We start from the raw sequence: 127,200 nt of genomic DNA, 5'->3' as shown, positions 1-127,200 counted from the left end.
GTGTGGGGAGGACGGTGACAATACCACTGTGCTACTCGCGCAGACTGGTCTCTGTGGTTGGCAATTAATGTCCTGCGTCGGGCAAAAAGTTCCTGTGCAAAGCCTTGTACTCTTCTAGTGAGTCGAGATGTGATTCCAGATTCCGCGGGAAGTAAGTGATTGTTGTCATTAACCGGCAGCGAAGGTCCTTGTAATGGGTTCAGTCAAACATAATGTGGTGCCAGGTCTCTCCCTCCCTGCATGTGCAGCATGGGTCCTCGATGATCCCAAAGTTGGTTAATTTTGCGTTGAATGATCCGTGGCCGGTCAGTAGGTAAGTTGTGAATAGTCCGGATGAAACCAAGTTGGGGTCTTTGCATACACTCTGTCAATACTGGGTAAAGAACTTTTTTGTGATTTCGCCATTTGTTGATGCAGTCCATCGATCATGCCATGCCTGCTGTAAATGCCATTGGAGTCTAGTTTTCTCAGCCTTCTGATTCGCTGTTGGGTCTATGGTTAAATTCAAAAAGGTGCAAGGCAATCCCTTTGCAATGTAATATGCCATACCGCAGCGGATTATCTTAAAGTCCAGAGAGAATGCCCCAACAAGGACCTGGAGGGCGTGTGTACTGGCTGTACGGCAAGCATGGGTGATGGTGAGTAGTATCGCCCGTTGGATTGTGTCTAATGTTCTTCGGTTTACTGCAGTTGCAGCTTGACTGAACCAAACAGGAGAAGCGTAAGTTATTTCAGGTAGGAATGTAGTCTTATAATAGAGTGACAAGTTGCACTTATTGAGTCCCCAATCCCGTCTTTTGATTCTGGCAACTAGTGCAGAATAATTCTTAATCTTTGTTCTTAGGTGCTTCAAATTATGTTGAAATGATAGATTAGGGTCAAGATGATGCCAAGATATTTTAGCTGGCTTACCAGTTTGATAATTGTATTATCAACTTTTATCTGTGGTGGTCTCTGTAGTTTGAAGGTTCTCTTAAGTAAGATGGAGGACGTCTTGGTTGGTAATATTTTTAAGAAATGGGTTTGCACCCAGTCTTGTAGGAACCTCAATGCCTGGTTTACCTTGGTTTCGAGCTGAGCTCTGCTGTCTGAAGCGATCGTCAAAATTAACTCATCAGCAAAAAGCCTGGAAGCTGATGTCACCAAGATCCATAGCTGGGAACTTATCTAAAATCATGTTCCACAGGAGTGACCCCAGGGGGCAGCCCCTGCAAACCAGTCTGTCAGCTTTTTGTACGGTGTGACGACATTTAATTTTCGCTGTGAGAGGTAGGACTTGATTGTTAGGTAGAGATTAACTGGGGTGTGAGCGCATCTTAGCCTGGCCAGGATGCTCGGCCACCAGATGGTGTAAACGCCCCGGCGAAATCAATAGTTATGACAAGGAATTACTTCTTGTCGCAAGTGGATGCAGAATCCAGGAAATTTCTCATAGCTTTGATGGTGGAACATCCGGGTTTGAACCCAAAATTGAGTTGGCATAGTTAGATTTGCTGCTTTGTAGCGGTGGCTAATCCTTTTATGCAGTATTCTTTCAAAGAGCTTACTGACAACTGGTAACAAAGCTATTTGGCGATATGAATCCGGTACGTCGGGGGGTTTGGTGGGGTTTTTCAGGATAAGTTTTATGTTTGCTATTTTCCATTCAGTTGGAAAGGTCCCTGTTTTGAGACAGGTATTAAATAAGGTGAGGAGGAGGAGATTCGGTGTAGTTTCTACTACCTTTTTGATGATTCTGGCTTGAGTAGATCTGGGCCAGGGCATTTCGGAGAGCGACAGTGGCACAAATCACCACCGACTTCATTGACAGAAGTGCCAGAAACGTCTCCACCAAGACCATCAGGCGATTATCAGCCGCAATAGGAGCTAACACCACGACACAGGACGCTACGACTCAACTGGGAGAAAGAACATCGGCCTCCACCTTGGATGATTGGAGATGGGTCTCCTGGTCCGATGAGTTCCGTTTCCAGTTATTTCTAGAGGACAGGAGGATGCGTATCTGACGGAAACCCCGCGAAGCTATGCATCCATCATGCCAACAAGGAACTGTTCAGGCAGGTGGATGGTCGGTAAATGGTCTGGGGCATGTTCGACTGGCACATGTTGGGACCTCTGGTACGTCTAGACGCATCTCTGAACGGTTAGGGTTACGTGTCCATCTTTGCAGACCATCTACATCCCTTCATGGTCATCGTGCACCTACAGAGCATAGACTATTCCAGCAGGACAACGTGCCTCCCCACACAACCGAGGTTACAAGAACATGATTCGAAGATTATTCTTCAGATTTTACCACCATGGAATGGCTTCTCCGTTTACCGGACATGACCCTGTGGAGCATCTTTGGAATAGTATGGAAAGGTCCGTTCGAGCTTTAGATCCTCCACCCAGGAATGCGATGAAATTATGGACAGCGGTGCAGCAAGCATGGATGGAAATACCTGTGGAACGCTTTCGTGAACTAGTGGACCCAATGCCTCGCCATATGACTGCCCTTATCCGGGCAAAAGGTGGGCCTACCCGTTACTATGTAGGTATCCCATGATTTCTGTCCACTCAGTGTATGTGGGCTCTATAGATTTCAAAAAAATTTATTTAGCTGTAATTGTACTTAAACTTTATTAATAACAAGAATTTTTGCATTGGATTGATCTCTTGTGGTGTGGAAGGGGGGAGGAGGAGAAGTAGAAGAAACTCTACAATCAAAGTACAACTTACCCGACTCAATTTATTTTAGTAAAAGCATTGCATATTAAGTTCAAATTAATTAACTAACCAAGGAGTGAAAATAGCATACGAGGACCTCTTCCTCCCGTAACGAATGATTTCACAAAGTTCAGGAATACTTATAGGCTTTTCACTCAGCTTGAAAAGGCCTGCAATCTACTCCACTAACTGCAACAGTGATTTTCACATTACTGAGATCAATCAAACACAGAAGAGAATATAACAATATTTGATTCACACTTTATTTGTTATCTTACATATTCAGCTTAGCTTATTTTTGATGCATCACGTAATTTTAGGATTCTCGTCTGTTGTTGTAGTAGGATTTTAGGAGCATCAGTGATTAAGGCCATATTGCTCCGTGTATATTGTCTATAACTGGAGCGTGTTCTGAGGTCGATTTTCTGTTTGCTGGACAAAAACCCGAGTTTCCAGGAGAAAATCCATGCTACCCTGGCTGAGACCAACTAACTCAACCACGTTGTGAAAATACTCATAAAAATTCCTGACTTACAGACTGTTAGTCTGTAAAGCATGCATATGCCCCACCATTCAACATTGTGGCTGAATAGTGAGGCAAATCCGTGCTTTACCATGGTTATAATTACTGTATAATTAACACAGTGGTTATAATTACCGTCTTTCTACATCCTGTAGAAAAGGCCTACCTCGGAAGGCATTTTATCGGATTTTTTTAATGTCATGGCCGATTTCGTTGAAAAGGGCTACATAAACTACATAAACCTCATACATGTTAATACTTAACTCTACATAAAGCCCTAAGTATTAACATGTATGAGGCCCTTCTCTCTTACAGTTCACCTGTGACAATATTAAAAAAGGATTTTTTAAGATGGAGCGTGGCCCCTTGTAATATGAAGCCCTAAGAAATAGCTTGTTTAATTATATGTAAATCCGGCCCTGACACAGGAATCGCACATTAGTCATAGGCGGATCGTTTGCATGATGATGTTGGTTAGTTTGTTAGAAGTTTTGCTGAGGTCTAGTGCGGGGGTCATGACTTGCAAACAGTATCATCCAGTAAGGAAGGTAATTGTTCTGTTGTTGTTGTAGTAGTAGAGTTTTAGGAGCATCAGCAACTAAGACCATATTACTCGGTGTATATTGTCTGCAAATTGATGTGTTCTGTGGTCGATTTTCTATTTTCTAGACCAAAAATCTGAGTTTCCGGGAGAAAAAAACTTGCATCCATCCCTTGAGACCGACTGACTCAGCCACGTTGTGAAAAATGCCCATAAGAATTCCTCATGTCATCGACGAGACTCGAACTCAGGTCTTTTCCACCCAGTGTGGGCAGGGCGTGCTACCCACGAGGGCAAAAATTGTTCAGTTATTCTGTCTGTATACCTATTACCCAATACATATCACTCCCCTTTTACTTCCAATATATGGGGGCACTGGGAGGAAGCGTGTTTTAGCTTATTTTCGAGTTTTCGCCTGCGTATCTTCAGAAGTGAGACGGATTGCTCTTAGTGTATGATGAGTGCAGATGTCCCAGAAATTAGGGGAATTTTATTATTTTAGGGTTGCCCGTAATTAAATACATTAACCCGTATTTGTGTCTGTAAATTGCGTATGTTCTATGGTCGATTTGCCTGTTTTGCTGGACGAAAAAACCCCAGTTACTGGGGAGAAAAACCTTGCTATCTACGCTTGAGACCGACTAACTCAGCCACGGAGTGAAAAAAGCCTATTAAAGTTCCTCGCGTCATCGACAGGATTCGAACACAGGCCTTTTCCACCCGGTGTGGGGAGGACGGTGACGATACCACTGTGCTACCGCGCAGACTGAGAAATTAGGGGAAGAGAATACAGCTGGAAAAAAGCGGCCACAATTGTTATTGTTATCTGTTAACGGTTGTTGGCAGCCTTGGTAGATTTATTTGCGTGACCATTTTAATAGTCCACATTTGTTTTTGTTTATTATTATTGTTCTTTTTTTTTTTTTTTTGGAGGGAGGGATATGATCCAAGTGCCTTACCTATTTCAGCAGCTAGTACTCTCAGTATATATATATCTAGGAACAACATACCGCCAGGGGCTCACATCTGGTGAGTATGGGCTTGGCACACTCAGGGTCCTGAGCTGGATATCATAATTCTTCTCTTTCTTGGTGATTTCCTTCTACTTTTCTACTTTTGTGTGTGTGTGTCTCTCTCTCTCTCTCTCTCTCTCTCTCTCTCTCTCTCTCTCTCTCTCTCTCTCTGTTGGGGTAACTCGGGAATTTTTTTTTTTTTTTTTTGGCTGGTGCAGCATAAGCCTCAGGCTTCCTTGCACCATATAGCTAATAATAATAATAATAATAATAATAATAATAATAATAATAATAATAAAGTTGCAGCTGTGTACAAAAGAGTAGATCCAGGGGCAGGCCGTCCCGAGGGTGAAGGGGTACACTGCACCCTGGCGCCAACGTTCAAGGGGCACCTGATAACCTGAAACTTCAATACACGTATGAAGAAAATTTTAAAGGGGCGCCAAATTTTAATTGCCACCTGGGCGTCAAATTTCAATTGGCACCCGGGTGCCACATACCCTAGGGACGCTCCTGAGTAGATCAAGAAGATTAAGGTCTGGATATATTTCTTTGTAGCGTGTAAGTAATTAATATAAAGTAGGTACTATTTGACATGCCGTCTCTGGAACTTCTAATTTTATTTACCAAACTCGAATTTTTCGTCTAACAAATATGCAAAACGACAGAAGAATGCATGCATTTTTTAGACATAACCCTGACTCCTCATAGCCTTAGTGGATTTGGCACTTGACCTAGACCACATTACTATTTCATCATCCTCCAGGCCATTTAAAATAGCCTGGAAATAGCAGTCGCAGTTCTGTCACACATAATAGAAAAGGCTTTATTTATATAGTTTTCCCCTTTTTAATGATACTTCCCTGGTAGAAAAAACTCTCGGCCTATTTGCTCCCCCTCCCACATCTTTTTTATAGTAGATCGCAGGCTTGATGTTGCTCAGTGGACAGTCCGAAAGTGCAGGAGCACACGTTCGATTCGAGATTATTGTCGGTTCGTGCTCACTTAATATGATAATGATTGTATTCTTGTCAAGATTCTTATTTGTAAACTCTTCTGACGTATGTGTTCGTGCCCGAACAGGGTAGATGATATATCTTATTTCAATTGACACCTGCGACTCTTACTACAAACTTGCTGATTCAACAATTTTGCATTTTGTGCGAGGCTATCTATCTTCCTTATTTATAGAACTAGAGGTCGCTTATTTTTATGAGATATTAAGGTATTTAATCGGCGTGGAACTCAGCAATTTATTTGTAAAAATGGCTTCAATGTGTAGGTTAGGTACTCTTGTTCCAAAGCAAAGTGCAGTTTTGTTATGTGATTTGCAAGAAAAATTCCGGAATAATATTCAGTATTTTCCACAGATTGTAACAGTAGCAAACAGATTACTCAGAACTGCTAAACTTCTTGATATTCCTGTTGTAGTTACTGAGCAGTATCCCAAAGGTAAATTTAGTTATTATGCCTTAAATAAATCAAACGAAAGATAAATTGCACGGTTTCTGTGTCAAGATGCAGTAATATATTTCCGTTTATGCTTGTTCGGCCATCGGAGCAGGAGGAGAATATAATTCTACTAGACTTGTTTCATTGTAGCCGATATACTAGTTAATGGAGGAGGCGCCCATGTGGAGAGACAGCTCTTGCAGTGCAACAAAAAATGCACGGTTCGTTAATTGTTACCCGGAGACTACACCCTCAAATGCAACTGACGAGAAGAGTGAAGATTCAGTTCCACTATGCGCAACAAGAGGAAAGGGGGAGGACGTAGCCGAGCGGTCGGGGGCGAGAGTGTAGTAGCACACGCTCGTTTAGTGGACTGTTCATGATCGCGTGATCTCTAAATAAGGTTAATGATTGTATGCACGCTTTATTATAAACCCTGACCTGGTGGCCAGTATAAACAAGATGTTATGGCTCAGTTCTCGATATAGTATTTTAATTTAAGAAGTGGGGTTCCCAATTATCAGGATTAGCACCAATTGATTTTGCTTTTCATAAAATGACATTGATGAAGGGTGTGGGTAGAGGACGTGATGTCTAAATTTGCAGATGTGTAAAGATTGGTAGAGTAGTTGATGATAATCTCCAATCAGAGCTTCTCCAGAGTGATCTAGATTGGCTTCAGGGATGGTCAGAATAATGACAGCTATGTTTTAATCCAGCAAAGTGTAAGGTATTACACCTGGGGACAGTAACCCAAAAATAACTTATACTTGGAGTGGAACTAAAGCCAGTAGTGGAGGAAAGGGACTTGGGTGTTATGATACGGTCAGACATGAAGTTCTCCAAGCATTGTAGAGAGGTTGCAAGAAAGGCCCATGGTGGCCTATCAATGATTGATTGAACATTTGCTAGTAGAGATAAGGGTGTCATAATCCCATTATATAAGGCTCTTGTTAGACCACACTTAGAATACTGTGTTCAAGTATAGAGACTGCACCTAAAGAAAGACATTGAGCTTCTTGAAAGGGTCCAAAAACCTCCTGGTGAAAATGCTCCTGGTGAGATTGGCAAAAGGGTGTCCATATGAGGAAAGTCTTTGAGTATGTGGGTTGCAGAGCTTGGAAACTAGACACCTTAGAGGAGACTTGATTGAGGTGTTTAAGGCTCTGAGAGGCAAAAGTAAAATGAATGAGGATAAAATATTCATGGTTATAAATGATTCTAGAACTATGGGCCATAAATTCAAGTTACGGGGGGGGGGAGATGTTTAGACTGGATCGAAAAAATTTTATTATAAATTACTGGAATAAGTTATGTACATGGGTGGTAGAGGCTGACAGTTTGGGGAAATTCGAAGGTCAGCTGGATAATTACTATGGGAGGAGGGAAACATAGGTTGTGTATTTTCTTTTCTTTTATTATTATTATTATTTTTTTTCTGGCTGGTGCAGCATAAGCCACGTAGCCATTACTAATACAACAAACTTTAGTGTGCCATGAAACCACTCGAATGAACTTCATTTTAACTGAAGGAATTTCACAATTGACAATACAATTGAATTGAATGTGTTTGTTTATTAAAAACAAATTAAATATATCATATATATTTTAATAGTTATTAACATTTTCACCCAGATTGCAATCATTTACCTATTTTACTCATACAAGCTATTTCATTCCAGATCTTATGATTACCATAGCAAACTTGAAACAAGATGCATATTTGCATATGTGTGCTGCATTGCCCTTGCCAATGTGTGATACACTGGCAAGAGCATTGGTGTTCCTCCACATTTATAGTATATAACAAATAAGTCTACTATTGGTTAACCAGATTAAGTTTTCATATACTTGGTAGATACACCACATTATTTAAATGGCAGTTCATTCTAGCTTCATAAGGTGGTGAACCTGCCAAATGTATGAAAACATTTAATCTGGTTAGCCAATAGCAAATTTAGCATTACTTTTTCATCTCGATGCTTTTCATGACTGAGCAAATTTTTGTTGTTGAGATATCAGATCTTTTGAAGAGTTATTAAACTTTCAACACATTAGTAGTAGCATTAAAAAAAAAAAAAAAAAAACTCCTCCCATTTCACCCCTCCATTCATTTCAAATGCCTGTCCAGCTCAGCCTTAAATTTATTTAGGCTATCAACTTCCACAACAATAGATGGAAGTCTGTTCCACCAATCACCTCCCCGTCCCATAGAATAGATGTGTGGAAATTTGCCTTTACCCGCTGGCTAAAGGCAAATTTCTGCACATCTATTCTACAAGTCTTTCCTCAGTTTGAATCTATGCCCCCTCAGGTTCTTAATCTGAGCAAGAGAAAATCCCATCAGCATTCAGCTTACTCAACCCATTCAAGGCCATATACATCTCAATCTGATCACCTCGCATGTGCCTATTCCCCATATGCTGCAATTTGCAGAACATAAGCCTTTCTTGGTAAGAGCATCGCTTTGTTTCCCTCACCAATCTTGTTGCCCTTCTTTGTACTCATTCTAGCAACTCTACATCCTTTAGGCCTCCAGACCTGTACACAGTACTCAAGGTGTGGCCTGACCATTGCCTTGTATAATGGGATAATCACCTTGCTGTCCCTGCTAGCAAAATTCCTATATATCATTAACAAGGCTCCGTGACCTGCCCTGGCAGCCTGTCTGCACTGCTCAGCAAACTTCATATCTGACTGCACAATTATCCCCAGGTCTTTTACACTTGACTGAGTGTATTGCTACACTCAGTCAAGTGGATTATTGCTACCTATGTACAGTACTTTGCATTTGTCAACGTTAAACTTCAGTTGGCACTTCTCAGCCCATTTGCCCAACTTATCTAGATCCAGTTGGAGTAGCATACTGTCATTAACAACCATGCCAACCTTTGTATCATCTGCAAACTTTGACATTAAGCCTGATATACCTTCATCAATATCATTGATGAATACACAAAACAAACAATGGGCCCAGCACTGAACCCTGGGGAACTCCACTAATAACATTTGTCCACGAACAGTCCACAGTGTCCACTGATTGTCTCCCACTCAACCATCCCTTTATCCAACACAAGTTAAACTAACAGGTCTATAGTTACTTGTCACATTTTGAACCCTCTTTGTGAATTGGTGATACATTTGTACACCTCCTGTCCATGGGGATGCCCCCTGAGTCTAAAGAAACTCTCATAATTATGGCTAAAGGTTTGCTTACTTTTGCTTCATTGATGTTCATAATAATAAACCTACATTTGAAATAATATGAATGTTACCATTACTAACTTTAAGGTTATCCAAAAAAGTACCTCTGAGGTTGGGTATGAATATACCCAACCTCAGAGGCCTGTTTGAAGAAGTATCCAAAAAAGATTCTGTAGTAATTTAGATAATGTTAAGTTGGTTTACTAAGCTTTAAAAGTTTTAAAATTTGGAAATTACCTGGAAAATAATCATAGTAATGCGTAAATATGATTTCCTCAAACAGTCAGAACTAACATTTTTACAATGTAAAGGTAATCTTTACATCATGAAATAACATCATAAGATAACCGTACTGAGTTAACAACTGTACCTGAATAGTTTATAATTTTTATTCACTGTGTTGTCCTTGTGGAACTTAGTTGAGGCTTAGTTTTCTTGTAAAATAAAAGGAATGGGCACCAGTCTCTCTGTTTTTTTTTATTTATTTATTTGTTTGGTTTTTTTTATTATTTGTTTTTTTTTTTATTTATTTGTGTTTTTTTTTATTAAATTGATGACCACTATGATTTTCACCAGCTCATATTATTATAGTTTATAAATCCAGTAATAGTATATCGTACTGTTACAATATACAGCTACTGGATATACAGTTACTGTACTATTACAATATAGATGGAACTTTAGTATATAAAATTGTGACAAATATGGCATTTGTTATTTTCAGGTCTTGGTTCTACAGTTCCTGAATTAGGTTTAAAGGATTATCCTGATGTTACGCCTATATCTAAGACTCAGTTTTCCATGCTAACTAAAGAAGTTTTAAATATTTTAAGAAACAATACTTCTGAAGTGAGGAATATCATATTATGTGGTATTGAAGCTCATGTTTGTGTCCAAGGGACAGTATTATCACTCCTTGAACAAGGTTTTGGTGTTCATGTTATTGTAGATGGTTGCTCTTCTAGAACTATGGTTGACAGGTAAGAAAAATAGTGTTTGAAAGGTAATTACAGTAAAGAGTCCTGTTATAACAGGGAGCCATTTTGGTAGATAGCACTGTTTTTGGCAGCTTCAGTGTTTTTTACATTCTATTAAAAGCAATGAAAATTTTTTCAAAAATTGTATTAAAATTAAACATATCTATGGGTATTATAAACATAAATATAGCATAACATAGTAATGATGCTACCATTAATTTTGTGGTGAATACACAAAAAAAAGACAGTGATACTTTACTAGAAAGGAAAGCAGATGAACAGTGAATTAAAAAAAAAAAAAAAAACAGCAAATTCTTTGTCTCCTGTTTGGAGACTAAATGGCTAGACACTTCCTTCAAAGCTTTATGTTAATGAAATAAAGAAACATCACCGGTATAAGGATGATTTCTGTGAAATAAACAAACTATACTATAAACAATTCCTAGAATTTAGTCTGTCATCCTTTACCAAAATCAAGTAGAAGGATTACATCCAATTTTATTCTTTCTTGGGATCCTTACTTTTGCTTGTAGCATTAGCAACAGATGCCAGTGTCACTAACCATATATAATAATATGGTAATAATTAATGTGTTAGCATTTTAATGATCAAATAAGCTGATCAGATTTAACCACATATTAGTTTGGTTAAAAGAATGATCATCAGAGATAGTTTTGCTTGTAATAGTTGCTGCTTTGTTCAGAATGATTCAGTAGGTAAATTACTACAATTGATACAAAACTAGTATCAGGTTAGTTATTTAAATAATTAAAATAATAGCACATTAATTGTTGCAGTCGGCGTTACTCTGTTTAGCTGTTTGCACTGACATGTTACTGCATATGCACATTGTGACCGTTAATCTGATGTGTCAATGTCACTTGTTCTTGGAGAAATGGGATGAAATTTTCTCCAAAGTGCACTAGATGACATTCAAATCCGTATCAGTGAGGAAATGGGTAATAGTTTCTCACGCGTGTGTGTGTGTGGTCTCCATTAATGAGATTGTGCAGATTTTCCATTGCCCATATTTGTGTATTCTGCTTGTGATGTAGTTAAGTGGCCAGTGTGGGAGTGTAGTATTGCATGTGACTGCTAAATATAGCCTATGATCGTATTCTTGTCAAAATGATCACTTATGGATTCCTCTGATTTATCTGGTCATGATAGAGCATAAACAGAACATTATTTATTTATTAACATAAACATGGAGGTGAAAATTGGCCTCATATAAACCAGATATTTTGAAGAACTGCAGAATTTCCTTGAAAAATTGCAAAAATAGAAAAAACAATGGAAAAATTGCAAATATTAACTCTAAAATTTCTTGGGTGCATTTGCTTAGGCTCTGCTGCATTTGAAAATATTGCCAGATTATTTTTTATTTAGGAGTCTGTTGGTCAGTACTTGCAACATGATTACAATTTCACAGATTTGGAAAAATATCATAATTGACATGTTAACACGTGCACCGTTGTTTGTTGGCCTCACTTTTCTCTTTCTGCTGACAATGCCTTTTGATCACTGAAGTTATTGAATGCTCTCAACAACTGGAGGAACTTTACCAGGATATTTCACTTGATCCTGAGTTAGTCTTAGACAGAGTTAACACACTGAGCATGTGTACTTCAGACATTTGTTGAATAGTGCTTATGCATCCTTTGTACTACTCAGTTTCATTGCACCGTATTCAGTTAGAGTTTGTAATAGATTTTTGTATAATCTACTACAGGCCCGTGACCTACAGGACTGTTCACAGTAATGACTCTGCTGCGACCACCTTTATCTCATACTACACGAACCTATCACAGCAGGTTTCTAGGGTCTTAAAATCTCATGGGATAAAGTGCTTGCAACTCCCAGGCAGGAATTTACGATCCCTTGTCTTCAAAGTAAAAACACCAGTACCCATCTTGCTGCAGAGTGGAATAGTCTACCGAATTTCTTGCCGTGACTGCACTAGTTGCTTCGTCAAGGAAACTGGCAGAAGACTCAGCAAATGTGTTTCTAAACACGTAGAGCAGATGTAGAACACTCGGCCATTACTGAGCACTTCTGGTCGACACAGCACGACATTGACCCATGCCGCGATGTCATGGTTATTGATTGGTTCTGCCATTACCAGTGCCACGCCTGGTTGGAGACACTGCACATCTTGTGCTCTAATACTTCATTTAACAGAAGCAGAGGATGTCATGTCCATCCTATTACTGAAGAAACCATCCTTATAGCTGACAAACGTTGGCATTCACAATGTTCCCATATGTCATAGCCACAAGTTTTGCCTTCTAGTAGCTAATTGTTGCATCACACAGTTCACCATAAATGACTACCATCACACACACACACACATAGGTTTTGTATTCCTAGACTTTTAGATTAATGGTTAAAAACTGATGAAGGGCAACATACTCTCTGAAAGCTCTTTTTGTATTACTGTTTACTGTATGTATTTTAACATTAAACCTGTTTTAACTGTAACTTTTTATTTTTATTTTCCGTTCCGCTCTGCATCACATAATAAGAAAATATAAGATTATTGTATGTGCTCATGAGTATCACTTAAAAGTATATTTTTATCTGTTATTTAAAAAGCTTTTACCTGTGAATATTATTACTATGGCATATGTACCATAGTAATAATGCTTAGAGATACTGAGATAGAACAGAGCATTCATACTCTTAATATTCATTAAGAGTTATAAATGCTGAAATGGAAGAGGGCGAAATATTCAGAAAAGAAATCCTAAAAAAAATTAATGGAGAATGAAATAGAAAAACTGCTTTATCTATCTGATAATGACAGTCTCTCTGTCATTATTTAAAGAGTAGTGAATTTTCAGAAAGATAAGCAGCTTCTGGAGGTGGCTCAGAATTAATGGATAAAAAAATATGAAGTTTTATGAGCAGTGCAGACAGGCTACCAGACCAAGTCGGCGCCTTCGTAGCCAGATGGGCAGGAGCAGCAGTGCGTAGCACACGCTTCTTGATTAGACCGGGGTTCGAGCCCGTGACCACCAAATACGGAGGATGCGGAAAGGTCGGAATGACCACCGCATAACTCCGGAGCAATATGGGCTTAGTTGCTAATGCTCCTAAAAACCAAATAACAAACAAACAAACAGAGCAAGTCATGTGATCTTGTCAATGATATACAGGAAGTTTGGTGGCAGGGATAATTAGGTGATTATCCCTTTGTATAAGGCAATGCTCAGGCCACTGCTTGAGTACTGCATACAAGTCTGGAGACCTCATTTTAGGAAGGATGGAGAATTGCTAGAGCGAGTATAGAGAAGGGCAACAAGATTGGCAAGGAGAACAAAGGGGGTGCTCTAACCGTAAAAAGCATAAATTGTGCAAATTTCAGCAACTGGAGACTAGGCACCTGCGAGGTGATGTAATTTGAGGTGTATAAGGCCTTGAGTGTATAATTTGAGGTGTATAAGGCCCCCTCAGGTTCATAATCTGTCTCAGATTATGAACCTGAGGGGGCATTAATTTAATAAATTCAAATAAAATAAAAAAAAAGAAATTCAAATTGAGGAAAGACAGTTGTAGAATAGATGTGCTGAAGTTTTCCTTTAGCCAGTGGGTAGTTGATTGTTGGAACAGACTTCCATCAATCTTGTTGTGGAAGTTGATAGCTTAAATAAATTCAAGGAAGAACTGGGCAAACTTTTGGAGTGAAATGGGAAGTGAGTTTTTTTTTTTTTTTTTTTGGCTGATTCTAAGTTTGCTTTCTTGCATCATATGCCTCTGCCAATGCTAAACCATCCTCTAAGACAGTAATTCCAATCTTTTAACACTCAAGTTAAAACTCCATTACATTCAATAGCAATCAATATTTAGATGCACCTAAATATTGATTGCTATTGAACGTAATGGAGTTTTTCATAATCTTGTTGCACACTGGTTGGGAACTACTGTGCTACAGGATAATTGTCTTCTATTAAGGAGAAAAGGTTACGAGAAAATTCAGTAAAATTACTTGTGCTTATTGACTTTTATTTCTTTCCTTTTCAAATTATTTTCTCTCAAATAAATTTCAGACCCACATAGGCATTTTATTGCATTTTAACAACAAAATTCTTTGAATACCCATTACTGACAGAAAAAACTGAAGGGTTGACAGAATTCCAGTTATCAGTTGCCTCAATCACTACTCATCTCAGTTGTCCTAATTATTCGCTACATGATTCTTTTCACTTCAGAAGTGGTACTTGAGCATATGTCTGCTCTGATATTTGCTGAGAGAGACAGTAATTTGGAATATCTTCTTTGTAGTCTTCTCTGACTTAAACTCTCTACCTCATTCTGTCAAATTCATCTGTTACTTCTCTCTCTCTCTCCCCCCCTACACTAATCACTTGAACTCTTTGCTTCCTTTCTTTGAAGCTCGACTTTCTCCAGTCCAACTTTTCTAACAGTGAGGTAACTTTCTTAGGTGATTTTAATGTTCATAACTCCAGCTGGCTTCACTTTTCTAGTTGAACAGACCCAACTGCAATTACGAATGACTTCGCATAGATTGTTAATTTACTTACCAGAACACACCAGATAATTCCAATCACACATCCAGTACTTTGATCTTTTTCTCATGAACAACCCTGTCAGAGTACACAGTCAAAATGAGTGGTTCTGTAGGCACCACAAATTACAACTTGGTGATGGTCTCTTCTTCAATGGAGCCTTTCTCTTGTGGCCATTCTCAGCCTTGTGGTGTTTGGCATTACAAGAAATCAAAATTGGATGATCTGTGAGATTTCTATTCTTCTTTTTTCTTGTTTGGATTACTGTTTTAAATCTTCTGGTGTCAGTGTTTGCTCACATCGTGTCAGTGAAATCATTTTTGTGAAGATGAAATTGTATATTCCACACTCCACCTTAAAAACTTGTCCTTTATCTAAACTGGTTTACCAATAAATGTGCTAAGGCTGTTCAAGATAAAAATGTTGCATATCAGAATTGGCTAGCATCCAAATCTCTAGGTTCATTTTCAAACTATGATAAAGCCCACAACAGTTGTAAAGCAGGTATTACTCAATATAAACCAGATTTTGAACAAGCTAAGAGAAGAAAATTTTCTTCTTGTCCAAATGGTGGTTAAGCATTCTGATCTCTTGCCAAATATATTGGCCGCAACTTTTCCCAGCCATACTGTTAAAATCTGATGGCTCTTTTGCCTCCTCAGCTAAAGATAAAACCAACTTATAGCATCTTATATAGCATCCTATTTTCTTCTAACTGTTGACAATAGTGAAATTATAGTAACCTTATAATACCGTGATAAATCTGACTAAAAAATGAATAGCAAATGCTTAGAAAACGGTACTCACCTTGTATAAATCTGCAATAAAATTTTTTTTTTTTTTGGTAGATGGTGGTTAAATTTAGGTTGGAAGAAGCATTAAAAAGAACTAAGGCGGGAAATGGGGTGAAAATATTTTAAACAGATTTTAAAATGAGTGCAAGGAAGTGGAAATGCAGATCTCCAATCCTTGGTTGTCATAAAGAGGTTAAAAAACGTAAATGAAAAAAGAGAGAAGACCGGTGGTGCCAATAGTCGTTACGAAGGACTTTCGTGAGTAAACCGTCATCAGTTGGCAAATGGAAGAAAAGTGAGCGCATGTTGTATTTAAAGTTATCTAAACTCCCATGATGCTCTTTTTGACACGTGAGAACTTTAGCCGCAAGAGGTTCCAAGCCGGTGAAAGGTTGAAGGGAAGTTTAGCATTAATAATGTTGAGATCAGAATGGTGTCGGTACCATTCGATGGTGAGGGCTTCATATTGAAGAATTCTGTAGCTCGATCTAAGTTTAATAATAGTGATGGCGGAGTCAACAAGGGGGGTGTGGTTGTGGGTTTGAATAGGTTGTTAACTCAGTGCAGGATTGACTTGTCTTGAAACTGATGAAGTGGTAGTATGCGCAGGTATTGGAAGTTGTGGAGGAACCGAATTTGGTGGTAGTGCTACCGATGTAACAGGTGTCGCAGTTTGGTTGACATTTTATGAGATATATTAAGTTATTGAGATCATTGATGGGATATTTGTGTGTATCTTTGTAAGAATTAAATAGGGAACCTAGTTTATTGTAAGTGGAGAAGGTGAGGGAGATGTCTGTATCTTTGAATGTACGTCGGAATTGTGCTGCGAGTTCACTATGGTAAGGGAGAACTATGCGAGTATTTGTCTTGTGACTGTGTCTGGTGGGATTATTAATACTGTGTTGGATACTGTGGATATTGTGTGTAGGATGAGTTGAGGGGGATAGCTCCTGGCTATGAATTTATCAGTAAGGTATTGAAGTTCATTGTGTAGATCATTTTGTGAAGAGGTGAATTTGATAGCGTTGTAGATTTGGTTGTGTAGGATGGCTTTTTTGGTACTAAGGGGATGATGTGAAGTGAAATGTAGATATTTACTGGTGTGCGTATTTTTTCTGAAAATCTTGGTATTTAAATTTGTGTCCTTTGTATAAATAGTAAGATTAAGAAAATTAATCTGGTTGTCTGTTGCGATTTCGAGGGTAGGTTTAGCCTGTCATGTATTGTATTGAATTTTAAAAAAAGATTGTCTATGGTTGTTCTGTTGCCTATTATTAGGATATCATTGGCGTAGCGGATGTGTAATTTAATTTCAGAGGGGAAAGGTTGTAAAATTTGGTTTTCAATAGTAGCGAGATAAATTTCAGAAAAGGGGGCAGAAATGCCTAAACCCATTGGTAAACCAAATGTTTGTCGATAAATTTTATTGTTGAATCTAAAATATCTAGTGTCTAGTAAAAGAGTGGCAAGTTCAAGGATGTGGTCAACTGAAAGAGAGGTACGTTCCGTTAAAGTGTCATCAGCTGTTAGAAGTACGTGTAATGCTTGTAGGGTGAAAGGGATATGCACATTAGTGTATAGGGATATGACGTCAAAAGAAGCTAATATGACAGAACAAAGACAGAACAAAGAAATCAACCTCTTTCATTACAACAGATAGGTATTCGCAACAGCATTCTGCCCCACATGTTTGGAATAACCAAGTTACACAAACCTGGCCACCCACTAAGACCTATCGTTTCTTTTAGTAAATCAGCTTTTGCTAATTTATCCACCTTCCTTGTCAAAATTATATCCCCGCTCACTCAATTCTCTACATTCAAAATTAATAATACCAACCAAGCATTCCAAAAAATCAGCAACACCACCATATCCGACGAAGACGTATTAGCTTCTTTTGACGTCATATCCCTATACACTAATGTGCATATCCCTTTCACCCTACAAGCATTATGCGTACTTCTAACAGCTGATGACACTTTAACGGAACGTACCTCTCTTTCAGTTGACCGCATCCTTGAACTTACCACTCTTTTACTAGACGCTAGATATTTTAGATTCAACAATAAAATTTATCGACAAACATTTGGTTTACCAATGGGTTTAGGCATTTCTGCCCCCCTTTCTGAAATTTATCTCGCTACTATTGAAAACCAAATTTTACAACCTTTCCCCTCTGAAATTAAATTATACATCCGCTACGCCGATGATATCCTAATAATAGGCAACAGAACAACCACAGACAATCTTTTTTAAAAATTCAATACAATACATGACAGGCTAAACCTTACCCTCGAAATCGCAACGGACAACCAGATTAATTTTCTTAATCTTACTATTTATACAACGGACACAAATTTAAATACCAAGATTTTCAGAAAAAATACGCACACCGGTAAATATCTACATTTCACTTCACATCATCCCCTTAGTACCAAAAAAGCCATCCTACACAACCAAATCTACAACGCTATCAAATTCACCTCTTCACAAAATGATCTACACAATGAACTTCAATACCTTACTGATAAATTCATAGCCAGGAGCTATCCCCCTCAACTCATCCAACACACAATATCCACCGTTAAAAACAGTATTAATAATCCCACCAGACACAGTCACAAGACAAATACTCGCATAGTTCTCCCTTACCATAGTGAACTCGCAGCACAATTCCGACGTACATTCAAAGATACCGACATCTCCCTCACCTTCTCCACTTACAATAAACTAGGTTCCCTATTTAATTCTTACAAAGATACACACAAATATCCCATCAATGATCTCAATAACTTAATATATCTCATAAAATGTCAGCCAAACTGCGACACCTGTTACATCGGCAGCACTATCACCAAATTCGGTTCCTCCACAACTTCCAATACCCGCGCATACTACCACTTCAACAGTTTCAAGACAAGTCAATCCTGCACTGAGTTAACAACCTATTCAAACCCACAACCACACCCAAAATGTTTAGGCCAAAATGGATGTCAGATGAACTAATGAGGCATATGGCAGAGAAGAAAAATGCATGGGATACTTACAAATTAACACATGACACAGAAGCCTATGATAGATACAAGTTTCCTATCCAAGTTACAAAGGAGGTTAGGCAGGCAAAGGCAGATTACGAGAAATCCTTGGCAAGGGATGCAAAGAAAAACAGCAAAGAGTTCTTTACTTATGTAAACTCTAGAAGGAAAGGGATGAATCAGATTGGTCCACTTGATATTGATGGGTCAAGTGTTGATGATCCCGCTCAGGTGGCTAACAAACTAAATGAATATTTTGCATCGACATTCACACATGAGGAGTTATTCAGCGAGGGGAATGCCAGAGGTGTATTCAACTCTAGCAGTAAGTTACAGAATCTTAAAATAACTGGGAGTAAAGTGGAGGAGAAACTGTTGAAGATAAACACAAGAAAGGCACCCGGGGTGGATGGGATCTATCCAGTTATATTAAAGGAGGCAGCAAAGGAAGTAAGCAAACCCTTAGCCATAATTATGAGAGCTTCCTTGGACTCAGGGGAGGTACCCATAGACTGGAAATGTGCAAATGTGACCCCAATTCACAAAGGAGGATCAAAGGCTGACAAGTAATTATAGACCTGTGAGCTTGACTTCTGTTCCAGGAAAATTAATGGAGGCACTGGTTAAAGACGCACTGCAGGATCATTTAGACAAGACTTCAGTTATAGCTCAGACACAGCATGGTTTTGTTAAGGGGAAGTCTTGCCTGACCAACTTGATTGGATACTATGATGCAGTCACAAAAGAACTGGATGCAGGGAATAACTTTGATATTATATACTTGGATCTTAGAAAGGCTTTTGATACTGTTGCACATGGAAGACTGCTACACAAATTGGAGCAGTGTGACATTGGAGGCAAATTGCTGCTATGGATAAAGGGGTGGTTGAGGGGGAGAAGACAGAGAGTGGTAATCAATGGACACTGCTCATCGTGGACTGATGTTATTAGTGGAGTCCCTCAGGGCTCAGTGTTGGGTCCATTATTGTTTTCTGTATTTATAAATGATATTGATGATGGTATATCGGGATTAATGTCCAAGTTTGCAGACGATACAAAGGTTGGCAGGGTTGTCAAGGACACTACTGACACTATGCTTCTGCAACAGGATCTGGAAAGGTTGAGCAGATGGGCTGAGAGGTGGCAAATGAAGTTTAACATTGACAAATGTAAAGTACTACACATGGGAAACAGCAACCCCAGAGCAACGTATCAACTCTATGGTACAACACTGACAGTGGTAGAGAATGAAAGGGACTTGGGGGTGGTTGTGCAGGCAGATATGAAGTTCTCTGAGCAGTGCAGACGGGCTGCAAGAGTAGCTCATGGAGTATTGTCAATGATATACAGGAATTTTTCCAGCAGGGATAAGGAGGTGATTATTCCATTGTATAAGGCGATGGTCAGGCCACACCTAGAGTACTGTATACAGGTCTGGAGGCTTCATTTCAAGAAGGATGTAGAGCTGCTGGAACGAGTACAGAGAAGGGCAACAAGATTAGTGAATGGAACAAAGGGGTGCTCTTACGAAGAAAGGCTTAAGTTTTGCAAATTACAGTGTCTGGAGACCAGGCACCAGCGAGGTGATCTGATAGAGGTGTATAAAGCCTTGAATGGTTTAAGCATGCTCAATGCTGATGGGATTCTTCCTCTAGCTCAGAATAATCACCTGAGAGGGCATAAATTCAAATTGAGGAAAGACAGATGTAGGATAGACGTGCGGAAATTTGCCTTTAGCCAGCGGGTGGTTGGTTGGTGGAACAGACTTCCATCCCTTGTGGTGGAGGTTGATAGCCTAAATAAGTTTAAGGCTCAGCTGGACAGGTATTTTGAACGAACAGAGGGGTGAAGTGGAAGTGGTTTTTTTTTTTTTTTTTTGGCTGATGCTGCATAAGCTTGCTTTCTTGCATCAAATGCCTCTACTAATGCTAATGCTAATACCCCCCTTGTTGACTCCGCCATCACTATTATTAAACTTAGATCGAGCTACAGAATTCTTCAATATGAAGCCCTCACCATCGAATGGTACCGACACCATTCTGATCTCAACATTATTAACGCTAAACTTCCTTTCACCGGCTTGGAACCTCTTGCGGCTAAAGTTCCCACGTGTCAAAAAGAGCATCGTGGGAGTTTAGATAACTTTAAATACAACACGCGCTCACTTTTCTTCCATTTGCCAACTGATGACGGTTTACTCACGAAAGTCCTTCTTAACGACTATTGGCACCACCGGTCTTCTCTCTTTTTTCATTTACGTTTTTTTAACCTCTTTATGACAACCAAGGATTGGAGATCTGCATTTCTACTTCCTTGCGCTCATTTTAAAATCTGTTTTAAAATATTTTCACCCAATTTCCCCCCTTAGTTCTTTTTAATGCTTCTTCTAACCTAAATTTAACCACCATCTACCAAAAAAATTTTATTGCAGATTTATACAAGGTGAGTACCGTTTTCTAAGCATTTGCTATTCGTTTTTTTTTTTTTTTTTTTTTCTAACTGTTGTTATTGGTCATCTAGGTAAACTATCTCCTACCATTTTCAGTACACTTCACTCAATGTCTGCTGTGGTCTTCCATCAAAAGGATGTCAGAAGAACATTGAACAACCTTAATGCCAAGAAAGCTCCAAGTCCTAATGGTATTTCTCTTCTTGTTCCCAAAACCTGTTTGACTTGGCGCATTATGGCCTTAGCTGCCAATGCGCCATAAAAAACCAAATCAAATCAAATCAAAATCCCAAAACCTGTGCTTCTGAGTTTGCTCCTGTATTGCTTACACTTTTTATTCTACTGCTGTTTTCCCTTCTGCTTGGAAATTTGTTCATATCCATCCAGTTCCTAAAAAGGTTGATAAATACTTCCCATTCAATTACATTCCAGCATACTTACCTTTATTCCTTAAGTAATGGAGAAATCCATTAACCTCCAACTCCTAAACTATCTTGAAACCTTCCATCTGATTAATGATCACCAATATGGATTCCATCAGGGTCAGTCCACTGGTGATATACTGGCTTTGTTATCCATCTTCATCTTATGGATTGCCAACTTTTTTTGTAATTGGGTATCTTGTTTTCTTGTATACTACTCTCTCCAGGTGATGGTAGATGGCTCTTTGTCTTATAACTTCTCTAATAATACTGGTATTTCCCAAGGTTCAATTCATTCTCCCACTCTTTTCCTCTTGTATATTAATGACCTTCTGCTTACTGGGATTCCTATCCATAGTTTTTCTTACAATAGTACATTGAATTCCACCTTCCAGTGTGAAAAAACTTGCCCTGCACAAACAGCTTCAATTTCTTGAATATTCATTATCAGTTCCTTAAATGCTAATCTTCAGGTAATTCTTCATTGGAGCAAAGATAGTTTAGTTAATTTCAGTCCCTTTAATACTCAGTTCTGCCTTACGTCTTGCAAAAATGTGTTTACTGCTACTGTGCTTATCTTTGATGACATTCAAATTTCTAGATCACATATCTCTATTAGGGAACACCCTGTCTTCTGATCTCTCTTGGCATAAACACATTACAAATATTGCTTCCTCTGCATCTGAAAAACTAGGTTTTTCTCTTTTGCTCCTGGCTTTACTTTTCTTCTAAATAATTTACTCGGTACAAATCTTAAATCTGTTCCCCCATGATTGAATACTGTCCAGCTCCAAACTCACAGAACCAACTTTTTGTCTTCCTTGTTTTATCCCTTCATCTTCCGTTTTCTGGAACAATCTTCATTCACAATTTCACGAATATTGCAATCTACAGAAATTTATGGCTGAGACCATAGTATTTTCTCTTCTTTGCCTTCGACCCATGCATGGTACTAAGTACTGTAGGTTCTGATGCCTTTCTCATTTGTGGTCTTCATTAAAACAATTAAATAAATAAAAATAATAATGCACAGGATGCATCTTCTTTTTAACCACCATTTTAAAATAACTAATTGTTCACCCTCCCCACCAAAGTAAGGACTGAGAGCACTGCAGTTCACATACAAACAGAATTTCAAACTTGCCAATAAAAAAGCAGATTTTTTGAAAATCTAATTTATAGACATGACATAAGATGCATCATTTGCCTTTGTCTTTTACAAAAATATAATAAGCTGAATGGAGATGCATAAAATAAACAACTGCCTTGTTAAGTGCTGCCCACTATATCCATTATTTTTATCATGTATTATGTAAATTTACAAGTATGAATTAGATTTTATCTTAAGGAACTGCTAGAATAGTGTATATATTATAATACAGTAAAAATCCTGGGTAGATAATTACAGATTGTATCGCCTCCTTTAGAAACATTTATACATATGTTACAGAATAATGGAATAGTTTATTGTATATCATGCAGGGATCATAATGTGAGCTATGCTGAAGAAGCTATCTGCCGCTTGAAGACTAAAAGCATGTTACATCTACTGGCAGTGTCCAATCAGTGGTTGTGACACACTGTTGACAGGAGGTACATAACCTCTCTTCAGGTGATGTTCAAATTATTGATAGACCTCAATAGACCTCAATGCATGGGACATTGAGGTCTATTGTTGGTTCAAATCTATGCACAGCACTGGACATGCCTTTTAATAGAAATGAGAGTGTATCTTTGAATATCACTTCCCTTTTCTCCCCTTTCCTGATGAGTAATGTGGGAATCTATTTTCACTACCTTATTCTTCTCCTTTCCTTCCTTTACCTTGCGCCATAAAGCCCATAAACAAACAACCTCCCTTTAACATGTACTTTTCCTTTTTTTCCCACCCCTTCTGTCTTTTTGATCTACTGAAGTGAGTTAATTTTTATTTTATTTATTTATTTATTTATTTTATTTATTTTTTTTTGCTGATGCTCATAAGCTTGCTTCCTTGTAGCATTTTGCCACTGCTCATACTATTCTTTCCCTTCTCTCCCTTTCCTTCTTTTGGATGCATCTTCGATGTTTACACTTTGGCATGACCACATAAGCCAGAGGAGTTTACAACTAATTCAACAAGAACACAATATCATTACCATATTTGGGAGTCATATGGGCTTGAACCAAGGTCATCTGAAACATGTGTACTGCTACACTCTTGCAGTGACCACTCAGCTACATCAGGTCTTGCTGACATAGCAGTTTTTTTTTTATATGGTACTATTAAAAATGTGAAAGCTCCATTCTGACACCAAAAGCTGCATTAGACAAAATAAATAAATAAAAAAAACTTTTAATTTTAGCATTTTTAATATAAGTTCTAAACTGTTCTCTATAATACTGCAATAATTAGACTCAAACACCAGCCAAGCGATTAAAAATTTTACTATAAAATACAAAAATAAAATATAATAAAATACAGGAAACCCTTGATTAGTGCGGTTAATGAATCCTTGAAATATACCGCACATATTAAAACCGCACTAATCAAACTTAAGAAACAATGGGAATAATTATAATGAATCCTTGAAAATTATGAAATTGTAAAAATATATTTTTTCTTACTCAATACGTACCTATAATGCACTGCATAGTTCTTAAATTATTATGGAATAAATTTTAAAAAAGATAGTATGATTTAAATTTTATTTTTTGCAAAAAAAACTTATCTAACTTCAATTGAACAGTGGTAGCTTTCTTTATTTCCTCCATGATTTTGCGATAACAATCAATTTGCTTTATCTAACCCTCAACGAACGTTCATGCTTCTCTCTGCATCTGGATCAATCTCTAGTAAGAGTTCTTTTGCTTTTTAAAGTGTATTAAATAGTTCAAGTTTTTTGAATGAAATTTCTTTGGGAGCAAATTGCTTTTCTTCTGCTTCATTTTCGTCTTCTTCCTCGTATGCATGTTGATGCTCAATTTCAAGAAGATCGTCGTTACTTAAGTCTTTTGAATGCGATTCCAATAATTCTCTAACGTTTTCTGAATCTACTTCCTCAAAGCCGAGGTCTTTTCCAATTGTAGTAATTTCATCAATAACTTTGTTGACAGGATTAATGAAACCGCAAAAATCATTTGCGCATTCAGGCAAAAGATTCTGCCAGACAGCTCTCATGCAGCTGTTCGTCATTTCTTCCCACGATTTGTGTATGTTCTCAACTGCTTCTTTAATATCATAATATTAAAGAAGTTTAATATTAATAATAAAAGAATAAAAGAATATGAGTTACCAGAGCAAATTTCAATTTCAGAGTGGTATGGGGTGCTGCTGTCGAGCATTTTGGAGTCGATTCCCATTCATTTAAGTTAGAAGACCCTGGTGAGTGCGTATCACGTATTTGCTGCTTTAGGCGCCGTTGTGAGTTGCCAAGCACCGCAAGAAAAAAACAGCGCACTAATCAAATTTGATAACGCATATATTAAGGGGATAGTATCAAAAAAAGTTTGCGCACTAATTAAAACCGCATTAATCAAGGGTTTCCTGTACTATGATACAATATCGGGAGACTAAACTATTACAATACAATAAAATAAATTACGATAAAACAATTAAAAACAATACTAAAATTGTTAAAATTTTGCTAAAATACCGAAGCTTTCAGAGACTGCTCGGGAACGTGTCAAACAAAACCGGTCATCCCATCTGAGGACAACCATCTCAAACAGGGGGGGTGTAAATGCATACCCCTGTCCCTCTTAATAGTATTATGACTGGATGAACTGATTCGCAAGCTCTCGAGCCACTTGCGTTCCCAAAATCCAAGGGCACGGTCAGTAATGGCCGTGTCCTCAGGGGAGATCCGATGTTGCTTCTCCCAGAAATGCTCTGCCACAGCAGTCCTCGCATAGTTTGCAGTCTTGATAGTGATCATGTACTCTCCCAGACGGTCTTTTAAACACCACCCCATCTCCCCCACATAACACTCCTCACAATCCGGGCACTTGATCTCATAGACCACACTACTAGTAGAGTCTTGGGCTACGGGATCTTTGACTCGAGACACCACTATGTGCAACCTCCGTCCCGGAAGTTTCACACACCGGGTCTGACACTCCCGCAATGCCCATACAATGCGTTCTGAAAGGCCTGGATAGTAAGGAATGTATGCAGTAGCCACAGGGGCAGGCGACTCCCTATGATTGGACTCTACCCTATTAATATATGTCTAAGACCCTCTAGGGATACCCACACTTGCTGAGGGGTGCCGTGACTCTACAAATTTCCATTTCCTTATCCTCGGGGGTACTACAGTGGGTCCACACCCTATTCAACAACGCCCTGGCTACACTATTCTTATGTTGATAAGCCTGTGCCGAGCTGTAATGAACATACTGGCTACGGCACATTGGCTTTCTATAGATTGTTGTCTTTATTCTAGGCCCATCTCTGCTAACCAGGGGAGCAATATGGCCTTAGTTGCCAATGCTCCTAAAAACCAAATAACAACTGCTAACCAGGACATCCAGAAACGGGAGGGACCCAACTGTTTCCACCTCAGAGGTAAATTGTATAGATGGGGAGAAGCTGTTAAGTAAATTGAGCACTTCATCTTCCTTCCCCTTTTTTATAATGGTGAACGTATCATACACATATCTCCTCCACTCGCGCATGGGGAAATCCAACTGATGAAACGCTCTGGTTTTTAGTTCCTCCATGGCCAAATTGGCCACAATGGCACTGATGGGGAACCCATGGCCGTGCCATGGACCTGCATATACATAACATTTTGAAAAATCATGGTAGTGCTAGCAAGGCAGAACTCTATGCCTTTACATCGATACTTAATAAACATCTAGTACTTAAGGTATCATCCTGTTCCAAGGCCAATTTTACACAATGCACCCTGTGTCTAATGGGGATACTAAAAATTCCGATAAGGCATAAGTTGGACTACCCACAAACGATACTATTGGTGTCAGTGGAACACCCACCTTGTGCATCTTTTGGAGGCCGTAGAACCGGGATATTCGACATCCTGAGGCATGTAGAGTCCATTAAACTTCGTTAGATATTTTGCCTGCCTTATGCCAGCCTTGTATAATGCTATTAACTTGTCTCTCCAAACCAGCTAACGGATTTCGACGGGTAAGTTTATATACATTGGTATCCTGTAAAAGATCTAGAGCTTTTGCACAATAATCTTCTTTGTTCAGTATAACTGTAGATCTGCCTTTGTCAGCAGGTAACATGTTTATTAAGTATCGATGATATCTGTAAAGGCGTAGAGTTCTGCCTCGCTAGCACTACCATGATTTTTCAAAATGTTATGTATAAGCAGGTCCATGGCACAGCCATAGGTTCCCCCATCGTGGCCAATTTGGCCATGAAGGAACTAGAAACCAGGGTGTTTCATCAGTTGGATTTCCCCATGCGCGAGTGGAGGAGATATGTGGACGATACGTTCACCATTATAAAAAAGGGGAAGGAAGATGAAGTGCTCAATTTACTTAACAGCTTCTCCCCATTTATACAATTTACCTCGGAGGTGGAAACAGCTGGGTCCCTCCCGTTTCTGGATGTCCTGGTTAGCAAAGATGGGCCTAGAATAAAGACAACAATCTATAGAAAGCCAATGTGCCGTAGCTAGTATGTTCATTACAGCTCGGCACAGGCTTATCAACATAAGAATAGTGTAGCCAGGGCGTTGTTGAATAGGGTGTGGACCCACTGTAGTATCCCCCGAGGACAAGGAAATGGAAATTTGTAGAGTCGCAGCAGACCTCAGAAAGTGTGGGTACCCCCAAAGGGTCTTAGACAAATATATTAATAGGGTAGAGTCCAATCGTAGGGAGTCGCCTGCCCCTGTGGCTACTGCATACATTGCTTACTATCCGGGCCTTTCAGAACGTGTTGTACGGGCATTGCAGGAGTGTCAGACCCGCTGTGGTCTATGAGATCAAGTGCCCGGATTGTGAGGAGTATTATGTGGGGGAGACGGGGCAGCATTTAAAAGACCGTCTGGGGGAGCACATGACAACTATTAAGACTGCAAACTATGTGAGGTCTGCTGTGGCAGAGCATTTCTGGGAGAAGCAACATCGGATCTCCCCTCAGGACGCAGTCATTACTGACCGTGCCCATGGATTTTGGGAACACAAGTGGCTCAAGAGCTTGCAAATCGGTTTATCCAGTCATAATACTATTAACAGGGACAGGGGTATGCGCTTACACCCCCTGTTTGAGGCGGTTGGCCTCAGACGGGATGACTGGTTCCGTTTGCCACACTCCTGAACCATTTCCGATGCGCATGTGGGGAATGCCGACCATGTGCCTGGTGAATCACGTGTTTGAGTGCCATGGGTCTGCTACTTAAGGATATGTCACTGCAGTAATAGTACACTGTTGAAAGCAGTCTCCGAAAGTTTCGGTATTTTAGCAAAATTTTAACGATTTTAGTATTGTTTTTAATTGTTTTATCGTAATTTATTTTATTGTATTGTAATAGTTTAGGCTCCCGATATTGTATCATAGTATTTTATTTTATAGTAAAATTTTTAATTGCTTGTCTGGTGTGTGAGTCTAATTATTGCAGTATGGAATTTCCCAGCCCCATAGGCTTGTTTGAAGATACGTTCTCTATAATATTAATTTTATATTTTTAATAAATATTACTTGAATGTGTATATTTTAAGTTTTTTTTTTTTCATTTTTGCAACTGAGTGCTGTTTCTAAGAAGTTTTATGTATCCTGTTCCCAATGTCAAAGAGTTTTGGCCTATAGATTAAGTTTTCTTTTGTTTTAATAATAATCAAAAGGCAGCACTTCATTGCATTATAACTGGTACTATGTGTGTGTCATATGTATCAAGCCTTCTCCATGGATCCTGGAGAACTTAGGATGTGTGCTTTTAAAATAAAGATAACTGTACATAATACACAAAATAAATTTAATAATACAAAAAAGAATGAATAACAATCTTTGCTAGGAGGTTAACTGGCTGACAAAGGCTGAAACTAATATGGTCTGAGAACTGGATTCTCCAAAATTTAAAACAAAAACGCCAACCGTTTAACTATAATGGTTTAATACTGAAAACTATAAAATGTACCAAACGATACTACACTGTAAAATAATATATGCAAAAAACTGATTTACAAAATAAAATATGCAATAAAAATTAAAATATAATAAAATATTTAAAATACAATAAAATTAAAAGCGATAAAACATTGACTGAAGCTTTAGGAGGCTTCCGCCTCCTTTCTCAACAACAATGATGTTTAAGCAACACATCCTTAAGTAATAGCCTCACAGCACACGTGGCTGACCAGGCGCATGCTCAATATTTCCATGTGATCCAGAACCGGAAGCGGCTCGGGAGCATGGAAATATAAAACGCTCTTCTTTTGGATTCTCATTTGAGCCAAACAAAGGAGGGGAGTTTTAATAGTTTAGAATGTCTGCCAGATTAAATATCCAGCCTGTAACCACTATCCTGTTATTGGCTGGATTTTTATAAAATTGACACAAGGGACCAAAACAAACAGCCTAGCCAATCAGAATTCTGCTCCTGTTTAGCTTGACTGAAGACCCATTTTTGAAATAGGTTTAGTTTGGCCTTCACCAGGATAGTCAACTTCCCATCTGAGGTATTTACTTTCATTCTTTTTCTGTATTATGAGTTTTATTTTGTGAATATGTAAATAGTTTTCTTTATTTTTCATCCCCACTGAAGAGAATCCACAGGGAAGGGCAGTAATTGTGGTGAATATAAAGCCAGTTACAATGCAGAGAAGTTGTTTCCTTTTCTTTATTACTATATCATTTATCAGGATATCCTTTTCCCGATCCATTATGAATTTGTTTTGCACTTTTTTTTTTTTTTTTTTTCCAATATAGGATGTATGCTTTTGAAAGAATGAAAGCAGCTGGAGCATGGCTAACAACTAGTGAAAGTGCTATTCTTGGACTGGTCGGAGATGCTTCTCATCCTAAATTCAAAGAAGTTCAGAAAATAATTTGGGACCCAGCACCCGATAGTGGGCTGCTATCATTATCTTCAGACCATAGGTGAAGTTTTGAAAACTTCTGTTGATTTTTAATAGTTTTCAAATATATGATAAATTATTAGATCCTGATATTAAAAGGAAGCAATAAGCAAATAAAACTTTGCTGTAATGGAACTTTGCAAAAATATTATTCCTGCTTAAGTCCCAATTTTGTTAAAAAAAATTATTTTTTTTGTTTAATTTTGTTTTGTTTAAAGTTTTTTGTTAAATTTTAATTTTGTTTCCTATGTTGTTATTCCAAAATTCTAAAACTGTTTGGTTTTTTGTTTAGAAATTTAACTTGTGTTGGTAGTGATCATAATTATTATGATTATGAAGATTGTTGTTATAAACTTTAAAAGTTTTAGCAATATTCATCAATTTTATAAACATCATAAATGTTCTCACTTATTGCTAATTAGTGGACTAACAGAGTTTACAATGAGTTTATAATTACTCTTTATTCATTCATTGTAGTGTTATCCCAAAACAAACAGCAACACTGTTTCTCTATGTCATTGTATAATAAGTTTAGAGAGAAAGAGACCTGACCAACTGATTCATAATTACCTTAACAACTTTGGCCAAGGATATATTCCATCTGTGGAGGTAGACATGTATGACAGAAAACGAGAAGGAAATCTTTTTTCATATTATTATTATTCTTACAAGAGAAGTATATGTGGACATGTCTTATGTCAAGCAGCCCTCCTAAACATTAGTTCAACTCCGCCATGGTTCTCTGTAATGATATACAAAACTGTGTGCAATGACCAGAAACAAGTGTAATGCTGTGTAGTGCTATGTTTACAAGAGAAGTATATGCTTTGACCCTGCCACTATAAAAATTAGCCAGTTTGTACTGCTAATAATAATTCAGAAAAAGAAAATAAACACAAGATTATCTTCAGCTATTTAAAATGCATTTCAATAAGACCAAATACACGAATTTGATGGTTGTTTTTTTTTTTTTTTTTTTTCTTGTTGCTTTTCACAGTAGTCATTCCATTAGTATTCACAATGCTGTAAAATATCACCAATCAGCTACCTTTGTGTTTTCTGCTACAGTGTATGTACCATTCACTGCATCATTTCTCCGTTTTTGGCTTTTAAAATGTTTTAACCTTGTGCTTAATGTCATCTGTAGTAATTTCGTTTATTTTGACATCATTATGCACACATCACAATAAAATAAAATTTTACCTTTTTTAGTTGTATATTGCACCAAAGTAACCTTACTTGAAATCTAAATATTGAAGTTTTTCTTGTTTATTTTCTATGTGATAAAGAATTCTGGATATGTCTTAATTTTTCAAACTACTGTCCATTACATCTTTAAAAAAAAAAAACAGATGTTTGGGCGATATCCCCATCTTTCAGATGATTAAGATCTGAGGATTTTAGACAGATGGCAACATGAGTATACACTCCTAGTACACTAGGTTATGATATAATGTTATTGCTTTGGAAGAAACAGTATCGTGCTCACAGATGACAACTTTTTTGCAAACTTATATTAGGTGTTTACCCATGTGATATAAAATTGTATGTTGCTACTGATGAAAGTCATCCTAAACAACTTCCAGAGACTTTTAGCAATGTATTTAATATATGTTTTATTGCATATAAGTTATTTGTATTATTAGGTTTTATCAATTAGTGTCAGGTAATACTTCTGTACCAGGAGTATTTTAAATTTTTCTGGCCTACCTAAAGAAAGAGTGAAGCAACCTGAAAATGAATAGACTTTCATTAAACATGGTCACTTCTGAGGGCTGCATCCTAAGAGCTAGGTGTAATTTTCCCTCATCTTTTCTAGACCCCCCCTATGCAGAACTTGCTGTTTGTCCAACTACTCCTCTACTGCATGAATAACATCATTTGTTCAAAAGTGTTGCCCTTCAAATGTTGGTGGATCCCCCACTGCAAGTATTATTAGTGGTGGACTTAATTGAGAATTTATAATTGATTCATTTGATTATATTCATGCCATTCAAATGATTAGTAGTTACTAACAGGCATATATGAAAATGAAATACAGGGAAGAGTGGTCACTCTTTTAAACGTCTCAGCCAGGAAGACTTGCCAATCACTGGGGCAAGTCTTCCTGGCCACATCAGCACAGCCACCCTCAATTCGCTCAGTTTTTTCCTGATGGCAGGTTTCACCGTGAAAATCTAATATTTTATTGGGAAACAAAGTGTAAAACACTCCTATCTCATCCATGTTGAAAATGTCCTTTGTTTCATATTTGCCAAGAATTGGTCGCACAGACCAACCAATGTATAGTTTTCTCCTTGTCAAGTTAACCATTGCTACATTTAAAATCACTGATACTAAGGCTCAGTGTGAAACAATCAGCCTTTTGTTACAGGAGGACCCAATATTGGTATATTCATTGTCCTCATTTGGTGGAAAAACCTCATTTAGTTCTTTCTTCAAATCTTTATGCTTTGCACCACATCACCTTTCTTCTTTTTAGTGTCATCCCAGCTTCAGAAGCATCTTCTATTTTCTTTAGGTTTTTTAACACCATTGGTAAAGGAATACTACATAATTTCTTCTGTTTTGGTGTGCACCTTTAACTTCTTCAATGATTTTGAGTTTAGTATCCAAGTGTAACTCATTTCATTTTTGTTTTGTATCCATATTGAATAGTGGTAATTTTCACTCTTGACAAAAATAAATGTTTATTTCACTAAAAAATAAAAGTGGTTCAGAATGTAAAACTCACTTGTATAACAGAGTAACTTGTACATTTGAAGTACATCTGCTTGAATAAGAGAAAGTTTTCAAGTACAAGCTTGGATAAGAGAAAACAAATAATCTCATTTTCTCTTATCCAGTAACACTTCGTGCACGAACAGTTGTTTTTAATGAATGAATATTTCGGTTATTGGACTCTCTTGATTATTAATCATTCAGTTATGTCCATCACAGATCATAGCTGTCTCCGTGGTTATCCAAGCCTTGTGAACGGGGAGCATTTCCATGCAGGGAGAGAAACTATCCTCTAGAGAGTTACTTGCAGTGAGTTTCTTCCCTGAAAGTTTTCACTACACCGTAAACATTATTTACTTGAAATGTTTTTTCCAAAAATTCTGGGTGATATGATATTTAGGCTATTGTTATCCACCATATCATTAGTATGGTGGATACCAGTACTACATTATTTACTAAAGAATGGTCGAGTATCCGAAAATAAGAGATGTGTACAGTAGACTCTCGATTTTCTGAGATAGGTGGTAAAAAAAAATTCCCAGATAATTGATTTCCCGGTTAATCCAAAAATACAGTAAGTTCCTGACATACGTAAGAGATACATTCCAGGACTTCTGACGTAAGTCAAGTTTATGTAACTCGGGAATGACTGATAAAATAATGCTACTATATCCCTGATATGCCAAAATTACAAAAACCATATAATATCCTCAGAAGAATGAAGAAAAATAGTTATATTTTTAATCAGTTCAATTAAAAACTTGGGTCAGCAGTGAAGTAGCCAGAGTGGCACGTAAGAGAGAAAAAAAAAAAAAGGTAGAAAAAAATGTATGTTATTGTACAGTAAAAACTGATATGTATTTCATAGCCTTGGTTATTATAGTTGACTTCATTGGTGTCGATCACTTCACCCCTTATTGTATTGTCTTTGTCCTTTATTATTGTGTTCACTGTTGACACTGACAAATCTGAATTCCATGCGATACTTGTTAATATTTGGCCATTTTCATACATCCGTATTATTTTAATTTTCTGATCCAACTCTATCGCTTTCCTTTTTTTTTGACAGATTTACTAGTACTGTGGTCACTTATTTTCTTAGTCAGCACCATGATAATGGTCAAAATTGAATTTTCTGAAAAAGAACTTCACAGGGTTAAGGTGAAAACTCACTATTATCACCCCACACGAGCTCACATTTTACTAAAGCACATTTCTGGAGGTCATGACCATAAAACAATAAAAACAATTTGCACTTTCCAGGTTATTGGGCTTTTCTGTTAGTGCAATTCATTGGAAACTGGTAGTAAACTCGATCTTATTGCATTTGCGATAATACCGATAGCTGGAATTCTTTTGAGTTTTTACATTATTATGGTGAAATGTGTGTTCCCTTCCCTGAAATCTTCAGTCATATATTAAAAAATATAAATAATGTAAGTCCGAAGCTACACAAGTCGGGGACTTACTGTATAAAAAAATGTTCAGCAACTTACATAAAAAGTATGGCGATAGATAAAAAACGAAAAAACTTACCATGCACTACTCGCGTGTCCAGTACGCAAGTAGTGTGTATTGGACACTCATTTATTTTTTTACGATGCCGATTTTAAATCTTATAGTTTCCCTTTATTTTTTACAATGTCGCGTATGGTTTGGTCACCAACATTATAATGGTTCTTTAGAGATTTAACGGATGCACCATTATCAAACTTTTGAATAATTTCAAGTTTTTGTTTAATTGAAAGCACAACTCTTGTGTTTGCCCATCATTTTTATGATTTCTAAACAAAAAAAAAAAAAAAAAAATAGTTAACTATAAAAAAAAAATTCTGATGACAAATAATGAAACAAAATTTGTCCTTTTGCGGTGCGATGGAACACAGCAATTGACGCGACACACTAAAATAAACTAAACATTTCTTTTCTTTTTTGGAGCAGCAGAGGATGCAAGGTAATAGGTACAGTAATCTCTTTATAACTGCACTTCTTGTTGCTTATTTATGACTTGCAGTGTTTGCTTATTTAAGACCATCTGTTTCTACCTATTCTAGTTACTTGAATTTTATGATTTTTGGTGGGTTTTTTTTTTTTTTTTTTTTTTTTTTTTTGAGTCCAAGTGTCCCGGTTAATCTGATCCCAGAAATCGAGAATCTGCTGTATTTTAATTTCTCCTCTGCTTTTTAACAAAAGCTGATTCTAAGATTGGGGGTGGGGGAAACAGAGCATATGCATTCCTTTGTTAATGTAACAGTTTTAAATTACATAAATGAGTCTCCCAATTTGTAATAATTGATATTCAGTACTATTTTTATGGGAGTAAATATAGTTTTAAAAATATTCAGATTGTTTCATAACCATATTGTAATTACAAAATATAAATTTAACATTTTTCAAACAGTAAATTTTAATCAGAGTAGTAAATTTTCCAGTTTTCTGATACAGAGAACTGCATGACAGCTGGTGAATATGGTCTGAATCTTGTAAATTTCTTATTTTCTTTACAGTGTCTCAGAATTACAGCAGTGTAATATGTCCTAATTTGTATTTAATGTTGATACTAATGCAAGAATGGCTAAAATTGGGAGTAAATAACATTTAAGTGTTATGTTGTTTCTCCAAGTTTTGTAATTTGCTAGAGTGCACAAACATTATGAAAATAAACTGTCTTCAATATTGAGAACTGCATAATTTAGCTGGTGAATATGGTATTGTAAAAATCTTGTAAATTTCTTATTTTCTTTTGCATTGTTTAAGAATTATAGTAGTGTCATATGTTAATCTGCATTTAACATCTTATATTATTGAAAGAATTACCCAAACTAGGAGTAAATACATGAGAAAAAAAATAATTTTTTCCTCAGAGTTTGTAATTTGCTAAAATGCACAACCATGTAATAAAAATTAAAAATTTAAAACATTCTGTATTGCTGTTTTGTTGCTCTTCGTATTTTCATCGCAGCATACTTCATAATTTATTTTGAAACTATATGATTTGTGCTGATTAGAGTCCAAAATCTTTGTCCAAAAGTTTCAAATACTCTTAAAGTAAATCATCCTAACATAAAATAGTTCTTTGTTTTTGAAGTCCTGTTTCTATATCTAAAACAGTGAAAAATCTTGAAGATAAAAACATTGCATTACATATTGGCAAACATAACCTATAAGTATTAAGTGTATATGAAATGTTAAACAGATAGCAAGATGTTCAGGTAGTATTTTATATTAAGCTGCATGTGCTTTTAATTTGGAGCTTGGGCAGCTAATGAATCAGATATTTTTATTACTGCATGAACTGAAAAGGCTATCAAAAGCAAAAAAAAACAAAAAAAAACTGTATTCTAAGTATTTATTGGGATTTTACTTATACAGTAAAATTCCATAGATTAAAATGGAATTATTCTACCATATTTAAGGAATATTCAAATATAGTTTTAATGAAAATTTAAATACAATAAATTATTTTCAAAATTCATCTATGCCATAAATATACTTGTTTACAATGGGGGTGGGAAATTTTGAATGGAACTATATAGCCTTGTAAATATGGCAATGAAAGTTTTTTCATTTGAAGAAAAAAGTGGAAGCTTCAGCAGACAAAAAAGATTCATTATCTTGCTTTTTATTGTATTTCCACTTTTTTTTTTAACTCCTATGGCTCACAAGATAACAAAAATATTCCTATGGTACCCCATATACACTGAGTGGACAGAAATCATAGGATACCTATCTAGTAACAGTTAGGCCCACCTTTTGCCCAGATAAGGGCAGTCAAACAGCAATGCATTGAGTTCATGAAAGCACTCCACAGGTATTTCCATCCATGTTTGCTGCACAGCTGCCCATAATTCTGTTGCATTCCAGGAATGCAACAGAATTATGGGCAGCTGTGCAGCATAACCAAAGCTTGAATGGACCTTTCCAAAGGTGTTCCACAGGGTTCATGCCTGGTGAATGGGGAAGCCATTCCATGGTGGTAAAATCTGCGGAATGCTCTTCAAACCATGTTCTAGTCACCAAAGCTCTGTGGGGAGATGCATTGTCCTGCTGGAAGAGTCCATTGCCCTGTGGGTGCACGATGACCATGAAGGATGCAGATGGTCTGCAAGAATGGACACATAACCTGGACCATTCAGAGATGTCTAGATGTACCAGAGGTTCCATCGTGTGCCAGTTGAACACTAACACGCCCACACCATTACATCCACCTGTCTGAACAATTCCTTGTTGACACAACAGGTGTATAGATTCATGCGATTTCTGCCAGATATGCACCCTCTTCCACTTGAAATAACTGGAAACGGGACTCGTTGGACCAGAAGACCAGTCTTCAATCATCCAAGGTCCAGTGCCGATGTTCTTTTTCCAAGTTGAGGCATCCTGTGTCATGGTGTTCGCAATGGGAATCTGGTGGGTCGGCAGCTCCCATAACCTATTGCTGCTAATGATTGCCTGATGGTCTTGGTGGAGATGTTTCTGGCACCTCCCTCCCTCGTTGAAGTCAGTTGGTGATTTGTGTCACTCTCCAGTTGGCTGAAACAATGTGAGACAGACATTGATGGCCACGTTCATTCACAACTTTTCTCTTCCCACAGTACTGACCACAAGGAGATGTTATTCCAGAAATGCTGTATGCTTGATACTGTCGAATGGCGATAGTGCAATTTCTGTACCACCTCTATGATAGTGATCCATGCATTGGCACCCACCAAAAATAAAGTCCGTTAACTCGCAATGTTTATCCATATTGACATCGAATTATTGTCTACGTGAATGCAGTGATGCCTGCCAAGTGGTGGGTTCGTCCACTGGCAAGAGGGGTGACAGCATGTTGCCCAAGAACCAAGTATCCTGTGAATTCTGTCCTTTTAGTGTATTTTTGATTGTATCAAAGTTCAGTTTTCATATTAATGCAGGTGGGAGGAAATTAAACATAAAATTTAAGTATTTGTGAAAAGTGACAAGTTGTATCTGCTGCACCATATTTAGGGAGCAGCTGAGTATTGCAGCGACTGCTTTGATCAAAAGAATAATACTCAATTTTTTTTTTTTTTATCAAGTCTCTTTGGGGGAGACTGAAGCCCAGAAGTCTGGGTGGGGCCTTCCAGTGATATTTCTTATAAATGAAATATTCTTTCAAAGGAACATCTCAGAACAAAATATCTTTTACTTTTGTAGTATGTGTATTTTGTAAATTTGCTTATGTCTTATTGATTTTGAGATATTTACAAAAGATAAAGTAGAAATTACTACTTAGTGTATGTATATATTAAAAAGTTCAGTGGAATTTACTCTTACAAATGATGATTATTTTGAAGTGATATTTGATAATTTTCAGTAGGACAAAATTTTGGTCAAATTAAATGATTTTAGAACCAATTCCCAATTCAATTTCCCCTTCCCGAAAAGTTGTTGTAATGGGATTTTACTGTATTTAACAATTATTTACTTTTTTTTATAATTATATATACATCTGTTATAGCTTTAACATGAGATCTGACATGCTAGAGTTTCATTTCATCAAATGAACTAAAGTTACTCTCCATTTAAGTCATTACACTCTGAAGGTTACTTCCAAGAGCCATTTCCATGTGCTCTTCTCTGAGTAGATGACCATTTCCTTGTTTTCCTCTCTTGCATAGAAGCACCAGTAATCACAGAGTATAACACCCCTTTTTGATAGATTGTTTTATAAGTTATAAATCCATTTATGGCTTCCATAGCTTTGAGATGAGCATTCCTGAAAGATTCCAAAACTGACTAACTTGGGTGGCAAGCTGTAATGGGTCTCTCTGGTTTGTTAGCTATTTTCTATTTTATAAGCTTTAACTGGGCACATAAATATCTAAAGGTTGCATTTTTATGCAAATGGTATGAGTGCAAGCAAACAGTAGTAAAACTGTTGTTTTGAGCACATTAAGCTATTATTAAATTATGAGTGTGAATATGCACTTCTTGTACTAGAAGAACTTGATTGCTAGGAGTTGGCATTACAGTGATGAAAAAAATGCCCGAATAGTTAACATATCTTTGACACCATGCAGTTACCTGCATGATGCCACCTGTGCTTTAATGATTTTTTGTTTAAACATCCCTTTTAGTAATATAAAAGAATCTTATCCAATAAAAGTAGACACTATCTCTTAACTTAAGGAACAACTGCCTAATCAAAGAAATCAGGTCTCCAAAACCCATAAATCAGCATGCCTTTCAAATTAGAGCTAATATAACTCATAAACCTCTCAGTAGACTTTGTTGCTGACTTAACCTCTCCACCCACTTGATGATAACATGCAGGCTGATCCACCTCTTGCAGTGATGTTCAGGTTACCAGTGATAGCCAAACTCTGTCTGCAGGTGCAGGCCACACAACCACTACCTGAAAACAATATATCGTGTTACTATTAGCCAGCTATTATCGTACATTACTGACATCTAAAACTAGTGTAGCATGTATGTCTTTCACTAATGCCCAGCTGAACTCTCACATTACTGAAAACCAGAGCTAATATAACTCATAAACCTCTCAGTAGACTTTGTTGCTGCAGGAACAAATCCATCATCTCTATTCCTAGGCCATGTGCACTAAACTGTCACCAAAAAATAAAAAAAAACATATAGCATAAAGCCTCTATCTCACAACCACACAGTTATGCTCAAGAATCCTAAAAATAGTCAAAATGAAAGGTATTTGAGTATGTATTTCTTCAGCTCTAACAGTCACCACCATATTTCTAATGAAGTTATCACCAGATATATTCAGATGGTGCACCATTCCATAGAAGACATCAAACATCCTAACCTAATACCTTCATTTTCTTCATTAAGGTTTTGCTCAAGTGCAAGCAGGCTTGACTGTAACTCACAACAATAACTGTATTTACACATAAATATTATTAAAAATCCAAGAGTTAAGTCTGCTAATGAGAGGACTTTTTTTTTATAGAAATGAGGCTTAACTTTTGACATATTTAATGTTCAATATAAGCCCTAAGAAACGCTGTAAGAGCAGAGCATAGGTAACAAAAGATTGTCATGGACCAGTGGTAGAAATAGAGCCAACCTAAGGAGAGTTGTTCCCACCAAGTATGGCAGCAGAGACAGCAACTAAAAAGGCCTCTGCTCTTTTGCTTTATTGTTATTCTCTTATGGTAAGCATTGTTCTTCCATACAATACTAAATTGAATGTAGCAATCTGCTGTAATAGTTAAATTAAATGCTTAGTAATAAGCATATGAAAGGTTATTCTAGACAATATCCAAAGGCAGCAATGAATCACACTGCACCTAAATATTATAAAAAAGAAACTAATATATATATTTAATAATTCTGAATTATATAATCTAATTATAAAGAGTAAAGATGTATTAAATTGTACAAAATATGGACATAATAATTTTTGATATGATAATATTTTTAATTGTATCCTCTTTCTTATTCTTTGTTTTACCTCTGATCTCCTAGTCAATTTTACTACTTCACTAAAGATTACACCTTCTGCTACCAAGGCCACAGAAGTTGGGCCCTGGACCTGGTTTTTGCAGGGATACTTGATGCATCAATGAAACAAGAGTTGTGTGGTTTATGCATCCTTTTAATAGTTTATATATAAAAAAAATAATTATTTTAATATGATGTGCAGACTATAAAGACAGTGTCATAACAACTACACAATCACATGGCTTAGTGCTGAGGATTTAAAGGATTGCCTCCCCCCCCACACACAAAAATTTACAATCCAATAATTATCCTTGCCAGAGAGTGTAGGATCCTCCTTTTCATCCCATTTGTGACAACTTTTGCTTTCTAATAACTGAAAGAATGTTTGGATACTTGGACTAGATTGCATATTGCTACTTCAGTTTCATCCCACTTATAACACTGTTAGAAGAATTGCATGTTTTTCTTGTCCTCTTTATGATATTGAATATTTGTTAATATTATCTTTCTTGAATTCTCTTTCACAAGCTAACATACCTCCTACCTCTTCCTTATTTAGTGAGACATTTTCTGCTAATTTAGTTTAGTTTTCTTTTGATTTTTGGGAAAATTTGTAATTTTTTTTCAAATGCACTAGTATGTTGTTGTTGTTATTATTACAGTAGAGCATCGATAATATGAACTAACTGGGACCGGGGATAGTTCAGATTTGTTCGGATTTTCGAACCCATTAAAAATACTGTCTGGAGACAAAAAAAAAAAAAAAAAAAAAAAAGGGTTTAATAAGTTTAGAAATAAAAAGACTAAGTTGTATTTACATATTTTTATTCACAGGTAACAAAACAAATGGAACTTTCAACCACAATAACACATGAGTAGTTGAGTTGGACAGCATTGTTTGTTGCTCATACCAAGCCATCTCTTGCGTGGCTAATGCCTCAGCATGCGTAGGCCCAATGTTGACGTAATTTTCTTCGTTATCTTCATCCGTATCATTTTCAGAAGCTCCAGTTTCTTTCACATTCACAGTTTTGTTTTCACGTTTTTTTTTTTTTTTTTTTTTTTATAGAAACAAGAGGCTTAACTTTTTACATATTTTAATGTTCAATATAAGCCTTAAGAAACACTGCTTCAGTTCCATCTCCTACGGTTTCTTCTGCAATGGTCCAGTTTTTTCCAAGCATTTTTTAAATTGTATGCAATAAGTGAGTCCCACATGTCAGCTAACATGTAGCAGCTATCCTTGAGATTGAGCTTTTTTGAAAAAGCTATGATGCTCTACTTGTTTTTTGTAGATCCTCTTCAATTTTTCAATGACTCTCTGGTCCATCAGTTGGAGTAGTGAGGAAACGTGTAGTGGAAGAAACAAGGCCTCAGATCCATTGTCCATTTTGTTTATTGTTTCCATTGAAGGCTTAACTTTTGATAAGCAAGTCTATCCTAGATAAGTCTAGGATAAGCAAGACCTTGCTCATTTTGCCTTCTTGTTTACGATACTTCTTGACATTTGGGATAAAATGATTGGTAACCCAATCAGTAAACACTTGAGTTTATCATGCATTTTTTTGTGCTTTATAACTTACAAGAGAAGCAAGAGATATTTTTAAAACAACGGGGTTTCTTTGATTTTCCTATCAACATGAATGGCAAAGCATGAGTCCCATTAGCACAAACCACAGCTATAATTTGCTCTTTACTCACTTTAAACCCAGGAGCAGCTGTTTCACAGTGAGATGCAAGAGATTTTTGAGGCAGTGACTTCCAGTTTATTCCAGTCTCATCAGCATTGTATATGTCATCTTTGAAATATCGTTCACTTTCCATAAGATTAATAACATTTTTAAACGATTCTGCTGCAGAAAAATCACAAAATAAAATTTCTCCTCCCTTCAATGTGAAGTTCTCTAATGCCATGCCTTGATTTAAAGTTTTTTAGCCAGCCTGTACTGGCTTTAAAATCTGAGGGACTACCTAATTTTTTGTTGAAATCCAGCGCTTCTTCACACAACAAAGGTCCAGATATGGGTTCTTCTAAACTTTGTCTCTGTGTGACCCACAAATAAATAGCATCCTCGTGGTTTGGGTCATTAGCTGTTCTCATAGGTTTTTTTTTTTTTTTTTGCACCATCATCTGAATCAAGTTTCAATATATGAACTTTAAAATATTTTCCTTGTTGTTTTTAATGTCTGTTATGGTTGACTTTCCAACTTCGTAAAATTTTGCTATTGAATCAAATTTTTACCAATTAATAAAATTTACCAATTGAATCAAATATTGAATATTTTATTCAATTGGTAAAAATTCTGCTTCCTTTTAAAAGAAGAAGATGCCATAACTGCAGTATGATAAAATAAAACTCTGTAAATAAATGTTCAGAATCTTCTCTTCATTTTATATCTAGTGGTGTGCTGGAGCCTGCTCACACGAGCTGATTATTAATTAAATTTTCAAGAATTTTGATAGCCGGTTGTTAAATTGATAATGGCTATAAACTGTAGAGCAGCACACGCTAAAACATTTTTTGAGAATCAATAGGCTATATGAAAATTACAATAAAAAAAGTGAATATTTTATTATTGTTTTATATTTTTGAATTTCAAACTGTTGTAAATCAGTAAAACTTAACGGTAAATATATACACACATTCTTGTCTTGTTTTTTTTTTTTTTAGCAAAATAAAATAAAAAGAAATAAAAGGAAATTTTTAGCGAAATAAAAGGAAATAAATGCTGGCTCGTTCAGATTATTGATGTTTCAGATTTTTGACATCATTTATTTTATTTGTGTTTTCAATTACAGGCTTGTTAGATTTAACAGTGTGCTTAAAAGCTAATTTATTATTAAAAGCTAGTTCATTTACTGGAAAAGAAAATTTTTAATATGCAGATAATGTTATTTTTCGTTTAAAGCATAGTAATGCCTTGCCATTTGTTCATTATGCCTAGTTTTTTTTTTTTTTTTTTTTTTTGGTGGGGGTACTTACTTTGCATGGTTGGAAAAGAAGTGTAGGCTAAACTTAACTATTCAGATTTAATATGAAAAAGTTATGGTTACTTCAAATATCAGCAATGCCAGGTAAGAAAAGCAGGCACTATTTTTAAGAATTTAAGGACATTATTATCACCTTGTCAGTGGGATCCACAACTGACAAGGTGAACTGTACAGAGTTGAGATTCACCACTGACTTTTTTGTTAAGTTAGGTTATGCTCATTCTCACCCTTTCCCTTTTCTCGATGCTCTGAGACATAGCAGGCATACTGTACTATTTGTCAAAGGATAGTCAACATGGAAAGAGGTTACAGCAACAAAGAATATGCGGACATGAACTTCATGTATGGTAATGGCAGTGCACTTGAGACTACATTTTTGTACCATGCATTTCCCCACCGAAGGCAGCCCAACAGGTGCACATTCATCAGTATACATCAATGCCTTAGAGAACATGGACGCTTCGCACATGGAGTACGAGCAGGTAGGCCCAGAAGCATAACACCTGATGTTGAGGAAAGGGTGTTAGAAAGAACATCCTGTAACATCTGTAAAATCCTGTAGTGTTGAAACCAAAAATTAAAAATGTATTATCTTATGTTTAATAAAACCACCCTTAGCAAAGGATTCGCAGCTTTTTGCTAAACTAGTGCTTCCATAGTCAGTGACGGATCTTAACAGAAAATGTGCATTATCTCGAAAACGGTTCATTTGTGGCCTGATGTTCACTGGAACTTTTTTACTTATTTAGTTTGTACTTTTCATCTTTAAATTATTGACCATCATTTTTGAAACACCCTGTATAAGTTATGACAAGTATGTTTACATATTTGATTTTTAATAAAGATTTAATATCTAATTTCATGTTTCGTTTGTAATTTGCATTAACTGCTTATTGAGTGTTCTTTTGTGTGTTGTGTAATGTAGTTGTGCTTGTTGTTTAAAAGAAATGTAGGTTACTTTGAATTTGGGTAATATGACTACATTGGTAGTTGAGCTATGGAAGTTGAGTACAGTGATGTGTTGAGCTGTCACTGCAGTCAACTTCAATAAGGCCATGAAGTCAAATTTTTGAATAGCCAATGCTATATAAGTGAACAGAAGTGGAAATTTAGGTGGGGAAAAAAGCAAAGAACTTTAAAATAAAGTTATTGCATTTCATAGTGATGTGTGCAATTTACCCACACAGCATGGAAGAAAAGTCTGAGGGGGATGCATTTGGACAGTAACAAACACAGTTCTGGCACATTCAGGATCAGTGTTGAATCCCGGGGGGGGTGAGTTTCACCCACAGTGGAATAAAATTCTCCCCACCCTGGAAAAAAATAGTAATTTTTATTTTAATATTTGCCAAAGACCTTTGACGTTTAAATTTTCATTACATTTTTTGTTTAATTTTAATTGGAATTTTCTTCTTACTGTGCTCTTTAGGGACCACATTATCAGTTTACACAATGTTGTAATTATAAAACACGAATTTATATCAAATAAACACAACACAAATATTCACATCAACTAAGTGTGGTACTTGTTAGGTGATACATGGTGAAAATAAATCACTAAAATTTAAAAGACAATTTTCAAAATAATTAAATGGGCAATATTTCAGTCTGCACAAATTGTAACTAAAAGCCACTATTTCAAGTGTCGCCATTTTCATTTTATTTTTCGGGTATTTTCACACAAATCATTTCTTAATATGGTTTGTATATAAGCCCTTGAATGGGTTGAGCAAGCTGAATGCTGATGAGATTCTTCCTCTTACTCAGATTAAGAACCTGAGGGGGGCATAGATTCAAATTGAGGAAAGGCAGTTGTAGAATAGATGTGCAGAAATTTGCCTTTAGCCAGTGGGTGGTTAATTGGTGGAACAGACTTCCATCTTTTGTTGTTGGAAGTTGATAGCCTAAATAAAGTTAAGGCTGAGCTGGACAGCCATTTGGAATGAATGGAGAGGTGAAATGGGAGGTGGGGTTTGGCTGATGCTGCATAAGCTTGCTTTCTTGCATCATATGCCTCTACTAATGATGAGATAGTGAAATGATACCCTTGGAACATGAAATGTATACACCAGAAAGCTCCCTGAATGATTGTTTTGCTGTTTTTGTATTATGAAGAAGAATCCATTGTCATCTTTCTGTTTTTTTATGGTGTCTAAAATATTTTACATTAATTGATTTGCAATAATCAGAATAAATAAGTCATTTATAATAATTTATAATTGCAGGTTTTTTATGAATGACTTAGTAGCAGCAAATGATGCAAGAAAGCAAGCTTCTACAGCTTCAGTCAAAAATAAAAACAAACACTTCCCATATCACCAGTCTATACCCTGTAACAGCTCTTCCTCAAATTTATTCAACCTACTCCATTTCCACAACATCAGATGTTTGTTCCAACGGTATAGTATCAGCCAACTGAAAGCAAATTTCTGCTCATCTGTCCTGCAACCATCGTACATCAGTTAAAATTTATGACCACTCTCGTGTGTTGTCTGAACAAAAGGAAGAATGGCATCAGCATTAAGCTTACTCAGTCCATTCAAATCCTTAAACATCTCAATCAAATCTCACAGATGCCTAGTCACCAGATGCTGCAATTTGCAGAGCTGAATCCTTTTTGGTAAAAGCACTCTTTTGTTTCCCCTCACTACTCTAAATTGCTCTTCTCTACATTCATTCCAGTAGATCACATCCTTCCTAAAATGAGGCCTCCAGAACTGTATAAAGTACTCAAGATTCAGCCTAACTATTGTCTTTACAACAGGTAAACCTTAATATCTACTGGAAAAATTTCCGTATAAATTGACAAAATTCCATGAGCTGTCCTAGCAGCCCATCTTCACTGCTTGAAAAACTTCATATCTGACAACACACCTACCCTAGTTATTCATCATTCTCCACTACCTACCCTCAGTGTGGTACCACACAGTTGGTATGTTATTCTGGGATTACTGCTATCTATATTCAGTACTTTGAATTTGTTAAATATCGATTGCCACTTCTCAGCTCATCTGCCTGATTTTTCTAGATCTTATTGCAGAAGCATACCCAATTACTATCATTAACAACCCTGTCAAACTTTGTATCATCAGCAAACTTAGACATTAAGCCTGAATATGCCTTAATCAATATTATTAATAAATATAGAAAACAGTAATAGACCAGCACTGAACCCTGAGGAACTTCATTAATAACAGTAGTCCAAGAAGAGCAGTGCCTGTTGATAACTAATGTCTTCTTGGCCACTGTAGCCGAGTGGTCAAGTGCACGGGAGCATAAGTACACCTACCTTGATTGACCGGGGTTCAAGCCCCGTGACTGCTAAATATGGTGCTGTTTCTTGTATTCTGTCTACCCTGTGAGCTCCTGCCCACCTGGCTACAGAGGCGCCCCAACGGTCAAAACCGGGGTTCAAGTCCGTGACTACCAAATACAGCGGATGCGAAAAGGTCAGGGAATGACCACCGCATATCCCCAGAGCAATATGGCCTTAGTTGCTAATGCTCCTCAAGACCAAATAACAACAACTGACCGTTTGGGCATCCTGGAGTATAAACAGAAAATTTATTAAAATTTTTTTTCTCTCCCACCCAGCCATCCCATTACCATAGCATTAATTTGTCCCACTGCTCCAATTTGTTTATGTAGAACGTCATCAAGAGATTTTCTGAAGTTGTATGAGAAGTGAAAATTTTTTGAATCCAGATCCTTTACTACATCATAACACTGAATCAGTGTTATGATGTAGTAAATGTGATTTTAGATATTATTGGTAAGGAAGCTCTGCTTCCTTTGTTTAAAATTAGTTTCAGTATAACTAACTCGTATGTTGGAATTGTATGCACATTATTGAAACATTAACCCAGCAGTAGTATCATGTTCCCTCACCAGGCCAGCTGGAAAATATTTAAAACCTGGTGTGATTCACTAGTTGGGGATTAGTGCTTGATTCTTTTTGTACCTTCCTAATGTGTCTTTATCTTGTATGTGCAGCTCTTTTTTTGCCCATTTATATTGTTTTTTGCTTTGAATAGGTGATATTTTTTTATTATTATTTTATTTTTTATTATCATTAGCTGTACGGTGCAAGGAAGCCTGAGGCTTTTCCTACACCGGCCAAAAAAAAATTCCTGAGTTATCAAGAGAGAGTCAGAAGTAGAAGGGAATCACCAAGAAAGAGAAGAATGATGATATTCAGCTCAGGACCATGGGTGTGCCAAGCCCATACTCACAAGATGTGAGCCCCTTTGTTTACATTACTCCATGGTATCTGGTCAAGTGAAATACATCTTGTAGTTGTGCTGCTTTTCAGCATAATGGTGCTTCTCACTATCTAAAGTTTACCACCCACTGATGTGGGTATTAACACAGAAATAGGAATATGAGAAATTCCAGTAGAATTGCAATTGTTTTTTGTATTTCAGCCATGCAGAATTTTAATATAGTGAATATCACAAGAACATTGGAAAAGAGGATATGAATTTACTATTTCATGTTTATAATATTTGTTACATAGACAGGCAACATTAATAAAAATTATTTATTTTTTCCATTAATTTAAATTTTTTTCCCCCGTAAATATTGGCTTAATTTGTGGTGCTGGAATTTTGTGTAATTATTACCTCCACAAACTTAAATTTAGCAAGGATTAAATGTTTCTGTTTTATGTTACCTGTTAACTTTTTCTGAAAATTTAAGTGCGATTAATCAATTTTTTATTTTATTAAAACTAATGAGTATTTTTAGTGTCAAAAAGCACATTTTTTTTAATAACAATTGAAAATTGTTATTAAAAAAAATTAAGAACTGAAATTAATAAGCATCGCAATCTACTGATAAAAGGTCAAGCATTAGTACACTAAAAGCAAAATTCAAATCCTTTTTTCAGATATTAGAAAGTAAAAATTTGGAGCATGTCAATGAACCTATGTATATCACTCATGTTACTTAAGGGGGGTGATACTACTGTGGGGTTAAAGACATGTTATTTGGTTTTTAGGAGCATTAGCAACTAAGGCCATATTGCTCCGGGATATGTGGTGGTTGTTCCCTGACCTTTCTGCATCCTCCGTATTTGGTGGTGACAGGCTCAAACCCCGGTCTAATCAAGAAGCGTGTGCTACGCACTGCTGCTCCTTCCCACCTGGCTACGGAGGCGCCTTTAAAGACATGTACAGGAACTCCCTGACTTATGTAAGAGTTGCATTCCACGGAATGCTACACAAGTCGGATTTTACGTGAGTCGGAATTTCCCCAATGCTTGTGCAACACTTGCAGCTGTGCTCGCTGAATTGATTGAATCAAAAAAGAAATGTTCGACGAACATGTAAATAGAATTATTTATTGTGTTTATTCAATTTTTTATCTCATGCACAGGAAAAATTACAAAAGCGAGCAATTTAAAAAATTTCAAAATTATAAAATTACAAAAAAAAGAGAGGAGACAGGCATAATGTCAGTAAGTTTTACCTCTTGAGCATCATTGTCAGAATCGATGTCTTCAGCTGATAAGTACGCCGCTGCGGAGGTTGAGGGCTGTAGAGATTTAGAAGGGGTCGGCCGCTCAATCTTACGAAAGAACATATTAATGGATGACTGGACGGTGGTTTTTTTCTTTTCATCGTAGATTTTTTTTTGTAGCAAGCAAGCATATCATTCACTCCTCTGTTAACTTTTAAGAATCGTTCGCTGTTAGGATCCATCTTCTCAAACCTTACCATTGCTGATGCAATTTCACAAAATGCCATTGCCATCTCTTTGGTGATAAAGCATCTTGGCTTCTCAATTGGTTCATCTTGAGCTTCGTCAGCATTTTCTTCTTTCACTATCACTGCCTGCATGTCAATAAGTTCTTTGTTAGATAATTCCTTCTCTTCTTCCTCTATTAACTCCTCCATGTCTTTGGCAAACTTCCAACTGAAGTAGCTCTGCAACCTTTACAATTTTATCTGTAACCTCTTCATATGATTAGTCTTTTTCAAACCCTTCGAAGTATTTTACGCGCCGTGGGCATATTTTCTTCCATGCACCATTTAAACAACTTTTAGTAATTTCCGCCCAGGGCTTATTAATGTTTAAGATGGTGTGGTAAATATTGTAAGATTTCCAAAAGTCTCTTAACGTAAAATTTTTCTCACCATCTACTGTAGACAATGCCTGAGCAAATGTTGTGCGTAAATAGCATGCTTTTAAATTCGAAATAACACCTGATCCATAGGTTCGATGAGTGAAATTGTGTTCGGCAGTAAAAATATGACTCTCGTGTTTGAATTGAAATCATCTAGATGCGTAGGACGTCTGGGAGCATTATCTAATAGTCTTTACAATATTTTTCAACCTCTGGAATGAAGCAGCATTTAAACCAATCCTCAAAGAGAGACATTGTTATCCATGCTCTCTGGTTCGATCGAAAATGCATGGGTAGGGTGGCTTTATTGATGCCCTTAAATGCATGAGGATTTCCAGAATGGTACACAAGCAGTGGTTTTAATCCCAGGTTTCAAGGCTTTTGAAGCCTTGAAACCTGGCATTGTCTTTTCCTCTTTGGCAACGTACATTTGATCCGGCATTTTTTTTCCAATACAGAGTGATCTGTCAATGTTAAAAATTTGCTGCATTGAATAACTGCCGCCTTCATCAATAATTTTTTCCAACACATCAAAAAATTTCTCTGCAGCTGCAGAATTGGTACTGGCAACTTCACCACATACTTTAATGTTTTGGAAACCAGCGCTGTGCTTGAACCTATTAAACCACCTGTTGCTTGCCACGAACTTGGCTTGGGGTTCGCCATACTTATCCTTAATATCTTCATAAATACTTGTTGCTTTTGCTTGAATGGCCATTGGACTCAGGGGCACTTGCTTCTAAATCTGATTTTCCATCAGTATTATTAACAGCTGTTCCATCTTCGATATAGCACCTGAATGCTGTTTTGTGATCACTGTTGATCTTAAGTACGTTGATCCTTTGACATGTTCTTTTATACATGCACTGTCCTTTAAAATAGTATTCACTGTTGAAGCAGCGAGACCTAATTCCCGTTCAATAGATGACAAACTTTGTCCTGCTTTAATCGTGCTTCTTAATCATTTTCATTTCTAAATCAATTTTGTTTCGTTTCCTGGCACTGCCAACACTTGCACTTTCCGTTGGGCCCTTTCTCTTCGTCATTGTAATACGTAAATAGGAATGAAGAGCAGTTTCTGAAAATTTGTTTTTTATATGATTGAAGATTTCAGTGAAGGGGAACACATTTCACCATAATACTGTAACGTAAAAACCCACAGAATTACACTTATCGGGATTATTGCAAATGCAATAAGATCAAGTTTAGTACCCGTTTATAACAGATTTGTGCTAACAGAAAATCTTAATAAACTGGAAAGTGCAAATTTTTTTTATTATTTTTTGGTCACGACCTCCAGAAACATGCTTTAGAAAAATATCACAAAGGTGTTCAAAATGGATTCTTATAACGGAACATATGATAACGATAAAAGTATAGTGCAATTTCCATTATAAATATGACCTTTTAGAGAAATAAATAGCTTAGTTTTATAGCAAAATTTTCAACTTCCAAGGACACAAAAAAAAAAAACAATATGTTAATGGGTTCACATTATGATATTTTCACTATACCTCCATTTATTCCTCCAGATGCAAAATACATTTCCATTTTTTTTTTTCTTCTTCTTTTTTTTTTTTTTTTCAGTTTGCACCCGCCGGCAAAAACTTACCTAAAGTCAATTTTCCAGGAGTTGGAGGTATTCCTGTATTAGATATGCTACCAACCAATACTGGATAACAAGCATGAGGTGAAAGCTTGAGGCTAAAGTTACAAACTAGTAATAAAAAGCAGTGTGTATCACAGATTAGCTGACTGCCTGCTTAAAAATTGGCATGTTTGGCTGATGTGCAGGGATGATGCTGTCAATAGAAGCACAGTTGCATCTTCGGTTAAGCATGTGAGTCTATCAGAATTGCCAAACCTTAGCAGCAACAACATCTGTATGTGACATATTCAACATGTCGCATACAGGGAGTTGCCACTACAGTTCTGTATTAATGAAGGAAACATGAACACAGTAATTATTCAAAGGTGTAGTCACAGTTTACTCCACAATAAATGATAACAGACTACAAATTCTAGATCAATGATTCTTAACTTTTCTGATGCTACAAGCTACTTTTCAATTGAATAAATTTTTGAAGCTTTGGTTTTATTAAAATAATTAATACAATATTAGCATTTAGCATTAGTAGAGGCATTTGATGCAAGAAAGCAAGCTTATGCAGCATCAGCCAAAAAAAAAAAAAAAAAAAAAAACCCATTTCCACTTCACTCCTCTGTTCGTTCAAAATACCTGTCCAGCTGAGCCTTAAACTTATTTAGGCTATCAACCTCCACCACAAGGGATGGAAGTCTGTTCCACCAACCAACCACCCGCTGGCTAAAGGCAAATTTCCGCACGTCTATCCTACATCTGTCTTTCCTCAATTTGAATTTATGCCCTCTCAGGTGATTTTTCTGAGCTAGAGGAAGAATCCCATCAGTATTGAGCATGCTTAAACCATTCAAGGCTTTATACACCTCTATCAGATCACCTCGCTGGTGCCTAGTCTCCAGACACTGTAATTTGCAAAACTTAAGCCTTTCTTCGTAAGAGCACCCCTTTGTTCCATTCACTAATCTTGTTGCCCTTCTCTGTACTCGTTCCAGCAGCTCTACATCCTTCTTGAAATGAGGCCTCCAGACCTGTATACAGTACTCTAGGTGTGGCCTGACCATTGCCTTATACAATGGAATAATCACCTCCTTATCCCTGCTGGAAAAATTCCTGTATATCATTGACAATACTCCATGAGCTACTCTTGCAGCCCGTCTGCACTGCTCAGAGAACTTCATATCTGCCTGCACAACCACCCCCAAGTCCCTTTCATTCTCTACCACTGTCAGTGTAGTACCACAGAGTTGATACGTTGCTCTGGGGTTGCTGTTTCCCATGTGTAGTACTTTACATTTGTCAATGTTAAACTTCATTTGCCACCTCTCAGCCCATCTGCTCAACCTTTCCAGATCCTGTTGCAGCAGCATAGTGTCAGTAGTGTCCTTGACAACCCTGCGAACCTTTGTATCGTCTGCAAACTTGGACATTAAGCTTGATATACCATCATCAATATCATTTATAAATACAGAAAACAATAATGGACCCAACACTGAGCCCTGAGGGACTCCACTAATAACATTAGTCCACGATGAGCAGTGTCCATTGATTACCACTCTCTGTCTTCTCCCCCTCAACCACCCCTTTATCCATAGCAGCAATTTGCCTCCAATGTCACACTGCTCCAATTTGTGTAGCAGTCTTCCATGTGCAACAGTATCAAAAGCCTTTCTAAGGCTAATATTTATATATTAGCATAAATTGTAAAAGATGTTGACCAAAGAAACGCTTTTTGTTTATAAAAATAAATAAAACTAGTCTTTTATTTTTTAAATAGAAGACTTGTTTAGACTAGTTTTCCATCTGTCACATAATGAGTCATGGAAAAGGCTTCCTTCATGAATTATCACTGGCAATGAAATATGAACACACCACCTTGAGCCAAAACTCATGACATTCCATGATTGAGATCATCTAAGTAGTTCAATAGCATTTTCTCAGCAGGAAAAGTGATGGCCAGTCTTCTGGGTGATGAAAGGTGTGATTGTTATGGACAAATTAATTCTAAAGCATTCATAACTACTTTGAACATACCCAATAACCATTTACAGCAAATTTGATGGCCTCAAAAAACATGAAAGATAATCTTCTCCATGGCAAATGTAAGATCACATACCAGTTTGCAATTAACAGAAGCAGTTTAAATACTGTGCTGAACTCTGTTGCCCCATCCACCATTCAGCTCCCACTTTCATATTTCTGTTTCCTTGGTCTGTTGAAGGGTACATTTATAAATGAAAGTTTAAAAATGATGAAAAATTTGTTACTAAATGGAACAAGTGGCTCTGAGAGAGAGACTGCAGATTTCTGTCCACAGGATAAATTAATCCTTGTGTTCAATTGGCATTTCTATAAGGCTATAGAAAAGTTGTAGATTATGTAGAAAAATAGTGTTTTTTAAGTAAACATTTAACCAGTTGTCAGCTTGGTTTAATAGCTGCTAAAAAATTATGATACAAGATGATAGAATATCAATACAAAGGTCATCAGAACTTTTTGATGGCACCCTTGTATTGTAAAAAAAAAAAAATTGTTTCACTTATAATTTGTATGATATATGTATAATGATGTATGATATAATAATATGTAATAATGTAAAGTATGGGTAATATATAAATTTTACTCTAAGTGAAATAGGTCTAGGCAAAATGCAACTGTACTGAAAAAGTTGAGAATACAATTTATTTTATTGAAAAACTAGAGTTTGGATAAATGGTTGTAATTCCAACTTGGTTAGAATTAAATGTAGTTCCAATATATGCATACATGCTAGCAATTGGCATTGAGAAACACTAAAACCATTTTAATTGGCATTTATTTAGAAAAAATTAAATTTGAGATTTGAAATGCATCACCCCTTTATGATAATTGGCGAAATATTAGCAAACTTTTCAGAAACCATTACTTAAGGAAACTTAATTACTTAAGGAAGCCTGAGGCTTATGCTGCACCAGCCAGAAAAAAAATTTCAGAATTACCCTGAGAGAGAGCACGCAAGAGTCAGAAGTAGAAGGGAATCACCAAGAAAGAGAATGATGATGAGAGAAAGAAATATATATATATATACGCGCGCACACACACACATGTATATATATTTAGGGGACTGCAAACCTTTTTTTTTTTTTTTTTTGATTTTTGAAAGGGTCCATAAATCTCAATAGTTTGGGAACTGCCGATATGCTGCATTGTGCTGCCATCTAGTGAGCTTTACAGTAACCACTTATAATAGTCATTATTAAATTTATTTTTTTTATGAAAACCCCAAACACGAAAGGTATCAAAACCTATAGTACTTAGTACCGTGCATGGGTTGAAGGAGAAGTGTGTGGGGAGGGGGATGCCGGAAACTTTGCTCTAGAGACTAAACATGGGTTATTATACATGTAGATAATTTTTTTTCTGTATACACAACTTGTTGATTAAGTATATATTTATCAATTTTAAACACAATTTTTGAACAAACTGATATTTTCTATATAATAGTTTTGTAATATACTGAAATATAATTTTGCAATTTGATCTGATCCACATATATAGCCATCAGGTAGTTGGTTGGTGGAACAGACTTCCATTCCATCCCTTGTTGTGGAAGTTGATAGCCTAAATAAATTTAAGGCTCAGCTGGACAGGTATTTCGAATGAACGGAGGGGTGAAATGGAAGTGTTTTTTTTTTTTTTTTTTTTGGCTGATGCTGCATAAGCTTGCTTTCTTGCATCATATGCCTCTACTAATGCTAATATCTCCTTTGAGGTGAGGAAGCAGGGTGCATGGTTTAAAGAAATATGTGGTATTTGTAAGCATTAAGATGTAGAAATACTTTTGATATCAAAAATTTTTCAAGCTTAGCCTTTTTTCAGGTCTTTCTTCAAGAATAATATGCTGAATAAAATCCTTTATAATGTGAAATATTTCAGTATCTTGCTCACTCCATAACATTTCACTGCTATTTTATTTCGAACCTCTCTGGGAAACTTATTTACATTACTCTGGCTTCTTTCATCTGATGAGCTGGCAAGTAATTAACTAAAGCAGGTTAAAGAACAGTAAAATCATCTTAAGAAATGTTGAGGTGAGGTGAGGGGGGAAGAGCAATTGAATCTTATATACAAACAGGAAAAACTTCCTGGTGTATATAAGTGAATCAATATGCAAAAGTTGTTCTAAAGTTTTAAGTTGAGTAAACTTACTCCTTCAATAGTATTGGATAAGAATAAAAATGTTTTTCCCAAATAATTTTAAAATATTCATTTTATTAAAGTATTTTCAGTTTTAAAATATCTGCATATTTAAAATTTACAGCTGTTTAAATTATCATACAGTTGTAATTGACTTTTTTTTTTTTCAATGCTTTTTTTTTCTGTGAATTATTGCACAGTGCCTCAAAAAGTGGATTAAATATAAAAAAAAAAAAAAAATGAGATAGATTGATGAGGCTTTCCAATCTGTGTCTCAGATGAGCAAGCATTTTATTCTATTTATAATGTAACTGTGGAAGGCTTCATGCCACTTTAGTCTGTAACCAAACCATTATACTCTATTCAAGGAAAGAGGATAGTAGTCGTAAATAAAGAACAGCATGTGATTATCACATTTACTTGTCAAAGATGTGGTTCTTGCTAGTAGGTTACTAGCAAGGGCCACATGGAGTTATGCAGAAAGACAGGCTGAATTTTAATCCTCAACACCTGTGATTTTTCTTGCATGTTCATGTGCTTTTGCTTACTTGCTGTGTCTCTTTTCCACAAATAGGGTTATTGGAATACTTGGGACAAAATGTTTTAGATGTGATTTCTCACAATTTTGTGAATAGTTGGACTTCTGTGTCAATATATATAGAGTTAGACACTTGGCACTTGTATTGAAAGACCACCTTAGATAAGGGAATTTCTGATGGCTTTTTCACTTGAGTTCGAGTTGCTTGGTCTCAAGAGGAAGTGTATGTGGCGTATTTTTACTCTGTAATCAGGTAAACCAACCCTAAACACAATGGCTACAGACCCAAACATGCAGACAGAAAGCTGTGGGAAACCACCACATATAATATCTTGTTATAAATCCTCCTGATGAAGGACTGCAGTATCATGTAGAGCTAATAGTTAAGGCTGAAATGGTTTATATATTCATCATTACAGCTTTTTACTATAAGCAGTCTTTGATAGCATAGGAGTTATGCTATTCGTCTCCTATTTGAGAGGCATAAGTTTGATTTAATTTTGCAGAATGGAATGATTGATTCCTGCTACAGAAGAGAATTTAGCCATTACTTGAAGTAGCTAAGTTAGTTTCATATAGAGGTATAGTTTTTTATTCCCCTCTCTTTTTCCCTCTTCTCCCAGAAATTCTGGTTTTTCATTTCAACAAGGTATAAACAAAATGTTCATCTTTAACAACCAACAAAACTTTTTTAAGTATTGTTTTTAGCACTAGGAAAATTTCCAAATATTTGATAATTGCATTGTTAAAACAAAATATATGAAAGTTTTAGGCATTTTTGCCCATGTGGACTGCTGTAATGCCATTTTAGTGGTCTTATTATTAAAAGAATTCCTTGCTGTGCATTACATGTAAACAGGGGTGCCCCAGTCACACACAGGCGCCAGAGGCCTATAATAAGAATATCAGGAATGGCAACTAAGGTAGGTTATTTTTTTTTACATGTGTTTAAAGAAAAAGTATTTTTAATATAATTGAAAATAGTCTTTATTGTTAAATTTCTTGTACTTTTATTAATATTGTAAATTTTTTTATCAGATGTCCCAGAGAAAAAAGAAACTTTCCAGTTATCAAAATTTGATAAATAAAAGAAAACATGAAGAAGAACAAGATAAAAATGCGGCAAGAATTACTCAATATTTTACAAAACAAATTTTAATAGAGTAAGCTCATCTGCAAAAAGATCTAAACCTCCCAAACACTTCCTAGTTCATTTCACAAATATATGTGGTTTCAATTCTAATCTCCACGATGTCCGTTTCCACTTGCAGTCTGCCAAACCCCATGTACATGGCTATTCCCAACCTTGTCTGCCAAACCCCATGTACATGGCTATTCCCAACCTTGTCTGCCAAACCCCATGCTTTTTCTGACAGAATCTCAGTTATCGGTTGATTCAACTACTGTTCATCTCAGTTGCCCAAATTATTCGCTGTATGATTCCTTTCCCCAAAGGTGGTACTTGTGCATATGTCTGTTCCAATATTCCCAGTCAGAGACTTGGTAATTTGGAATCTCCTCTTTTTGATCTTCTCTAGCTTAAAATCTCTCTACCTCATTCTGTAAAATTCATCTGTTGTCTCTACCGTTCTCCCAACTCCACTAATCACCTGGAGCTCTTCAACTTCCTCTTTTTGCAACTTGAATTTCTCCAGTCCAACTTTCGCAACAGTGAGGCAATTTTCCTTGGTGATTTTAATGTTCACAACTCCAGCTGCCTTCTGTTTTCTAGTCACACCAACCCAGCTGGTCAAGATACTGAAGCTTTTGCAATTACTAAAGACCTTGCACAGATTGTTCATTTACCTACAAGAATACCAGACAATCCTAACAATACAGCCAACACACTTGATCTTTTTCTCACAAACAACTCTTCTAAGTATACGGTCAAAATGAGTGGTCCTTTAGGCACCTCAGATCACAACTTGGTGATTGTCTCTTCTTCGATGGAGCCTCTATCTCATGGCTATTCCCAACCTCTTGTTGTTTGGCATTACAAGAATGCAAATTGGGATGACCTGCGAGATTTCTTTTCTTCCTTTCCTTGCTCGGACTACTGTTTCAAAACTTCTGATGTAAACATTTGCTCAGATCGTGTCAGTGAAATTATTCTCGTAGGAATGGAATCCTTTATCCCACACTCAACTTTAAAATCTCGTCCTTTATCTAAACCGTGGTTTTACAATAAATGTGCTAAGGCTGTTCAAGAGAAGAATGTTGCATATCGTAATTGGCTTGTTTCCAATTCTTCAGTTTCATTTTCTGCCTACACCAAAGCTTGCAACAATTGTAAAGCAGTTATTAATCAGTCCAAATTAGATTTTGAACAGGCTAAGAGTAGTAAACTTGCTTCTTGCCCTAATGGTAGCCCAGCATTCTGGTCTCTTATCAAAGCTATTGGCTGCAACTTTTGCCCATCTCTACTCCCACCTCTGTCAAAACCAGATGGTTCTGTTGACACTTCGGCCAAGGATAAAGCTGACCTGCTAGCATCCCATTTTTCTTCCAACTCATGTATTAATGATCTTGGTAAAACACCTCCCACTATTCCCAACATGCTCCATTCAATGTCTCCTGTGGTCTTCCATCAAAATGATGTCAGAAAGATTTTGAAGAATCTTGATGCAAAGAAAGATCCAGGTCCTGATGGTATTTTTCCACTTGTTCTCAAAACCTGTGCTCCTGAACTTACTCCTGTTCTTTGCTGCATTTTTTCTCTTTCTTATTCCAAAGGTGTTTTTCCTTCTACTTGGAAATTTGCTGATATCCAGCCAGTTCCTAAAAAGGGTGACAAAAGACTTGGTTGTCGTGTCGGAGTATAAACAGAAAATTTAAATCCCTCCCATCCAATTATTGTCCCACTGCAATTACTACTCTTTCTAAAGTAATGGAGAAATCAATTAATTGCCAATACTTAAACTACCTAGAAACCTTCCATCTGATCAACGATCGCCAGTATGGATTCCGTCAGTGCTGATCCACTGGTGATATTCTGGCTTATTTTACTCATTTATGGACAAATTAAATAGAAAAGTTTGGTGAAACACACAAGCAGTTTCTCTTGACATCTCAAAGCCTTTCGATCATGTTTGGCATAAAGGTCTTCTAAACAAACTTCCATCTTATGGTTTGCCAACTGTCCTTTGTAATTAGTTATCCAGTTTTCTCTCTGATCGCTCATTGAGGGTGATGGTAGATGGCTCTCTATCTTCTAAATTGAACACTGATGCTGGTGTCCTCCAAGGTTCAGTTCTTTCCCCCACTATTTTCCTCTTGTATATTAAAGACCTTCTTCCATTGACTGGAAATCCTATCCACAGTTTTGCCGATGATATCACATTGAATTCCATTTTGAGAAACCTTGCCCTGCTCAATTAGCTTCAACTTCTCGAATATCCGCTATCAATTCCTTAAATGAAGATCTGCTGGTGAGGCAAAGACAACTTAGTTGATTTCATTCCTTCTAAAACTCAGTCTTGTCTTATATCTCACAAAAAAGGATTCTTCTGCTCCTATGCTTATTTTTGGTGATACTCCGATTTCTAGGCAAGTTGATATATCTCTTTTGGGGATTACCCTGACTTTTAATCTCTTTTAGCACAAGCACAAGCATATTGCTTTCTCTGCATCTAAAAAACTTGGTTTTCTCTTTCGCTCTTAGCGTTACTTTTCTTCCAAACAGCTGTTCACTCTGTACAAATCGCAAATCTGCCCTACCATGGAATATTGTTTCCACATGTGGGTGATGCCCCAAAAACCTCTCTCAGGCTTCTAGATTCCATTCAGTTGAGGGTAGTTAGGTTAATTAATGACTCATCTCTAACTGAGTCTCCCCACTCGCTGTCTCATAGACATACTGTTTCTGCTGCATGCCTTTTCTACAGATACTTCCACAGGCACTGTTCTTCTGAATTTGCTTCTATAATTCCCACTCTCTCTTTCAAAACAGTCCGAACACATGCCGCCAGCATCCATTTACTGTCCAGCTTCAAACTCACAGAACCAACTTTTCATCTTCCTCGTTTATTCATTCAACTGCCATTTTCTGGAACAATCTTCCTTCATATGTTTTTCCCGAAAATTACAGTCTACAGAAGTTCAAGTCTGATGTCAACAAATATCTTCTTTTATCTTCTCAACCTCCAACCCATGCACGGTACTAAGTATTATAGGTTGTAATACCTCTCGTGTTTGGGTTTTCATTAAAAAAAAAAAAAAAAAAAAAAAATCAACCAGAGCTGAAGTTAAAACCATCATAGTCTACCAGCCTCTAGTGAAGATATTGAAGTCGATGAAAAAATTACTGCTGATTTGGGACCTAAGGACTCTACTGAAGAGACAGTAACATATACAATAAATGTATGTACATTTGATGATCCAAGACTTTGGCCGGAAACAATTTCTCATATATTTAGGCAAGCTATTATAAAAACTGGTCCCAAACAAATTAAAAAATTTAATTTTCCACTTGATTCATCTGGTCAAAAATTTTCTGAAAATTACTATAAGAGACACTTAAAAAATGGCGAAGAATACAATAGAAATTGGTTGATTTGCTCAATTACTAAAAATACTGTTTATTGCTTTTGGCATAAACTTTTTGAGCCTTCTCATAACAATAAATTTATCCAGGTATTTAATGACTGGCTTCATTTAGCAATGTACTTAAATCATCATGAGAAAAATTCCACTCACTTTATTAACTCCAAAAAATGGACAGAGTTGTTTCTATCCTTAAAAAACAAAACTTCTATTGTTCATTTGCAACAAACAGTATTAAAAACTGAAAGTAAGCGGTATGAGGTTATAAAACGAATAATTTATGTAATGCAATTTTTAAGCAAACAAAATTTAGCTATTCATGGCAAAAGTAATAAGCCTTATGATCGCAACAATGGGAATTTTTTAAAATGTATTGAAATGCTAGAAAAATTTGATCCTATCATATCAGAACATACACGACATGTAACTAACGATTCTGAATTTAAAAATATGCCCTCTTATCTTGGAGACAAAATTCAAAATTAAATACTTCTTTAATTGCATCAAATATTAAAAATCATAAATTTATGTCGGCAAAATAAATATTTTTCAATTATATTAGATTGCACTCCAGATGTTTCTCATATAGAACAAATAAGTGTGATAATTAGATTTTTTTTTTTTTTTTGGTAGTTGTTGGTACATCGGCTTCTGTGGCCATAATGCACCTCCCAAGGTTTTTGCAGTACTTTGATCCAAGCCCGAGGCGGGATTCGAACCCGCGACCTTTGGGTTGCCAGGCAGGCACTTTACCCACCTGGCTAGCCCAGTCGGCGATAATTAGATTCATTCATTTCAATTCAGCATTAAAATCAATTGAAATCCATGAACAATTTTTAGCATTTTATCTGATTTTAGATGTTACAGGAGCTGGATTAACATTTCTTATTGATCTATTAAAAACATTAAATTTAGACATAAATAACACAAGAGGCCAATGTTAAGATAATGTTAAGATAAGAAAATGAGAAAATGGTCTACAAAAAAAGAATTTTAGACTTTAACAGTCGTGCTTTTCATGTCCTTTGTGCAAATCAGCCTAAATTTGATTGTAAATGATGTCGCTAATACAACCATGAAACAATTAATTTTTTTAATATAGTACAAGAATTATACAAATTTTTTTCGTCGTTTACTAATCGATGGAATATTTTAATGAATCGTGTTACTAATTTAACATTATAGCCCTTATCCGAAACACAGCGGTCTAGCAGAATTGATGCCATAAAGCCTCTATAAATATTTATCTGAAATTTATGATGCAGTATTTGAAATTTTTAATGACCTTTCAGGAGTCAACAAACAATCTAAATACCAAGCAAAATGTCTCTGAGAAAAATTTTCTATATTTACATTTATTTGCTCCATTACAGTGTGGTATGAAATTTTAAATCAAGTAAATTTTGTGAGTAAAATTCTTCAGTCTACAACTATAAATCTGCAACTTGCTTTAGATGCATTAAATGAACTAAATGAAGTTTTTAACTGATTATCAATCTGATGCTAGTTTTGCAAAAATTGTTGAAAGTTCCAAATTAATCGCAGAAAAGTTTGACATAGAAACCGAATTTCATAGTGCAAGACCACTAAGGTGTCATGAGAAAACAACTCAATTTGTTTATGAACACGAAGATCAAAGCATAGTAAATCCTGAAACTTCATTCAAAGTTAATTTTTATATCTGTATAATAGATCAAACTTTAGTTTCTATGCAAGAAAGGCTTACTTTATTAAAAAAAACAACATGGATTCGTTTCAATTTTTATATAAATTGAATAATTCACAAAATAAAGAATATTTTGCGACTTATTTTCAATAAAGAATATCCTGCTGCAAAAAATTACAACAGAAATTAGCTCATGAAAATCAATCGGACATTGATGCAGATGATTTATGTGAAGAAATTTTTCATTGTTAACCATTTATAACCGATTTAAAAAATGATATATACCAAATAATCCTGCTTAAAAAAATTACAACGGAAATGAACTCATGAAAATCAGTCAGACGTTGATACAGATGTGAAGAAATTTTTCATTGTCAACCATTTATAACTGATTTAAAAAATGATATATACCAAATAATTCAATATATTTATTCAAATGATTTAATAGCAGTTGATCCAAACTTTACAATAGCCCTCCGTATTCTTTTATCGTTACCTGTGTCAGTTGCATTCACGGAATGGTCTTTTTCTAAATTAAAAATTATAAAAAAATTATTTATGCTCCACAACGTTGCAAAATAGACTATCAGATCTTGTGATAATTTCAATTGAGTCTGACATACTTGATCAACTTGATATTCATGACATTATCCACAGTTTTCCTTTAATGAGAGCTAGAAAAGTCAAATTCATTTAATGACTTATTTTGTGTTTACAAATTAAAAGTACATTCTACTTAATTGCATATAATATGTATGTTTATCTATTTATCATTTGTTATTTACTATTATTGTCTATTAATTGTTTTCTTGTATTTTTATCTTTTTATTTCAAATAAAAGAGATGCTGGCTATTTAACTCTTTGTGTGTGGTTTATTTTTACTTTTCCTAATGTGGTGTTGATATGCATTATAAAATTAATAGTGATAATTTTGGGTTGATTTAGAGAGAAATTATGTTAAATTTTAGAATATTATTTTCTGATGTTTTCAATTAATGGGGCACCATATAAATTTTTGCACACAGGTGCTGCACACTCCTGGTCTGCCCCTGCTTATAAACAGGCCTTTTTTTCTGCTGTTTGTTGTGTGTTATTTGGTTTTTATGAGCATTAAGGCCATATTGCTCTGGGGATATGTGGTGCTCATTCCCTGACCTTTCCACATCCTCCGTATTTGGTGGTCACAGACTTGAACCCCAGTCTAATCAAGAAACGTGTGCTATGCACTGCTGCTCCTGCTCACCTGGCTACGGAGGCACCTTTTTTTCTGCTAGCACATTGTAGAAGAGCATTCCAGAAGTTAAAAAGAAATACAAATAAATCATATATTTAAAATAAAAATTATTTATTATTACTAATGCCATTGGCACATTGATGGGGAGTTAAGCTAGATGCACAGCTTCAAAAGGAATTGCAGTAAGAAATACGATGATAACATACTTTTACTGTGGAAATCTTTATAAAAAATGTTTTCAATAATAAATAAATAATACCTATTAAATTAGTTTTATCCAATTTATACTTTTGCAATTTACCATGTCAAATTAGTACTTATGGTGCCATTATTTTAAAGTATCACTGTGGAATGAGAATGTGTATTGTGTAAGTGCAATATTATGAAAGTATCAAAGAAAGGAAAAGGTGACTATTAAACACTACACAAAGAATGGGAGTGCAGGGCAAGCATGCAAGTAATGAGCAGCAGCCAAAATGATAAAATTATTTTTTTTTTGAGCTCTCAGGGAAAAAAAAATCATTCAAGACTGTTTGAGACTTTGTAAAAAAAAACCCAAATTCGAAAATTTTTTCGTATTTTGCACCATAATTTTCCTAGGGAGGATCCACAGATCCTCCCCCCCAACTTCCTAGGGAAACTTCCTCAGCATTCTGGAAGTTTATATTTTATAAAAAAAGCCCTGCATATAAATATATATTTTCTTCATTCTTCAGTTTTAAAAATAATGAATAGTAAAGTAAATATTTAATATCTTCCTTTCATAATTTATCATACTGCAGTTTCTTTCGTTTTCTCTGCTGTATTGGCTTAGGTGAATTTTAATGATTTACAGTTGGTTTATATTCTGACTTATTTCATTTTTTTTTTTTTCTTTTTCAGATCCTACTTGTAAGATTTCACTTTCTAGAAGATGTTTCACCTTTCCATCCTTTTATTTGATTTCATTCCAAATGGGTTCCTAAATGTAGATTTTAATGAATATATATTAGTGTTTCTCCTATTTTGATTGGCTGGGTATTTAAAAATTTTTTGTATCCTGATTAAGGTATAATTAAATGTAATACAGAATATTGTTTAAAATTGAACAGATTAGTTTTTTAGACTTTGGCAGCTGTCTATTGAACTTTCCCATTTTAATTCAATAAGCTTGCTTTTTTCGCAGTTCTCTCCATTGGAATTATAACAGAAAGATCATTATAAATTATAGTGAAAATGCATTACTACAAGTTATTATTATTATTAAGACCATTATTAATAATGCTCATTATAGCCTATAATGAGCATTGTTAAAGTACTGTCAGTTTTGTAATATTAAATATACAGAAATTTCACAGTTATAATAAATGAAATATATGTATATGCAAAAGTTTCTGTTGTATTTGCAAACTAGGTGTATATTTTTAAATATGTCAATTCTTGGACTTGGTGTATTGTGGCTAGCTAAGATTCTTTTAACATTTGCTAGTTTTATTATTCTTGACGCTTTATTGATGCTTTTGATTTAAAATTTTATTTTAATGTAGGAATCATTTGAAATGCTCTTGGTAAGGTATTAAGATAGTCAGCAATGCAAAAAAGCCAGATGCCTCATTATTTTGAAATCGCTGCTTTATAAGGAAGATATTTAAAATGAGAATTTTTTTTTTTTTTTTTTTTTTTTATTCTTAATAACCACTGCCATCATTAAACACAGTATAACAGGACTATTTCTCAATAGGAAATGCCTAACAAAATTCAAGAAGCCTTTGCAAGAGTAATTTCATATCAAATGTATTGTGTAGCTGTCGTGCTGTGAAAACGGTTCAGACAAAGAAAAATGTGCAATTTAAACTCAAGGGGTTCTATTTGCATGGGTAGGTGTTACAGCTATCTTTCTGGGTTTAAGCAGGCTTCGTGCTCTAGATTTTCATATATTTCTTGGGCCATAGAATGGCAGGGAAAAATAATTTCCTTTCTGTTTTGAGGTGAATATTGATATTGTATGTTATTGTATGCTTTTTTAGATGGCACAAGTATCAAGTAGTTATATAATTTTATAAATTATGAAACTACTTGATACTTGTGTCAAGTACTACAGTGTTTTAAATCAGGGTCCAGCAAACTTCTTTCCTTCTATGTGAACAACATTAAGAATAAGAAATTTTTGATAAGTGTATCTTGATTTTAAATAAAATACAGCACTTGTAGAATTATAATTTTTTTTTTCTTATAAGAAAACACCTCAGGAAATTTGAAGCAAATTGATGAACTAAATCAAACAAGTAATTAATAAAATTTCTGTCATTGCTGTTCTCCACAAAATTAAATAATATTTTTATTTCTATTTTTTATTTTTTTTATGAAACCCCAAACACGAGAGGTATTACAACTTCTAGTACTTAGTACATTACATGGGTTCGAGGTTGAGAAGATATTTGTTGACATTAGACTTGAACTCCTGTAGACTGTAATTTTCAGGAAATACATGTGAAGGAAAGTTGTTCCAGAAAATGGCAGCTGAATGAATAAACGAGGAAGATGAAAAGTTCGTTCTGTGCGTTTGAAGTTGGACAGTAAATGGCCAATTCAGAAGAACAGTGACCATGGCAGTATCTGTGGAAACAGAATGTTTGAGTCAGGGAATGGCAAGGCCCTGTTAGAGACAGGTCATCAATTAACCTAATTGCCCTCTTCTGAATGGAATCTAGAAGCCTGAGAGAGATTTTGGGGGCACCACCCCAGATGTGGGAACAATATTCCATGGTAGGGTGAATTTGCAATTTGTACAGAGTGATCAGCTGTTTGGAAGAAAAGTAACATTAAGAGCAAAAGAGAAAACCAAGTTTTTTAGATGCAGAGGAAGCGATATTTGTAATGTGCTTGTGCCAAGAGAGAGAGATAAGTCATGGTAATCTCCAAAAGAGATATATTATCTTACCTAGAAATCGGAGTGTCACCAAAGATAAGCAGAGGAACAGAAGAATCCTTTTTGTGAGATATAAGACTGGACTGAATTTTAGAAGGATTGAAATCAACTCAGTTGGCTTTGCCCCACAGGAGAATTACCTGGGGATCAGCATTTAAGGAATTGGTAGCGGATATTTGAGAAGTTAAAGCTGATTGAGCAGGGTGAGGTTCCTCAAACTAGAAAGTGGAATGCAATGTGCTATCATCAGCAAAACTATGGATAGAATTTCCAATTAATTGAGGAAGGTCATTAATATACAAGAGGGAAAGAGTGGTAGAAAGAACTGGACCTTGAGGGAAACCGGCATTAGTGGCGAAGTTAGAAGACAGAGAGCCATCACATTCAGTGAGTGGTCAGAAAGAAAACTGGATAACCAATTACAAAGGACAGTTGGAAAACCATAAGATGGAAACTTGTTTAGATCGTGTTTAGCTTTATGCTGAACACGATCAAAAGTTTTGAGATGTTGAGAGAAACTGCTTGTGTTTCACCAAACATTTCCACTGAATTTGTCCATAAATGGGTAACATAAGCCAGAATATTACCAGTGAATCGAACTGATGGTATCCATACTGGTGATCATTGATCAGACGGAAGGTTTCTAGGTTGAACAATGCAATTGTTGGGTGAAGGGTGGACAATGCAATGTTGAGTCTGTTTTGTGTGACATAAGCACTGGGAAAGGAAAAATTAGAGTAGGTGTGTGTTATAGGCCTAATGAATCTGATGAGTATAATGAGCAATTGTGCAGAGAAATAGTGGGCCAGTAAATTAGAGTGTCTTATAATGGGGGATTTTAATTTCCCAGATATTGACTGGAATTTGTGGGTTGGTCACTCACACACTAGCAAGGCTTTTGTGAATTTATTGTATGACTGTTTTCTACAGCAGCATGTTCAGGAGGCCACTAGAGGGAGTAATACCCAATAGTGATTCTTCATGCATCAAGAATCTGCAGATAAAGGAACCACTAGGTGGCAGTGATCACAGTGTGCTGAAGTGGGATTTACTCAAAGAGGTAACTACCATCAAAGGTAAAGGGAAGGGTTTTGTCTTTCGTAAAGGTGACTACGGTGGTCTGAGACAGCATTTAAATTCTATACAGTGGAACCAACTGATGATGTTACCAACAGCAAATTCAAAATGGGAAGCTACTATGCTTTTCATACCAACAAAGAAATATTGTTCAAGATTTAGGCCTAAATGGATGTCAGATGAACTAATTAGACATATGACAGAGAAGAAAAATGCATGGGATACATATAAATTAACATGTGACACAAAAACCTATGATAGATATAAGCTGGTCTGTAACCAAGTTACAAAGGAGGTTACACAGGCGAAGGCAGATTATGAGAAACCTTTGGCAAAGGATGCAAAAAAAAAAACAGCAAAGAGTTCTTTACTTATGTAAACTCTAGAAGGAAGGGGATGAATCAGATTGGTCCACTTAATATTGATGGTTCAACTGTTGATGATCCTGCTCAGGTAGCTAACAAACTAAATGAATATTTTGCATCGACATTCACACATGAGGAGTTATTTAGGGAGGGGACTGCCAGAGGTGTATTCAACTCTGGCAGTAAGCTAGATAATCTTGTAATAACTGAGAGTAAAGTGGAGGAGAAATTGTTGAAGATAAACACAAGAAAGGCACCTAGGGTGGATGGAATCTATCCAGTTATATTAAAGGAGGCAGCAGAGGAAGTAAGCAAACCCTTAGCCATAATTATGAGAGCTCCCCTGGACTCAGGAGAGGTACCCATGGACTGGAGATGTGCAAATGTGACCCCAATCCACAAAGGAGGATCAAAGGGAGACACGGGTAATTACAGACCTGTTAGTTTAACTTCTGTTCCAGGGAAATTAATGGAAGCACTGGTTAAAGAAGAATTGCAGGATCATCTAGACAAGACTTCAGTTATAGCTTGGACTCGGCATGGGTTTGTTAAGGTGAAGTCTTTTCTGACTAATTTGATTGGATACTATGTAGTCACAAAGGAACTGGATGCAAAGAATAACTTTGATATCATATATCTGGATCTTAGAAAAGCCTTTGATACTGTTGCACATGGAAGACCTGCTGCACAAATTGGAGCAGTGTGGCATTGGAGGCAAATTGCTGCTATGGATAAAGAGATGGTTGGAGAAGACAGAGAGTGGTAATCAATGGACAGTGCTCTTCGGGGACTAATGTTATTAGTGGAGTCCCTCAGGGTTCAGTGTTGGGTCCATTGTTGTTTTCTGTATTTATAAATGATATTGATGATGGTACATCAGGCTTAATGTCCAGGTTTGCAGACGATACGAAGGTTGGCAGGGTTGTTAATGACACTAATGACAATACACTGCTGCAACCCTTTGCCATACAACAGGATCAAGAAAAGTTGAGCAGATGGGCTGAGAGGTGGCAAATGAAGTTTAACATTAACAAATGTAAAGTACTACATATGGGAAGCAGTAATCCCAGAGTAACGTATCAACTCTGTGGTACCACACTGACAGTGGTAGAGAATGAAAAGGACCTGGGGGTAATTGTGCAGGCAGATATGAAGTTTTCTGAGCAGTGCAGACAGTCTGCAAGAGTAGCTTATGGTGTCTTGTCAATGATATACAGGAATTTTCCTAGCAGGGATAAGGAGGTGATTATCCCCTTGTATAAGGTAATGGTCAGGCCACATCTTGAGTACTGTATACAGGTCTGGAGGCTTCATTTTAAGAAGGATGTAGAGCTGTTGGAACGAGTACAGAGAAGGGCAACAAGATTAGTGAATGGAACAAATGGTTGCTCTTATGAAGAAAGGCTTAAGTTTTGCAAATTATGTGTCTGGAGACTAGGCATCTGCGAGGTGATCTGATTGAGGTGTATAAAGCCTTGAATGGTTTGAGCATGCTCAGTGCAGATGGGATTCTTCCTCTTGCTCAGAATAATCACCTGAGAGGGCATAAATTAAAATTGAGGAAAGACCATTGTAGGATAGATGTGCGGAAGTTTGCCTTTATCTAGTGGTTTGTTGATTGGTGGAACAAACTTCTATCTGTTGTTGTAGAAGTTGATAGCTTAAACAGATTCAAGGCAGAACTTGACAAACATTTGGAGCAAGCGGATGGGTGAAATAAAGGGGGCGGTTTGGGATTTTTTTGGCTGATGCCATATAAGCTTGCTTTCCTGCATCATGTGCCTTTGCTAATGCTAAAAATGCTTATCCTAGATAGTTTAAGAGTTGGTGGTTAATTGATTTCTCCATTACTTTTTAAAGAGTAGAAGTAATTTCAATGGGATGATAATTAGATGGGAGTGATTTTTCACCCTTTTCAAGAACTGGCTGGATATGAGCAAATTTCCAAGCAGAAGGAAAAACACCTTTGGAATAAGAAAGTGAAAAAAGGAGGCAAAGAACAGGAGTAAGTTCAGGACCACAGGTTTTGTGAACAAGTGGAGAAATAGCATCAGGACCTGGAGCTTTCTTAGCATCGAGATTCATCAAAATCCTTCTGACATCCTTTTGATGGAAGACCACAGGAGGCATTGAATGGAGTGTATTGGGTATGGTGGAGGTGTTTTTCCAAGATCATTAATACATGAATTCAAAGAAAAATGGGATGTTAGCAGGTAAACTTTATCCTCTGCTGAAGTGACAATAGAACCATCTGGTTTTGACAGAGGTGGAAGCAGAGATGGGCAAAAGTTGCGGCCGGAATTTATTCAAACTATAACCATTTCCATACCAACATATGGAAGCTTGGTTCAGCACTCAACTACCCGTTGGCTGAAGGCAAACTTTTTCACATTATTCTGCAACCATCCTTCCTGAATTTGTATTTATGCCCCCTAAGATTGAACAAGAGGAAGAATCCCATCTGCACTGAGTTTTTTCAAGCCATTCAAAGCCTTAAACACCTCAATCAGATCACCCCACAGGCGCCTAGTCTTCAGACATACAATTTGCAGAATTGAAGCCTTTCTTGGTATGAGCACTCCTTTGTACCCCTTATCAATCTCATTGCCCTTCTCTGAAACCATTCCAGCAACTCTATATCCTTCCTGAAATGAGGCTTCCAGACCTGTATGCAGTATTCAAGGTGTGCCCTGACCTTTGCCTTATACAATGGGATAATCACCATCCTAATCCCTGCTAGCAAAATTCCTATACATCATTGAAAACCCCATGAGCTGTCCTAGCAACCTATCTTCAATGATTGGAGAACTTCATATCTGACTGCGCAATTGCACACCCAGGTCCTTTTCATTTTCCACTACCCTGAGCATAGTACCACACGGTACATTACTCTGGTATTACGGCGCCTCTGTAGCCAGGTGGGCAGGAGCAGCAGTGCGTAGCACACGCTTCTTGATTAGACCAGGGTTCGAGCCCATGCCCACCAAATACAGAGAATGCGGAAAGGTCAGGGAATGACCACGCATATCCCCGGAGCAATATGGCCTTAGTTGCTAATGCTCCTAAAAACCAAAATAACAAACAAACAATGGACCCTGCACAGAACCCTGTGGAACTACTAATAAAGTTAGTACACAAAGAGCAGTGTCCGTTGACAACCATTCTTTTTTTTTCTTCCACCCAACCATCCCTTTATCCATAGCAGTAGTGTGCCCGTAACACCACATTCCTCCAATTTGTACAGCAGTGTTTTATGTGCAATGTTATCAAAACCTTTCCTGAAATTCAAGTATACAATATCAAAATTATTTTTTGCACCAGTCACCTTTGTCACTGCATCATAGTGTCCAATCAAATTGGTCAGACAAGATTTCTCCATAACAAGCCCATGCTGTGATTGAAGTATAACTGCACTCCTGTGTAGATGGTCCTGCATCACTTCTTTAATCAGTAATTATTATTTTTGCTGGAACAGAAATTAAGCCAACAGGTCTGTATATACTTGTCACCTTTGTGAATTGGGAATACATTCACCCATCTGCAGTCCACAGGACCCTGAATCCAAAGATTCTCTCATAATTATGGCTAAGGGTTTGCTTACCTCCTTTGCTGCCTCCCTTAATATAATTGGATAGATCCCATCCACCCCAGTCCCTTTTTTACATTTATTCAAATCATTGAGTTCAACAATTTTCTTTCAATTTCAATTTTCTTTAACTTCAACAATTTCTCTTCCACTATCTTCTCAGTTATTGCAACATCATTTAGCTCCCTGTTAGAGTTTAGTAAATGTTTGGTATCCACTTCACTAAGGATTTTGAAAAGATGGGAACTCCAGAGGGGAGGGTAGTAATAAAGTTGTCATTCAGTGTTAAATGCCATTCTAAATGTATAAAAAAGGATTAAACTAAGCATAATATTTATGTATATTTTTAAAATTTTAAAGAAAAATATGCTTATAAATAATTTCTGAATTAATTTGAGAAAATGATGCTACCCTGTATTACTGTCCCAATTTTATTTTCTTAGTTATTAGTTGTTTATCAGTTTTCATTAGTTTTATTACTTTATTAGTTATTTTCTGTGTATTATTTTTTGCAATATTACCAAATCTGTGATTTTTAACTAATATTGCAAAATAGTGACAAAGGCTGATTTTGTAACTAATAAAACAAGTTCAGAGAAGGGCAATGAGACTGATGTCAAGAAAGTCTTCAGTGCTGCAAATTGCAGTATCTGGAGGCTAGGCACCTGCAAGTTGATCTGATTGAAATATTAAACACCTAAATACACTTAAATCAGATCACCTGATTTAAGTCTTTGATTGGATTGAGCAAGTTCTATGCTGATGGCATTATCTTCTTTGCTAAGACTACGGGGGTGGGATTGAGGAATGTTGGTTGCAGGATAAATGTGCAGAAACTTGCCTTCAGCCAGCAGGTAGTTGATTGTTGGAACAAACTTTCATCTAGTGTTGTGGGTAATTTCAATAAATTCAAGATCTAGTAGTAATGGCAAATGATGAAAGAAAGCAAGCTTATACAGCATCAGACAAAAAAAAAAAAAAAAAAACCTATACACTTCACCCATCCATCCCCTCCAAGAACTTGTCTTCAATTTATTCAAACCATCCACTTCAACAACAGATTCCTAATCAACCACTCACTGACTGAAGGCAAACTTCCACACATCCATCCTGCAACCATCCTTCCTCAACCTATTTATGCCTCCTCGTGTGTAGTCTGAGCTGGGTGATCTGATTGAGATGTTTAAGGTGTTCAACTAGACAAACTATTGGAGGGGATGCACAGGTGGTGTTAGAAGTTTTCCCCCTTTGGCTGATGCTGCTTTCTTGCATCATTTGTCACTACTAATACTGCATTCTAAATGTTCAAAATTTTCACAAGCAGTTACAACTGTTCCCTGTGCATAATTCTGGGCCCTGGACCCACTAAATATCTTTAGAATTATATGAATCAAAAGTGAAAGGTGCCTAGTTTTCAAAATGAGTGGTTTGAAGATATGAATGGTTTCCAGATTACAAAAATCTAAAATATAAATTTGTGAACTTCATAGCTTGGAAGCCATGCCACCAACAATTTAATTGAGAAATATAGTACATCAGATGTTACAAATTCCAAACAATTCCATTTTTAATAGGTTGCTACTTGCAGAATTACTTCCAATGTAGAGATTTCCATTTGGTTTTGTATTTCTGTCCAGTGGTAGGCTCAAAGAATATTATTTTCTCACTGGCAATAGCTGAAAGAATTGGAGGGGAAAAAAAATAAGATATTGGGCACAGTTTCAAGACTTCTGAATATGTGGAAAAGATCTAAATTTGAATACAATCTCACTCCCCCCCCCCCAGAACATGGCCAGTTAGTTAGTCTGGATGGAAGTTGTATGGCTTTATCATCCAAAAACTCGAGACGGTGTCCAGCCAAACAAAAACAAATTGAGGAATGTATGCCATTACTAACACAACATACTGATGCCTCATAGCCTTAGTTGCTTTGGTGCTTAATGCATACCACCATATCTGAGTATTGCAATATTTATCACATTTCTCAAAAAAATTGTATCAGTTTTCTTAGTAGTTCTAAGAAAAATGGAGAAGAAATCTTGGCAGTACTGTATTTCAATTCTTCACTGAAATACTGTTCAGAAAAAAAAAAAATCAAAAATCAATTGATTTTGAAGAACCTGTAGTTGGAGTGGTGTTAACATGAAAGCCACTGCATTCAGATACCAGCTGTCAGGGGGGTTGCAAAATATTGTATGACTTTCATGTAAATGGTAGCATTTACCTGTGCTGAGATGAACACAGTTCTACCTACAAATCTTCCATGGCAGACTGTCATAGTGCCAAGTTGACTAACATGGAATTGCTTGAAGAGTTTTGGCCTGACAACTGGTTTGGCATAGTTGTTAAAGAGTATGGGGGATCATGTTGAGGACCCTTTTATGAGGGAGGAGGTTTAGAATTTGTAGTTCTGAAATTTTGCTGATGAAATGCCTCTGCTAATGCTAATTTCTTTATTTTAGCCGAGACTTTTATGTCAGCTCACCACTATGTCCAATACTTTTCTCAAGCAGTTTTTTTTATTTTTTTTTTTTATTAATGCCTGCCTTGGCATTAATCAAAAATTTTAAAAAATTAATAAAAAATGTAATGGAGAGGAAATGAAATATTTGATACTTTGTTTCATGAATAATAAAAGGTTTCTGCTTGCTTCCATTATTTTAGGCACAAAAATGACAATTTGACATTATGACAATAAATAATGAATGAGCAAGCTAACATGTAGTTCATGTTGATGCTTTATTATAATGACCTTGCACTCACACTTGTTGGATGCAAAGTGTTTGTACTTATTAACATACAGTAGTGTTAACTGCCATGCTAAATTAACAAAATTATACAATTTAATTCTCTATATTTAGTTCAAAAATTAGCTTTACCTGAAAAATGACACAAAACTGCATCCCTAGAACTTTTTTTTTAGAGATACCTGGATGTTATATCCAAAATAAGGACAATCCTGGATAATGGAAAGTCTGGTCACCCAAACTATTGTTAAGAAGTGATAAACTGTTACAATTTTAATCATTAAATTATACAGGTTACAACTTTCTGACTTCTCAGCTTATTAGATTTCTATGTCATATACAGAGCTGTATGTCATGAACATGCATGGCTGTTTGGAGAGTGTTTGCTACTGGGACATATTACAACTTCACATTTTGGGCAACACAGGAGGGGAGATGTCACTTGTGATGTGTGAACTACATCCATTGGTTGCAGTGCATGGACCTAGGAATGCTGCATCCTAATTGATTCTATGGATAAATCTTTTTGTCCTATGCTGTGGAAATTTTTGTTGCATGACAGTGCATAGTCTCATAAAGCAAGGATTGTGAATCTATGGTTTAAAGTAGAATAACATAAAATTTTTGCATTCAGCACACGGCTCAAACCTCAACCCAAATGCACATTTTTGGGATGAATAAGATCAAGGCAAGTTCAGTCCTCTTCAGTAGTGAATCTCACAAATGCTTTAAATGAGTGCAGCACAAATACAGCTTTCTACAAAATAGTTTCATCCACAATGCATTGAATCAACATTATGGGAAAAAAGTAGCCAATGACTATTTCTCTGAATAAATAGACTTGTTCTTGATTACAGGAGTACTAACATTTCATTGGACAGTGTATTTAAACTGTATCTTACACATGTGCTATGGAATGACATTAAAATTGTCAAGATCACTTATAGACCCTCCCAAATATACAGTACTTTCACAAAATATCCAGACACCTCAGTTTTACACTGTTACCCACCTTAATAGTCTTTGGCTGCTATACCACATACTTCATCTTCCCAGGTAGGGTTTCAACTAAGGAACACTAGACTGCAGTAGATACAGGTCCTCCTGCAGAATGATGTCCTGTTGAACTACTGATGTGGGATATCCTGTTCTCTACTATATCCAGCATTCCAGTTCCTCCCCATAGGATTCAAGTTACCCTTGTGGGTTGCAGGATTCAAGTTCGGTGGCACCGGTCATCCTAGCTTTTGTACGTTCATGTCAGTGAACTATTATTGAACAGTACTGTTGTTGTTGTTAGGTTTTAGGAACATCGGCAAGTAAGGCAATGCTGTTCCGTGTATATTGTCTGTAAATTGCGTGGATTCTGAGGTTGATTTTCTGTTTGCTGGATGAAAAACCAAAGTTTCTGGAAGGAAAAACCATGCCATCCTCATCTGAGACCAACTAACTCAGCCATGTTGTGAAAAAGACCCATAAAAATTCCTTCTTTCATCGACTAGATTCGAACTCAGGTCTTTTCCACCTGGTGTGGGGAGGACAGCGATCCTACCCCAACTGTGTTACCCACAAGGGCTGGAACGGTACTGGTGGTGGTGTGGCATGGGACATTACCCTGTTGAAATAAACATAGGTCTGTACCAAAGAACTGCCATGTCTTAGGGAGCATGGAATCATCCAAATGTTATGGTAGGTGTCTGATTCTCTGCACAACCAACAAATGATCATAGGCCACATCTTCTGAACTTCATTGTTGGCACAATACACTCCAACAGGAATCCTTCACATCACCCCCTGATCAAAATAGGATGTAGCAACATTTATTGCTCCACAGAACTGTACTTTCCACTGCTGTTTGATAGCATTCATTACACAGTACAAGGAGATAGCTGAATGCACTTGGTGATGTTTGCCTTATGTGCCATCGAGTTCCATGAAAACAAGTTGTGGAGCTCCAATCAGTGTGTTTGTAGAGAACTTAACATATGGTGCCTTAAACCCCTTTTGATGTTTTGCAAGGACATCTGATGAGATTACTACCACCTTCTGGTCAGGGAGCAAGCTTTTGTGGTCCTATGCATTGCACCAACAGCAGACTTTGGATGATGTAAGCTGTCAGCAGTTACATGAATTGACAAGTCAGCAATGTGATGTCCAACAATAACATCCCTCCTGAAATCAGCTTGGCTCCTAAGCCTTATATACATTCCCATCTAAAAGTTTGGATTCACATAGCTAACCTACGTGAATGGACTCCTGAACATGGTCATGTGCATCTCATTGGTTATTTGCATGCCCTATTGTGTTAAGCAATAAAACAAAGGGCAAACATTAAATTTTGTTTCAGTTGAAGAAAAATACCAAAACCTATGACTCGGTAAAATAAGTGTGAACAGCATGACCTTCCCAAAATCTCCGATTTTTCATTCACTAAACTGGCCACAGAATATAAACAGTGTATAAGCACAATATGATAACATTGCATAGCCTCAGCTGGCTTCAAACAACTATGAAATTTATGTAATTCCATGCATTCAATTTTATATGTTAAGCAGAAAGAAATACAGTACCGATAGTGATATTCAAGGGAAGTAAAGCAACGCAACGAACCAGTTATAAGAATACTGAAGTTACCAATTGAAACTCGAAATTAATTACGAGAAATCAGAGAATATCAGACCTTCAGCTATGCCAATATGATTAGAAGTTTCTACAATATTACTAAAAGCGTGCATTGCCAGAAAGTTGTTTTTGCACCAAAGCAACTAAGATTATGAATTGTCACTGTATTCCAAGTCGATTTGGCTGTTTTTCTGAAAAAATCCTGGATACGGCCATGTAACTCTCATGCGGAACTGACTAACTTCACTGTACAGTAATGTGAAAAAAAAAAAATTTCATTCCGTCTTTTCTGTATTCAACCCCACACCTTGTTTGTTTTTTTCTTGCGAGGGTTTTTATCAGAAGGAAATGATTATAAGTATGAAATATCGTCATATTAACGTTGCAATTAAATAGAATCAACCTTTATTGTTTAAATCTTGCTCATATATATTCAAGAGCTCGTGGTAAATTTGTCTTTATTATAACGTTAAAATAGCTTTTACAATATTCGCTACGAAAGGTAATGTCAATAATATTCTCGAGAAAGAAGAATCTCAGAACTTAAATTAATTTAAAAAATTACTTACCTTAGACCATATGCCTAGAAAGATTAAACGAAAATGTTATCAATTTGACAAACACTGGTCACACATGCTTTGGACCGGCCCTGCCTTGAAGCATGCACAAATATATTATACATGCAAAATTAAATACATATACACTGTGCTGCCACTTTATTAGGTACACCTACCTAGTAGCGTGTTGAGCCTCCTTTAGCTTTCAAAACAGCCTGAATTCGTCTAGGCATGGATTGAACAAGATGCTGAAAAACGTTGTGTAGGAATGGAGTATCATGCAGACGGGAGTGTGTAGCGCAGTTCCTTGAGATTCGACGGAGGTGTAGGCCTGCAGCGAACAGCACTTTCCAGCTCATCCCAAAGATGTTCAATGGAATTCAGATCCAGGAACTGAGCGGGTCACTGCAGCAAAGAAAAGTCATTGTCATGTTTCTGGAACCATTCTGTAGAGATTCGGGTTTTGTGCACCGACACATTATCTTGCTGGAAGTAACCATCTGACTGAGGATAAACTGTCAACATGAACGGATGCACTTGGTCAGCAACGATGTTTAGGTACGATGTGGCATTTAGGGTATCATGGGTATCAATGAACCGTACGTGTGCCAAGAAAACATTCCCCACACCATAACACTGCCCCCACCACCTTGCACAGTAGTCAGACATGACGGGTCCATGGATTCGTGTTGTTTTCGCCAAATTCTGAGCCTTCCATCAACATGATGCACCAGGAAATTCGACTCGTCAGACCAAGCAACTGTTTTCCAATCCTCGATAGTCTAGTGCTGGTGTTGCTATGCCCACAGGAGGCATGCTGTCTTGTTCTTCGTGGATAACAAAGGTACGCGATGTGGCCGTCGGTTGTGGCCCATTTACGACAAAGTGCGACTAGTGGTCCGTTGCGAAATTTTGTTCTGCACACCAAGGTTGTATTCTGACATGAGGTGCGACATTGTGGCCCGCCTGTTTGCTTAGACAATTCTAGCCATCCTCCTCTGACCTCTGTCATCAACAAGCGATTTTCTTCTACAGGAGTGCCGTTGAGAGGATGTTTTCTGTTCGTTGCACCAATCTCGATACACCCTTGAAACTGTGGTGCGTGAAAAGTTCAGGAGAACTGCCGTTTCAGAGATGCTTTGTCCAACACTTCTTGCACCTACTACCATGCCACGTTCGAAGTCCGTTAGATCGCTCCTTTTCTCCATTCTTGTTACGGTTTGTACGCTTAACTGATACTAGAAAGGTTGTTTTGCTGCATTTATATCCACAACTGTGGACATGTTACTTGCAACATTGTGGCACAAACCATTTGTGTGCACAGCAGGGGTGTACCTAATAAAGTGACAGCACAGTGTATATTGTATATATACTGTATATGTATTTTGAAAGGTAAAACTCCAGATTAGGGTATCCCCATCCAACATGGTGGCTAGCAAAACAGTGGGAAAGCAGTGATTGACAAGTTGTGATTCCGCCCACTTCCCGCTCACTGTCTTCCTAAGTTGATAGGCCAAGGGTGTTTATCCCCCCCCACTTGCCGCTGTTTTCAGATCGCGAACTAATTTTCCAATTCAAAAACAGCCAGATGGGGGGGATAAAAACCCTAACTATGTTAAGCTCCCCGCTCCTCGACGACACAAAATAATCAGAAAGAAAACACCTCCACAATAATCAGCCAATCACAGAACTGAGTGGAAGGAGCTTTCACCTGTCAATGACTTCTTTCCTCACCATGTTGGACGGGTTACGCTAATCTGGAACTCAACCATTTGAAAGATGTTGCCAAACCATAGCAGCTCTTTACCAGCTGAACTGCCGCTTCCAGTGAAATATAACCTTGAAAAATTCATGCATCCAAAATAATACTTTGATTAATAAAATATTTAAAAAAACAGAACAGGAAAGAAACTGGCCAGTAAAAACCGATCTAATGATTTTTAGTATCCGCTCGCATTTTTTGGAAATTTCAGCGCTATTTCGAACTTTATTCATGGAGTACACATGAGTCTTGCCCGGGGTGAATACCAAATATTCCCAGAAGAACAATTGTTATTTTTCTTTTCTTTCTTTCTTTTTTTTTTTTTTTTTTTTTTTTTATGCCCTGTTTTGCTACTGAAAGGCACGATTTTAACCCCAAACATCTGTTACCCTACTTTTTAAACAGACCTTGTACTTTTAATCAACCAACCCCGGCACTGTGAGAGTGCAAGTGAGGCACTTGCCGTTTAAAATAGGCGCGCGCCGTTAATGAAATGTGTTTTACATTTAACATTCAATATCAAATTTCTGCTTTTTCTCTACCACAAATCTTTCTCTCTACCCATTTTACAACTCAGCAGTTTGAAAATATGTCTAAATTTAGGAATCATTAATGGTAAGGAATCATTAGTGGTTCTGCAGAGTGCAGACGCTTTTCTGTGAGATTGCGGGTAAACATTATGAGTTACTGGGAGAAGACAATAAAAAAAAAAAAGTATTGAGTAAAACATAAAATGTTATTTAACCATATACAAGGAATATCTTTACAAATATAATAAGAAGTCTAAAGGAATAAATAAAAGAAGTCACGTCAAATTAAACTTGTCTGTTGCTCATAATCGACATTGGGTAAAAATGATGAGTACATTTCAGATTTGATAACTTGCGTGTTCCATCGATTCGCCTTAATACATGAATGTAAGACACGCTTCTAATGTACAATATAGGAACAAAAGTATTGGGAGATAAAGAGGAAAATAAAAAGAGAATCGCAGCTAATTACCCTATACAACGTGCAAATCTATCCGAGAACACACTTTGTACAGACATAATAGACACAGTGCAGTAACTGGCTTTAGATGCTAATTCGCTATATAAATGACAATAACAAAAACAATAACAGTGGGTTAAATGCGTTTATGGAAGTTTTTATAAGCTGGATTTGAAAATTTAAAGCCGCGAGGCAGAAAAAGTCCATATATTGCGAAGCCTGGCCAGAGAAGTCCCTATAGTTGCAAAGCTGTCGCCCAAGCACATCGCCTCCAGGGCTATTGGGCACAGATTGGAATCCTCAGCTGCCAGTCCTTTAGCGTTACCCACGAACGAAATTCACATACACGAAACTTTTCTACAAGTAAAGGGGAAATGTGACCCTCGAGAAACGTAGGCCTCTGCACCACATTAGTGTTGCGGGGAGCATTAACGAAGATGTTACAATACTGCTTTTTGCAAGGTGTTACTCACAAAAACCATTGGTTCAACAGCTACCCTCACTGATGGTAATCTGTGAGGATAATGATGTTGTTAAACAGTTGGGACGCTGCAATTCCTATTCAAAATTACTGTGTCGGTAACAAACCGAAGTTCTTTCTTCTGCTGATAACATCATATAAATAAACTATTATATTAGAGTCAGCTGGAAATTACCTTTCAACGACCCATATGTATTCTGTCTGTAAATTGCCTGCTTTGTTGGACGAAAAAGCCCAGTTTTTCTAGGGGAAAACATAGCTCTCTGACCCTGAGACCGACTACCTCAGTCGGAGTGAAAAACATTATACATCGAGATTTGTCCCTCTAGAGGCCATTTCCTCTGAACATGGCTGTTGTAGAGTTGTAGGCACATCAGAAACTTAGGGCATATTGCGCCGTATCTAATAAGTCTGTAAACTGCGTGTGTTCTATGGTCGATTTATGGGAGATAAAGAAGAAACATGTCTGCTGGATCAAAAACCTTTCTAACCTCGCATGAGACCGACTAACTCAACCACGTTGTGAAAAAGACCTATAAAAATTCCTTGCGTCATTGACAGGATTCGAACTCAGGTCTTTTTCACTCAGTCTAAGGAGGTTGTTGTCATTGTAGTAGGATTTTAGAGCATCAGCGACTAAGGCCACGTTGCTCCGTGTTTGTAAACTGCGTGTGTTCTGAGGTCGATTTTCTGTTTGCTGGACGAAAAACCATGCTGCACCCGCCCGAGACCGACTAACTCAGCCAGGTTGTGGAAAAGACCCATAAAAATTCCTCACCTCATCGACTGGGTTCGACGAATTCAGGTCTTTTCCACCTGTGCAGGGAAAACGGTGATTACACCAACTGTGCTACCCACGAGGGCTCCGAACATCTATTCTCGTATTTGTTCATCTTGTGACGAATTTCTTGTCCGCGGCATCTCTTTCGTGAAGTTCCTGCTGATTCGGTCCCTAAATACATTAATCGCTTACTAGCTACCTCCGTAGGTGTCTATCTTCCAAGACCGCAGGTAGCACAGTGTATCGTCACTGCCCCACAGTGCAAAAGGCCCGAGTTCGAATCCCGTGGATAACGTGAGGAACCTTTATGGTTTTTTTTTTTTCACTCCCTGGCTGAGTTAGTCGGTCTCAGGCATAGATAGCAAGGTTTTTCGTCCAGTAAAGCAGGCAAATCGATTAGAGAACACACGCAATTTATAGACATAATATACATGGGTAGTTGAATTAATATTCCTGGTGACCCTAATATAATAGTTTTTTTCCAAGACCTCCTTGGGTGATTGTCTAACAATTTTGAGCACGGTTTGGTTTTGCCAGACGAGATGACTATTTTAGATCTCCTGTTACCAAAATACGTGATCTGTCTGGTCGGGATTTAACTTTAACATTGCCAACTCCCTTCAGCACGCTGTGAGTCTCTAAATTCATAGCCGACCGGGCTAGCCGAGTGGGTAAAGTACCTGCCCGGCAACCCAAAGGTCGCGGGTTCGATTCCCGCCTCGGGCTTGGATCAGAGCACTGCAAAAACCTTGGGAGGTGCAATATGGCCACAGAAGCCGATGCGCCAACAACTACCAAAAAATCAATCAAATCAATCTCTAAATTCATAGTAATAAGGTCCTGCCTATGGCATCTCTATCTTCTGTAGGTGCATTCATATTCCTGTGATAGCATTGTCCTCTACAGTATTTGCAAAGAATGTCATTTTAATTAATGTCAAAATATTTTTGGTAGCATAGTGGATGTTGTTGCAGCGAGACAAATAATTATGTCCGTCTCTTCACTTTGGTCTTCATGATAATTACCAGTGACGTTATCTAAATTGATTGTTTACAACAGAATATAGCTAACTAATTTTGTTATTGTTCAGATGAATATAAACATAATTTAACGACATTACTACGTCTTCGTTGGCTTTCATTGCGAATACTTTGGATGGCTTTCACTGCAGCCTACAAGGGAAAATGAAAATTTCCCTTGTAGGTTGATTAATCTTCCCGCCTCCCTTCACCCCAGAAAATAGTTGATTTGATAATGATAGTCACTGTCTGGAAGTGACCATTAACTGAAAAGGGATATAACCTCTTTTCTCAATAAATAGATTGGACGTATGAGCTAAGACTTCGTGAGTTTTCTCAATTAAGGATATCAAATAGGTCTATAAAAGGAATTTTTATATGACATCAAAAAAATACGCAAGATTGCGCACAACAGCTTTTGCGTAACATGGAGTACCTCCGTTAATGGCTTAGATATCGTGACTAATTAATTGCAAATTAATGACCTTAAGCATGACGTATTTCTGTTGAAAACATGACGTGAACATACTTCACCCCAGTGACGTCTAAGGCGTACCTTCGAACCTTTCCTACCTGCCGGAATAAATTGATCTCACCGTTACCAAGGTAACGTGATGTGAACTGACATGAGCTAGGAATGATGTAATTTGGCAACTTCAACTTTTTATTTTTCTTTTAAGTTGTGGTTTACTTCCGGTTATCCACGAACCCGAACACATCTCATCTCCACAGAGAAATAGTGCTTATTTTTAATATATTCAGGATGCTCTTTCGCAATGCAAGCAGTTTTTTTTGTTAGCAGAATCATACCTGCATTCTCACTTGGTTTCGAACACGCCTTTAATTGTTCTCGAACTCCACCGGGAAATCACACATTCTCTTTCTGCCAAGCTGGCTTTCTTTTTTTATTATTATTTTTTTTTCTTTTCTTGTTTTTTTCCCTTGCTGTCTAGATAAGTCTAGGAAATTCTCTCTTGTATCGGTTTGCTTTTTATGAGCACAGCTCTGAAAACGGGATCATAAAAACAGTCACGTCGATCAACAGTTTCATTTATAAACCATGAATTTGCATATATTTATTATAAAACAGTTTCTTTTATGTAGATCACTGTCAATAGTTTTTTTTTTTTAAACATTATAACGGTTCTGTTACCTCGTCTTTATGATGAAATACCAATCCAATCTTGAAGTTAATCAAGAAATGCTAAACCGATGTTCAAATATATTGTATGCCCGAAAAGAAGTTAAGCCTCGGTGTCTGGAGATTTCTATAGGCTGAAACAACTGCTGACGCGCTAAACTGATGTCACTGAATATCCTACTTACACATTACAGGGAACTGCATAGTGAAAGGATCTATTTTACGGCAGTACGCTTATTAAGCTGGAAACTATCTGTTTACAGGCGACATGAAGACCAGCAAGTCTACAATTAATGACAACTGTTTCCTGTGCTTGCCGGATGAAACTTGGTGTGTTAATCCTTGGGATTATCCTCCTCTATTACCTCGCTGACGAGGACTTGCTAAGAAACATTGAAGGGAAATATTTCGTTCCGGAAAATGTTAGGAATGACTAAGCACAATTACACGGCAGCCCGCTGTTGAAGTAATGACGGGAGAAATAAATTTGTTTTGAATGATGGAAAGAAACGCAACCTCAGTCTCCCGCAACCTCAGATTTAATGTTGATGTTTGTTTTAGCCTTTAAAGTATCCTTTTACGGAGATTAGTAAATATCGATTCTGAATACAATGATTGGTGTATTATCTTGATGTAGATTGGGCGTAATCCTCTTCAAAATCCAGAAAGGAAGAATGGAGACAGACTAAGGTCATAAACGAGAAGGTGATGTTATCTGGACGAAAACAAGAGATTCGCAGATGTCTTAAAATGACGTTAATGATGAAAACCTAGAGTACTCTTAACATGATTTCAGTTATATAAATTGCAGCCACAAATTTCTAATGCAAGGATTTGCATTTATCTTCCACAGATCCTTTAACAGATTGATTACAAGCTTGAAGTAGTCGAGTGGCCATGGTAAAGAGTGCAGAACACAAGCGCTTTGAGTGGACCGTGGTTCAAGCCCATGATTGCTAGATACGATTAACGATTGTATTCATAATTTGTTGTAAACTCCTATGACCCGTTGGTCGTCCCAAAATATAAACAAAAACTATGTTATACTCAATTATTTATTACCACTGATGTTTAAGATTAAATATTCCAAGCACAGAGGACAGGAATATATCATTCTTAAAACGTTAGTCTCGGATCGTACATGCTCAGATCACCCACAGTTCGCGAAAAATCATTGTCTGTCCAGATATGGACTGGGACCCGCCAATTGGTGACCCCTATTCTAGAGGCTGTGTCGAGAGCAAGCTGATATAAGTAGATTACAGGTACAGATGAAAAAGACTCACAATTCTTGAGCCTTTTTCGTCTGTATTATGATGATACTAGAATACGCTTATCGAATATTTTGCCAAAACTGTTTCAGTGAAGTAAAGATTAATATCAAATAATTGCAAAAACCTTTCCCTCGGCTCTCTTCGCTGCTAGCTAAGGACACGATGGGACGGACTCGGGTAAAAATGCATTTTGATAATTTTTTTTACATATATGGCTATATCATCTTTTAAAAATTACAATTATTGCGCAAAATTTATTTGAACCTGGAAACTGCTATATAAAGTTGCCCATGAGCGAAAATGCCAAGTATGTTGAAAGTCTGATTCTGAGATTTGTTGATTTTGATGACAAAAGCTAGTAAATTGTCTTCTCTTCAAAGTAAACGGCAAGTTCGGCAAATCGGTCAGAAAACTTTTTTAATCTTTTTTTTCTCTCTTTTCATATATTTAAATGCTAAAAGAACTAAAAATTATTAGCCATATGCTCAGGACCCTGGGTGTGCCCATACTCACCAGATGTGAACCCCTTGTGAACTACTGCTGTGAAAAAGTTCCATTTCTTATTGGCAACTTACCAATGTTAACAATAACTGATTTAGCAACTAAGGCCATATTGCTCCGTGTACACTGTCTGTAAATTGCATATGTTCGGAGGTCGATTTTGTGTTTCTTGAATGAAAAACCCGAGTTTCCAGGAGGAAGAAACCATGCTACCCTCGCCTGAGACCGACTAACACCGCCACATTGATGAAAAAGGCCCATAAAAATTCCTCCCGTTATCGACGGGACCTGAACTCGGGTCTTTCCACTCGGTGTGGGGGAGAACGGTGATCCTACCAAACTGTGCTACCCACGATCGCATTCTATTTATATGCTTACTGATGTAGCCCTACGAAATGTTATTATTATTAGCCATATGGTGCAAGGAAGCCTGAGGTTTATGCTGCACCAGCCAAAAAAAAAAAAAAAAAAAAAATTCCTCAGTTACCCCGAGAGAGAGAGAGAGAGAGAGAGAGAGAGAAAGTAGAAAGGAATCACCAAGAAAGAGAAGAATGATGATATCTAGCTCAGGACGCTGGGTTTGCCAAGCCCATACTGATCAGTGTAATTTTTATTGAATATATAAAAATAAATATACATAGTTTTATTAATTACAGGAAATAAAAATTTGAAATAATGTATAATTTTTTTTAAGAATACGATAAATTTCTAAAAAATATCTAAAAGCGTATCGATAATTGGAAGTAAGCGGTACCACAGCCATCTAGTATTATACGACGTGATAAAATAAAAAACTGCATTAATAGTTTTTCATTAAAAGAAATCCTCTAAACTTATGAAAGAAATGATAAAAAATTATGTAATAATTTTATTATCATTTCACTTAGTGAAGGATACCTGGTGAGTTAATAGGCTGCATTGGTTTAATCGGTTCTAAAAATGTGTGAAATAATTTTGCTTTAAGGCATTATTTCAAAATGTCACATTATTCTCTAGTCATATCACAAGAGAGAGAGAGAGAGAGAGAGAGAGAGAGAGAGAGAGAAGAATAGCGTACTGTTAATCAAGATAATTAAATACTAGGGGGCTTCGCCCCATTCTTGCCAACTCCCGCGCACGCTTTTCTACGTAATATGTAGAGGTATGACGGAGTAAGTCAAATATTTTCTATGTAAAAGACACACCTGTCGAAACTCACTGATCGATTTCTAATCTAATATATAAAAGAAAATAGAAAGTGTAATAAAAATCTATAAAAAGTAAAACTGTGTGAATGAAAGTTATTATTAATTGCATGTTATTATTATTACCTCTATTTCCCCTAGGTTACACCCAGTTACAGCTACTGGCCAGGGGGTGAAGATACATATTTAATTATGTTACAGAATATAAGACAATATACAACTTTAAAATACATATAGTACCTGTTATATGATTTATACAATATTTGTGAAACTAAATAAATCTGGATTCTATCTAGCCTCTTCACTGGACAGACTGTTGGCTATGAATGCCCACAGGGGCCTCATGGTTATCCAAGCTGACACCATGCTGTAGCTTTTCCTACCTGGCATTGTGGGATGCTGACACAATGCCAGGTTTTATATACACTTTTATATTACACTTTCTATTAGGGTAACCCCCAGGCCAGTGTGGGAAAGAGTTTCAAAAAGCACGCTCCACCACAGGAATCTCTTTCCCTATGTTCTTTTATTCCTACCACCTGAGGTGGTTGAGTCCCCTTCCCTCACCCTGGATGGCCCCTACCACCCTTTTGCGTGGTGGCTCACCCCACCACTCACTTTCAACTCCCACCCTCTGAACAAGGATGGGCGTCCTGTACCAGGAGTCCCCTTACTGTCTCCCCTTTCAAATCAGGCGAGTGCCTCAACTATTGTCCCTCTCTGTTCTCTGCTCCTTTTATCCCACCCTCTTCCTATCTCCCCATTATCTCATTTTCAATAAAATAAAAATTTATTTATTTATATATATATATATATATATTTGGCTCTCCTTGGATGCCTAGGCTACACCAGGGTTCACCCCGCCAGAGCTTTCTTCTCTCCTAATGCGTTCTGGCCCGCCTCTCCAGGGCGGTGATGGAAACTGGGGGGTGTTAGTGGCTCTGCATATCCACCCCCCAGCTAAATAGCCAGAGGAACAACACAACCCACACTAATGCAAAGTATTGTATTCTACACAGAATAAAAATACAGTTTGGGGAAGATCCCCGGTGCCACCAGACAAAAAACACTATGTCACTATGATCAATATCTAATCAAGAAATGACCAATGTAATTATTTACCTTTCCATTTGTAGTGCGCGGCATTCTCAAGGTCCAATAAATATCACTATGTAATTATTTACCTGCGTTTACATAGGTCACTTAGAAAAAGGCCTTTTGCTTCGGGTTTCACAATGCATTAAGAACATTGTTGCATTCCAAAGAGCAGGACTAAATTATTTCACTGAAATACAAACTATACAAATATTTAAAATAGTTACAAAATACTAAATTACTGTATTTACAAATATACAATATTTATTAATACACAAAAAACGTTACAATGGAACATCAAATGTTAGACAGGGTCAGCACGTTCACGAGGTTGGTGAACGTTATGGAGTCAGTTATAAATAATTAATTGCATTTGTAGTGACGTAATTGCCTCGCCCTCTTCTCCCATTGGCTCCAATAAATATCGCTAGGAGGAAAACTTTAATGTATAGAGATATATATATCAGATATAATGTGCATTGATGCCCAGACATTACGAAGTTCTAGAATAAGGAAAATTATTTTCGGAGCTAATTACTTTGACAACTAATACCTGAGACATTAATTACTTTTCCTTCTTTCAATGAGCATCTCTAATAGACTTATTCAAAAATTAACTCTTTCCTAGATCAAGAAGTTCATCAACATGAACGGTAGGACTCATGCTGTTTCTCCTTTTCTTTTTCTGGTGAGTTCTTGGGTTTCACGTTTAATCAATAGATAGACCATCTTGGCCTGCAGGGATGACAGAAGTAATACTCTTGTCTCTGGTAATCCATGATAGCATGGGCTAGTGCAAACACCTCGATATATATGGTGACCCTCCCTGCTTTCCTGAAATGTCAGTGTGTGTATAGCTGGTTGGTATTAAGAGATGTGCTTTCATGCTATGCCTGCGGGTGGCTATCTCCGAATTTTTCTTTTTTTGTTTGTTTTTTACGGCTTTTGTTCTAGGTGCTCTCTGACAGATGAACTACTTGCAGTATTTAATTGCATTCTGATGTAACAGGAACCGTGTTCGAGGATGTAGTACGTAATGAGTACATAGACGCTCAATAAGTAAATTGCCTTCTGGTCCTTGGAGATGCGATAAGCACCAGGTTTAATTATTCACATGACTTGGGTAATTTCCTCTGTACGCCCTGTTGCGGTCTGCGTTCCTCCCAATCCACGGTACTGACGCTGTCGTCTGTATGTGTAGCACTTATCCAACTTTATTTACTCGCCTGTTTTCAGACAAAAAAAAATTCTCTCTGAAACACTGGCCTAAGATGAGCAGATTCATGAAAACAGAAAAAAAATCGAAAAAAACAAATTTTGAAGATGAAAAATATTGGGACAAAACATTCTGAAAAAGGAAAATTTGAGATGCTTGCAATAACTATCTATTAAAACTAGGTGATCTGATTTTGACTTCCCTGTCTTTTCTTGGACATCCTAATATTAGTAATGCAGATTACTAAAATCCTAACAACAATTAAAAAATTTTACAAAAATCTTATTACAAATATTACAGAAATCCTAATCCAGGTACAAGTGTTTCTTAATACCGTAATACCGTTGATAAAACTGAGGGATCGTGGGAATACGGCATCATAGTCCATGATTTGATTCATCAAGTCACGGACTATGATGAACAGTGTACAGCGGATATATGGCCAGAGTGCATTCACGGTGTCCAGGAACTTGCCAATGTTCCAGAAATTCAGTTATATTTCGGAATTGGCAAATAACATTGGCTTTGTTGAATAAGTCCATAGGTAAAAGGGAGAAAACGCTGGAATCTTATGATGCTGAGCTAACCAATGAGAATCTGGTTGAGCTGGAACAACAAAGGATAAGAGGGAAGAGGAAAAGCAACCAACACTGCGAGTAAAACAACCTCACCACAAAATTAATGCCTGAAGCCTTCAGTCTTTTCAAGAAAGGGACGTCTATTCTCATTAAAGATGAACCTAAACATGGAGCGAAGCGGCAACTTCAGTCGAAGCCTGGGTGATCATTTGCTCTGCTATAATAAACTAAATGCAGCAAAATTCTCTCCAGGCTTCTAGTCTTGGCTTCTTAAAATGTGAATAATTTAGTATGTTGTATGTAAATAATAAATGTTTGCGTGTATAGTAAAATACATATTTTCTATTTTTAGTGTTTCCCTGTTTTAATTGATTTATCTATTTGTTGTTGTATCGATCTGTTTAATTTTTGATTTAATGAGTAGTTATGAGAGGCTTAAATTAAGGCGAGTCCAAAAATTTGACTTTTGAGCATGACTAGCTAAAAATTTATTTATTTTTTTAAATACGGTGAAACTACAAATACGAAAAACCAAGCCACAATAAAGAAAATACTAAAGTGAGTGAATATATCCTTAGCAAAAAAAAAAAAAAAAACTGATTAGAAAGTTCATTCTATTATTTTATAGGACCCATATTCATCTCACCAAGAGCACATATTAGCCTCGGCATAGGCTTCACGAGATGATGAAAAGATTTCTTCGATATGTTCTGCCTTGCAAGTACCTTCTCCCCAATTCCTGAATAAGGACGGAAATGGATCAATGAAACGGATCAACTGAAAGGACCTGAGAGTCCTTTCAATCTCATTTCATAAACACGTTGTTGAGTTTACATTCAGCAACACTGTAACAAGGGAAACAAGATAACTGCCATGCTCGTAGAACTGCTCCTGCATAAAGTCATTAATTGCAATATAATGATAATTAAAAATCTCCATCAGGTTAGTGGTGCCACGTTGGATGGATTACATTTGTTTCATGACAATACATAAGTAAGTGCTGCCAGTTGTCTTCCTTCCCCCCCCCACCCAAAATCTTCTCACACCATAATACTGTCGGAAATGGCCTGCATTGTCACCACCAAGTAGAGGCGACATGGCTTCATGTTTTCTCCATGTTATGGGCATGTCATCAATATGGCGCAAGTTGAATCGATGACCATCCAGTCTCAGTGATATTTGATGTACTGCAGGCGTTTCTTCCTATTATCTACTGAGGGCAGTGGTGCGTAGGGAAAGGTCCAAGTTACCAACAAGTTCCAGACAGTATCGAGGTACATCTCTCGGAGCTGCCCGCAGGGCTCTGTCCATAGAAATCCATAGTCCTTAATAATTTCCTGTAGATAGACCTGAAAAGTGCTGAACCTCTAGGCTTCGCGGACGACTTGGTCTTGCTTATACGTGCGGATACCAGAGGGGCGTTGGAAACAATAGCTAACAGAGCATTAGACAAACTCCAAAACTGTGCAGCCATGCATAACTTGACGATCTCAGGAGGAAAAAAAAACCAAAACAATCCTTCTAAAAGGGAGACTGCAAATACGAAGACCACCAACGATTAAACTAAATTTCACCCCCAGCCGTATATACACAGAAGTAAAGTACCTAGGCATACCAGGCATATTGACTCAGGGCTCACATTTCACTATCATCTCAAGTATTTATCAACCAAGATAGAGAATTATGCCGCCATGATAAGACGAGTTAGCAGAGCGGATTTGGGGCTGAAGCACAAAGCCTTGGCACTTATCTATAAAGCAATCTACGTCCCAGTCGTCTGCTATGGAACATCCATCTGGTGCAAACAAGCCACTCTGGAGAGAAACAAGCGGAAGCTAAACTCAATACAAAGGTTTATGCTCTTATCAATCTGCAGGGCGTGTCGCACTGTCAGCACCATTGCATTGCAGGCGTTCACTGAATGTCAACCGTTGTACTTAGAGGTTGTCAAAAGAGGCTTATTCCACCTGTTAAAGAAAGGAGAATACACAAGCCAACTAAATTAACAGCTAGATCTAAAAAACGACGTGAAACAAGAGAAAAGGCGCATAACCCAACCCACTGGAATTTTGGCAACAGTAATGGAAGTCATGGCAACAATCATCTCCTATTTATTTAAAATGTTTTTATCAAACTTCACCGAAAGGAGAAATCACTCGATGATTCATACCAACAATAAAAGTAACCACCCCAAAGCCTCCTCCCTGGTACTCGTCATGGCTGCAGGTAACCTTCTTAATCACAGGACATGGTCCCTTTCGATAAAAGTTGACAACCGTGAGCATAGAGAGAGACCCGCGATGCCACTGCCGCAAAGAGGAGTCCTGGGTGCAGCTCATGTATGAGTTCCCAACTTACGAAAACAGCAGGGTTAAGTTCCTCACAGAAATACAGAGCAATCTACGAAACAATGAGCCCTCTCTCCTAATAGAAGAAAGTTCGTACAAAGCGCTCGCAACCTATGCGCCGAACGTTTTGGGCCTAAGAAAAGGCAAAATAGCGGAACTCAGCTCGACATTGAACAATACGCCCTTGGGACCAAATAAAACTTGAGCAGAAAAATTCCAAACCTTTGCCATAACACTGAACTCAAGCAAACCCATTTGATATACTGCTGGCATCATCCTAGGTGAGGAATTGCTGGCACCCCTCGGAGTGCGGGATTCGCAAAGCTCATGCTGATCCATTATGGGTAGGATTTTCTGCTGGCACCATCCTTAGTGTGGGACTGCTAGTATTCCTCAGAGTGCGGGATTCGCAAAGTTCAGGCTAACCCAACACGGATAGGATCACTGCAAGCACCATCCATTGTGCCGGATTGTTGGCACATCTCGGAGTACAGAATTTGCAAAGCTCAAGGCCAATGGCGCTCACACAGGAGCATCTGCTCCTGTGACTTTACAAAGTACACCCTAATCCCGGATCTCGCATAAACTTGGGTGGATCAAATCTTATCTGTCTATCCTCCCATACTCTTCCCCCTTTAATCTCTTCTTCTTCTATACCCCATTCTTCATGCTCTCCTATTTAATTTTATTTCTTAAATTATTTATTTATTTATTTATTTATTTATTTGTATAAAAAAAAAAAAGTAAAGTGCAGCCATTATCAATCCACTGCAGGATGGAAGCCTCCTCAACAATTCATGCTGAGGGAAATGGACCATAATCTGCCACGCTGGTCCAGTGCGGGTTGGCAGATCGACCGTATTCAGCAGTCAGGGGCTTGAACCCCAGTCTACTCAAAGAGCGTGTGCTACTACACTCCCGCTGGCCTCTGTCAGGAAGCTCAGGCGACTCTGGCAGAGACCAGCTAGAGAACTAGGGACTGCCTTCTCCTAACTTTCCCCCTCCTCTTCTTGACTCTTTGCCTCACTCTAGTTTTTTTTTTTTTTTTATGGTCTCTGTCAGGAAGCTTAGGCGACCCTGGCAGAGACCAACCAGAGAATATGGGACTACTTGGCTTACCTCCCAGAGGTAGTGGCGGGCAACGTGGGGTTCCACTAAGGTCCCTGCAGCATAAAGCCAAATGAACAATACAGCCCAACATCACACTTCACTCTGTGGCTTTGCATTGGAGTGCTCGTAACGGTTCTATTTTTAATTTTCGCTGCATCAGGACCACTGCTATTCAAGTCCACTGCATTGGCGATTCGATCTGGGGATCGGATGGCGGACTGATCTTTCGATCGACTCGGCGATTTGTCTAGCGATCCAAATGCAGCGATTCCCTGAGCATTATTGGCCTTGTGGTCCTCTGTTGAGATGGGGCGTAATGGTCAGTCTATTTTGGTTTATTTTTGTTTTATTTTATTGTAGTGGTTTACATCTCTGTTGGTGATATTTCACATAAATTTGGACCTGATGCCCTCAGAGGGGGCGCCGTTAAATTTCTATTTAATTGGCATTCGAAATTTAATGGATTATTATTTTATTATCTTTACATTTAGATGTTCTAAATTATCTTAGAGAGTTTCTGCTGCAATACTTTTACTCGTATTACCCCTCTCTTCCCACCCTGTTGGTTTATGAACAAACTTCCATTTGTTGTTGTGGGTAGTTTGAATAAATTCAAGGAAGAACTATACAAATTCTATGAGGGGATAGACAGGTGAGGTGGGCAGTTTTGTTTTTTTCTCATTGGCTGATGCTCTATAAGCTTGCTTTCTTCCATCATATGCTATGCTGCTGGCATTGTTTTTATTTTTAATCCTTATTCTAATTTATTTTTATGTTTATATTTCAAGCATCATATAGAGGAATATGCTTTTTGCTGCCTCTGGTGTTTTCTGTACATTTTTATTATGAAAGATTCAGTTTCCAACTGTTTTAAACGTTATTCAAATATATATATATATATATATATATATAGCTATTGTAATATATTTTCAAAGAAAACTGGCAAGTTAAGAATACAAAATTTTTATCATGATGATTCTATCGTGGGCAAGAAGAGGCTTCTGGCTCAACCAAAACCGCAACTTGATGTTGTCGGTGTAGGAAACGAAGTTAATCATTTTTATAAAAATGTTTAATTAATGCGCCTAGAACTTGAGCCTCTGAGTGACTATTAACCGTAAACATACATATAGACGTGCAGATGCGTCAACTATTTGCCCAAGGATTTTGAGCAACAGAAGGCTTTACCCAGATTATGTATTCAAGTTATTTAATGACATGGAAATTATGAAAGTCCCATATCATTAAATAATGAAAGAAATCAACTAAACTAAAATAAAAAAAAAATATCTTTATATAAACTTTATAATTACTACGTGATAGCAAGGCTCACAGGATCTCGCTAATAAGGTTCATTATAACTTGAATACATAATCTCGGTAAAGCCTTCTGCTGCTCAAAATCCTTGGGTAAATAGTTGACGCATATGAACGTGAATGTATGTGTTTACAGTTAACGAATTCATCACATGGAAATGAGCCAAGGTATCGCATGACCGCAGTAATTTTTACAGTTTGGAATTACTTAATGAACACTCATTTTGTAAACACTTTATGTTTCGAAATCAGTGGTTATTAAGGTGACAACCGGTATATGAATGCGTTTTTTCAAGGCAAGTAAAGTACCGATTTAATATACGAATTTTTAATCGCCGTAACTAATAGGTCTTTACTGAAGCTGCTTACTTATTCAAGATCATAAAACAGTACTTACCTTCATTCTGATATCTACCTCATAGATACCAGTCTGGTATACAACCAAACAACAGAAGACAAATTCATAGTAGCAAATATTGTAGACATGTATGGTATCTTATGTAGGACGGCACCTGAACGTCAGTTCAATTCAACTTTGGTACCCTGTGATGAATACAGAACTTTGCAAAAGGCCACAAGTGTGTGTGCGTGTGCGCGCGCACGTTCTGTTCTTTTGTTTAGTTGTTTCTGGCCATTTTGTCATCAGGAAGGCGATCACCTGGAAAGCCTGCCCAGGGTCGTTCTGACACTTGGGATTTGGACTGTCATTGGTGCCAGACAGCTCTCTCTTTCTTTTTTTTTTTTTTTTTTTTATCACAGGGAATTTATTTATTTATTTTATTATTTATTATTATTATTTATTTATTATTTTTATTTATTTTTATTTATTTTTATTTTTATTTTTATTTATTTTTATTTTTATTTTTATTTATTTTTATTTTTATTTTTATTTATTTAATATATTTTCTTTTTCACCACGGGGAATTATTATAATTAATTATTTTATTTTATTTATTTTATTTTTTTTTTGCACCACGGGAAATATATTTCGTTTTTAGTTTATTTACTTTTTATTATTTTTTGTTATTATTATTTTTTTTTCCCTCTTTGGAGTGGGCCCCCAGAGAAATCTGGCCCACCTTTGGGCAACATCAGGTGGTTCAGAGTCTCGTATCGAGACGGTACGTGCTCCATTGGGACTGGCCCACCTTCCCGTGGTGGGGACGAGTACCCAGAATCATCTGTCCAGGTGACTGTTGCTTCTGGGTAGCCAAGAGGCCAGAACAGAAGAACAGAACACACACATAATACACACAAACCGACGTCACACACATCTGGCCCGTTTGTAATGATACTGTTCTTCACAGAGATACGAGGCGGAGATGAACTCACGTTCTAGGAGCCGCCCTTTACAAAAACACATGTCCACATGTCCACATATACACGGGGAGGTAGGCCATCACTAAGCATGTACCACGACTGCCGTCGAAAACTTCTGTTCTTACTGTAAAACTTCTGTTCTTACTGCCCTAACATCGGAGCAAAATAAAAAAAATAACGGGGAGGTAGGCCATCACTAAGCATGTACCGCGACTGCCCTCGAAAACTTCTGTATTACACTTCTGTTCTTACTGTAAAACTTCTGTTCTTACTGCCCTAACATCGGAGCAAAATAAAAAAAATAAAAATAATAATAATAATAAATAAAAAAAATAATAAAAACTAAAAGCAGCAAATATTAGCAAACATTAATTTTCATAATTTGTAAGGCTCTAGTCACAAAAATACCAGAGGGTATACCGTTTGCAAAAGCAAATACTCCGACACCAATGGTAATTAATCAAAAGGCGTGGGTATATGCTATTTGCTAGAAATAAAAAAAAAAAAAAAAAAAGGGAGTGAGTATGGGGTGTACCCGCTTGCTTTTTTTTTAACCATCGTTTACTATCGTGTTTATTTAAATCGTATACTTTCCGCTACATCCCTGATAGTTTGTATACCAAGACAATTAGTGGTAACTGCGCCCCCATTGCAGTTAGCAGTATAGTGGCTGTGGTACCGGTTTGAGACTCCAGACAACACGTAGAGTAACTCAAAATGACCTGTTCGCTTACTCGAGTGGGTGGGGTAAGTTAAAATTAAAAGCGGCTTGCGAATACATGCATTTACGGATAAAACGCACTTCCGTTTATAAGAGGAAAGGCAAGTGTGCTGGACTAGATTGTCTATAAACAAACTTTTCTTGGGAGACAAGGAGGCAATCCCGGATGCTGCGGTCAGTGGAAGGGATGTGGTCAGATGGTTGAATAAAGAATTTTAATCCTGGAGAATGAATAAAAAGAGTTACTGAACAGTCAGTGAAAACTTTGGTAACCATGACTATCAGAGTATGAACACATATTCATAAAGTTTCAGGTTTCAGAAAAGAATGTTGGAGACAGTCGGTGTAATAAGAGCAATACAACGTTCATTGTGGTATGCAGCAATGTAAACAACCACGAACAAGATGATGTAGCCATCTGCTTATGCCACTGGCAAAGTGACACCCAAGTTTATTGTCCACCGCGGAAGGCGTAATTTGCAAGCAGCTGTGTTCGTTGCGTTCTAAGTTGATCTGTAAAAACTGTTGAAAACTGTTCATCATGTAACGAGTTGATGAAACGAAATCGATTGGATCACATCGTGTAATATGATGGGACAATAAAATTGAAGCACCGTTAACACGATTTCTAATACTGTACTGTGGTGTTTTATTAATCATTAGCATGATTTCTAATACAAAAACATTGAACATTGCAGATTTTCATTTTAATTTAATTATCTTGTATGAGCAAAAGGGGAATATAATCCTCAATTACAATGGACACTGGCATATAATTATGATCACACGAGTATATATTAAAGATGCATCAACTGTAGTAGCAACAATAATAATAATAATAATAATAATAATAATAAACTTGAAAATTATTTGAGATAAAAATAAAATAGTATTACTGTAATAAAAACACTAAATAAAAAATAGGATAATGGTTTTAAAATTTCTGATTGTTTATTTTATATCTAATAAATCATCTTAATCACATTAAAATTATTTAATGTTAGTTAGTTAATTAGTTAATTATCTATAATATTTATAAATATTGATGAAATGAAGATAAAAAAAATCAAACTATATTTAAAATTTATTATCATAAAATTCATTATGAATTTATTAGCCTCACCAGCGCCCCCCATTACTGTTAGACGCATTGCCAATTAGTGGGAAATTTATGTGTTGTGTGCATGTTCAAAAGATTACTAAATTATTTAAATGATGGACAATATTTTGCTATGAAGATTGATCGAAGAGCGTATCGTCGATATTCTTAACTTTGGTACAGTAAGTGTTGACTTAAGATTATTAAAATTTCATTAAAAGAAGCTATTAATTCGTTTTAGGCTTAATAACTTAAAAATAATACATGGACGTACGTTACATCGTATGCTGTGCTGCGATTACTATGATTGGCTGCTAATTAAAAAAATAAAATATATATATATATTCCAGTATAATCCTAGAATAGCAGGTGGCGTTGGAAATTAGGTGTTCAAAAAAAAAAAGATTGTTGCAATTTTCCATTTTACATTTTATGCGATTTCGTGAACTTATGTGTTCTCTCTCTCTTTTCAAAAAAAAAAAAAAAAAAAGAAAAAAAAAAGAACTACGTTATAGTTGCCATACTTTCCCACTTGTTATGATAACCACTTGTTATTTTTATAATTATTATTAGCAGCATCATTATTTAACAAAATCACCTGGTGATTTTGTGAAATAATGCATTATAACATGAAATCATTGTAATTTATAATTATTATTCTACATTTCATTGTATTAGAATTATGAAGGTAAGTAATTTAATGCATTTATGTAAAATTAATTGATACATGAGGGATCAATTCATTTTACATAAATTAATAAATTATATAAATTTTTTACATAAATTGTTGATAAGAATATAGCACGTCCTTAAAAAGGTTGTATTATGCACCATTTCATTTTTTTTTTGTTTAACAAACGTTATATTGTATTGTATTGTTTTGTTTAATATACTGTGTGTGTGTGTATATATATATATATATATATATATATATATATATACATTTACGTAATGGCTTTAAAAGTAACATTTAATATATATATATATTATTAAATTTAATATATATACACTGTAACATTTAATATATATATATTAAATGAGACAGTTGATGAAAAAAGGTTTTCAGTTGATGAAATAGTTTCAGTTAATGAAAGGTTAATAAGTCAGGTATGACAGATGCACCTAAAAACGCAAAGCAGCATTAAAAGAGGTAAGAGTATATATAAGTTTCTATTAATATATTGAATAAAGTATGCATAAATGGATGTGAAAATTACACAGAGTGCCAGAAACTAGAAGGGTGACTATAGTAGAAAAGGAAGTGTAGTAGATGTGTGAAAGGTGAATATCCTAAAAGTTATGATGAATTAAGAAAATTATGGGCTGAATTGCATAGCCAATAGAAGGTGGGTGAACTGTAAAGTAAAATTAGTACAGTAAAATACAAATAAAGCAAAAATAAAAATAAAATAAAAAAAGAAATTGGTACAGCTGTCATCAGATGTGGTGGGGAAACATATTTGGATAATGGTCAAATATAGGTAAGGCAAATGTGCAGAATCTGATGTCAGCTGAAGCAAATATTGATACATGATCATGTAATTTCATCAGGGAACTACACCTGACCATGTATCAGGAACTGCGTTTCTATACTTGTCCATAGTAGTAGAAGAAAGGTGAAAGGCCGAAAAGCAACAAAAATGTAATTAGCACTTTCTAATACTGTATGGACAAGGTAGTCTCAACGCAGTGTCATTTATTAAGGTAAAAATAAAGATCAAGGTAGAATAAGATATCGTTAATAAAAATATGTAGAGTTTTGTGTACTATTAGGTCTAAACCACTATTAGGTCTAGAGACATCCAATTATTTGTTTCCTTGGAATTGTTTCATATACATGGACTTTTTCTTGTTCTTTCATCATTGGATCCTTAACTACACCACCATTGGATCTAAAGTCACCAAGTTATTTATATCCTTGGAATTATGTCATATTCTTTAATCAATGGATTTAAACTAGTTCTTTATCCTTGGATTTATTTACTGTTCTTTCAACATTGGATCTTTTTACCTTTGAATTTACATCTGAAACTACCTTTGGATTCAATTAGTTTCATATACATGGACTTATTTCCTGTTCTTTCTTAATTGGATTCTTAACAACACCACCTTTGGATCTAAAGTCACCAAGTTATTTATATCCTTGGAATTATGTTATATTCTTTCATCAATGGACTTAGACTAGTTCTTCATCCTTGGATATTTTTACTATTCTTTCAAAATTAATTTCTTACTATACCTTTTTGAACTACAGATTAAAATTATTAATCCTTCTCTATCTCATAATATTTTGTGATTCTTCACATAGTTCCTTCTTTCTATGTTTATTTTTGTAATCTGTATGACTTTATTACAGTAAAGTCCTACTATTCCAACCGCATTTCTTTTTCTAACAATAGAGGTCACTAAATTCCCATTTTTTACATTTCTTCGCAGCTCACTATTAAGTCTGTTACGCTGCTATGAAATGTGTTTCTATGTGAAATGTGTTTTTACATTTCTTCACAGCTCACTATTAAGCTGCTATAAATTGCTTCATCGTATAGGTATATTACTAATGTGATTAAGGTTTAGGTGCATTCATCTACTCTATTAAATTGTGCTCGTCATTTTCCCGCTTTTTTCCTTCAGCTACATATATTTTTCCCGCCAGCTTATTTCTGCTACGCGTTACTTGAAAACTCAAGTAACGCGACTATACTTTCGATTCGTTTTAAGTTCGTTTCGAACTACTTGAAAACTCCAGGAATCGTTCACTTTCTTATTATACTTTCAACTTCTTTTTGGGTTAATTTTTCGGCATGTTTCGATTTACATATTTACGTAAAAATATGTAATTATTTACATAGATTTACATATTTTTACGCCTGTCTTTTCCTTACAATACAAGCTTTTATATTAACGCTTATTACAAAACCAGAGCCCTTACTATAAGGTTGGGCTTCAAAACCCCAGCTAGCTTAGTGTTATTTAATAACTTTTTCTTTGCTTTTTATCTTTCTGCCTTCTATTTCTACCGTTCTTAAAACTATTAGTGTATACGAGGGTGATACGAACGTTCCTATTTCTATTGCTATTTTTCGTCTTTATTTATTTAAATTCGCCTTTTTCCTTCCCTATCCTCAATTTAATACCTTACCCAATACCATGTGCTTGTTCCAAATTATTGAATCATTCAATTATAATATATTTGAAGTCCAATCTCAACAAAATTACAACTTTTAAATCCTACACAAAACTCTACTTATTTTTATTAACCATATCTTATTCTAACTTGATCCTTATTTTTACCTTAATAAATGACACTGCGTTGGGACTACCTAGTCCATACAGTATTAAAAAGTGCTAATTACATTTTTGTTGCTTTTTGGCCTTTAGCCTTTCTTCTACTACTATGGACAAGTATAGAAACGCAGTTCCTGATACATGGTCAGGTGTAGTCCCCTGACGAAATTACCTGATTATGTATCAATATTTGCTTCAGCTGACATCAGATTCAGCACATTTGCCTTACCTATATTGGACCATTATCCAAATACAGGGTCCAGTCACATTATTATGACCACCTACGTAGTATCCAGAATATGCGCCTTTCGCAGCATGCACCGCAGCCAGCCGCCGTGGGAGGGACTCAGTAAATCCGCGGAAGGTTGCTACGGGTATCTGTGACCATGCAGACTGCAGTGCATCCCGGAGTTCCTGTAGGTTCCTTGTTGGACGGAGCCATCCGTCGTATCGATCGAGGTGTTCCCATAGATTTTCAATTGCGTTAAGATCCGAGGAATTCGGTGGCCAAGGGAGTAGCTTGAAGTCTTCGTCGTGCTCCTCAAACCACTCACGGACATTTCTGGCGACATGGCACTGCGCATTGTCTTGCTGATAGATACCATCGCCTCCAGGGAACACGATCAACATTTACCGGTGTACCTGATCGGTGACGATCGGTAGGTAACCATTTGCGTCAGGGTGCCCTCCGGAGGGATCAGCGGACCCAAGCCATGCCATGAAAACAATCCCCAGACCATAACGCCGTCCCCACTAGCCTGTCTTCTGTCAAGAAGCGTGTCCGGGTGTCTGTTCTCGGAGGTTTCACGCCTAATACGCCACCGTCCATCCACTCGGTGGAGCAGAAACCGTGACTCATCGGAGAAGGCTACCCTTTGCCACTCGGCCGGGGTCCAGTGTCAAACTAACGGCGTTATTTGCGATGAACGGCCGTCAGCACCCATGTGCAGCGCAACACGACAGTGCAGCGCAACAGGGTTCGCTGCACTGTCGTGTTGGAAGCTTTTATGGTGGCCCCGTGGTTCATTTGGACGGCTAGTTGAGCAACAGTAATGCGCCGTCGGTCCTGACCAACCGCCTCAGCCGACGTTCACCTCTGGGATCAATGGCGCATGGGGCTCCACAATTGGCACGTCGGGTCGTCAAAACTGTCCCGTCCCGTTCGTCCAGTCTTGATACACTTTCACAACTGCAGCACGTGAGCATTTGACAAAGTCCGCTGTTTCGGAAATGCTGGCACCCCTGGCCCGATAGCCGATGATTATACCTTTTTCCAGGTCTGATGGTTCGCGTGCTTTGCACATGACAGAGGCTGTTACTCTGTTCACGGATGCCGAACATCAAGCCTAATATGCTTGCGGTGAACTTAACACGCACGCCGTATGATTCGCTAGGCACGTGTGATGTCTGCATTGGGGGGTGGTCATAATCTTGTGACTGGACTCTGTATGTTCCCCCCCCCACATCTGATGACAGCTGTACCACTTTTTATTTTACTGTACTAATTTTACTTTATAGTTCACCCACCATAATTTTCTTAATTCATCATCATCTTTAGTAATATAATTAAACTTTATTAATATAATTAATAAACAAAATATATATATATATATCTATGTTATAATTTAACTGCGTCATTTTAAAGGCATCCAGATTGAAGATGTCTAAACCCTTTTAACTGAAATAAAATAATTTTAACTAATAAGAATTAAATCATAGTTCTGATTAATTCATAATCTATTCGTCGTTCATAATTTTTTTTAAATATTTATTATTTATTTTTTTTAACTTTTTTACTTGTTGAATCCTTAGAGGGGTTGATTATGTATCTTGGATGGGGTACCCCAATAGCTCCTAAACAAGCAACAGCTGGCGAAACCAGTATACTGTCAAGGAAGACCTAATGTGAGACGATTTGTACTGCATTGAATTAGAAACAACTAGTGCTGTTGTAGTGTACACTTATTTTCTTCCTCTGATTTGTATGTTCTGAGCTTACAGTCATTTCACCTCAGGGACTCACATCTCTCACGAGTGGCCAGGAGCAGGAGTGCAGTAGCACATGCTCTTTGAGTAGACCAGGGTTCAAGCCCCTGACTGCTAAATACGGTCGATTTGCCAACCCGCACTCTCTCTCTCTCTCCTAGGGTTACTTCGGAATTTTTTTTTTTTTTTTTTTTTTTTTGGCTGGTGCAGCATAAGCCACAGGCTTCCTTGCACTATATGGCTAATAATAATAATAATAATAATAATAATAATATTCTGGCGTCATAATCGGATTTTTTCATGCAATATACCGAAACACAACTTGCATATCAGTGTATCATCCCGTTGGGATGTAAAAGAGATCATCATTAGAATCATGTATGATTTCGCACCTCCGTAGCCAGGTGGGAAGGAGCAGCAGTGCGTAGCACACGCTTCTTGATTATACCGGGGTTCGAGCCCGTCACCACCAAATACGGAGGATGCGGAAAGGTCAGGGAATGACCACGGCATATCCCGGAGCATTTTGGCCTTAGTTGCTAATGCTCCTAAAAACCAAATAACAAACAAACAACAATGTATGATTTCCCTAGACTGAAGAAGCGCTAGCGTCTTCATAGTCCACAGTGAAGGTGCGAAGGAGACGGGCAACTATAGACCAGTCATTTTGGCTTCAGTGGAAGCAAAAACTTATCTTAGAAAATGGTTTGAAGAGAATTTTGTCTAAAGCTTTAATAAGGGGAGGGGGGGAATAGAGATAGGCCTGAAGTCTTTTTTGGCTTTGCACGCATGGGGACAGGAGCGGCGTTTCCAGTCTGGAGATACATAAGCTTGAATGAGAGTTTGGTAGTAAAGATTTCTAGAGATATCTAAACCAAGATATCTGGGAAGAAAAAGCTACCAATTTTGAGGCAGCATTTGGGGATACCATTCCTTCCTATTGCAGAGAAGTTTGGATGGGAGCCACATTAAGTCTGAGGGTGAAATAAAAATTTTAGGCAGCATTTCATCCTTTTCCACCTAGTGTTGGGAAAATGGCGAATATAACCACTGTGCTGCCACGAGGACCAATGCGATTTAGTGTAAAGTGTGTTTAGGATCAAACGGCACCAGGGGTTTCCCCCATCTTCGCGTGCTTTATATTGTCTTGTGATAGAGAACACTGTAAAGGCCAGAGATTTAAAAGTATATGGGTATTGTTTACGTGTAGCGTTGTGTACTGTTGTTCTTCTGGCCATTTAGCCGTCAGACCTCTGCTGAGGCTCAACGTTGCCGGCACTTCGCCCCGTGGAGGCAGACTAGGTACACCAGTAGTTTAAGATAGTTACCCTGGTCCTGCCATCCAATTTCCTGAGATATAGTTTTACCTATATAAAAAAAAAAAAAAGCACCCACACGTGGAGTGATCGCAGCAGGGATGCGCTAGAATTTGAGAGGACAAAAGTTTTGTGGGCGAAGCAATTTGGGTGTAGTTAAATTTGGACGTGTAGAGCGTTCGCTGGCATAGATAGAGTGGCGGGGAGACTTAAGGTTGGAGGGATGAGGTAGAAATATGGGAACGATAGAGAAGGCGACCCCAGAGAGTCAGTGAGGGAGGCCCATGCTTCATCAGGCGAAAGGAGGGAACGGCCGGGGGAGGGGATAGACGGGGCACGTCTCTCCGCTGTCAAGGGAAGGGAAGAGGAGTTGAAAGGGGAACCAGCCAAGAGAGTCCGGTTCAGATCGCTAATAGTGGCGTTGGGCAGCGTAACTGCACTGTCATTCTTGGTCCAGTCCAGTATCTTGTCATGCTTGAGACGCAGGTCTCAGTTTGGAATGTTGTCTTCTAGTCCAGTTTTTCTCGTTCTTGATGTAGGTGTCTTCTTTCTTTTTAGTTCCTTTTATAGTCAGTTGTGTGTGGTCACGTGCGATGTCTTCGGTCATGCGCAATTGCGTTTTTTAGGCGACTTTTGTAGAGTAACGTCGTTTGTTGTTGTTGGCTAGGGGCCGGCTGATCCGTGATGCAGTTGCGTTAGGTTGGGATTTACGTTGGTTGTTACGGTTGTCTCGGTGGGATAGTCCAACGTCTCGCAAAGAGATTTTGGGCAGATTTTGAGAAAAACTGTATATTTTTCTTCTGACTCCGGAAGGTAGTGCTCTTGGTCTCTGGGAATAAATTGTATTTCAGTAATCAGGATAGATCGGAGATCCTCGTAGAGGGGGAAGTGGTGCATGAGGTGATCCCATGTCTTCAGTTGTCCACATGAGCAGTGTGGGTCGTCAGTGAGCCCCAGTGTGGCAAGTTTCTCATTAATTTCACCGTGGCCGGTTAACGGGTATGTGGTCCTCAGGCCTGGGGACAGCCAGGTTGAGGATTTTGGAAAAGTTTTGCCTACATCCGGTATAAATTTCTTGGTTATTGCTCCTTTTCCAGAGGTCTCCAATCTCTGCTGCCAAAACTTTTGTAGGTAGTGGTGGGTCGTCTTTCTTCCGTCGGCCGGTTGTTGGTTATGTCTGTGGAAAGTAGTTGTCTTCCCATTGGCCAGGTTTGCCAGCATTCCTCATTTCAGATACAGAGCCTCAGTGTTTCCTAACTGGCGCTCTGCCATATTGGTGCTTCACATGATTATCAATTTCTTTCCGTTAACTACTATTCTGTAATATTCTACTTTCTGTAGTATTCAGAGTTGTGCTAATCTTAATCAGCTTGTTTCATTTCAACTCTTATCTAAAATTAAATTTTTTCGTATATCTGATTATTTTGTTACCATGCAGTTACCTCCTTATACACACTCTAGCCAAAAATTATGACCAGTTATCTAATAGTGGGCATGTCCTCCTCTTGCCTACAATACTGTTTCAGCCGGGCAGTGCACCATGTCATTTTACTGGCTTGTAGCGTTTCCTTTGAAGATCATTGCCGTGGAAAAGTCTCATTGGTCTGCTGATTGTTCCGTCTTTAACTCCACTGAACACCTTTAGGATCAAATGTTAGATTCGAGGAGGCAATACGCTCGCAATTAGTAGTGGAATTGATCTCTCTCTCTCTCTCTCTCTCTCTCTCTCTCTCTCTCTCTCTCTCTCTCTCTCTCTCTCTCTCTCTCTCTCTCTCTCTCTCTTTTCTCCTCCTCCCCCAGTGATTTGACTTCTACTGAGAAGGATATAATGAAAATGTAATTTAGTCCAAAAATAGGCTGATACTTTAGTATTGATATTAGTAGTGGAAAATGATGCAAGAAAGCAAGCTTGTGCATCATCAGCAAAAAAATCCATTTTACCTATTCATCCCCTTCCTTAGTTTATCTACTTCTTCCTTGAATTTATTCAAACTGTCAACTTCAACAAACAAAAAAAAAAAAAAAAAAAAAACGGATGGAAGCTTGTTCCAGCAATCACCCACCCTTTGGCCAAAGGCAAACTTCCGCAACCATCCTTCCTCAATTTGAATTTATGTCCCCCTGTTTATGCCCCCTATTTTGCTCAGACTATGAACATAGTCTGAGAAAAAGAAAGAAACCCGATCAGCATTGAGTTTGCTCAAGCCATTTTCAAAGCTTTAAACACCTCAATCAGATCACCTTGCAAGTGTCTAGGCTCCAGACGCTGGAATTTGCAAAACTGAAGTCTTTCTTGGTAAGAGCGCCCTTTGTTCCCCCTCACCAATTTCGTTGCCCTTCTCTGTACCCATTTCAAAGCTCTACATCCTTCCTAAAATGAGGCTTTCAGACCTCTGTGCAGTACTCAAGGTGTGGGCTGACCATTGTCTTATACAATGGGATAATTACCTCATCCCTGCTAACAAAATTCTTGTATATTATTGACAAAACCTCATGAGCTGTCCTGGCAGCTTGTCTGTATTGCTCAGAGAACTTCATATCTGATTGCACAATTACTCCCAGACCTTTTTCATTTTCCACTACCCTGAGTGTAGTACCACACAGTTGGTATGTTGCTCTGGGATTACTGCTACCCATATGTGATACCTTGCATTTTTCAATGTTAAATTTCAATTGCCATTTCTCAGCGTATTTGCCTAATTTTTTATAGATCTTGTTGCAGCAGCATACCTTCATCATTTCCATTAACCACCACTCTGCCAACCTTGGTATCATCTGAAAACTTAGACCTTAAGCCTGATATAGTACCTTCATCAGTATCATTAATAAATACAGAACACAACAATGGGCCCAGCACTGAACCCTATGGAATTCCACTAATAACATTAGTCCATGAAGAGCAGTGTCCATTGATAACCGCTCTCTCTCTCTCTTCTCCCATTCAACCACCCCTTTATCCATAGCTGTAACTTGCCCTTAATGCCACAATGCTCCGATTTGTACAGCAATCTTTTATATGCAACAGTATGAAAAGATTTCCTGAAATCCAAATGTATGATATCAAAATTATTTTTGCATCCATTTCTTAGTTACTGCATTATAGTATCCAATCAAATTGATCAGACAAGATCTCTCCTTAACGAACTCATGCTGTTACTGTAGTATAACTGCACTTTATTTAATATTGTATCAATACAATTTTTTTGAGACAAGTAGATACCTGGTTACTTTTAACAATATTAGCATGTTTATCAGCAATGTGTTTGCAAATTTTTGTACAACTTTATATACTACCTATTTTCAGATGATTTAAAATTTTACTAAACAGTTTTCTGAATTGAAGATTTCTAGCCCCTTCATCAAACTTTCAGTCAGTAAATTTTTAGATTCTTATGGCTTTAGATTCTTACCATAAATTCAATATAAATTTGTGTAAATGGAATATGCTGCGTTTTTCTTACTGGAAGCTGGACAGCGTTAGAATGTATGGAATATATTAAAAAAAATGAAATACAGTAAAACAAAAGGATTTTTTTGGGTCTCGTTAGGCCTAATTAAAGATTACTGATACTATTATAGGTAGTAAAAATTAATGCCCACAGCTGGATAATTTAATTTTCTTTTATTTTTAGGCGCGTTAGCATATGTGCATAATACGCCTAATGTTTTCATCATGTCCGTCCTTCCGACAGTTTCTTCCGTCCGCACGTAATAATCTAAGATGTATGATAACCATGGAATGGTCTTCATACAGTTTTATGTTTGGCCTTATAAAAAGGTTTGTCAGGGTTGCCTTTTTATACCTTTTATTACCTTATAAAAAGGTTATAAAAGGTATAAAAACCCGTCCCAATTTTGGAATGACTGGACAAATCGGATCAATATAAATCAGGCAATTATTAATTCCTTGTCGGTCTGTATGTAATAACTTCACTTCTAATGGATGGATTTTCATGACATTTATAAATTTCATTAAAATTAGACCAATACAAATCCGGCAATTATTATTATTTTTTTTAATACTTATTACATCGGTTCTCCATATACCGTATATAGCTGAAGCACTGGATATTATGTTTGTTGCCATGTGCTGTTTGGAAGAATGAACTGGAAATGATGAGCAGATGAGTGGAAACGAATTGTACTTTACTTCTTTTTTTTACCAGTTAATTAGGAATTAATTAGCAAAAACAGATTTCCTTAGAGAAAATCATACCATACAACTCTCACCCGCAACTAATTAACCCCGTCATGGTAGAGAAAAAATCTATAAAATTTCTCTCCTCGAGACGTTTCTCCAACTTGGGCCATTTCTACATGATGAGGAAGGACAGTGATAACTATTGTGCTAGATGTGAGAGCGCGTATCACTTGTCTGTGACAATCCAACTGTTTCTGGTTAGTTTTAATGCATTTATTTAATTTGAATTGTTCATTGAATGCACCTGTAATTAAAGAGATCCAAGTAGAGAGAGAGAGAGAGAGAGAGAGAGAGAGAGAGAGAGAGAGAGAGAGAGAGAGAGAGAGAGAGTGTGTGTGTGTACATTGCGAGTGTGAAACAGAACACTGTCAATGCTAGAGGTTTAAAAGTGAATGGATTTTGTATATGTATAGTGTCATGTACCGTTGTTCATGAAGGGGGGGGCGGGGATCATGAAGATTTGTCAGTTCAAGGTTTACCCAAAATAGTATTTCGCATTCTAGGAAGTTTATCACATTCACATTAAATATCTGAGTCGACCGGGCTAGCTGGTTGGGTAAAGTGCCTGCCTGGCAACCCAAAGGTCGCGGGTTCGATTCTCGCCTCGGGCTTGGATATCATGATGGTACCGCACTATCGGTTGGATCTCACGGCCACGATACATGAAGGAAGCTGGAAAAAACGCTACACCAGAAACTCGCTATTCCTTCTTAAGCTGTATGCACCAGATGAAACAGATTATATTTTACAGTTTCAACTCATCAGTTTGATTACTAATTTCGGGTGAACTAAATAAATTTTAAGTATCCGTTTCGATTTAAAGTAACGAGGAAGCTCATCTCAAATAAACTGAAAGTAGATACTTCGAAAACCGATGAAAACTTCGTTTTCCGAATGTAGATTCAGATGAAACTTTGTAACCATCATTCCCTTTGTTGACATCGGATCGCTGGAACCATGTGATCCATTGTCGGTAAATTAACTCATAAGAATCGATTTTAAGGTGGGCTTGTCCGTGTTTCTTATTACATCCACCACCTCCCACGAAACCTGTCAGAATGTCAATGATAATTGACCAATTCATCCATGGGACTTATGTCGCCCTTTGACCATCCCATAATAGATTACATGCATCCCTGTCATTATCATTCTGCGTGATACCTGAAACTAATGAGGGCGAAAACTCCTGCTAAAGATCCTTGAACGAGATGATGGGGAGGAATGATAATTAACGTACGCGCCTCAGTTGATTTATGGAAACAGTAAGCTTGACTCGATGAACTATAAATAACTTTATACAGACAGCATTCATAATATACGTTTCCCTACTCAAACATCAAAGGACCGAACTCATGAATGGATTGAATTTTTACAAGTGGATTACATGTTACATTTCTACAGTTTTCCAGCTGTAAAAAGAGAATAAAAAAGCTCCAGAATTCAATCCATTGTATTTAAAGTTTCAAGTTGATAGAGAGATCGAGTGTGTGTGTCACGTCAAACGATATAGTATCACCAACCATTGACAGAACTTGTGAATACTGTGTATCGATGATACCCCCAGCTATTAAACCGCTGTCCGTTCAGCCAGATACAGCAAATCATTGGGTTTTTCGTTTATTTCATGGATATTTTTCGTTCAAATTCCATAATTGAGGCATTGACTTCATTCAATATGCTCATCATCACACCACAGAATGTTCCATGACCATTCTCAGCTTCGCTGAAGACATTTTTTTTGTACAGTTTCCGAAATCCCAGTGAACGGACTTTGTGTACTGCTGATGTATTTTCTTACTACTTTATTGCGCTCACGGGTAATGCAGTGGTTATAATCACTGCCCTCGAACACCGGGTGGAAAGCGAATCCCGTTAATGACGAGAGGAATTTTAGTACGTAGCTAAGTTAGTTGGCCTCAGGTAAGGGTTGCATGGTTCTCCTTCCAGAAACTCGGGTTTTTCGTCCTACCGAAGTATATACACAGTTATAGACAATATACTGACGCCTCGTAGCCTTAGTTGCTTTGGTGTTTAACGCACACCACTTAACTACTTTATTTCTGATGGATACCTCTGATGAATATGCACAACGCTGTATTTTATTATTCCAAAACTTCTGTCAAACCCCGCAAATGCTCATTCATTTAAGAACGCTTGTAAGCCCTTTTACCGTTGATGCTGACTTTTGGAATTTTTTGTACATTTTGAAATTTTTTACCTTTTGAGCTGCACAGAAATGAAATTCGAATACAACCCGACAATTAATACAGTCAGCCAACGCTTCTCAGTAAGCGTCCATTCAGATGATAAGGTCATCTGAATAAGGTGAATTGCTTTGCGGCACGTGGTACATGTTCCGGATCGTATATATATTGTCCTCTCAGAAGAGTCTGAATTCTGCAATCTATACTATATATCATTAGTACGTATATCATTAATGTATATCATATGTATATCATAAGTACGTATATCATTAATGACAAACTGCATTCTTTCCCATAATAAAACTCGTACTAAGACAACCATATTTCGGTTGACATCTGCTTAGGTCACGGATTTTAGATGTTGTTTCTCATTACCACTTAAATAAAAATCAATTTTTTAAGGTTTCTATTTTTTAAATTCTGTTTTTTAAGTAGTATCAAAATATAATGATGAAAAGTTTGCCCCGCTATTTAGAAATTAAAGCTCTCCTAGCAGACGAAATTTCATAAACTGAATATCCTAATTTCCATAAGATGACAATTTAACCATGGATACTTACTGTTTGTTTATCCACGTACCTAATTATAATGGTAAAAGAAAGAGGTACGTCATTTACTTTTAGTAAAGAAAGCTTAAATCAAAAGGATACTTATTCCCTGTTTTTCCTTTGTAAAGAATGCCCCGGAACTTTTAAGTTTTCATCCTATAAAAGCAAGGAGGCTTCCCCCCCCCCTCCCAAAAAAAAAACAAAAAAAACACGATTTTAAAATAAGACTTGAATAACAAACAACAAAAAAAAAAAGAAAAAAAAAAAAAAAAGGCAAATAAAACGTAAGTAACGATTTTTGCAGCTTTTGTCCAATGTGTCTGGCTGATTAAGTGGTGACGAATTTTTTTTTTATGTTTTGGGTTCGAAATGCACTTCGAATTCATTTTTCTTTATCTTTTTCTTTTTAATTTCATTTTGATTAAAATAATGAAATGATTGCTGAACGTTGAAATCGATTTTTTGTATTTATGTTTTTCGTATGTTAGAGAAAAAAAACCCGTCATGAATACGTACACAGCGACCTTGATAATGTTGTTTATCAGGATCAGAATAATGGAGGGAGGAAGAAGGAATCTGATAAAATATTATGAGGCATTATGTGTGGGGATGGAAAAAATTGTTACATAATAATAGGGGGGAGGTGTTTGCAAAAATAAAATCTCATTATGTAAAAATCTCATAAATATATATAAAAAAAATGATAAAAATAATTAGTCTTTTATATATATATATATATATATATATATATATATTCACCGTATTTTCCACGAAAGTAAGAATAAATATGACGTAGAAAAAATAAAACAGATTAGAATTTCAGTTTTATTGAGTCGATAAATGTTCAAGGTTTGCAACGCTATGAGAGAAACTGTAAAAAACGCATTTCTCTCTCTCCCCCTCTCCCAAGACAAATGAAAGGGAGATGGGGAAGCGGCATCACCCGTTTCTCTCTGTTTACACCATTGCTGGAAGTGGAGAGGATGATGAAATTAAATTAAGTACACTGATGTGCATCAGTGTACTTAATTTAATCGTTCTTGTAAAAAGAAGGAGTTTCATCATTGTGTGTGAACATCATGTCTCATTTCATGTAATGCATAATTAGTAAAAGCACCGTGCTTTTTTTAATATCCTGTACTGCTGATGCGTTATACGCTGTGTATTTTTCACAAGTCTTAATTTTTTTTTAGGAAAAGCGTCATTGGTGTTATTCATTTGTACTGTATTGGCGTCAGCACTCACTGTTGGTAATCACTCTGGCAAGGGACAAGTTTGTTTCTGCACCTTACGGTAGTTATTTCTGTGGTGTCACGTGTTATGACGTAGGGTGGCGCCACAATTGCTCCTCCCCGCTACTTGACATACTAGAGTGCTTCTGCGAAGTGGGTGGAGAACACATGCGTCCCGCACACAAAACTTTGTTTCATTAGGTGAAACTAGGCTTAACACCAAAACCTTTTTCGCCGTAAATGAATATTTTAGATCCGTGTGGCTCCTACACACCTAATACCAAACTCTCATTCATAAACAATCACTTGTTTTTCCCTCCTAACATTATTTCTACATGAATTTTATATGATTTCGTAATGCTTCCGAATAAAGGAATATATCGAAGGTGAGATTGGAAAATGCTCTTGCTCCGTGCTAATGCTGTTGACGCGAAATAAACACAAGAAATATTTCGATGGCAGATGGAATAAAAGTGGTGGTCACAGGATGTATGAATATTCGTTAACATTCTACGAAACATGCTGTTTCGTAGAATTTTGACGAATATCGGCTTCTTAATTCAGCATGTATGGATGCTGAATTAAGAACCAGATTTAGCAATCACTTTTGCAAAGATTCACTCTTTGAGAAGAGTGAATGCCAACTAAGAAATCTGTTTCCAGTTCACTGTTCTTCGGCAATATGATGATGTCACTCTTACTGTGATTAAGAGATTTTCTCTTCATTTGGCAAATCCCAGTAGCGGATTATTAGTTGTAAGAGGGGGCCACGAAATGTTTTGAAGAGACCGCACTTTTTTTTTTTTATTATTATTTTTTTAATTACAAGTACTCTCATTGCAGAGGTAAGGAACGGCACACCCTTCGTGATCAGCAAATACCAAAAAATCATCGAAAAAAAGGGGTTACGTTCCAAGCGAGATAGAAAATACAGAAACGCAATTTTTCAGCAGGACATATAAAAAGTGCATTTGTTTAACTTGCCAGTAATCCAAAAATACCAAATATGAGGATTTGCATGCTGTGAGATGATGGATGTGATTTATTGATGGAAGAGCTAGATGCACAAGAGGATGCACGCAATGGAGCTTGATGTAGTGGAGGCGTTTCAAGAATTGTGTGATTAAAAGCGCTTATCTTTATTTTTAATTTATTTACAGAGTTCAAAAATTTATAGAGTTCAAAGAATTCAGCATTCAAATCAGCCATAAATTTATAGTCATAATGCAGGATAAACCATGTGAAACATTAAGAATAAAATGGTTTATGCGTCGAAACAAGAATAAGCGTAATAAATTTAATATTTTAATGAGTATTTTTTAAAATTAAGAATAACGTCAAATACGAAGTTTCAGATTTCCTCAGTTATATTCAGTTCAGTGATATCAGTTTTCCGGTGTCACGGTCCGCCCCTGATCAATCCTTTTGTAGATCTGCATTAACGCTTATTTAGAGTGGTCAATTATGACAGCAGTAATTATTGCCGCAAAACACCTGGGATCTGACATAGCGGTTACATAATGGGATTGCAACTGTATTCGTTTGGGTCGACCGATTGAAGCTCACTTGACCGCTATATACTGCTAATGACAATGTTCATTTTCAGAATGATTAATTATAAATTCCTATGATCTATCCAGTCGTGCTGGAGTATAAACAGAACGTTCTTGTTCTGTTAAATTCATTGGTGCAGTTTTTCAAATCACTTTAGGACATGTCAGCAGATGCGCCTAGTCCGAATAGTATTTAGTATTAGTATTAATATTAGCCATATAATGCAAGGAAACCACACGCTTTTGCTGCATCAGTCAAAAAAAGAAAAATAATAATAATAATAAAAATAAAATAAATAAATAAAATAATAATCACCTCTCTCTCAACAATGTACAAGATCCTGACCATTTGCATAACAAAGAAGATATCAGACCAGTTGGAGATCTAGAACATCATGACCGAGCAGGAGAAGGGATGTAAGCAGATAAGCAAAGGATGCAAGGAGAAATTGGCCATTGACACTTCAGTTATGGATCAGACCTACAAGAAGCACCGCAACCTGTACTTGCCATACATTGACTACCGCAAGGCTTTCGGCTCCGTGTCCCATAGCCAGCTCATAGAGAAACTGAAAATCTACAGAGTTAACCCTTCATTAACAAACTTCCTAGAAGCAACTATAGCGAATTGGAGGACCACCATCAAGATTGAGAACATCACGACCAGACCGATCCCCATCAGAAGAGGAATATTCCAGGGAGATGCCCTGAGCCCACTATGATTCTGTCTAGCACTCAACACACAGTCCACCATGCTCAATAACAGCAAGTAGGATATACCCTAAAAGAAGGGAGGAAGAACCTGTAAACCCTCTCTCACCTCATGTGCATGGATTATATGAAACTCTATGCTGCAAACGAGAATCAACTCAAACAGCTACTCCAGATCACCGAAGAGTTCAGCACTGACATCAGGATGCAATTTGGCCTAGACAAATACAAGATCCATGGATTGCATCAAAGACATCCAATCAGACAAAACTACTAGCTGAAAACCGGTAAAGATATTGAAGCCCTGACAGAGGGCGAGACCTACATATAACTGGTGATTATGTAAGCCCACCAGTTAAAACACAAGAAGATTAATGCCCGGCATTCCCCAAGGCAGAATGCGCTGGTCCCACAGGAACTAGTAGTTGTTGGTGACTCTATTGTCAGGGAAATGGGCAACATGCTTTGTAAAAAGTATAGGTGGAACAGGACCAGGGTATGTCTGCCAGGGGCAAAGGTTGATGACGTTGTAGAGCGGATATCATATTTTATGGGCACAAAAGGTGATATAGTTGTACACGTTGGCACTAATGATATCAAGAGTAGGAGACCGGCAGAATTTCTTAACAAGTACAGGTCACTGTTGGAAAAAAGCCGTGAATTAGGGTTGAATTTGAAAGTGTCTGCAATTCTGCCCAGACACGATAGGAGGGAGTATATGATGAGAGCCTTGTCGATCAATTCGGCCCCGGAAAGATTGTCCAAGGCTCAAGGGGTAGAATTTTTTTCAGCCTGGACTGTACTTGTTATCAGGAGAGACTGCTTCTACAGGGATGGGATACACTTAAATAGAAAGGTTGCAAGAATATTTGCTGATGCTATCGAGGCAATGTTAGGTTGGTCGGAAAACTGCTAGCTGGGGGGGGGATACAAAGACTAATAGATTAACAGTAGCCACTGGCAGAGGTGAAAGTGATTCTTGCACGGCTTCTATTGGAATGAGCAGAGGCCTGAAAAACAAGATGCAGGATATTTCAGAGACTGCTGGGAGTCATTGCGGTACAAGTAAACACATGGGTTTGTTAGGGTAGCTAAGAATAGAAACAGGTGCATGTATACTTGCGTGTACACCAATGCTAGGAGTTTGGTAAATAAATTTGATGAATTTGAGGTATTGCTCAAAGCATCAAAGGCGGATATTGTTGGGATATCAGAGACGTGGTGTCACACAGATATAAGAAATGCAGAACTGGAATTTGGGGAGTACAACGTCTACAGAAAGGATAGACAGGATAGGAAGGGAGGAGGGGTTATGCTATTAGTTAAGAAACACATAAAACCCAAGGAAGTGAAGCAAGTCGACATCGCTGGACAGTGCAGTGTCGAGTCAGTTTGGTGTGACGTAAGCATTGGGAGATCAGAATTGAGAGTAGGAGAGTGCTATAGGCCTAATGACTCTGATGAGTATAATAAGAAACTGTACAGAGAAATAGAATGGGCCAGTATATCAGAGAGTCTTATAATGGGGGTTTTAATTTCCCAGATATTGACTGGAATTTGTGGGTTGGTCACTCACACACTAGCAAGGCTTTTGTGGATTTATTGGATGATCGTTTTCTACATCAGTATGTTCGAGAAGCAACTAGAGGGAGTAATACTCTTGATTTGATTATCAGTAGTGATTCTTCATGCATTAAGAATCTGCAGATAAAGGAACCACTAGATGGCAGTGATCACAGTGTGCTGAAGTGGGATTTACTCAAAGAGGTAACTACCATCAGGGGTAAAGGGAAGGGTTATTGCTTTCGTAAAGGCGGCTACGATGGTCTGAGACAGTACTTAAATTCTATACAGTGGGACCAACTGAAGATGTTATCAACAGAAAATTCAAAATGGGAAGCATTCAAAGAACTTATCTTGGAAGCTACTAGGCTTTACATACCAACTACGAAATATTGTTCAAGGTTTAGGCCTAAATGGATGTCAGATCAACTAATGAGACATATGACAGAGAACAAAAATGCATGGGATACATATAAATTAACATGTGACACAGAAGCCTATGATAGATACAAGTTGATCTGTAACCAAGTTACAAAGGAGGTTAGGCAGGCAAAGGCAGATTACGAGAAATCTTTGGCAAGGGATGCAAAGAAAAACAGCAAAGAGTTCTTTACTTATGTAAACTCTAGAAGGAAGGGGATGAATCATATTGGTCCACTTGATATCGATGGGTCAACTGTTGATGATCCTGCTCAGGTAGCTAACAAACTAAATGAATATTTTGCATCGACATTCACACACGAGGAGTTATTCAGCGAGGGGAATGCCAGAGGTGTATTCAACTCTGGCAGTTAGCTAGACAATCTTGTAATAACTGAGAGTAAAGTGGAGGAGAAATTGTTGAAGATAAATACAAGAAAGGCACCTGGGGTGGGTGGGATCTATCCAGTTATATTAAAGGAGGCAGCAAAGGAAGTAAGCAAACGCTTAGCCATAATTATGAGAGCTTCCTTGGACACAGGGGAGGTACCCACAGACTGGAGATGTGCAAATGTGACCTCAATTCACAAAGGAGGATCAAAGGCCGACACAAGTAATTATAGACCTGTGAGTTTAACTTCTGTTCCAGGAAAATTAATGGAGGCACTGGTTAAAGAAGCACTGCAGGATCATCTAGACAAGACTTCATTTATAACTCGGACACAGCATGGTTTTGTTAAGGGGAAGTCTTGCCTGACCAATTTGATCTGATACTATGATGCAGTCACAAAGGAACTGGATGCAGGGAATAACTTTGATATTATATACTTGGATCTTAGAAAGGCGTTTGATACTGTTGCACACGGAAGACTGCTGCACATGGAAGACTGCTGCACAAATTGGAGCAGTGTGGCATTGCAGACAAATTGCTGCTATATATAAAGGGGTGGTTGAGAGGGGAGAAGACAGAGAGTGGTAATCAATGGACACTGCTCATCGTGGACTAATGTTATTAGTGGAGTCCCTCAGGGTTCAGTGTTGGTTCCATTATTGTTTTCTGTATTTATAAATGATATTGATGATGGTATATCAAGCTTAATGTCCAAGTTTGCAGACGATACAAAGGTTGGCAAGGTTGTCAAGGACATTATTGACACTATGCTGCTGCAACAGGATGTGGAAAGGTTGAGCAGATGGGCTGAGAGGTGACAAATGAAGTTTAACGTTGACAAATGTAAAGTACTACAATGGGAAACAGCAACCCCAGAGCAACGTATCAGCTCTGTGGTACTACGCTGATAGTGGTAGAGAATGAAAAGGACCTGGGGGTAATTGTGCAGGCAGATATGAAGTTCTCTGAGCAGTGCAGACGGGCTGCAAGAGTAGCTCATGGTGTCTTGTCAATGATACACAGGAATTTTTCTAGCCGGGATAAGGAGGTGATTATTCCCTTGTATAAGGCAATGGCCAGGCCACACCTTGAGTACTGTATACAGGTCTGGAGGCCTAATTTCAAGAAGGATGTAGAGCTGCTGGAACGAGTACAGAGATGGGCAACAAGATTAGTGAATGGAACAAAGGGATACTCTTACGAAGAAAGGCTTAATTTTTGCAAATTACAGTGTCTGGAGACTAGGCACCAGCGAGGTGATCTGATAGAGGTGTATAAAGCCTTGAATGGTTTGAGCATGCTCAGTGCTGATGGGATTCTTGCTTTTGCTCAGAATAATCACCTGAGAGGGCATAAATTCAAATTGAGGAAAGACAGATATAGGATAGACGTGCGGAAATTTGCCTTTAGCCAGCGGGTAGTTGGTTGGTTGAACAGACTTCCATCCCTTGTCGTGGAAGTTGATAGCCTAAATAAATTGAAGGCTCAGCTGGACAGGTATTTCGAACGAACGGAGGGGTGAAGTGGAAGTGGTTTTTTTTTTTTTTTGGCTGATGCTGCATAAGCTTGCTTTCCTGCATCATATGCCTCTACTAAAGCTAATACTAATGCCCGCCTGACTGAGAAATACAATCAGAGATTGAAAAACCTGCTAAAAATCAAAGCTGAATGGCAGGAACATGGTCTCAGCCATAAGAAGAACTTATGTAGTACCTGTACTAACTTACTCCTTCGGGATGATATATTAGGCCAATACTGAGCTGGAGGAGATTATGAGAACGACCAGGCTAATGATGAGCAAGAGCAGCAAACACCACCCGAAGTCGGCAATCGAGAGATTGACCATAGCACGGAAAGATGAAATAAAGGATTGAATGATCTCATTGAACAAGAGAAGAAGGTGATTAAAAACCAGAAGGATTACTTCCAGGAAAGAGCACCAATCTACCAAGCCGTGAGAAACATAGACAAACGGCATACAACACTTAATCTTAACAAGGAGATCGATCACACTCACACAGACGAAAGAAATAAAGACAGAAAGATGGGCGAAGACACTCCATGGCAGACATTACAATGACCTCCATCAAGGCCACAAGAAAAATGGCTTCCAACGCGTGGCTGCTCGCGAAAGAAAGGCTCTTCCTGGAGACCGAAGGATTCATGCTCACCATTCAAGACTAGCAGTCAACACCAGGAACTGCAGTAAATACACAAGAACTCTGGAATAACAGATGACACATGTCGACGATGCCGTTTGGCACCAGAAACAATCTAGCACATCACAGGTGATCATCCAGATGGAGTACACTCACAGACAAGACCAGATCGCCAGAATAATAAATCCTTAGAGCAAATTTACCAGCTGATCAAAGAAAGTACCGTATTACAAGTATGAACTCAGGCCATACTAGAGACTCCTACATACAAACTGTACTGGGACAGTGTCATAATAACGGACAAGATGAACCCATACCAGACATAATCCTCACTGACAAGAAGGAAATGGCTACCTACGTGATAACATGCCCATGATTGGATATAGCATGCCCAACACCAGCAACCAAAAAATATACGAGGAAAATATCAGGAAGTCAAAGAAATGTGGCTTATGGAACAAGTAATGACCGGCCCAATCACCGTGTCAACCACCGGCATGGTGCCAAAAGGCCCCCGATAAATTTCTTGCAGTAATAGGTCTCCCAGAAAACACCTATATATAATTCCAGAAAGCCGCGATCCTGAACACTTGTAGGATGTACGAGAGTTTCTCGACCAACATAATAACGATAATAATAACAGTAACCGGACACAACCAACTACCCCATGCACTTGGTACCAGGCTACAAAAAATCCCATAAAACGAGAATTTTTTTATAATAATAACCGTATCCTGGACCCCTCTAGGACAGTCAGATAGTTCCTCAACCAATAAATAAACTACCTATCTGTTTTCCCCTTCACGTAGGTTAGCTGTTCAGCTGACTTTTGAATTTCCACAAGTTGTAAGCTTCAACTACCCACGGAAGTAACTTGTTCTAGTAATTACACACTCATTGTCTAAAAAGAAACGTTCTGCAATCTAGTCAAAAATTTTTTCCGCGTAATTTGAATTTATAACCCCTAGTACTGGAATCATTTATAACAATAAAAATTTTCGTCTTCAGTCATTTTACTGTCCCATCTTCGAGTCTTATACACCTCAATCAGTTCAGCTCTAAGGTTACCTGGTTACCAAACTGTGTAGCCCACATATTTGGAGTCTTTCCTCATATGGATGCTCTTTTGCAGATTTCACCAAGCGGGTGGCCGTCTTTGAATCTTTTTCCAGAAGCTCCGTGTCTTCCCCATTTCGCCTGATGGGGGAAACTACCTCATTGCTTTCTTGGAGGGTGCCTTCCTCTACATCTTCCATTCTCCGAATCCATCCCCTTTGTGTGCATTTTGTCATTTGAATGAACCTATATCTTAGTCGCCTCCTGTGGTTCCGCACATATGCAACTAATACATTTGTCTTTGACTTGTTTCTTCATCGGTAACCAAGTTTAGTATTGATAATCAACAATGTATATTCACCACAAGTCAACATTCTAATGGTAATTGAATGCAATTGAATAGAGCGACCATTTAGCCTCGCGGCCAGGACGCCGTCTCCGCCCCCACCATGAGGAGGTAGGTCGCCTTATCTAGCAATTCTATGATATCACCAACATCATAACATATTCATATTAAATTAACTTGACATTAACCCAGACGTACAAACATGTTTAACAAATTTTACAAATATCAAAACTTGTTAAATCAATACATAACTTCATCAAAGTGGATCTGGAGAGAGCGAGCACCCCTCCCTCCAACCTCTCTCTGAGGTCAGAGTACTGTGGACAGTTCAGCACAATGTGGATACCCGTCTCAGACTTATGCTCACGTAGTGAGCATAAGTTTGAGACGGGTATTGTCTGAGACGGAAGCATAAGTCTGAGACGGACATTGTGCCGACCTCAGACTTATGCTCACGTAGTGAGCATAAGTCTGAGGTCGCTAACCCCAACTGGAGAAACCTTGATTTCAGGCTATGTCTGGTCAGGACACAGCAGACAGCCAGTCCAAACCGAAGCTAGGCTCTGTGCCGGCTCACGGTACAAACGGAGGGGACAAAAGCATACAGATATCTGCCTTTCTCAAGGCAGATATCTGTTGACGAAATGTTGACGAAATTGTCAACATTTCGTCACCTATCCTCCTCCGCTCAGCTGTTACGTTAAAGGCCACGTCCACATCCTCCCCAACCGTGCATGACCGGACACCGAATACCAGTCCAGGAATCCCTCTCTTCAAGCAGTATCTTAGGTGGGCCTGAGCTACCTACAGATCCGCCGGCAACTTGCCGGCTAATATACATAAAGCATCAGGAGGGTGGTCATCTTTGAATCTTTTTCCAGAAGCACCGTGTCTTCCCCATTTCGCCTGATGGCGCAACTGTCTCATTGCTTTCTTGGAGGGTGCCTTCCTCTACATCTTCCATTCTTCGAACCGATCCCTTTTGTGTGCACTTTGAACTTATCCTCTACTTTTTTTTTTTTTTTTTGGACCTGTCGCAGACGATTCTGCCGCGGGGCCCGCCAGAGAGTGATCACATCTACTGCCTGGCCGTCCTCCGCAGGGCGATGGATGTGCAACGGGGGTCCCACTCAGGTAGGACCAGGGTATTTCCCCGTCCGGGTAGAAAGATTTTTCGGCGCTCTTTACAAGGATATTTTTTCCCTCGTTCTTCTGTTTTTGCCGCCCCTTAAAGAATGGCGGCACGGGCAACCCGCCAGCCCGTACCTTATTCGGGCACTGGTCCCACTAGGGCCTTGCGGCTAAATGGCCAGGGGAACAACACTTCAACGTACCCCTACACTACACTACTTTAACTCACACAACACTTACATCCCTGGCCTTTATAGAGTCTGTATAACTTTACAGTGATATTATTCGGAGTTAGGGCACCCAGGTCCATTTGACCCTCAACAATTTACACTTTACACTTTTAGTACACTGCAGAACTCTACGCCGATCGAGCTAGCCAGGTAGGTAAAGTGCCTGCCTGGCAACCCAAAGTCGCGGGTTCAAATTCCGCCTCGGGCTTAGATCAGAGTAAAATGCAAAAATTTTGGGAGGTGCATTATGGCTGGCCACAGAAGCCGATGCGCCAACAACTAACAAAAAAAAAAAGAAACATAACCCTACACTTACATATACACATTTTACCTTTACAGTGTGCATCAGAGAGTTACTATGCGGATTGGGGAGACCCCTGTATACCGCCAGACAACAAACGCTATGTCATTATGTCCACTGGTGGGGTGCAAGACTAGTGGATACTACTGCATACGCCCGTTTATTTATTTTTATAAATTTTCTTTGAAATATTTGTTGCTGTTGACTTCCACCCTACTGAAGTCCTGGGCGGACACAAACCGCAACTCTGACTCAATTTTCAGAAAATTCCAAATTCTAAGGCGTGTAAAGCGGTAAGTTATCAGAGCATGAAGACGACACAAAATTTACATGAATAACAAAATTTTAATGAGCCGTATATAAACGAAATTTACAATTATACCTCCAAATTCCAAGCTTAATTTTATATATATAGGAACTATGATACAAGACAATTCACCATCTCACACACATCATCAAATATTCCTCAAATGGATACATAATTTACGTTGGTTAACAAAACCCTTCCTTTTTTCCTTATTGGTGATTTCTCACACACAATTTATAAATTTCAACTATTGCTTAGGAAAAGGTGGTTCTCTTCCTTTACAGGTTTACACATATCACTTTACATCAGTTGTCTCTTACTTACTGCAAATCACAATTGTCTATCAATTCACCTGTTTATCAAATCACCTATCAAATCAATTACTATTTTCATCACTTACCTATTACATATCACTTATTTCTATCAAATCACCTATCTATCAACACATCAAATCAGTTGCTATTTTTCATCACCTTCCATCAGTAGTACTTACTGCAAGTTAATTACTTATCTTAGTTACTCCCTTAGTTAGCATCTCAGTTACTACCCCTTTTTTAATATAGGGAAGTGTTCCCCTTTTCTCTCAAGGTCTCTGAATGAAATACATGTACATAATTTTTCTTCCCTTCACACATTAACACATTACCTAGAATCTTATCTGTCATATTATCATCTGTTAACACATTGTCTAGAGGTTATACAGGTTACCACATTCTCATCGTACTACGTACTCCTATGATTTATTCTGTTAATAATTCCCTTATATTTTTTCCTTCTTTACACCTTTAGTACTCTTACATCATTTCATGGTCATTAATTTTACTTATAATCTAACACAACTTAATAGTTTAAATGGGCATTACCAAAAGATTTCCTTTGAAAGACACTATCAAACAATTTCTCACAGAGTTTAGCTTATGAGTCTGTGAGTTCAGGGTTAAAAAAAAAAAAAAATGGAACAGACTTATGTTCCAAAATGGGCCACTATTTTCAATTCTTTAGCACTCTGGTTTTCCTCCATGGCAGATAGGCTTCTGACATCAGTTTCAAATCATTTTGGCGATCGATCTCTTCTTCGGGGGTTCGTGGACTGGACACTCTTTTTTTTTTTTTTTTTTTTTTTGATTTGGTAGTTGTTGGCGCATCGGCTTCTGTGGCCATATTGCACCTCCCAAGGTTTTTGCAGTACTTTGATCCAAGCCCGAGGCGGGAATCGAACCCGCGACCTTTGGGTTGCCGGGCAGGTACTTTACCCACTCGGCTAGCCCGGTCGTCCCCAACTGGACACTCCATACGTAGATTTCTCGACTTACATATATGTGTACCTCGCTCATTCTCGACGGGACCGGATCTAGACTAAAGTGTAGCTTCCTACATAATTATACTTCAGAAATACAGCATGCGATTTCTTGGCTAGACATGCCGATCAACCGACTACTGGACACCTTCCACTTTTACTTTATACTTTAGAACACGTGATCCCCGCTCGTTCGCTCTTCCAAAACAAAAGCCCACTCCCCACGTTCTCTCCCCCGCTCTCTCTCGCTTCTTTTTTTCCCCCCTTTCTCACATCTCACCTCTCTAAGCCGAACTCATCATGGCCTCACCTCCTCTCTGCCCCCCCCCTCCCTTTTTTTCTTTTTCTTCTTCATCTCGCTTTCACGATTTCGAACTCACGACTCTTCCTCAAAAACTTTTTTCGAACTCTCTCACGAAGCCTTTTTACCTCAGTTTTGGGACGCCTCTCACAGGACTCACAACCAATCCAATACAATACTTAAAATTTTCATTCTTTCCTATTTGCTAAATAAAAACTTACCACAACCGTCTCCCTCGTGAATGAACCAAACCCCTCTCTTGTAATTATCTTGTTTTATTTCACACTCCAGTTATAAGCCTTTAATGTGTGTAGCACCTCCAAGAATGCCTATTTTTGTGTTTACACTTTCCTTGCGAAATGTTGTCAACTTACCTAAAAATCGCCACACTGACTTTTGACGCGAACACCAGACTATCCACTCATATGTCCAGATGCGGCTTAGAACAAACGTTCTTAATTACCTGTAGCCATGGTCCCATTGTTTTGCCTTTAGTAACACCTTTCTCGCCTTTTCGCAAATGACCACTCCTTCCCTAGTATGAGCCACTGTTTTAGTTTACTCTCAGTTCACCCTCTTGTATTATTTGTTACTTCTTGTCACCATTTAACTGCTATTTACTTCACACATTTATAGCCTCCCTATTTCTAAATGCAGTATTTTCACACCTTAACATTTACCATATTCAACTTAATATTCAAATATTTTAAGTTTTACCTTATTCACCCTACCGTCGTGGTAGCACAGTTTGTATGATCACCATCCTCGTACACCGGCTGGAAAAGACCTGAGTTCGAATCTTAAAACTTCTCCCGATTCCAACCAACTGTGTTACTCGCGAGGACAACGATTTAAATGACTTTGAATGTGGTATAATAGTTGGCAACAAGTGAAAAGTGTGTTAGTTGTCTAATGGCACCAGGGGTTTCCCCCATCTTCGCGTTGTGTTCTTTGTACGTGACACAGAACTCTGTGAAGGCCAGGATTTAAAAGTATATGGGGAGTGGAATGTTGTTTAGTGTTGTGTACCGTTGTATCACTGACCATTTAGCCGTTGGACTCCTAGTGGGACCCAACGTTGTCCACACTTTGCCACGAGGAGGCAGGTCAGACACCCAGTAGATTTTTAATAGCACCTAGTTTCCTAAGATTTCAGTGGCTAGGGCTTAAAAAAAATTTAAACGCTGGATATTAGACCGAATTGGAGTTTAAAGTCAGGGTTGAATTTAGATGCTAAGTTAAGTTTAATTTAGATTAAGAGCTAGCGCGATGGTTGAATAAGTTAGAGTAGGGAAGAATACTGAAGGTTGAGGGAAACAGATAGAAGTATGGGGACGAGAGGAAAGGCATCCCCAGAAATATCAGTGGAGAAAGCCCCGCCAGGAGAAAGAGGGGGTGGCGGGGAGGGAGGAGACAGGAACCTGTTCCTCTCCCCCACCAGGAAAAGGGGAATAAAGGTACCACACAAAGGAACGTGATACAGATCTTCAAATGGCCGCTGGTAGCAGAGCTAAATGTTTCCAGGGTAGGGGTGGGTGGGAGAGACACATTTACTTCATTCATAAGGCCGCCGTAGCCTAGTGGTCAGGCGCGCGGGGGCATAAGTACACGTGCCTTGAGTGACCGGGGTTCAAGCCCGTGACTGCTGAATACGGTGCTGTTTCTTGTATTCTGTGTATCTTGTAAACTCCTCTGATCGATTGGTCGTCCCGGAGTATAAACAGAAAATTTATTTTATTTTTATAATCTGCATTCTCACTCTACTTGCATTATATTTTTATACTTTTCCTCCCTACATTTTATAGTATTTTTTTTCTTTTTCTCTTAGGCTATATATATACATTTTTTTTCTTTTTCTCTTAGGCTATATATATATATATATATATATATATATATATATATATATATATATATATATAGAATATCAATAGAAAAAGTAAATCAATCCAATAATAAGAATATATATATATATAATATATATACATTTTTTTTCTCACTTACTCATTCATCTCTTTTTTTTTTCTTTTTCACACACCAGGGGGGATGCAATGGTGTGTAGTGTAATTTTAAATACTGTAATTAAACTGAATAAGGAAGAATATAAAAGATTAAGACTAGGGTTGGTGTGCACTTAACTCTAGCATTTATGTTTATGGTTTGTGTTTTTTTCTCTCACACACTTATGCTGTCGTTCATTCTTCTGGCTTTCATTTAATTTGTTCGGCTCTTACTTTCTGCACTGCACTCCCTGCGTATCTCAACGTACTGATATTCTTCAGTTGTGGTGCAGGTCTAGCCGCAAGTTTTTGCAGGCCAGGGGAGAATGCAGTGATAGTGTTTGTGCTAGTAAATGTTTGTTAGCATATGTAAAGTAATGTAAGTTATTATTAACTTTGTATTCTTTCGGCCAATTACTTTTGCTCTTTCACTCATTCCCATTCACCATAACATTCATTCTCTCACTCTTTCACTCAGTGCCCAGCCCATTCATTCTCCTTTCATTCTACATTGCATCCCCTTGCTACTAGGGTTTTTACATATGACTGTGTCTCTGTTTTTACATTTGAATTTGTCCAATAACCAAATAACAGTCTGCGCGTGTAGCACAGGGGTACCGTCTCCGTCCTCCCCACACCGGGTGGAAAAGGCTCGGGTTCGAATCCCGTCGATGACGCGAGGAACTTTAATGGGCTTTTTTCAGTCCGTGGCTGAGTTAGTCTGTGTCAGGTGTAGATAGCAAGGTTTCCCCCCTAGAAACTGGAGTTTTTCATCCAGCAAAACAGACAAATCGACCAGAGAACACACGAAATTAACAGACATAACATGGCACGGCAGATGAATTTAATTATTCAGGTGGCCTAAAAATAATAGTTTAAATAAATAGTAAAATAAATAACCGAATAACATGTAACGAACGCGACCCTGTGGTCCCAGAGTTCTTTGATCCCAGAGGCCAACGGCGGCTAATTAGACTTGTGCAGCGTAACAAGTCGTGTCAGCCGCCTACAAGTTTCAGGCAGTCAAATAACAACCCAGTAAACAATGGTAACCAAATAGGCGCCATGCTCCAAGCCTGCAGGACATTGTCCTCTGCTGCTCTGCAGGTCCTTGCTGGAGTCTTACCACTAGACCTGTATGCTGTCGTCTAAAGCACGGAGTTCCCGGCGAGATTCTCGGCATCTCATGTAACTCAACTGTTAACATCAAAGACGAGAAACGGAGAATCTGGAATGAACTTATCAGTGTGTGGTAAAGTAAAGTGTAAAGTGTATTGATGTCTAACGGCACCAGGGGTTTCCCCCATCTCCGCGTTGCTTTCATTGTAGGTGTACCAGTTCACTGGGAAGGCCAGAGATTTAAAAGTATGTTGATTTTGTATATGTGTAATGTTGTGTATCGTTGTTCATCTGGCCGTTTAGCCGCTGTACCCCTACTGAGGCCCAACGTTGTCCACACTTGGCCTCGTGGAGGCAGACCAGGTACACAGAATGAAGTTTTACTCTGGCAGGCCCTTCCACCTAGTTTCCTGAGATTTCAGTGACTAGGGCCTTAAAAAAAAAAAAAAAAGACTCGGTAGGGGTGAGCGCTGAAATTAGAAAAGCCAATTGAGGTGTATGCGGTTTAATTTGGACGAAGTTAAGTTTTGCAGTTTGTGTGAGGTTATACGCTGGCCTATTAGGCAGAGTAGGGGGGAGAGACTGAAGGCTGGGGGAAAAGACAGAAGTATGGGGACGATAGAGAAGGCGACCCCAGGATTTTCGGTGAGGCAGGCCCAAGCTCCACCAGGAGAAGAATCAGGGTTGGCAGGGGTGGAGAGGAGACAAGACTGTCTCCTCCTCCCCACCAGGGGAAAGGGAGTAAAGGTACCAGGCAAGGGAGCCCGGTACAGATCGCCATCAGGCATTGACAGTTGTGAGCACGTGTGGGTCCAAGCGATCTGAACCGGATCTTCTTTGGTGATCTTTTTCAATGTAGGAGTCAGATCCCAGTCGCAGGGTCATACATGAATCAAGTCCTGTGTCAGGTTGTCTCTGGTTCAGTCGTAGGTCTTCCTGGTTGTCAGTTCCCTCGTGAACAAGGCTAAATGATGGTCATGTTCGTGGTTGTGGGTTATTTGGTACAGTTTTCTTGTGTATTCCGGG

The 127,200-nt window shown here is 37.5% G+C and overlaps 1 protein-coding gene across 1 annotated transcript; it reads left to right on the top strand.

Moving 5' to 3' along the window:
- The first annotated feature begins 6,056 nt into the window (after positions 1 to 6,056).
- On the top strand, positions 6,057 to 63,670 carry LOC150091645 (isochorismatase domain-containing protein 2-like). Its single transcript, XM_090384951.1, has 4 exons — positions 6,057 to 6,238; positions 10,167 to 10,422; positions 29,537 to 29,707; positions 63,605 to 63,670. Exons 1-4 carry the CDS (start codon positions 6,061 to 6,063, stop codon positions 63,615 to 63,617), a joined length of 618 nt encoding a protein of 205 aa, XP_090241077.1. The 5' UTR covers positions 6,057 to 6,060; the 3' UTR covers positions 63,618 to 63,670.
- The last annotated feature ends 63,530 nt before the right edge of the window (positions 63,671 to 127,200 follow it).

The sequence above is a fragment of the Mastigoproctus giganteus genome, chromosome 1 (genome assembly GCF_048544385.1).
Source record: "Mastigoproctus giganteus isolate SK-2022 chromosome 1, ASM4854438v1, whole genome shotgun sequence".
NCBI classification, from domain to species: Eukaryota; Metazoa; Arthropoda; class Arachnida; order Uropygi; family Thelyphonidae; genus Mastigoproctus; species Mastigoproctus giganteus.
Note: the sequence above shows the minus strand (reverse complement) of the source record. Positions and strands in the feature narration are given on the sequence as shown.

What these genes read in the sequence shown, in the direction of transcription:
- LOC150091645 (XM_090384951.1), top strand. Translation starts at nt 6,061, where the DNA reads ATGTGTAGGTTAGGTACTCTTGTTCCAAAGCAAAGTGCAGTTTTGTTA. An exon ending in TACTGAGCAGTATCCCAAAG is followed by an intron (nt 6,239 to 10,166) that starts GTAAATTTAGTT and finishes TGTTATTTTCAG; the next exon opens with GTCTTGGTTCTACAGTTCCT. An exon ending in TCTAGAACTATGGTTGACAG is followed by an intron (nt 10,423 to 29,536) that starts GTAAGAAAAATA and finishes TTTCCAATATAG; the next exon opens with GATGTATGCTTTTGAAAGAA.